This window comes from Homarus americanus, unplaced genomic scaffold, assembly GCF_018991925.1.
Source record: "Homarus americanus isolate GMGI-L3 unplaced genomic scaffold, GMGI_Hamer_2.0 scaffold56009, whole genome shotgun sequence".
In the NCBI taxonomy this organism is placed as follows: Eukaryota; Metazoa; Arthropoda; class Malacostraca; order Decapoda; family Nephropidae; genus Homarus; species Homarus americanus.
This window is the reverse complement of record NW_024739542.1, coordinates 1,165,790-1,309,968: the sequence shown is the minus strand read 5'-3', so window position 1 is coordinate 1,309,968 and position 144,179 is coordinate 1,165,790. Positions and strand designations below refer to the sequence as shown.

The 144,179-nt window shown below is 39.2% G+C and overlaps 5 protein-coding genes across 6 annotated transcripts; 3 read left to right on the top strand and 2 right to left on the bottom strand.

The window, feature by feature from the left end:
• Nucleotides 1-39,845: 39,845 nt before the first annotated feature.
• On the bottom strand, nt 39,846-53,616 carry LOC121874806 (lysosomal acid glucosylceramidase-like). Its single transcript, XM_042379093.1, is given in 7 exon segments — nt 39,846-40,829; nt 44,132-44,276; nt 45,551-45,788; nt 46,578-46,738; nt 47,827-47,941; nt 49,705-49,849; nt 53,126-53,616. Coding segments are annotated over 7 exon segments (879 nt in total). The 5' UTR covers nt 53,172-53,616; the 3' UTR covers nt 39,846-40,800.
• A 2,410-nt stretch (nt 53,617-56,026) lies between these two features.
• Nucleotides 56,027-70,309, bottom strand: LOC121874848 (mucin-2-like). 2 transcript variants are annotated; one of them, XM_042379133.1, is made up of 12 exons: nt 70,205-70,309; nt 68,606-68,875; nt 68,073-68,279; nt 67,669-67,782; nt 67,076-67,317; nt 66,219-66,368; nt 65,715-65,885; nt 64,120-64,194; nt 60,404-60,512; nt 58,273-58,392; nt 57,914-58,031; nt 56,027-57,264 (listed from the first exon to the last, which is right to left on the bottom strand). In XM_042379133.1, exons 2-11 carry the CDS (start codon nt 68,871-68,873, stop codon nt 57,919-57,921), a joined length of 1,569 nt encoding a protein of 522 aa, XP_042235067.1. In that variant the 5' UTR covers nt 68,874-68,875; nt 70,205-70,309; the 3' UTR covers nt 56,027-57,264; nt 57,914-57,918. The 2 variants fall into 2 exon arrangements, with proteins under 2 accessions (XP_042235067.1, XP_042235068.1); XM_042379134.1 differs by lacking the exon at nt 56,027-57,264 and having other exon boundaries at nt 57,913-58,031; nt 70,205-70,267.
• Nucleotides 70,310-78,214: 7,905 nt separating this feature from the next.
• On the top strand, nt 78,215-87,021 carry LOC121874847. Its single transcript, XM_042379132.1, has 7 exons — nt 78,215-78,360; nt 81,344-81,428; nt 81,589-81,611; nt 82,091-82,169; nt 82,800-82,895; nt 83,093-83,137; nt 85,508-87,021. Exons 1-6 carry the CDS (start codon nt 78,247-78,249, stop codon nt 83,125-83,127), a joined length of 432 nt encoding a protein of 143 aa, XP_042235066.1. The 5' UTR covers nt 78,215-78,246; the 3' UTR covers nt 83,128-83,137; nt 85,508-87,021.
• Nucleotides 87,022-88,394: 1,373 nt separating this feature from the next.
• Nucleotides 88,395-105,415, top strand: LOC121874846 (mucin-6-like). Its single transcript, XM_042379131.1, has 12 exons — nt 88,395-88,487; nt 94,472-94,555; nt 94,876-95,133; nt 95,284-95,397; nt 95,598-95,839; nt 96,078-96,230; nt 98,176-98,346; nt 98,500-98,574; nt 100,265-100,370; nt 100,628-100,750; nt 103,355-103,436; nt 104,701-105,415. The coding sequence occupies exons 1-11, from the start codon at nt 88,412-88,414 to the stop codon at nt 103,378-103,380; spliced, it is 1,428 nt and encodes a 475-aa protein (XP_042235065.1). The 5' UTR covers nt 88,395-88,411; the 3' UTR covers nt 103,381-103,436; nt 104,701-105,415.
• A 9,269-nt stretch (nt 105,416-114,684) lies between these two features.
• LOC121874845 (mucin-2-like) lies at nt 114,685-122,508 on the top strand. The gene is made up of 12 exons (XM_042379130.1): nt 114,685-114,810; nt 115,624-115,707; nt 115,974-116,240; nt 116,379-116,492; nt 116,645-116,886; nt 117,941-118,093; nt 118,509-118,679; nt 118,833-118,907; nt 120,023-120,131; nt 120,390-120,512; nt 121,056-121,125; nt 121,759-122,508. The coding sequence occupies exons 2-11, from the start codon at nt 115,626-115,628 to the stop codon at nt 121,067-121,069; spliced, it is 1,350 nt and encodes a 449-aa protein (XP_042235064.1). The 5' UTR covers nt 114,685-114,810; nt 115,624-115,625; the 3' UTR covers nt 121,070-121,125; nt 121,759-122,508.
• Nucleotides 122,509-144,179: the final 21,671 nt, after the last annotated feature.

The following is a 144,179-nucleotide window of genomic DNA, read 5'->3' as shown; positions in this document are numbered from 1 at the left end:
AAAATAAAAGAGAGATCTGACAGTTAAATAAAAAGGAGGAAGTAAGAGAGAAAAGGGAAGACACGGTTACAAAAAGAAAGAAGGACAGTTGCTGAAAGAGTAACAAGATCAAATGTGATAGAGATCATAAACTTAACCCAGAGGTCATACCATCAAGACAGACATCGCCAGCACAAGCGATCAGCGTCAACTTACATTCCTCTTGACTCCTAAATTACGTAGCGATGAATTTTTACACTGGCGAACGTTCACTAGCCCCGGCGCTGTTTTAATACGAGCCTTAGTGTCCGACTTATCCGGTTCCTTTAAAGAAATTATGCATTTTTTTAAGGGGAGGGGGGGGGGTTTAATTGGCATCATGAGTGTGTTTGTCGGTTCAGTGTTTTGTTCTCTCAATGGGGAATAGGGTGGTTGATTTGCTCTCTCTCTCTCTCTCTCTCTCTCTCCATGCTAATTCCCACATTAATCACAAACAACACTATTGGTCCACATTATCAACACCTATAGGCTTACTTCAGTAAACAGGACCATTGAAAAAGAAAAATGCTCAAATTTCAAAATAGTTATATATCAAAATGTGGGTATTCTTTTTCGACGACTTTGCTTATACTGTAAATTAGTGGACATTTATTCACAAGCTCATAAGCACAGTTGGGATTTCAAGAGTCAACATTGCAACAAGTTTACATTTGCAACACAGCCGAGCAAAATAAGTAAACAAAACACATTTCAACATTATATCTTCATGATCTACAACACTTGTATATTTAACTCCTATATAATTTTATATCAACATATAGAATTAATAAACGAAACATGAATGCTTTTTGGAGAACAATATTTAGTTAATTTGAATTAAAATCTTTTGGCAAAATTTAGAATTCTTTCACTTCCCTCACGAAGGTTTTAACTGAATTACGACTTAATAATTGGAGTATGAATAACAAAGTGAGGCACACATGAGCTTGTTAACTGTGGCAACAAAGGATACTTACAGAAAGAGATTGAATATATGTGTGTGTGTGTGTGTGTGTGCGTGTGTGTGTGTGAAAACGATTAGAAAGGTGGTCCTGTGTGATATTTGGCAATGTAATTACTGCTGATGATTGAAACGACAGAAGTAAACCAGATATATATCTTGGGGGCCTTGTTAAAGAAGGGAAACACCATTGCAAAACGTATCTATTACAGCAGTTAAGGAGAAATAAATGACAGTGAAGGAAGGATGAGTCAGTGATTGATCTGTACCCCGACCTCTTCCTCCCCGCACCAGAGCTGGAAATGGCTTACAAAATTAAAAACTAACATTCCGCCTTATTTAGTTTAACATTATTACTGGAACACCTAAGTGGATGCGTGGCAATAGTGACCCAGCGTACAGGATGTAGCATTATATCGCTAGTTTACAAATACTAAATATTACTTCACCAACAGCCACTACTGGACACTATCAATGCATTTAGTAATGTATTCAGAGAAGCAACATATTACCAGTAATACACAACATTTATGGTAAACGTTTTATGTTCACTGTGAGTTATTACTAAGACTGTCATGACTTGAGCTGGATAGTAACTTTGTCTCTCTCTCCATAGTATGTTTTATGGTTCTTGATAAATAATTAAGTCAAACTGCTGAGTTATCTGGCCTTCTAGATTATACTGTTTTTATGTGTTTTCATCATCACTAGCGGTGGGCGGTGAGGCCACTCCAGACTTCTAAGTAACAACCTGGACGTAATGATGAAATACTATGAAACATAATTTGGTGTGCTGATTAACGTCCTTGTGAGGTTGACAGGAGGAGGAGGAGGAGGGGTAAGGCAACTCCAATCCAATCTGTGCTTTCCTCAGACATCAAAGATTATATCCAGGTAGTTTGATCCCAATCGATCAAGTAGTATGCTAGAAGTTGTGGGATTAAGTAACTATCACGACGCAGGAACAACTGGTTAAGAAAAAAAGTGTTTGTGCCTTTGTGACTAATATCACCATCAGATATGCGCAGACACAATGATAAATATATGACCCGGTTTCAGCGTGTATATTCTGGACTCAAGGAAGGGTTATATTTCAAAGGATTATCACAACCTGCAAAAATTCATGCTCGAGAAATCTAAATTGAAAAATGTGGGAAATTTTCAGACACACAACACACGTCTCACCCGTTTCACATATTACTGTTGTTTTACTGCTGCGACTACAGTGAAACTTTTCTCTGTCTACTTTCGGTAAGGTTAGAGGCCACGACACGAGATGTAGGTAAGACGATTCAAAGATTTATAGTTATAGGCGTTAATAAGAGCGAATTAAAGAGATATATAAATAGAAAGAAAAACTGAGATAGAATGAAAGAAAAAAAGATGAAATGGGAGAAAGAAGGTTAGAGGCATGTAGATGGAAGTAGAAAGGAAAGAGAGTTAGGAATACATAAATAAAAAGAGATGAGATCGAAACAGAAAGAAAGGGAGAGGAGAAAGAGAGATGAATACTATTGTCAGAGAACCTTTACAAATGTGGTTTCTTTACCGCTAGAACATCCTATCAAACCAGACTAAGTTTAGCCCAACATGGTAACAACATACTGCCGACTTTATCTCACCTTAAGACACCGTCAATCCTCGCGTCACCATCAACATACACCGAAACTAACAGTAATACGTCATAAGATATTTCTAACTTTACCACATCTTGAAGTTGATTTAATTCCAACATAGCTCTAACGGGTACTTAACTTATCCCGTTTCATTACCAAACTTAGTCTATGGTTGACTATAAAGCAGGAGTGAGATAGAACTTATGGGAGGTATGTGGTAACTATTGTTATTTAAGATCCAACCTGCAACAGTGAAGTATTCTAGACAGCGTTTGTTTACATCTCATCAGAATATTGAGTTTAAGGCATGATATACTCTTTCTTGCCTTTATGAGTTCAAGACATGATAATACCTCCGTCATTATAATCTTGCAGCACCTTGAAGGTTCCTTTTCAGTGTATTAACATACGATCAACACCTCCTCTTGGTATACCACTTTATTACACAAGGGCTCCTTCTTCAGCGTCGGGGCCCTTCTCTATAGCGTCCTGAGGTTACTGCTCACGGTAACTGTTTCCCTGTGTTGTGTACTCGCCACTCAGCTGATCCAATCAGTACTGTGGGCTTACAACAGGGAAGATCTTGTTAGTGCCGTGACCTTGCAGTATGTCAAGTCACAGGCTAGTCTTGTGTGCTGACGAGGCAAGCAAATCATAACAATGGAGGTGGTATTAAGCTTAGAGTACAGAGAGAGAGAGAGAGAGAGAGATAATATGGGGGCTGAAATACAGGAAAAGAAAAGAGACAGACAGACAGACAGACAGACATGCTTTATTATTATTAATTTCTAAGCAGCAGCAACAACATCATCTAGCTATGCTACATTCGGAATTAGAGCGACTAACACAGCTTTTGACAACACACTCGATGGGAGAAACTCAGTGAATCACTGTGGATGAAAACCTCTCCACAGGGTTGATGCTCCTGGAACACCCAAAGGAAATATAGATCAGTTTAGGTTGATAAAAGCTGGGGTTGACCGTGCCAGTAGTGGAGAGAGTGACGGACTGAGCTAGAGGTTGACCGTGCCGGTGGTGGAAGGTGACGGACTGAGCTGAGGTTGATCGTGCCAGTAGTGGAGAGCGACAGATGGGCTAGAGAGGTTGATCTCGGCTGCCAGTAGTGGAAAGTGACGGGTGAGCTAGGAGTTGACCAGCCGTGCCAGTGGTGGAAGAGTGACGGGTGAGCTAGAGGTTGACCGTGCCAGTAGTGGAGAGAGTGACGGACTGAGCTAGAGGTTGACCGTGCCAGTAGTGGAGAGAGTGACGGAGTGAGCTAGAGGTTGATCGTGCCTGTAGTGGAGAGAGTGACGGAGTGAGCTAGAGGTTGACCGTGCCAGTAGTGGAGAGAGTGACGGAGCGAGCTAGAGGTTGATCGTGCCAGTAGTGGAGAGAGTGACGGAGTGAGCTAGAGGTTGACCGTGCCAGTAGTGGAGAGAGTGACGGAGTGAGCTAGAGGTTGACCGTGCCAGTAGTGGAGAGAGTGACGGAGTGAGCTGGAGGTTGACCGTGCCAGTAGTGGAGAGAGTGGCGGAGTGAGCCGCTAAGAACGAGGAGCACAGCTGTTGTATGCTTTAAGTCTTTTGTGTAGCTGAGTATAATAGTAGTGAAAGCTGTTCCTCGCCACACCTGTTGCCTCAACTTGCGAGCACAGATTGAAGTTCTGGGAAACTTCCGGGGTTCTCTAAAGCTCGTACGATAAATTTGTCTTTCAGTTAGTGTTTAACAACACATCTAACTGTTGACTGAGTGACTAATAAACGTTCTTTAATTAGTCTTATATCCACAACTCTTAACAGACCTATTGATAAACGTAGTTTTGTAAGGAATTTATACATCCGCTTGCCCTAACTGACTTACTGATAAACGTCTTTACCAGAGGAGGAATGGGATAATATTCATCACTAGCTCCACCATGTCATCCTCGTTCATGCACTACATCTACGCCACCAGTGACTAATTCAATGTCTGGTCTCGTTCAACTAAATATTCTTACCTCGCTGCGTGTTAAATAGATTACATTAAAGATATAACAGAGTATATAAGTGAATGAACAGACAGATAGAATGATATAGAAACAGAGAAACAGATATATAGAATAAATGATATATGGACGGAATGGCAGAAGTGGAATAGATAGAAAGATCACGTAAAAACACCGATGATGTCGTAGATGGATGAATAGAGGAATATTTTAGATCAATAAGTTAATAGCCATAAAACCATAGATAGACAAACAGCCTAACAGACAAATTAAGAGAGCCATTCCTTACGACCATATCCCCACCAGCTTGAGGCAAAAATTCTAACTAGATCATAAATATCTACACCACAAGTAAATAAGAAAAAATATCTGCCCTCTGTCAACCTGTGTGATACGAGATGTCAGCCTTACGTACCTGTGAGTGATATATGTGACTCCAGGCTTAGATACTTGACGCCCTGGGATAAGTCGTATACAACTTAGGCTGCTCTACCTGGAATATATGGCTCGTGTCAACATAAACAAGAATTTCTTTTGAAGTGGCGTGGATCAATGTTTAGAGAGAGAGAGAGAGAGAGAGAGAGAGAGAGAGAGAGAGAGAGGAATCACAGAAGCTAGAGAGAGAGTTTAGAATGGGAGGTCAGGCCAGCACATACCATAACCAACACAGTATGAACTATGTGTGTGGACCTTGAGACAAACTTTGCGGTGTAGTTGTCAACATAGTGAAGGATGACATACCTTCCTGTTTCCGGAACCATCCCTCCCCTTTCCTCTGTGGCTGTTGTTCTGTGTGTTATTAGTGTTGTCTCTCTGTTGCAGTGGTGCTCTGTGGTTATCCTGTGGTGTAGTGTTGGTGTTGAAAATAGATATAAAAAAACTGAGATCACATGAAGATTACCCACCCCAGCTTATGCTATCTGAGATATAAACACCATAAGGTTATTTGGAGAGGTGAATTATTATGAAACAATAAAAAGGTAAAAATGAGAAAACTATAAAAAAAATAATAAGACGAAGGAAAAAAAATCACTAAAAAAAAATAAACAATGGATTAAATGAAATAGATAGGATAAAAATGAACATAAATGGATAGTAATGAAAGAATTGAAATAGAATAAGAGCAACGAACAAAAATATTTAAAGAATGAAGAGTAGAAGAAGAGAGTAACATTACTTTTATACAATGGCAACAATATTGTGCTATAAATTGGCGATATCGATTTGTGAATTGTCATTTTCAGGTTTCAAGTTGCACCGATTATTACTGCTCCTTTATTGGTAGTTCTATATGTAAAAGTGGTGTTGATTGGTTGATAGTGTTTATTGAATAAGACACAATATTTGATTGGCTGTTGGAGCATTCATCCGTGATAATTATAAGAATGGCAACGATTGGTGTAATGGACCATCCCCTCACTTGCAGCCACAACTCTAATTGGTTAGGGAGCATCCACCAGTGGTAAAAGAGTGTATTTAATTGGTCGATGTTTAAGTAAAGTTCTGATTGGTTGATATAATATCTCCCACGATGGAAATTCACCTTAGGCAAAAAAGTTAACCTTACATAATTTTACCCAAAACCAAGAGTGACACAATGCAAGAACGAACACACACACAGACACAGACACACACACACACACAGACACACACACACACACACACACACACACACACACACACACACACACACACACACACAGACTACAATAGCTTCCGGATCCTCCAGTTAAGGGTTAATGAGCACAACATTTTCAAGAGATGACCCATTTGGCACCAGGTAAATATCTCCCTCACCTGAATCCTCTTTTTTTTCTCTCTCTTTCCTTCCCTTCTGACAGCTCATACCCTGCTTGTGCAGGGTCCAAGTACGTCATTACACGTGGCATATGTAATCCCTTCCCCCTACCCTCAGCCTAGACCAGTATATGAAGGAATTATGACACTAATATTCGTTTTACCCGGGAACCTGACGCCATCCACTGCTGTTTACACAAATGAACTTCCCGAGAGGAAATCTAATGAATAACAAATAGTATTGAAACGACAAATTCGTATGATATCGCAAGTATAATTTCGTAATCCCGTTAGTGTGTACGAGATAACTTCCATAAATGGCAATACCACCCAGACGAGAGTTGTTTGTAAACAGTCCCAATTTTGATGACTTCGAAATAATGGCGATAACAGTATTTCCCCCGGTGAACGTATTAGTATGGTTTTGTAGTGATCCATAAACTTTGGGTCTTTATTTTTAATGTTTCGTGTCATAACATCAATAGACCCTATATATTTTACCCCATAATGTCCCTCACAGTGTACGTTAACAGTGATTTATGATCGATAACTAAAGAAAATATGGATGGGTCGATGTTAAATTAAGCGTACACCTTTACATCATTATATTTTATCCTGAGGTCCATAATCAGTATGCTATGTACGTGGTATAACCCATCACCTCTGCTACAGGATCATTCACATCAGTGTCATCACCACAACCATTGACACTACAACTCTCATCACCACTACCACCATCAGTGCCATCGCCACAACCATTGACACTACAACTCTCATCACCACTACCACCATCAGTGTCATCACCACAACCATTGACACTACAACTCTCATCACCACTACCACCATCAGTGTCATCACCACAACCATTGACACTACAACTCTCATCACCACTACCACCATCAGTGTCATCACCACAACCATTGACACTACAACTCTCATCACCACTACCACCATTAGTGTCATCTCTACTAACCACTATATCACCTGTAATATATTGACTTCATACCACCAACACTACGTATGCTACCACTATTACAACTATTTTCAATATACCAACCACCATCGTAACCACCACAACCACCCTCCTAACCACAACTCCTGCCATAATCCTGATAACCATCCCTTATCCCAAACCCCGCACCATCCATACCTCCACCACAGCCCCAAACACTACTACTAGTATATTTTATTTTCCCTCCCTCCCTCCCTCCCATCCATCTCCCTATACTTCCTCCATCAACACAAATTTCTCTTCAATTTTACCCCCTCTTACCCGCTAGTCATCCTCCATCTTGTACCTGCTCATCGAAGTGGAGAGATGACACACCTTTCTCGCTGTTTAAAAGCTCCTGTCTAGTGCATAAACAGATTTAGTTCACGTGGTTAAAACCTTTGCCCGTTGAAGGTCAGAAGTACATACACACAACTGCAATAACCATGTGAAGATGTAGGCTGACACCCCGACACTCCTGCCTTCTCCCCCGGGCACACACACACACACACTCCAAGCTCGTCTCTCTCCCCTCATTCCGCCCAGCACCCCGTCACCCCACCTCCTCCTCTCCCCCATCAGAGGACACTTGGACCAGTGAGAGACTACTCAGCTAATGGAATGCCCTAACTTTCTCCTCCCTGGCGTTGTACCCACCCTGCAACAGTGCAACACTGCAATACTGGAATACCATCTCCAGGGTAGGAGAGTAATGCAACACAATTAGGGTAAGTGTGCGACTTGTGGGGTGTGTATGTGTGTCCCTGATGAGTAATGACTCATTCTTCTTGCCAGGTAATTCATTACACGCTACACACGTCCTCAACAATTTCCAGGCAAGCTTTTTCTCTTTCTGCCACCACAACCCACCCTCTCAATGTCTCTGATCTCCTCCCTCCCCTCCTCCTCTGTCCACGCTTCCCTCCCCCTCCTCCTCCTCCCCTCTCCTCCTTCCTTCCCTCCCTCCCCTTCCCTCCTCTTCGCATGTGTCCTCCTCCCCACATTCTCACCCCTCCCACGCCCATGCCCCACCAACCTCCTTAAACTAAGATTTCTAAGAAGAAAATGACTATATAACGTGAGATCTCAATAAAACCACAAAAGTTATAAATATTCATATATTCCAAATATTCAGAATAATTCACTCGTTTCGGAAAAAAAATCTTGTTATGAAAAATTATAATTCCTTGATCTTATGTTTTGGGTTGTGTTGTGGGATTTTATTTTCATTGTGTTTTGTGTTTAATTGTTGGTTAAATTATTGGTATAAATCTCAATTTCTGGTAATTGTTACACGCCGCTGTGATATTTTAAACCTTACGTGGATCACCTCGTGTAAAAATATGAAAATACAAAGTGTAACTCAGCAGCAACATTTCAACTATTCATATATAACTGAAGCTATTTTCACTCAACCATTAACACTGAAGTACCATAGTTACTACACCTTTACCACAGTTGTTAAGATGGGACTAGTGATCTTGGATGACGTGTAATAGTCAGAATTCCACCATCATTTCTTGGTGTGTGCCTCAGACATGTGTGACCATCTCTCTTTTCTGGAGGTTACTAGAACCTCGGAATTGCACCTGCAGGAGTTATGGTTGTATAGGGAAGTCACACATACTAATGGTGTCTGTGTGTTTGTTGTTACCAGCATCAAGCAACAGTTGTTTCTCTGATTATGTGTGTGTGTGAATATGTACAGATCTGTTACCAATTAATGAAATATTGGTTTTCACGTCCAAGTATAATAATATTTCGATTGAATATCACATCATCAATTGTGGAGGAACGCAACATTAATTGTAAGTAATAGAGGCAGTACAGTATTGTTTTATGGAAAATTTTGCTCATAGTGTTTGAGGTTTATGATGCTGATAAGAATAATATAAGTTATGGAATTGGTAAACTAATATTAGTGATTTGAACGTGACTGAAGTGAAATTTATTCCTTAGCATAAGCTGATATTTATTTTGTTTACAAGTTATTAAGGAACTGATCCAGTAATGTTTCAAACTTGGATTACATAGCTATTGGCTGTAAGTATTCCTTGATATTCTTCTGCGTATTTTTTTCTTTCTTTTTTTTTTGCATCGCATGTTGTCTGTGATTTGCGACATTAGTCATAAGGAGTTGATTAAATCTGATTATTTCCATCACCGGAGGAAGAAATATTATTGTCTTTCAGTCTTGATGCATGAACTGACATGTACAGTCGCTTGCACTTGTATATAGTACAGTGGCTAGCGTGTTTTGTGAGATGTTGCAGGTCTGTGTTTGCTTACATCATATCAAAGCTCCCAAAATGGCCCTAAGGAACCTTACACTGGTAGCTAGACTAAGGATGCTAGATAAGCCTTCCACAGAGTTGCCACATCTCACAAAACGCATCAGCCACTGTATCAGGTATAACCGCAGGTAACTGTACATACTGACAGTGTTTCAATGGCTCCAAACAATATCTCATACTGTAATACCGAGTTATCAAAGACGGAAGATCCGCTACATATAAATACCGAGTTATCAAAGAGGGAAGAACCGTTTCATAAGGTGAATCTTAACTTAGGTTTTTGGTGTGAGTGTTACCAAACGTACAGTAGTGAAGGCAGGGAAGTAGAGCTGTCTTGGTTACTAGGTTGAGTTTCTTCTTTGCTCTTTTCGTCTTTTATGTTCACTGATGATCTTGTTTTAACTTAATCCAAAACCCATTTGATATTTACTGTTAACGTTGTGGATATTGGGTTGAAAGTCTTTCCCTGAGTATTTATGTATTATTTCTTTACATTTAGATCGTTGATGGTTCTCTTACACTCACTTGAAGGTAAAACACTGCAACACAACACTGAAGTCTTCTTGACTCCTTATAATACTTATGTTATATTAATAGATTAATATATTTCTTGTATTTCTTAAACATAACTAACAACTGAACTCCTGATGATTAAATCCAGGCATTGCTCTCTCTCTCTCCCTCTTATTCATTGAAAACTAGGTAATTTATTCAAATTATCTACCAAAACAAAAATCTGTAAACGCGCACACGTTCACAGATACAAATACACAAACACTCACACATGAAACCCACAAGGAAACGCACGCACACACACAAATACACAGTGTTTGTGTTTATGTTGACAAGGTCCAGTGCTCCTTAAGTCGTCAATTTAGGACCCCACTAATTGCTGAACCGGACTGATCACTCGGGTAGTCTGAACGAGTCTGACTGTTGTCCTTGACTGGGTGACAGCAGACCCCGGCAATCTGGGATGTGAAGAAAGTCAGACACCCAAACGGAGACAAGTAAACCAAGGGAAAAGCAGACAAAGAAAATCATACACACACACACACACACACACACACACACACACACACACACACACACACACACACACACACACACACACACAAATTTATGAAAATCTAAATCGAGATGGTGTGTGGGGAATGGTGCCATCTGTAGGAAGGTGCCAGGAACCACCGACAAGGAAGGTGTTGTGTGTAAATGAGGTAGGGAATGGTGCCAGGAAATACTGATGGTGATTATATATCTCCGACTTTCTTAACGACTCTCTCTCCATTTTATGTCTAGCGAAAAATATATTTAAAAATATCCAGCATTATGCTTATATCAACATGTAAGTGTTTGGATTTCATGTACGTATGATTTCGTGTACGTATTAATCATATCTAAAGGAGTCTATCAGCACATCCTTGTTATTGGTTAAAAGATGCAAGAGAATGTATTTGTGAACATTTCTCAAAATTTCCCGAAGGAACATTACCACGACCCCGTTAATCTTCCGGCCTATATGAAATTATTACTGTTAACAGGATATACGTGCAGCTATTGATATTGAATCAGTTTATTTAGCCAGAAGAACACAAATACAAAGTCGATTAAAAATCATAATATTAACATGGCTGAGCCAGTTGAGCCAGTCTAGTGTTTGAGTCACTACTACAGTAACTTAATACGTTCATTTTATAGTATCCACCATTTAAAATCTTTATAAACCATATATATATATATATATATAACACGGTCGGTGAATTGAAAATTGAAGGTAAACTGATAATCATCCGATAACACATGAAGACTTCACTACCACCATAAAACATGGCAACTCTCCACCCGATAACACATGAAGACTCTCCACTACCACCATAAAACATGGCAACTCTCCACCCGATAACACATGGAGACTCTCCACTACCACCATAAAACATGGCAACTCACCACCACCGCCACAAAACATGACAACTCTCCACCACCACCACCAAACATGACGACTCTCCACCACCACAAAACATGACAACTGTCCACCACCACCACAAAACATGACAACTCTCCACCACCACCACCACAAAACATGACAACTCTCCACCACCACCATGTTACTTGATTTGTTGTAATCTTTCACGAATTGTAAATGAAAAAATAATCGATGGAAAATAGTAATGATTAAAATCATAGGAGAATATAATAAAAAGAAAAGAAAAAAAAACACACACCAAATTTTATACGAATGATCTGGATAATAACATCAATACATTTCTAAACGTCTCTACTGTTCACTAGTTATTAAACGCACCAATGAACGAAGAGAATATGACAGTTTCAGCCCAATGTCCTAAATTTCAGGTGCAAGAGGCAAGATCTATGATAATTTAATGTATTTTTTTTCTAATTAAGTAGAAGTGATAATATGGTAGCATTTTTTTCCTCGTAGAATTTTATATAATTTTATTCCCGAAGTAAAATATTGGAATGTTTTTTTTAGAGGAGTATGGCTTTGATTTTTCAGTTGATTCTTATATCTCTCTCAGTCTTTGTCTCTCTATCTCTCTCTCTCTCTCTCTCTTTCTCTCTCTCTCTCTCTCTCTCTCTCTCTCGTCCTACGCAATAAACGTCTTTGTGGCATCAAACAGAATGTTGAATGAGAAGCTTCCACGTGGATTACATTTACATTCTTATTTACTTGTTTTTACCTTCATAACTTCATTTACAATATCAATGAAAACTTAGATTTATTGAAGTTTATATTTTAATTTACATAGACACAAGAATTTCTATAACACACACACACACACACACACACACACACACACACACACACACACACACACACACACACACACACATATATATATAAAAACAGTTCACAAACCATAGGAAAATTATTTCAGCGAGTTGCCTTACTGAAACCGTTTCTTTCGCTCTGTCTGTCTGTCTGTCTGTCTGTCTGTCTCTTATACATCACTAGTTATCTTGACGGTATCATTTGCTTGGTCGTCTTACTGAATATATCATTGTTGACATTTCGTTATATCCAACGTACGGGAGTGTTATGCCCTCTGCTGCATACGTTGTAAACCAAGGCCTTCAACTCTGGTATTTTATCGTCCATCTGCGTCTTGCTAGCCCCCCATCCCTCATGAAAAAGTATAACATCACAGGTTATCTTTAAAACTCAGAAATCATGGTATTGTTTTCATTGTGTTGTGGACTATAGGGGAGGTTTGGCTAACGCTGTGTTCTCTAATGGGCAGCATAGCCAAACACATCTCATGTTCAAGGTTAGGTTAGGTTAGGTTAGGTTAGGCAAAGTTAGATCAGGTTAGGTTATGTTGGTGTACCTATTACAATCATCATAGACGAGACAGGTGATGATATATGATTTAGGTTTGTAATAAGAGAGAATTAATTTAGAGAGTTGTGTGTGATTAGCAAGAGGTAAGGGAGTTCCATAGAGAAGAGGTATGTTGGGTAAAGGAGGCGAATGATGATGGAGATGAAGGATAATGCATGAAGTATAAATGGCATAACAAACAATAATGTGCTTTTTGACTGCATGGGGTTAAGTGAGATTAAAAATATCATTAATAGAGCCAAAGATTTAACATTGGTAGGGAACAAGTAAAGATTTTGACTGAATGAACGACTTTAGGGAGACTTTGTTAACAGGTTGTGTTGCCACTGTCAGTAAGAAAGATTGTTTGTGCTCGGTTGCTCTGCGAGGTATCCCAAAATTTCCTATATAAATGAAAATATAATGATTAATAGAGGTCGGCGTAAAACGCCTCCATGGTGTCATCCTCTGCATCCAGTGTTGGGGCGTATGCACTTGTGAAGAAAGCATGACGTGAGTGATTCAGTGGGACTCGGAGCGTCATGAGGCGCCTTAGTAACTATATCAGTTCTCATGTACAGAACCAAATACACAATGTGCTTGAATACTTCTCACGCAAATGTAAATAACAAAGTGTGCGGCCAGACATACTGCCTCATACACCTGTACTCACGCAGTTATGAATAAGTTACCCTTTATGTATATAACTAAACAAATAATGTAATTGAAATACTGTGTAACATTCAGTTCCATAATATCCTTACCACGGGGGTTAATTATTATGACCCTTTGTAAACTCTATTCTGTAATCCTTTTGCGCGACCGCTCACAGGATGAGTGTGGGGTGCACAATAATCTAGCCGCTGTAAGCGGCAAAATCAATCCCCATATGGGGTGAGCAGAGTGGCTCCTACACACACTCACACACACACACCTCACGCACTCACAATCGTCGCAGCACCCATATTTTTTTCACAATACATATATAAATTGTTTTATTATTGTATTTCGCTTTAGGTTTTGAGATTAGGTCAACGAGACAAACAATATCATAAGAACAATAATACCCTGGTAAGGTTAGGTTAGGTTAGGTCAGGTCAACGAGTCTAACAATATCATAAGAATAAGAACACTCTAGTTAGTTAACTTGATTTAGGAGAGAAGCAGATAGAAAATAAGAGACTGAGGCAGATGATGTGGACGTGGTTAACTCTGACACATTGGGTGGCAATACTGGCTGGCTCTGACACACTGGGTGGCAGGACAAGCTGGCTCTAAACCACACATGGTCAGAGCCAGGGACGTGAGCTGATAAAGAAACTGCTGACTCGTAAAATATTTATGGCGATAATATTCCATTATGTTTTCCTTTCTTCGCAGGAAAACCCAAGATCGTTTTAATTTTGTACCTCGTCATATTTTTCAGTTGTTCTTGTGACAAATTTTCCTCAATCTTAACGCCCTTTTCCTTGGTCCACTCTGGTGTGTTTTCTCTATACTTGATAGAGATTCCCCGTTCTTGTTATGTTTCCCTTGTCCTGTCATAATGAGACGTCGTTTGTGAGTTACCGTTTATGAGTTGTCTTTCTTGAGTTGTTTCTAAATTGTTGGTTGTGATTTGTTTGTGAGTTGCCGTTTGTTATAACTTTGCCACATACTAGTCACAGATATTGTGAGTTAACCAGATATTAACCATTGTTGTTATCAAATATCGAGTATTAAACAGTAACCAACGTTGGTGTGAACTGACTATTCATTAACCCAGTTAGTGGAAGCAATTTTCATATAAACCACTGTTGGTGAAAGTAATCTACATATTAACCGCTCTTAAGTGTCAACAACCTAAATATTAACCACTGTTGTGAAGTAACCACACGTCTGCCGCCACTTACAACTTCAGCAACACCAAACTTTACAGTCTGGAAGAGAGTTTATGTCTCTCAAGTTTGTTTTCACCTGAACCTTAATAATGTTAAGTCAATATTTTTTCTTCATTTACTTCTGCTGCTATCATCGACCCCCCACTATCCTCTTCAGCCGCTATCATTCATCCTCCACTATCCTCTTCAGCTGCTATCATCCATCATTCGCTATCCTCTTCAGCTGCTATCATCCATCTTTCGCTATCCTCTTCAGCTGCTATCATCCATCCTCCACTATCCTCGTCAGCTGCTATCATCCATCCTTCGCTATCCTCTTCAGCTGCTATCATCCATCCTCCACTATCCTCTTCAGCTGCTATCATCCATCCTCCACTATCCTCTTCAGCTGCTATCATCCATCCTCCACTATCCTCTTCAGCTGCTATCATCCATCCTCCACTATCCTCTTCATCTGCTGTCATCCATCCTCCACTATCCTCCTCTTCTCCTTCTAATAAGGTTAATACAATTCTATTACATGCATCCTCTGTAACTGTCTTCCTAAGTTAAACAATGAATGAGTGTTTGGTCCTGATTTATTTGATGCCTCACTGTTAAAACTACAAAACAGTGAAGCTGGTTGCCACGTGGGAAGGTTTGGTCTTTTATAGATGCTGGCGAGTTGATCTTGTAGATGCTCTTCAGAGTGTTATGGGAATAGAATAAGCATTACAGCCTCCACTAACTATAATTAATCATCTTTTCGAATCTTTCTTAGTTATCTTTATTTCGGCTCAATGGACACTATGTTGATAAGAAACTAGTACTATTTATAATGTTAATATGAGCTCTACTGTAGCATAAAGTCGGTGTTTACATGTGGTTGTTGACAAAGCCAGAGGGAGGGGTAAGGTTCTCCCGCCACCCCGCCTCGTGTCGACATTTCATCAGTGTGTAGAGCTTAACCGAACCTGAATTTAAAACCACCTACGGCAGTGAGTCAGTACACACTGCAATAAGTGTTGGCTTAAAGGTGAAAGGCTGTGGTAAAATTCCAGGATTCAAAATACAAATATAAGCGGAGGATTTGACTGGCAGCAATGGTAAACAGGAACCATTTTGAAGTGAACTACCCAGAGCATTTCGTAAAAGCAAGATCAATATTTACAGTTAAATTTGTCTACGAATTTAATTGATTGAGCTAGTTTATATACCGACGTCGCAACAATTAGTTCACTAGCTCAACAAAATTTACTGCCAATTCATTTTCCTAAAACCAGGTGTACTTGAATATATTACCATATCGTCGGGGTCAAACCTTAACTAAATAATGACTCTAACCTAAGTAAATTTAAATATATATCATAGGTTCTTGTTTCTTCGTAATATAATTAATAGATGACTAATTTACTTGTATTCTTGATCTATAAATCTAGTCATGAAGGTACGTGTTATTCATAAATCACTTTCCTTTGAGAATTTAATGAGAGTTTTAAAAGTTCAATTGAAATTTCTATAAATCTGAGCTCTTTCGTGATTTTCCATCATCTGAACGAAATCCAAGAGTATTACACCTCAATGTCACCGCGAGATCTCATATTTTACACAGTAGTTGGCCACAGGTCTTTAGAGCTCTCATAAAGTCAATAATAATCAATATACAATACATAGTGATGAGTTAGGATATAGGACTGTGGTAATATCTTATTCCAGTAAATATCTAATAGGGCAAACTTCCTCCTCCTTATTGGCGGACCAACCTCTACGGTATGGGTCATCAGTTTAGGAATGACTACCAGGAGGTTCCACAGTAACAGTTTCTCCATGTTATGTCAGATAGTGGTATCCATAATATAATAAAAACTAAAGCTGTGTGAAGCATCGCTGGATTATATTGTATATTTCACTATATAATAATTGTAATCATATAAATCTAAAAAAAAATGAACAGAATTTATTAATATGAATATTCTGTACAAACTGATAACTTTCACATCGAATAAAAATTTTAATATTTTGTAATACAGTCCTTGATGTGACCTTCTTTACAACTAACTGGCCAAATGTGATATACATTGTTGAGTGAAAATTTTTTGTTGTTTCTCTTTTAATAGATTTTTCGTTCGTGGCAATGACAATAATAAAAAAACACTTCAGTGAGAGACGAGCATCATTCTTTAGGCTATATCTTCGACGTGTTGAATATCCGGCCACTTAAGCGGTTCTCCTAAGTGCACAGAATATAGACATTATTGTTATATAGACACGACGCACTTTATCTGAGGGTTAAAGATTAGAGATAGTGTTAGTAGGTCTTGTCACCTCATCACTGATATGAAATAAAAGTACTTGGTGATCAATGCCTGTCAATCAACGATGGTGATCTGTGTTTAATTAACAATAGTGACTTATGTAAGCTAATGCCCTTCATGTGTTCCTGGCGTCGATGATTGTTCTTGTGAGAGTCAATTGCCTGGTTTAGTGTCCATACTCTGGCTGTTGGTAGAGATCGTTGGCAGTGGATGGACGTCTTTCTGCCCTGGGAGAGTTACTCGGTACAATCTGGTAGCAATTCTCTCTCTTGTTGGTTGTCTCTCAGTATCGAGAGAGTTATTATTACTTGTATTAAAATAAATAATTTTCAGTATTTACATATATAACTATTTAATAATTAATAATAAACAATCTAGATTCCACTGATGCCCTTCCTTTATGATGTATTGATATGAATTAAACAAACAGCAATACCACAGTACCAATCATACAGATCACTCAATCGTTTGAAAACAATTAATTTAACATTACCTGTTGTGTGTTTGAGGTGATCAGACGAGAGGGGTGATTCCATTACACTATGTGACTGATTGTTGTTTGTATATTTTTATTTAATTAGCTTTGTTATTACTAGACCAATGTAGCTCTCGCTGTACCTGTCATTTTACCTAAAACAGTATATGTGTTTCTTTACTGCTGAACAAATGTTTGGAACTAAAAATGAAATTACACCACCCTCCTCCTCCCTTTTAGTGAGCGTGGCTTCACCTCCGTTCTAACACTGAAAAAAACACTTTTCTACCTACACGAAGCCGAATCTTCCAATGCTATTTTCAACAGGAAAAAATCAAGTACAGCAATACCAGAAAAAAAAATCTTGGGTGAATTCATATAAAATATTTTAATGTCACAAGGTATTCGCTATTGTATATTGCTCTGTGAATTTATATGAAATACTGCAACAACATAGAGGAAACATCTCCACTGACCATTAGTATTCTGAAGGTCATAGTTATTTGTGTGTGTTGGAATAGTGAGTTGGTTATGTAAATTTTGACGGTATCAGAGGAGGGGTGTGTGTACAGTACAATACGCAAGGCGATATATATAACTGGGGGGCAATTTTATTCTCTTAAAAATATAAAACAGTCAAAGTACTTTAATTTCGAGTAAATAACTCCTCTGTATGTGTTGAGTAAGATCGTTGTCTGAGCTGACTACTTTAGGTCAGAGTAATTCCTATGTATTTAAATATTAAAAGAGAGGCCAGCCACCGTAAAGTAAAGACCATTTTAGCTCCAAGGGTTTTTTTCTTTCCAATTGGAATGATAAAAATAGATGATTATTTAATATGATTCAAGTTACTGAAGCTCATAATTAGCATAAGAGATTATTTATTGTAGTTTTATGTAAGAGGAAGGTGTGTAGCTGAAGATAGACTCGTATAATATTTGGGGGGAAGGTTAGGGAAGGTTAATATAAAGGGATAGTAGCGATTAATAACTCGTATACCTGAGCCAATATAATGAAAAACTACTTAGGGTAATTAGGCTTCCCAGGTAAAAGAATTAACAAAAACAATTTACAGGTATTTTACTTTACCTGAACTTTACTAATTTTTCGCCGTAAGACAGATTAAAACTTGAAAAAAAAATTAAGTCCAGATATGACAACATCCTCTTAAATACGCGCTCGAGTGTGTGTGTGTGTGTGTGTGTGTGAAAAACGATACGCGAGGAAGCTTGGCCTGTGGCACTCGGGCAAAATTTAGTTTATATTTCCAGCAATATTCGGTAACAGGAGTCTCGTTCACTAAACCCAATCACCTCTGGCACAATCTGATCACTCAATCTCACCGTGGGTTGACCAACTACTGTGTGGGGAGAACATCGGATAAAAAAATAAATAAAAAATAAATGACTACTGTCGATGGTAGAGAAGTAGTTCAGGCTGAAGTGGGTATTCTCTCTCTCTCTCTCTCTCTCTCTCTCTCTCTCTCACCATAACATAAATCAAGTGAATTACTAACTAAGCGCTGTTATCTTACCACGATATAAAGTTATTAATACTTAAAATAATTATATGGTTTCTCTGCAACCATCTAGACGTTTTATTCGACTATGGTACAGAGTAAACGATGCCTTAGGAGGTGAAGATCTAGAGCACGACACAACCAGGATACAACAGCTGACGGTGGTGGTATTTCCTCGTGTCATCTGGTCAACCCTCAGACGGAGACAGGTGGACAACTTACAATTTACTTTAACCATTTTGAGGGCCAATGGTTTTAATTTCTCATTCTCTAAGGGTTTACTCATCATCCTAAACGTGTTAGATTATTATCCTTATAGATGTTTGACCACCTGTAGGGTACCCGATGTTGTAAGTTCTGTTGATATTATTTTCCTTATCACTTCATGTCCAGGTTAAGTCATTGAGCTCACTCATGTGTTAGTTATAGATAAGGATCAGGTCACATTATGTAGGAGATGGTGTACAGTAGACGTAAATAAACTTAGGCCTTAAAGTCTTTATTGTGTTAGTATTATATAAAGAATGTCTTAAGGCAATTAGTTTCAATACTTCGATACTTGTGTTATTCTCTAAGTGACTCTTCGTTGTAATCACAGAATAGAATTTCACTCCGAAAGTAACTCATTTATTGGCGGTTAGTAACGCGCCATCATTCTCTTACAGTCCAGCTTCAAGTATTAACATATATTACCTTATAAAGATCATCATGAATGTCTGCTGGGCGTTAGATATATCACCTGTTATCATCTTCCCCACGTTGATAGAACTGTCAAGTGCTGAGAGATGGTTGGCAGGACAAAGGACTTTTTTTTATAGGGGAGAAAGTTGAAGTATAATTATCTATACTCGTACATCAAGGGTTTGCTACAATTACCATATTTAACTCATCCGTCAGAAATTATTCGGTTTACATACACCAGTAAATTTAACATTACAGTTTCATATTTCCCGTTCATGTCTTCAATAAATTCTCATGATACCAATGCCACCACGTGACTTTCCTGTTAACATCTGAGGGTTTTATTAAGCATAAATCCAGTTTCCACACGACGAACACCACAACGACCTGTCCGTACACGACAACCAGGTAGACGAATTCGCTGAGTCCTAGTTCAGTGTTTCATTCCCACTTGTCTTGCTAGGTTCCTCAGGTTACACAGGAATCGGGCATAGTGTTACCTGGCTGTCTGTAGAACACTTCACTATTTTAAAGAACGCAAGATGCAGACATCATGTTACCGGGCTTCTGAGGGTACACTTGGAAGTCTGATGGGAACACACACAAAGTAAACAGAGAGAGAGAGAGAGAGAGAGAGAGAGAGAGAGAGAGAGAGAGAGAGAGAGAGAGCAAGGATGCCAACCCTTGCTCACCTGTCAACTAAAGCTACATCAATCTCATGAAACCCACATCAAGGTATCGTAATTTCATAGTAACTCACTTACATTTTTTTCCCACTTCTTTCTGACTTTGACATTAAAAAATAGCTGGAATTAATTGTAAAATTAATTATTTAAGTATTAATTTAATTACTGAGAATGTTTTTTTTTCAATTGCAGAACATTTCGAATCGGGTAAAAGATGTATTTTTTTTTATTTTTTTTTTTGACCGGGAGCAAAGAAATTAAATGTTATATGATATTTGTTTTGTTTTGGTGTTATGGTTTAATTTATTGATCTGAATCAATTTTAGATTTCGATTTCCAGACTCAAAACTTGAAAACTATAAACACATATTGGTTACCTTGGTTACCTTGGCTAGTCAGTTTAACCCGAGGGATTACCTGAATATTTACCTCCCGCAGCTTATTTCACTTGATAATTAAACAAACAACGTTACCTTGGTGATTAAGTTTGGTTAGGTTAGGTTAGGTAAAATTAACATTGGTTAAGTTATATTCGGTTAGATGAGGTTAGGTTAGGTGAGGTTAGAGCTTCAAGGCTGAAAATCGCACAGTAAACTTAATACTATAAATGACCTCTTAATCATTTTCGTCTTCCCCATCTGAAAAAGTTGCCTCCACTGCCCGAGAATCTGGAATTAAAACTTAGTCAAAGTTTAGTGAGAATTCTTCCGCCCACCAAGCGGAAAATTCATCATTCAGTCTCACCCCGCGACCCCACACACGCGGAGAATGAGCATATTATTATTATTATTATTATTATTATTATTATTATTATTATTATTATTATTAGTATTATTACTATTACTATTATTATTATTATTATTATTATTTGTATCAGTTCACTAAACATTCTAAGTTTAAACTGTCAATATTAAAGTATCCTAAGGAAAATTAAATAATTTATAGAATATCAAACATTCATCACTGTTTATTTCTGTAAATCTAATATTCCAGACGAAAAAACCACGTTGTAAAGGAGTGTGTAGGTAGATAGATACATCAATTATGGATATTGTCAGCGTTGTATCAATTAACACTATACATTCTCTTTTATTTTGAATCCATTTCCCGTTTTCTTTCCATCACATGACGTCACTTATATCACGACAGGTAATTAAAGGTCGTATATACTAATACCTGCAACTCGTGACCTATACTTATAATATACACCTGTACACTGTTTATATGAATTTACAATTAATATTACACCTTCCTGTCTCATTAATATTAGTTATGTGATTCTTGGCATATAACGAAGCTCAACAACGTGAACATTAATAACCACTATTGTTATGTACCTTAAAAGTGCATTACCTTTGTCCACTTCACCCTATAGTATACTGTGTAACTATGCATTCATTAAATATAGCTCGTGGCCTATATACTCATTAAATTTAAATACACTGTGGAAATAAATCATTGTTTCGTTCATTTGAAATGTTTTGTGTACCAATGTTTAATTCAGGGTTGTGCTGTAGAGGAGTGCTTATTATTATTATTATTATTATTATTATTATTATTATTATTATTATTATTATTATTATTATTATTATTATTATTATTATTATTATTATTATTATTATTATTATTATTATTATTATTATTATTATTATTATTATTATTATTATTATATTATTATTATTATTATTATTATTATTATTATTATTATTATTATTATTATTATTATTATTATTATTATTATTATTATTATTATTATTATTATTATTATTATTATTATTATTATTATTATTATTATTATTATTATTATTATTATTATTATTATTATTATTATTATTATTATTATTATTATTATTATTATTATTATTATTATTATTATTATTATTATTATTATTATTATTATTATTATTATTATTATTATTATTATTATTATTATTATTTGTTGTTGTTTTTGTTGTTGTTGTTTTTGTTGTTGTTGTTGTTGTTGTTGTTGTTGTTGTTGTTGTTGTTGTTGTTGTTGTTGTTGTTGTTGTTTCCGTTCCCAAAAAACTCAGTGTCTTGTCAAAGTAATTATCCTTACCATTAAATACGCAAAAACGCTATATAATTTAACTAAGGTAAGATTTATTCTCCGATACACAGACAGCCAAGAACCTGGTACCAAAAGCAACGCCACTGATACGCATCGCTGAAAAACGTAACACTTTGACATATCGCAGACAGCCAATTAAACCACGAACATACAGTTAATAAACAGATAATAAATAACTATTTCACGGACGCTTACACCAACGATACAAAGAAAACCGTACACCTAACCTAACCTAACTCAACCTAACCTAACCTAGCTGACAGGCGGCAGGAGGTGGGTGAAGTTACCAAGTGATTTAAATTTTATCTCAGGTCATTCCCGCAGCAAACTGTGTGACACTTTCATGGTGGGTGCGCCCTAAAGTGCCACCTGACTATATATGCCTCAATCCAATCTGGCACAGGTGACAAATCAAATTCCATTGCACATTTTCCTGGAGAAAACTGAATTTACCGGGTAGATTCATATTTCTTGTCATATCGAACACGCTCTGGGAATCAAGATGAGGAAGAAGTAAAAGTTCCGACTGATAGAGAATCTCGTTACTCCATGAGGGCATTTTTAAGTTCGTAACCAACCCCTCATGTTAGTGTACGTTTCATCCGACCAATCAGGGTAGCTCCAAGGTATAGAGGAGATTATTTACATTCGTTTTTGTCAATAGAAAGCGAGGAATAATCTCACGTATTTTTAAAGGACTTCGAATGAAGGGGCTGAAATTTTGACTCGCTTTTTTTCGTTGGCTGTGTGATAAATACGAGAGCTTCTCAAAGGACGTTTTATGAGTCCCTCTACTCAAGCGTGAGCCTCGTGCCTCTGAGGGTAGCTGTGGATATTGCCTGGATGAGAGCAATAAAAATTAGGTGAGAAGGAATTTTTAAATCATGTTTTCCTTAAACTTGACAACATTATAAGACGTGGTAAAAGTGTAACATAGGGTCGTCCCATAAATAATAATTGGCTGCCTTTTCACAATAACATTTTATTTAATAAACAGAATACATATCCACCTAATTAATAACTTTGAAAATACTTAATAAACCGCCAAAAAATCACTATATAGTTGTTAAATAGAACATTCATGATTGACACGTTTTGTTTAATCACCCGAGGATTCAACACCCCAGATCATTTAACCTGAGGATTAACCTCCCTGACGTTATCTGGGGGTTTAATTTGGTTCAGGTTTGTTAGGTTTGTTTAGCTTATGCTAGGTTAAGTTAGGTTAAACTAAGCTTGATTAGATTAAGTTTGGTTAGATTAAGTTATTTTAAGTTAGGTTAGCTTAGGGTAGGTTAGACTCGGCTAGGTTAGGTTACCATTAGGGTGCTTAATCTTCAAATAAAATAAGTTGGAGTGTCTATTCTTCAGGTGATACCATTTGTCTCCTTTACTGACGAGACAAGTCGAGAGGAGACGACAAATAACACGCCTTGAAGCTCTGAGTTATCATTCCCAGAACCATCTCCGGAACACCTCACTTTCTTATTGCTCCTTGAATAATTCCCATCGAAGAGCTTTTACTTCTATAACTTAATATTACAGCCACCGACTCGTGTGTGTGTGTGTGTGTGTGTGTGTGTGTGTGTGTGTGTGTGTGTGTGTGTGTGTGTGTGTGTGTGTGTAATAATAATAATAATAATAATAATTAACGGTTTATTGAAAGAGCTTGGCAGCCAGAAGGCTGAAAATATACAGTTACATATTTGGGGAATGGGTTACGAATTACAAATAATATACAAGTGACATAAGTGATACAAATAAGACATATAATAACTTAGATGGGGATCAGCTCAAACTACAGTTCATTTCAACATAGTGACAGTGTAGGGAGCAGTGTTTACTGGGAGTGAATACACTGATTTATTACATGTTATTGATAATTTTTACAATGGTTGGGACTGGGCTGTTCTTATAGCGATCAGTTCGTGCACGTATGGGCTGGATGCGGTTGTGGTGTCGAACAGCAATTCTCGGACAGGGGATCTCAGGTGGTAGTAGGGGCCGGTGTCGGGGATGGTGTAGAAGCTTCTTACCAAATTTGCAGATGAGGCCGTGGTGATGGTCAGTGAGAGTCGAAAGGGTCAGTGTGTTGAGCGCTTCTTGATATGTGGAGTAGGAAGGGGAGAGAATAATCTTGCATGCCCTCTTTTGCACTTTTTCTAGGTGTTTACGTTGTGTGGCATTTAGGGAGGAAGACCAGGTGGGGGAGGCATAGGTGAGCTTGGGAAGTATGAATGTTGTGTATACACTGAGGAGCTCGTGTGCGGGAACTCCGAGGGACTTGAGTCGGCGGAGGAGGTGGAGACGGAAACTGGAGGATTTGACAACTTCACTGACGTGTGGTTTCCAATTTAGTTTGTTGTCTATGGTGACGCCGAGGCCGCTGGATTACATGTGTGTGTGTGTGTGTGTGTGTGTGTGTGTGTGTGTGTGTGTTTACGGCTGTGTGTGAAGAAACTTTTGTCAGGAGTGAGTTCGTTTGGTCATTGAATTTTGATGGACACACACACACACACACACACACACACACACACACACACACACACACACACACACACACACACACATGTAATCCAGCGAAATAGGATTAATTTGTTTTTGCGTCACCAAGACAATAATTCCATCATTCATTAATAGTATTGTTGTTGTTATGGCGTAGAACTCATTAGAACATCTTTTTTTATTCTTCTGTTGGGTGAAAATCGTTGTGTTAAGTCATCGCTTGTTACAAAGGACTAAAGTGATCAATAAAGCTTAGGGACACTCAATGATAAATTACACATGATGCTGCTATCTTTTTAACCAATTATATGAGTATGTATTGGTTGATGACGTGGAGAGTTGGCACCCTAGCCTTTGTCACTTGATGGTCAACCTAACTTAACCTAACCTAACCTCCCTCGGTAGTGTTTGGAGTGTTTAATCATCGGGTCAAATAAGCCTAGGTTTCTATTAATCATGTAATTCGTAATGCTCATGAGTGTGTGTGTAGTAAATATATAAGTGAGTTTGAGGTAACATCTTCCTGGATACCAAAATATGTAAATATGGCGTAAAACTGGACAGATGGATATATAAATATTTATGATTCATAAATAAACCAGTGAGTTGTGGTGATGAAGGCGTCACTCGGCCACTTCCCAACTCATCAAACAATTCCCATCCGGCTTGATTAGTTGTGGACAATGAGCAGATAAACATAGCTCACTGTGGCACCGTCGGGGGCAAGGGTTAGGCTACGACACGGTTGGTCATGGAGGCAGAAGGTGGGTGAATGTACTGTACGTTTGGTGTTTATTGGTTAATGGAATAGAAGGAGTGAAATAACATGAGTGTAACGCAGTTGTTTTTTAAGCCAAATCACTCCTGGGTGCAATGATGAGTGTTCGTTCTGGCATTGTGTTACGGTGACCACCTCTATTCAGATGTGTAGAAATATGAATCGTATACACACACTATATCGTGTTCGAATAATGATATAAAAGTCATAGTTGATTAAAACAACAATAATTGCGGATAATTACTCTATAACATGGAACATTTTCATTGGTCAAATAACTAATATGAATATTTTTTATCTGATTTAACCCTAATATAAATTGTTTAAACTGATCAAAACTCAAAAATAAATGTTTATAATTCCATAATAAAGGTACACCATCAATACACAGGCCAATACAAAATGTATTAGTGTTCATCTTAAGAGTTTCCATGGCGTCACCTTTAGATAAGACAACTTTTCTCCTCCGGTGCCATAATTAACTCTCTCAGGTGCAATAACTTGATCCCATGACGATGATTACAACGCATCATCACTTGACTTGAGAAACACGACCACATCTTACGAGTGATGTGTGGAGAACCAAATGAGAGAGATATTCAACGAAAGAGAAGAAAGGGAAAGGTGAAAGGGAGGGGAAATGATTGAACAGAGATAAAGAGGGACGGGACGGAGAGAAAAGGAGATAAATAGAGAGACTGGACAGAGAAAAAAGACAGTGACAGAGAAAGAGAAAGGTAATAGATGAAGAGAGATGGACAGTGACAGATGGGAAGACGAAGCAAGGTGTAGTGAGAGTGAGAGAGAGAGAGAGAGAGAGAGAGAGAGAGAGAGAGAGAGAGAGAGAGAGAGAGAGAGAGAGCACTGCCTTAATGATAACACAGGAAGACAGAAAGTACCCAACACAATAAAACCTCTCAGCTCTGTTGATGACTACCAAGAGCCGTAACCCTTAAAAGAACGGCAAAAGTTGTCACCCGGAGACCAATTCTAAAATTTACGTCCTTGTTTTTATTACCCCGTTCCCTTCCCTCTCTTTAACCCCTTCCACCCCTTCCTTCTCTTCATTACCCCCTATAACCCTTCCCCTCCCCTCTCCTTATCCCTTTCCCCTTCCCTCTCTTTAACCCCTTCCACCCCTTCCTTCTCTTCATTACCCCCTATAACCCTTCCCCTCCCCTCTCCTTATCCCTTTCCCTCTCTCTTACCACCTTCTTCACCTCTCTTTACTCCTTCCACCCTTCCCCTTCCCTCTCTTTATCCCCATCCACCCTTTCCCTTCCCTCTCCTTACCCCCTTCTATCCTCCACTTCTCCTCTCCCTTCCATTACTCCCAACCTCCCACCTCTTCTTCCCTCCGTCTTCGCTCTCAACCACCTCCGCTCTTCCCTTCCCCCCTCCATTTTCCATCACTCCTAACCCTCGTCCTCATTCTCCTCCTCCATCTCCTTCCCCCCCCCTCCCTCCTAACCCTCCCTCTACTTTAAATATCCCCAAGTTAGTGTGTGAGTTAAAACTGCGAGTCTGATAACTTTCCGGCCGAATTAAGAAAAGCACCGACAATTTCTAGAGGTAATATTGTTAAATGTCTACAGTGAGGGAGATAGGTAAATATTACACACCTGTTTCCAATTTTTCTTCATTACCTGCCTTGTCACGACTGTTTGTGTGTGTGTGTGTGTGTGTGTGTGTGTGTGTGTGTGTGTGTGCGTGCGTAGATTATTCATATATATAACATACCCAATAGACTATACAGATTGTCTACAACTCTACATAAAAGATCTACAACTTTGAATAAGCACAACTTTCTAATGGGACCATATAATTTAACATGGACAAAGGAAATAATACCGAAGTAGAGTAATGTTGAATGTAAGTGAACATAAACTTTAGAATATGTTCTCTTCAATAAAGTAAATCCCATTAAGATATGTATTTTCATTCGCTATTCACAATAATTCAAAGAAGTAAGAGTTTCATAATGACATCCTGTATTTTCAAGTTTCGTATCATTAGTATGAGCTGTGCAGGTATATAATCAATGTTCTGCAAATATAAAATGCATTAGATTTATAGAGTATGTACTGTAAATATCTTAATGCCATGAAGAAAAATCAAAGTGAGGTTAAAACACATCGTCTATGATAACAACAGACTGACTTTGTAATTGGTGTTGTATTTATTTATTTTATTTTTTTTTGGGGGGGGGGGTCAGTTATTAATAAGATTGTATTGACCATGTTAATGAACTCATGGGTAGGTTTACCTCATTGATGGGTGTTACAGGGATGTGTTCAGGTGATGGGGAGGGATCAGTCAGTTACCTAACCTAACCTAATCTAACCTAACCTAACCTAATCTAACCTAACCTTGATGGTATATGGCCAAATGTCAATCGTCTCTTGAATTTTCGTCATGTCAAAGAGCCAAGACCTATACACTTCATCTGTGACCATGGAAGTGAATAATCTTTAAATAATCCAAGTGAATTTCGGTATCATTCTCAATCTTTTTTTTTTAATGTCGCCGAAAAAATTTGCATAGAAACTAACCTTCATTACAAAACACTTATAGATGTTAAGGTGAAATTACTCCTAGGTCTTCATAGGATCCTTACTGAAGATGTGAAACCATGAGAAAAAAAAAATATATTTCTCAGAACTCCACCACAAGATTACTCCCAGAGAAATGCTCTTTTCTAGTCCGGATTACTAAAGAAAATACGCTGAAATCCCCCCCCAGGACCATTATTCTCTACTTAAGACGGATATAATTTTGGGCCTAAATTACCGGACAGCGGACAAACGGAATTCAGAAGCCTGGGAGAATAATAACGTGAGAAATCTTTTTTTTGCATAATGCGGAGATGTTGATAGATGCAGATGGGACTGAGGGTCTCCGCATTCATAGGTCCCTCTTGAGGATGATTAAGGTACAGTGTAGGCTACATATTGGACCAATAGATGTGTGTGTGTAAGTTCTCTCTCTCTCTCTCTCTTTATCTGTGTAGAGTACGTAATGGACCAATAGAAGTGTGTGTAGGACTCTCTCTCTCTTTCTCTCATCATAAAAAAATATACACGACAAATAAAGCTTTCGTTTGATGTGTGACCAAGTAAATATAATGGCCAGGAGGTGTTTAAATGTTTGTGCCGACCTTACAAATTGCTTATACCGGTGCTGTTAATTAGCTGTTTGTGGCGGTACTCTCACCTTCACCTTAGCTCACCTGGTGCTGTTAATTACAATAGTTCGTGTTGTCGGTACTCTAAGCTTCTCCTTATTCACCTGGCGTTGTTAATTAAGGTAATCTCAGCATCTCTCAGCTTAATACCGGATCACATCTACAAAACATTCACTCGTGTTTTTATGCCTGTTTTCCACCAGCTGTTCATTAATTAAACACCCGAACGCTACCTCGGGCGGGGGATTAGGTTAAGCTAGGTTAATTTAGCTTTGGTTTTGGTTAGGTTAGTTTATGTTTGTTTACCTTAGGTTGGGTTAGCTTTAGGGTGTTTACTCATCAGGTGAAATAAGCTGGATTACCTAATCTTCAGGTGACCAGTTCAATTGTCAAAGTAAATAAGCGAATCGGGTCTGAATAAACATATATTGTGAAAATTATTAATTTTCTCTATGTATTTTGGAAACTTTAGCCTTGCCTGTCGCTTCTCGAGTACACTAGTTCGATTACTATTGTGTCTCGTACAGGGATTAGGTTAAGTCAAATGGGTGAAGGAGACGTGGTTGTTATGATAGTTGTAACCTCTAATAGTTTTAAGTTGTAATAGTGTCACTCCAAGCCGAATAGACTCTTTGTCCTAATAGGCTCTAATCCCAATAGACTTTAGTCCTAATAGATTCCAATCGTATTAGACTCCAATACTAATTGACTCCAGTCCTAATAGACTCCAACCCCAATAGATTCTAATCCTAATAGACTCCAATTCTAATAGTGTCCAATCCTAATAGAACTACTGTCATTGAATCAAGTCATAGAAAATAGAAACAAATAGACGAATAGATATGACTTTGAATATACAAATTATACCAATGGTTAAGTGTCTGTTTTGTGTGTGTGCGTGTTGTGTGTGCGTGTGTGTGCGTGCGTGCGTGCGTGTGCGTGTGAGTAAAGAAGATATTTATTGATTGTCTATAGGCCTAAGAGTCAATAGAATCTCATCTTCTAATCCCCTGAACTAATTTTTATACGAGAACAAAAGTTCAGGTAACTCAAAGGCAGAGGAGCAATCTCCCTAACACACCAAAGATTTTTATCTCAGTTTAATTAAGTTCAGAGGATCAAAGTTGGTATGAATGTGATGTCTATGCCCACAAAACACTCTAAGAACTCAAACACACACACACACACACATACACACACTGAAAGAGCACTTCAATATACAGGTATCGACACACTGTAATTGGTGTCTGCTTTTACTCCTAGACAGACTTATTCCCACCAAGAAAACTGTAAACACCTCACGTGATATATTATATACTATTCCAGTGAGTCGTTATTCTAATCGACCACGAACAGTCTTGGTAATTAGTAGATTCAACAGATTAATAAATGTATATGGTTCGTGTTTTTCGCCTTATTATTTGTATTAATCATTCTGTTATATATAAATACTATAAACAAAACTCTAAGTGTTCACAATTTTTCGGGATAAAATCTTGCCTAAACAAATATACTCGTTAAGGTGAAATGAGGCAGAAGGTGGGGAGGGTAGGGTGGTTGGGAGGGTATGGTGGTGGGGAGGGTAGGGTGGTGGGGAGGGTGGTGGGGAGGGTAGGGTGGTGGGGAGGGTAGTGGGGAGGGTGGTGGGGAGGGTATGGTGGTGGGGAAGAAAGGTTAATAAAGGTGGTGAGGAGGCCAAGGTATAGATAAGAAGAGCAGGAGTTGGGCAGTGAGAGATGCTGGATAGGGCGGGTGAGGGCAGTGACGGGTAGTAAGCAGGTCTGGGTGGATAGGGAGGGATGGGAAGAGAGGTTAGTAATGGATGGTGGTGGGCATAGCTAATGGTGGGTCGTGATATAGATGATGGACTGGGTAGGTTAGGTTAGGTGCTGGGCAGTGATGGGTAGTAGGCAGGGGAATATTTACACCAAAAGTAGGTTGGTGGATGGACACACACTCAGTAACTTCACCCTCTCCTTCCCCCAGGGTCCACCACTTGTAATATGACATATAATATGAACATATATTTGTTATGCCACTTGTACTGTCAAAGGTTTTCTATTTATCATTAATATTTTATAACATATTTTCAGTGTTATATTGTGCTCTAGATTTAACCATCGTTATTAACCACAAATGAAGTCTACTGTCTCCTGTAATAAAGACAATAATATGATAGAATAAATATTGATTAATGGAGTTACTGACATGTTTTAATAATTTTCTATAACACAATAAAACTGTGGAAAGGAGAGTATACATTGTTAACTCACAAGAATGTTATGAGAAGGTTGACAGTCTTACTCCTTCATACACAGAGCGTCTCCCCTGTAATTAAAATTTTTGATTCTCCTCGACAGTGTATTTAAAATATTCTCCACCATCGTCAGTGGCTCCATCTCTCTCCCCTGCATAAAGAATGTCAGTGTTTACATCTACACCCACCTATTACATTTATAGTTTCCCTTCCAGCAATACCAACTATTACATTCTTCTCCCCTCCCCTCCCCTCCCCTCCCCTTCGTATTTTCAGTGTCCCCCCCCCTTCAAGCCGAATAAAATGTTGCATTCTCCTCCTGCACTATCCATACATTCCTCTGCATTTTCAGACATTCTACTATATTTGGGTCCATCCCCTGTGGTTTCAAGATATAAGTCCTCCACCAATAACATGCAGTGACTCATTGTTGTTCGAAACATGCTCAGCTGATCGACCATTTTATGTGAATAAGATTTTTTCCGTATTCAGTTTTTCACTTCTTATTTTCAAGTTTTTCTTCTTCACTTGATTTCCCAGAGGAACAGCTGCTCTTCTGCTGTAATGGGACAGCCGTCCCTGAGCAGAAGGAAAGGAGCTTGTTCAGAGGGCGTCAGTGGGCGGGGAACAGGGGACGAGGTGTCTCTCTGTTCTCCACCTTTCTGCTTTTACAGCTGATCCTTCCTCGTATCAACATGTTTTAGATATTTTCCTTATTTCACACTTGGAATTGTTTAAAATTTTCATTATTAGTTTTTATGTTATGTAATGGGGGTTTTGTTTGATCTTTTATTTCTCATTTAATTCTGCGAGTCTTTCAAATGGTAGGGAATTTATCCTAGTCTTCCCTACTTGTGTATAATATTAATTGAAAGTTAATTATTCCAATTCCTTATTAACTCCAGATTTTATCTATCTGTGCGTTTATTAATCAATATTTCATCATCATCTATGTTTCTATAGCCAGAAAAGGTTCTATGTCTATATTGTATTACAATTCCATCCAAATATATACCTTCACTGTTACTCGACACTGGGTCCCATAGAAACAGTCAAGATACTATACTTAGCCACCTCACCTTTTTTTTCAACTGGGTGGACTAAGGACTCTCCAGACGCAGACCAGAGACCCTTAGGACGGGACTTGAGCTTTATATCGGCCCGACCGTAGGAATAATTATTGATATCTAGCCTCGCCTTTTATTCTCTTGCTATATGAATCTTTCTTCTCTGTCAATTACGATATGAGCTGTCACCTCTTCCATACAGTCAGTCGCGGTGGACACTTTTGCTGCTGGGGGTCACGCACTCTCTCCTTTGTTCTCTGCTGAAGTGAATGTAATACTTAAATAACGTTCATCATAATGTGTTTCATTCTGACGTTTTGTTGATTATGGCTCGCTATATTGTGCCTGATATGTCAATATATTGCTCCTGGTGTGTCAATATATTGCTCCTGGTGTGTCAATATATTGCTCCTGGTGTGTCAATATATGCTCCTGATGTGTCAATATATTGCTCCTGATGTGTCAATATATGCTCCTGATGTGTCAATATATTGCTCCTGGTGTGTCAATATATTGCTCCTGGTGTGTCAATATATTGCTCCTGGTGTGTCAATATATTGCTCCTGGTGTCAATATATTGCTCCTGGTGTGTCAATATATTGCTCCTGGTGTGTCAATATATTGCTCCTGGTGTCTCAATATATTGCTCCTGGTGTGTCTATATTGTCTGTGCCTGATATGTCAATATATTGCTCCTGGTGTGTCAATATATTGCTCCTGGTGTGTCAATATATTGCTCCTGGTGTGTCAATATATGCTCCTGATGTGTCAATATATTGCTCCTGATGTGTCAATATATGCTCCTGATGTGTCAATATATTGCTCCTGGTGTGTCAATATATTGCTCCTGGTGTGTCAATATATTGCTCCTGGTGTGTCAATATATTGCTCCTGGTGTCTCAATATATTGCTCCTGGTGTGTCAATATATTGCTCCTGGTGTGTCAATATATTGCTCCTGGTGTCTCAATATATTGCTCCTGGTGTGTCAATATATTGTTCCCGATGTCTCAACATCTTGCTTCTAATGTCTCGCTATACTATGTTTTTTTCTTTCACGCTCCTGTTTCTTTCGTTTTTTATCATACAATGTCTAACTTCTCTCGAACATATGTCTACTTTCGCCAATTTTGTTATTCTTCACTACGCTGTTTTATTCCCCCTTGTAATAATGCTGTCAGTACGTAAAGAAACATTTCCAACACGAAGAGTATATTATCGTTATCTTCACCGAGCGGTATACCTGATTTTACTACTGGCGCATTACCCATCAAATCCTTCACACACTCTCCATATTGTAGCTGATTCTATCCAATATATCGCTTGTATTATCATCCCTCGCTATATTAACACTGCGGTGAGCTCCTCTGCATATCAAAGGGCTGCACCTCGGCCTGGTTCCCCCTTCTGTCTGAGGGAAGACATTAGCATATTGGTAAAGGTGTTGGCCCGAGCTGGAGGTCTATATTAGGATGAGGCTTCACATCTTCCCCTCCTTCCCCTCCCCCTGAACCCTCTCTCTACCCCACAACCTTTACTCTTGAAAGTATTACTATCATTCCCCTCACGCTGTTTATCGTGATCGTGTGTTTGTACTCGCGGGAGGATTTATAAGCATCCTTCTCACACAAGATAATGCCAAGTCTCTCCTATCCTTTAATTCATTATGTGATCTCATGCATTATAATGGTTCATTACCAAGGGATTGCGTGTGTGTATGTTCAGGTGTTAGCTTGTGGGTAGAGGACGATGGCCTTCACCTTTCTGATTTACTGTATTATGTGGAAAGGCTTTTCTGTTTAATAGGGATTTATTTTTTATGTGTACTGTACTGTTATTAGGAGATCTTATTTATATTTAAATGTAGAATTAATAGTTTAAAAGACATATTGCCCTGGACATCCGATCTTCACTGTAAGGTAGACAGTCTTTGTCATTTTTCTTCAAAGGCATAAGGATTGGGCAGTGAATTGTTCTGCCATTATTAAGAAACCAGCCCAAACATAAGAGTTCACCCAACACCCGACTTTTCCACCAGGATTGAAATATAATCAAACTTATAAAGACGTCAAATTTCAGCTCAGTTTAACTCGCTCCTAAAAATGAAAATTATGCGAAAAAATTATTCATATCTTCCCCCATCATTCCTGTCCACTACTCAAAAAGCCAAAAGCATTCCGCCACACGGGTCGGACGCCATCACCGGGATCAATAAGTAAATAAACCCAAAGAGCGGGAAGCTTTCATTGTCAAATTGACCTGGAGCGAGGTTTATTGTCAACAGCAAAACCCACACAAGACGCGACACTAAATTACATTACCTGAGAATCATAACAAGTCACTATTAAATATAAATTCCTTAGTAGTGAGTGGTCTTACAGTTGTTTTTGTCAGGTCACACGAGCTACAGGCTGCTTGAAATTCACAATGGGAAAAGGATAACGTGGCGTGAAAAAATTAGATACACTGAGAATTACCTTAATTTTTTCTACTTTTTTTTTTTTTACGGGGATTAGCCCACCCGGGCACAGGTCACTGACCCAAATCGGGGCCTGGGGGGCGGTAATAATAATAATTCATGGAAAATAAAATTTATAATAAAAAGTAAAATAAAATATTAATGGTAATAATAATAATAACAACACTGATAATAATAATTACAAAGAAATACAGGAATGAAAAAAATCAATATACAGAAACGCTATATGTATGTTGTGTTGTCATGTAAGAGAAACAATTGAGACCCTACAATTGTGTGTAAATGAGACAGAAAGACAGATCAGCAACCTGGGACTTGGTCACAATTTTCGTGATGCCATATGGCAGCAGGGTCTACCATTAGACAACACATTATGCTTCCAGTGTTATTTTTTGGTAGGCAGCGTAAAAACATAGTACTGTACCAAGTAAACCTTCAGCAGTAGGGGGCTGAAATTATCTACAAAGCTGTACGTATATCGAGCAATGGTCCTCCCCACCCTGCTATATGGCTGTGAAACATGGGTCACATACAGGAGGCACCTCAAGGCACTTGAAAACTTTCAACAACGTATTCTACGTCCCATCCTCCGCGTTCACTGGGAAGACAAGAGAACAAATGCCAGTATTCTTGAGACACCAACTGTAGGAGCATCGAGGCTACCATTATCCTTGAACAACTACCCTGGACTGGCCATGTTACCCGCATGGACGACAGTAGACTGCCAAAGCAACTACTTCACAGTCACCTAATGAACAGTAAACGTAACGCCGGCGGGCAATTGAAAAGGTATAAAGATAGTCTTGAGACAAACCTGAAAAAGTACCAAATCGACCCACTCACCTGGGAATCGATTACTCCACATCGTAACGCTTGGAGGAGCACTGCACGAGGTGTCAATGCTTTCGAATTAGCCCGATTGCAAACCGAGGCAGACAAGCGCCAACTCCGGAAAAACGCTGCCACCGCCCCTCCCGCACTAGATGCAGCCCTCCACATGTGCAACGAATGTGAACGACGCTGCGGGTCCCGTATTGGTCTCAATAGTCACCTCAAAACTCACTTACCTAGGTGACATCCCTTATAACTCATATTACTATATCATAGCTGGACGATCGCCATAATCGATTCCGAGAGTGACGGAAAAGTAGTAGTAGTAGTGTGTGTGTGTGTGTGTGTGTGTGTGTGTGTGTGTGTGTGTGTGTGTGTGTGATCCTTGCACTATGATATATGTAACTTTTCAAAGTAATGGGGCCTGAATTGCAGGTGTGACGATTAACTTTTAATTGTTTGTAAGAAGAAAAGAAAACCACAGGAAAAATATTGTGTCATCATTCTTGGAACTGTAATTACACTGGGACTCTGACTTAACTGGATACATTCAGGTAGCGCCAGATAGGAACCATAATGAAGGCAAAGAGTCTTTCTCAAGATTTTAAAAGTTAATTTTGTTTAATTCCAATTTCTATGTGAACTAAATCTCATTTAGGATTAGTTTCACTTTACTCTCGATAGATTTTTGGTACATTATTTTATGTTATTGCTTTAATCTACCTTCAGGTGCATTCTTAAGTCTTCAATTGCCAGAACAATTAATCGTACTAATCTTTGTAAATCTGAACTCAGGATACGAATAGGCTTTTTGTAAGTAATTATTAGGCAGTTAAAGTTACACAGAATTTATATTACATACAACACTGGGACGGGAGGAACCCAGGCGCCGGCCAAGGCAACAGAACACCACTATGTTTACTAAAGTCTTTATCCTCTGTTCACACGTTCGTCTTTTATTAGAATTAGTAATGTGAAGTAGGAGGAGATGGTCTGCCTTCCATTTTCTTGATCTTATTTTAGTCTTAACCAACAGTATTATACCCAGAAATCATATTAAAAAACATGACGATAAGCTCACGACTATGTTCACTAACATTACGACATACCTGCGATCACTTAATTAACCTGATAATGAAGGCAATTAAGAGATGTCAACCCAGGTGACATTCATCAGCAGCAGGAGACAAGGGGTATTAGCGAGATGTCGATTGTTCGTCTTAGTGAGACACGTGTCAGTGGGTGTGATGGATCATAACACTACAACTTTTACGCAGAATTAACGGTGGTTACTTTTTACTGTTTTCTGGAAGCTAGGAATAACATGTTTGTGTCATATATACAGCCAGAACGGGACTTAAAGGTCACACGTCCATGCTTGGGGAGGCAGACATGTTACTCATGGTGTGACCTTAGCCAAAAATGTCATACACAGGAACAGTAATATACATGGGTTCGATTTGTAATATCAAGGCCCCCCCCACCGCTCTCCCCTTACTCTTGGCCACTCATCATCTAAGAAAGAACGCATGGGCGGTGCATGCTTCCTTGTTGGGCGTTGTAAGACTTCTACGCTTCGCCCAATAAGCTATCTTTACGCTGCGTGGGAAGAATCTAAATCAGAATCTGAGCTCTTTACTTGTGTACTAACGCTTAGTATTAAATATGCAGTGCCCACATTGTTTCTAGTGGGGCATCAGACCTATGGGACCAGCTTTCACCAACACAGGAGTCATTTCATTGTCTCTCGATATTTCCAAACAATATATAATACAAAGATTATTGTCTTCTCTGGCAGCGCTGAGAGGGGAAGCAAACATGGCTACTGATTCGGTAACACTGTAAGTCAGCTAAATGCTCGAGGATAATGTATATATTTTCAGTCAACAACCTGTTTACATTTGGACCACACACCGGTATTTCGAACTGCTCCGTGTATTACATCTTATCAATCCTACTCAGTATCGTATACAGAAGCCAGACCAGGTTAGGTGTAGGCAGGTGTGACTTACAGGGAGTTACTCGTACTTCATCCGTGATGAAATAAATTCCGGTATGGTTTCATTAAACTTACTACTACGAATGTCGTAGTTGCCTCAACTCATGTGTACGAGTACGTGTGTGTATCTTTTCAATACTGGACGAAAAGCTCTCTCTCTCTCTCTCTCTCTCTCTCTCTCTCTCTCCAGCAGAGATGATTTATCGTCCTTGTTTGACTTGATCAAATTTTGTATCTCAGTAATGCTGACTCAACTTTACTTGCCAAATGTCCCTTTTATTGTTCATCATTTGAGAAGGAATCATTTGTTACATAATTTTTTAATTTTAAAATTTTCCTGTTCTTGTATACTGCGTAGTTATTTGGTTTACCATGTTAATTCTGACCCCTAATTTCTCTTCAGCCTAATAAAGACTATTGTTGGTGAGTTATATAGGCCTCTTGCATCCTTCTTATATCACAAAAATCTCCAACCAGTCAAATGCTTTATTCCTTTAACCTCTAATTATAACAATTATTGCTATTAGCACCTACTGTACATATGTTTGAATATGGAGTTGAAATAGATACTCAGTGTGTCTGATTTCCACCTTCATATGAATTTCAGTTACGTACACTATCAGTTCCACATATTGTCTTCAGTTAAACACATATATACTTTGTTTTCAAGCATTATGGCCATTCCGTATACAAGCGTTACCGCAAATGTTTCTGTTCTAGTACATGGGACGGGTAGTATGCTATCTTGTTGTTCTGTTTAGTAATATTACAACTTTACGATAAATGTTTTCCTCGCTTCATCTAGACAAGTATCAGAGGAGGTGAATGAGGATGCTATCAAGCTATAATGTCCCTCAGATATCAAGCTAAGATATCAGTTAGTAAGGGAGCTAAAACCAAAGAATAACAAGGTAACTTAGTCTTGAAGTTAGTGGAGAAAGGTGTGAATTAGAAAGCTTACATTCTGTTCAGACACAAAGTTAAAGAAAAAAGTTTACTCAAATACGAACGAAAATAAAGAAAAACATTTACTTAAACACAGAGCTGCGGAAATGAGAGAGAGAGAGAGAGAGAGAGAGAGAGAGTGTTAGGTGTCTGCTTGCGATCGTGCCAACAAGGTGTAGACCCCCCTTCCCCCTTCCCCCCACATGCACGCTCCATCCATGCTCTCTGATTCTCGTGTCCTAAAATTAAATACCTTCACACGAGACTGTACGAGGTTCAAAAGGTTTCAGACCAGGGATTCAGCCTAGAGTTTGTCACACCATTTTTTGTTGGTTCCGGCTGGTGTATGTGGGTGTGTGTGTGTGTGTGTTTTTCTGTTTGTTTGTTTGTTTTCATGTAAAGATGGTACGGGAAGAAAAATTGTGAGAGAGAGAGAGAGAGAGAGAGAGAGAGAGAGAGAGAGAGAGAGAGAGAGAGATAGAGAGAGAGAGGAAAAATATAAATATTGGCAGGCTTTAAATAACCAGAAATTAAAATCAATAGACAAATAAATATAAGTACACAGACTGACAGACTCACAGACCCTCCTCCCCAAAAAATCATAAGGTTAATGATACGGCAACAGTGAATTAATAGGCTGAGAAACACACTGACGGAAAGACAAGCCCACAGACAATTAACACTGAAGTCTACCAAGTTGCATTTAATAATCTCCTTCGTGATATTTCAAGGTTATATGTGTGTGTGTGTGTGTGTGTGTGTGTGTGTGTGCCCAAATGTGCCACAGTTTACCATAATTGAGCGGGAAAAAACGAGTTAACTGCCAGGACAATCGACAGTAACGTCAAGCCCAACACCAGTATTGGTCGTGGATGGTAGACAATTGGTCAACAGATTTAGCTAACGATTTTCGGGGATGCACAGTACACATTGAGCACCTGGGCTGTTGTACCAATAGAACAGTGGGTAGGTTATTATCATAGTGACATCCTTATACCTTTGGTTTGGGGACTAGATCTCACAGTTCTGACAGTCTTAAGAGCTGTTTTTACCAATCCTCCACTGTTATTATCAATGTACATGTTATTTTAATTAGGTGCAAATCAAATGACGAAAAACACACACAAACGAAGTCTGTCATTACAGATATATTAAAATATTATTTCTACATCCGAAATAATAATTCATTATCTCTTGCTCGTCTTTATTAAACAGTCATTACACACCTTCTCTATTTTAATACCTAATTTTGCTGTAATTAAATGACCTTTGACACAGCATAGACAATTTGTGGTTAAATATCAATTTTGAATATACGAACATAAATAAGTTCATTCATAGAAGCAACATTAGACGTATAAAAAGTCATATAAATGCCAGAGGAAGAATCACGTCACAGGAGTAATACCTTGTGAATACTTAATGCAACTTAAGAAGTGAAAACTCGAAGAGAAAAAATAACTTGAAACTTATGAGCGAAGTGGCGAATGCTTTCATAAGAATGTAAAATTAATTCTCTAAAATAATAAACAAAATTGTAAAGTGTTTTAAAGTAGAAGTGAAATGGGGTTTATAGAACATTACACAGAATTTGGAAATTAAGCTTCAGGTTCTATACGTTATTTTATGTATGATATAAGGGGAACAGACACAGCTTGGGAACCGGAGGCAACACAGTATCACGCTTCCCAAAACACGATGTAAAGCTGCATATTCCGCCCCGTATTACAGCCATGATTGTGGTGTATGAGAAATAAATATGGTAGTTGTTTATTTTGCACTTGTACCATTATCGTCACCTCTCAAGAAAGGGGACAAGAGCCACCTGGTACCTCTCAGAAAGGGACATTGTTATAATAGAAGACGTGTCCAACATATTGATTGCCCTTATTTTCTCCTGGTAGAAATATCTTTCCTCTTTATTTCCATCTTTTCCTTCACCCTCACCACCATCTGTGCCTCACCACCATCTGTGCCTCACCACCATCTGTGCCTCACCACCATCTGTGCCTCACCACCATCTGCGCCTTCACCCTCACCACCACTTGCGCCGCCTGCTCTCACTGGCAGACGACGGTGTGGATGGAGCGAGGCCCTACCGTGATGAACATGGTGCCTCTGTCATCCACCTTCACCGCCAACTGCTTCTCGTCACTCGCCCTGCAACACACACACTTCCCTCAGGTTCTTGTAAGATGAAGATAAAGATGAAAGATATGTAAGAGAATAGATGATAATTATGGAAACATTAAACAAGAAAGTTAAAATGTGTGTGTGTGTGTGTGTGTGTGTGTGTGTGTGTGTGTGTGTCCAGTCCAGTTAAGCCTTAGAATGCAAATGGTGGTTTTGTCAATAAGAATTATGCTGGAATTCATTGCTATAACTAACTGAAAATTAGTTTTTATGGCGTAAATTGGATCCTGTTTCATTTTAGAATTCATTCACCATCACACCATAAGATAACTTTGATTAGTAATGATGATATTCAACCACAGTCTACATAATGGCTATCTACATGATCACCCCTACATATACTGTAGACCAGTTGAACTTTCTTGTCATCATTCTCTCTCTCTCTCTCTCTCTCTCTCTCTCTCTCTCTCTCTCTCTCTCTCTCTCTCTCTCTCTCTCTCTCTCTCTCTCCATATATTACCCCAGGCCCTCAGATCACTACCACGGACGGACCGGCCACAATAAAATAATTAAGGTTATGGCCACCTGTACTCAGTCCCCGCTAGAGTGCCATATTTAATCCGGTCAAGAAAATTACTCATGAGAAATAGAGTACGATAATATTTTAAACATCTGCTAAATATAAGTAAAATCTAAAGTAATTTATACAATGTCTGTCAGAGGAATTTCTCGGGAGAAAAAAATAAATCTGAAATTGGTATCTTACTGTGAATATATAGATATATTTTGGCAGGTTGTAGATATTTGACGAAAAAAAAAGTCGAAAATAAGAAATGCTTCTAAACAAATTTGCAATCATCGAAATCAATAAGATTTTTAACCTTTGTTGATAGATAAATCGAGGTACCCGTTCATATCTGAGTGAACTAGGGAGAGAACCACCTAACTTTAGTACAGGAGACGACAGCTATATCTACCCATGTTACCTCGCCTCAAACGCCACTTTTCATCATAATCGAATGACTTGTTTTTCAGTGTGAGATTTGCATTGTACGTGTGTGTTTGTTTATTTTATCTGTGTATAATATGTGCCTCAAGGAGTTTCGGCAACGGTCAGTGGTACTCTAAGGTAAAAGATCTCTGTGGTCTTAACCGTCAGTCTTCCACATTTCCTTTTATCTCTTATTTACCTAGTGAGGAGGCAGCTGAGACAATTAATAACCACTTTACTACCATATGTCATACCCTACCCAGTCTTGACCTCACTCTCCTCCCGGCCTACTTACCTTACCCCTCACCCCCTCCTAGTGTTCAACCATTTGAAATTGCCAACAAACTCCTGAAATTTAAACCCAAACGCTCTACAACCCCAATTGACCTCCCAATCAAAATTTACAAGGAGTTTGCAGTCGAACTTGCCACCCCCCCTCTGTTCCAATATTAATGCATCCCTCAGACAAAGCAAATGCCTTTATGAATGGAAAACCGCATTTTTCCCCCCTATCCCCAAGGTCCCCATCCCACAGTACCCTAGTGACCTCAGGCCAGTTGCCATCACCCCCATACCCAGTCTACTCTGTGAAGACTTTGTTTTTGAATGGGCATTTGCTGGTATTTATCAGTCAATTGATTCACAGCAATTTGGCAATATGAAGACCTCCTCTACAACACACTACTTAGTCAATTTCCTGAATTTTATGCACCAAACCCTGGAGAAACGTAAGACATTGCTGGCCGTTGCCCTTGTTGACTTCAGAAGGGTTTTTGACCTTGTTGATCACTGCACTGTTATCAACAAGGCCATTGCACTAGGGCTGCCCACCAACTTGGTCTCATGGCTCACTGATTTCCTGAGTGAGCGTCGTCAGGCAGTGAGGTACCAGGGTTCTGCCTCCACATTCCAACACCTCACCTGCGGTGTTCCCCAGGGGACCAGGATGGCACCACTGTGATTCCTAGTCCTGATTAACGACGCCCTATCGGACACTCATCACAGGTGGAAGTACTTGGATGACTGCACTGTGAGGGTTACAGTGGACAACACCTCACCAGACTACTCATCGCTACAAGGCACCCTGGACAGGCTACAGTCATGGACTACGGAGAATAAGGTCAACATCAATCACACCAAAACCGTAGTCATGCACATCAACACCGCCACCACTCCAGTGCAAGCTCCAGCAGTTACAGTGGGTGCCCATCCTCTCCAGTTAGTGCCCATACTCTCAAGTTAGTGCAGTCTGCCAAACTCCTGGGTGTAACTATACACCACAAACTGGACTGGAAGGCCCATGTAAACAACACTATTAAGGCAGCCTTGTACGGACTCTACATGCTATGACGACTCAGGTCACTTGGGGCACCCACACGTCACCAGCCTGGTCGTCTTCTCTCAACTCTACCCAACAACGTCAGCTGGAGAAGGTACAGAAGAGGGCCTGCAGAATCATGCTCGGGGCAGACTACTCCGGCTACAACAACACTCTCTCCACCCTAGAAATGCCATCCCTCAGTGACCTCCACCTCCATGCACTAGCAAGGTTTGGTTGTGGACTACTGCACCATCCTCGTCATCGCCACCTACTACCACCTGCAGTACCCCGCCCACCTCGCACAGTCCGCCACTACAACAAAATTCAGCCCATAAGAGCCCGCACTGATAGATATAAGAATAGCACCATCCCATCTATTGTTAGAATAATAAATAGCTCCTGATTTATGTACTGTACAGCCCTGTAAATGTCTTGGCAAGGCCATCTGCTGCCTCATTCACTAAGATACCTACATGACTGGGTATCCATAGGAATGTCACAGGACGGCCTGCATCCTGAAGTGTGGATTTTAACCCTCGTATTCGGAGGATGAGGTCCTTATTTTCCCCTGATCCAAATGCGAACCCGTCGAGAGCAGACCTAAAATCGCAGCAGACAAGCAAGGGGCAGAAACCATCTGCATCTTCCTGCCAGCCTGCCTGTTCACCTCCACCATCTCATTAGACAGTGTAGAATAGTAAACACATCCTCATACTACGTTATCCGTCACTTGGAGTGGGATGGCGACCAGTTTCACCTTCTATCCCATCTACCACGATCAACAACACCTACCATCCCATCTGCCAACAACAATACCTGCTACCTCACCTTGCCAAAATCACCAATACCTGCCACCTTACCTTGCCAACACCACTAATATCTGCCACCTCACCTTGCCAACAACAACACCTACCATCCTACCTTGCCAGCACCACCAATACCCACCACCAGACCTTGCCAACACCATCAACACCTACCATCCTACCTTGTCAACACCACCAACACCTGACACCTTACCTTCACAAGCCTCGGTGCTCAAGATGAAGTAATCAGGGAATAAGTCGTGGGTCTCCTGCAGAAGGCTCGCCGGGGCGTAGTCGTCGCCGTACCAGTGAACAGCGAAGCCGTTCACGTATTGGGCCGCCACAGTGTCGTTCAGCACCTGTCATGGAGGAGGAGGAAGAGGAGGGGGGAGGGAGTGTAATGTAATAAAGGTCAGATAAAAAATTCTAGTTACGAGAGGTAATTGCACGAACTTTGATTTTGTGTGTGTGTGTGTGTGTGTGTGTGTGAGGTATTTCTCTCTCTCTCTCTCTCTCTCTCTCTCTCTCTCTCTCTCCATTCATCCAGCCTTCCCATCACAGCAAAGATTCACCCTCCTCATAATTATGCATCAACTATCACCAAACTCATCAAAAAACATAGACTCCGCTAAAAACTGTATCCTGGAGTTCTCGTCGCGACTGTGCGCTTTGCTACTCCTATACGTCAAGGGAGGAAGGAGAGTGAAAAAAGTGGAGCCCAAGATTCATTCATAGGCTCCACTAGGCTCCACAAACTAATCAAACAAATAATGGGAATTTTGCGGTAGATTTGCATATGATATTAAAATCCATAATTATTAATTTAGTTTTCTTTTTTTCTTTTTTCTTAGATATCTCCCTTCCTTTTGTTATCAAGTTAGGTTAGGTTAGGTTAGGTTAGGATAGGATCAGATGACATGTGACTAGGAGAGAGACTTGGTTGCTACGTTGAAATTCCCTTTATCCTTCAGTTCGAAATATCTTATTAAAGAAAACAAAATACTCGTGACTCGGAGCATCGTGCCTGGTTCTCACCTATGAAAACGTTAAGGTAGACTTAATTAGAGTTCAACTCTCCCCCCTGAATTCACTTATTCTATATAACATTTTAAATTAGTTTTACACCACACCACCTCCACCATTCCGTTTCTAGCGGTCGCGAGAAGCACAATGGGGTTACTCTGTTACCTTGTTTGGTTGGTTGTCAGGCGACATGTCGGGCGGTGTACAGTACGTTTAATTCATTTCTTTGTAAATCAATCCCATTGGGATTCACCTCTTGTTTGTTTTTTCCATTAACCTAACCTCCCCTGAATTCACTTCCAGTTGACTTCACTTTCCCTTGACCTCAACCTCCATTAACCTTACATTCCTTCACCTCGCCTCATGACTTTTAGCCTTACCTCCTTCAGAAAACCAATCTTTCCTTTACCACCACCACTTCCACCCAACCACTTTAACCTAACTTACCCATGACCAATCCTTTCTTCATTCCACCTTAACCTAATTTACCCATGACCTTCTTCCCCCTACCACCACCCAACCACCTTAACCTCACTTGCCCAAAACTAATCGCTCCTTCACCACCCACACCCCACCACCTTCACTCTTCCTTGACTTCTCATGAACCCACTTTCTTCGCCCACCTCGGCAGTTCATACCGTTGGTCATCGAGTATCATGAGGATTACATCGTCGTTGCCATGGGCCTTGAGAGTCGGTCCAAGGTTCTCAGCAACCCACAATCGCTGCTGCTCCGCCGTCCACCCCATACAATTGAAATAGAATCCTGGAACGTATCCGTCAATGGGCTCGTTCTGTGCCGTAACACCCCAAAAGTTGACGCCTTCTTCCCCATATCTGTCCAGAAACCTGAAAGGGGAACACCAGAGAGCTAATAGATCAGAGATATAGCCGTCGTAAAGGACCAAAACAAAAGTAAGAAACAAGATCAGAAATATTTGAAGAAAGACAGAAACGTTAGAAGAAAAAAAAAACAGAAACGTGAAGAAAATCCCACAAACTTAAAGAAGAAAAGAAAACAGACGAGGAAGCTTAAAACCTAAAACAAAAAAAGATAAAAAATAATACTAAACAGGACGAAAGATAATGAAACAAACATTAATAAGAAATAATAACATCTAAGAGGAAAGGAGAAAACTAAAGCAGATAAACACTTAGGGACATTGTTTCAGACAGTGGCAGAACCAGGAATATTGGTGCAGCTCAAGTGGCAGACCTTCAAACACTCTTGTCAACATTAGCTTCTTAATAGTTATATAGGTATAAAGAAAATGGCGTAGGCGACTTTAGATAGGGTGAGAGAGACAGAGGATTATATGGATAGAGTGAGAGACAGAGAGTTACATTAGACGAAGATAAAGCGATCGACATAGAAGATTATATAGATGAAAAGTGAGAGAGAGATGAAGACTTATAACGAAATAAATAAATCAAGAGATACACATAGAGGGAGGATGAAGAAAACGAGATAAACAAAACACGGCAGGGAGAAAGAAAGGTGGAAACAGAAGGGAGATGAAGAGACAGACACACACACAGACACATGGGAAAGAGAAAGAAAGAGAGAGAGAGAGAGAGAGAGAGAGAGAGAGAGAGAGAGAGAGAGAGAGAGAGAGAGCGAGCAGTAGGAGGACCCACTTGACGAAGTAGTTGGCCCAGGGCTGGTACATTTCTGGCAGCAGCTGGCCGTAGCCCACGTAGTCATTATTGGTCTTCATCCAGGGAGGCGCTGTCCAGGGGGAGGCAAATAGCTTCAGTGGCTGGGCGGCCATAGCCTAAGCTCGTTTGATTATTGGGATCTGTGGGAGGATACAAAATACAACTGTTTAACCCTTTGATGATGAAAAGCCTACAATTTATTTTCGTTAAAGGGTTTAGTTTATCCTCTTGAAAGGATTAAGTCATCGTCCTCAAAAGGTTTAGTCTTCGTCCTTAAAAGATTAAGTCATCGTCCTCAATTGTTAAGTCATCGTCCTCAAAGGTTAAGTCATCGTCCTCAAGGTTAAGTCATCGTCCTCAAAAGATTAAGTCATCATCCTCAAACGTTAAGTCATCGTCCTCAAAAGTTAAGTCATCGTCCTCAAAAGGTTAAGTCATCGTCCTCAAAAGGTTAAGTCATCATCTCCAAATAGTTAATTCATCGTTCTCAAAAGGTTAAGTCGTCGTCCTCAAAGGTTAAGTCATCGTCCTCAAATGGTTAAGTCAGCGTCCTCAAAAGATTAAGTCAACGTTTCCAAAGGGTTAAGTCATCCTCCTTAAAAGGTTGTCATCATCCTCAAAAGGTTAATTCATCGTCCTCAAAAGATGAAGACATCGTCCTCAAAGGTTTAGTGATCGTCCGAAACAGGTTAAGTCATCGTCCTCAAAGGGTTAATTCGTCATCACTTACAGTATGTGTTTACCACCGTGATGTCTTACTCAGTGATGGTGACTGGGATCGTGTATAGAACATTTCCCAGCGCTGAACACAACATTTGACGAACAGAAGCAAACCACAAAACCTTAACGAGGGATAGTGTTTGTATCTACCTATACGCTTATATGTATGTCTCTCTCTACCATTCATCATCACTGGCATTTTTAGGTTTCTATCGGATGAAAGTTAAACTGTTCCCATTTCAAATTGAGCCCCATTCAAATTGGCTCTAATTCCATATGGACACTATTCTAAATGTTCCCAAAACTAAAGGAGCTATGTTTTTATTTTTTATTTCTTAGAATATAAGAAATTAAATATGACAAAATACAATATAAGACAATCTTTTCATCCAAATTATTTAAAGTCTCCAAAAATCATGGCCTAACAAACTAAAGAAAACATTTGAGATAAATATAGATAACAACTATCTTCCTTATCACCCTAACTTGTACTGAGGCACTATTTCACCTTATACTCGATGTCCTCTGGCTGGAGGGCAAAAGCTTCTAGGTCCACATCTCCCGAGGTATCACAATAAGTATAGGTCCTCCACGAGAAGTCACAGCCGCCCATGTTTACTCTTCTGAGGTTGTACTCAATGCCCGAGGACGAGAAGTACGATATGTAGGGGGGGGGGGGTGAACATAGTGAGGAATTAGCCTGGATAAGTAGATAAATAAGGTAGAAGGACATGAAGAGAGGGTTGAGGAGTTAGGGAGGGGGAAATTGTAGAGGAAAGAGGGAGATAGGAAAGGGAAGATAAAAATAGAGAGAAGTTAGAGAAGGGGGGAAGTATGAGGATAGAAGGAAAAGAGAAAGAGAAAATGAAAGCAGAACGAGACATAGAGAAAAAGAGAACAAGTAAACGATGTATGTGAGGTGAGTCGAAATATGAGATTGAGACAGAGAATTAATGGAAGGGTTGTTGTGCTAGTGGGAGAGGAAGGAAGAGGAGGATAGGACAGGGAATGAGAGAGGTGAGAGGTCGAGAGAGGAAAGTCAACGAGGCTTGTAGTGTAAGGAGAGGGTTGGGAGGAGGGCAGGATAGTGAGTGGTGAGAGTGAGGGAAGTGAGCGAGGGTGAGGGAATAAGTGAGAGTAGAAGGGAGGATGAGTATAAGAACGATGGGTAAATATGCAGGGAGGAAAGTAAGTAGGAAAGTAGATCGTTAAGGAGGTAGGTAGGTTAGAAAGAAGGCAGGTAAGGAGGCAGGGGAGTAGAAAGAGAAGTAGCTAGATCGAGAGATAAAGAGGGAAGTAGGTTGGCAGGACAGTAGATAAGGAGCTACAGTACGTTGGGGGGTATGGAGAAAGGCAAGGAAGTAAAAGAGGAAGAAGGTAAGGTCAGGCAGGTAGAGGAAGCGAACACAGCGATGTGATTGGGAGTGGCAGAGAAGTGAGTGACAGATGAAGGCTGAGAAACGGAGGAGAGGTGAGTGGCAGGGGAAGCTTGAGAGACAGAGGAGAGGTGAGTGACAGGGGAAGGCTGAGAGACGGAGGCGAGGTGAGTGACGGGATGCTTGAGAGACGGAGGAGAGGTGAGTGGCAGGGGAAGGCTGAGAGACAGAGGAGAGGTGAGTGGCAGAGGGTGAGGGAAGAATCACTGTCTCAATACATTAGCTGGGTGTACAAATGTACTCCTATAGTTACCATGTACCACACTAGGGGCGGTAAGTGCCTGGCCTGGGATATAGATAGGGGGATTAAGTAGGGCAGGCCAGGTAGGACGCCGATGAGCGGGACGGGGAAACAATTCAGTGATCAGCGTCTTACTTTAAGCAGAAGTTGTTCTGAACACAAAATAAATGAACACAATCAATATGAAAGTGTTGCCTCACTAGCGTCGCCAACACACCGTGTTCAACGCCACATCTTTAAGATAAATACAGTGTTCGTTAAGTCCGTTAATATACGTAATTATTAGCTCCATCATACAGTGTATTTATTTTGCCCAGTTTTAACGTTGTTTCTGGTGACATTTAGAAAAGTTTCATAAAATAAAGTCAAAATTAAAGAATTTTGTAGATGATGTCTTCCTAAAATTATCCGAAAAATAAATAACAAACAAAACCTGCAATATTAAAAACAAATTAATGTATAGTATTATGAAAAGTTACTCCCGTCCCGGAAAATGTATATCGAGGAAAATCCAACCACAAGAATAAAGATAAAGAAGCCCGGCATAGAAATACCTAGACAGTAAGATACACAGCCCTAGAAGACACGTGAACAAGCGGGACAGAAGACATCTCTTGGAAGAAACGTGGACTGGTGTGCAAGGAACACTACCCTTAGACATACCCAAAAACAGAAGTAGATGAACTGGTCAGTCTCAGACGTCACTCACCTGAGAAGAAGGTTCTGAGCAGGTTCAGAGAGGCCGAGGATGGTGGCAGCAGCGGCGTCGGTGAAGGCACCTCCCCAACCTATAACCTTCTGGTAGGTAACCGTAAAGTCCAGCACGTACTGCACTTCCACCTCTCCTGACACACCTGATCGACAGAGAAGCAGTCATGTGATCTCAAAATGCCCCGCCATTCGAGTATATCATTGTAATAACACTTCACCATAAGGAGAAAAAACTGAATTAGTAGTAATTATTGTTGTTGGATGCGCAAACTACTCCAGTCATCATAGTTCTCAGCTAAGCAGATGAGTTACTTAAAGGATTATTGATCTCATGTCAGGGATCAAGTCTTGTATGTTTGATAAGAATTCCTGGTTATATTTATGCTAATTTTCATATACAGAAGGAAGGGGAGTGAAAGAAAGACGAACAATAATGCTAATGAATGTAATATATGGACGAGGAAAACTAAATGTTCTGTGAAAGTTAATTAAGCAAAGGAGGGGAAAAATTAGCTAAGGAATTACGTGAGAGAGAAGCCAGTGAAATAGGGATTAATGACAGTGAATTTAACATACAGGAAACATATCAATGAATGAATGACGTATATATACTCGTTATCAATGTCTTAGAAGGAAGTGGATACAATGAAAAAGATTATAATTAATAATGAATTTCACATATGACAATGAAAACTGTTGAATATGAATGACAAACAATGATAAATAATCGACGTGGAAAGGAGAAAGTCAGTGCACAATCAATTTAATGACGAACGGAGAAGGAAACATTTAAACACGACACTACGCAGAGACAACACATGATCCAACAATACCATACACCATATACCACCATACATCATACATCACCAGACATCATACAACACCATACATCATACATCACCATACATCATACACTGCCATACACCTACTCCACCATACACCCACACTACGATACGCACATACTACGATACACCCACACTACGATACACCATCACCACCATACACCAACACCATCATACATCAACTTAACCATACACCAACATAACCATACACCATCAACACCATTAACTCTTCACTATCCTGGGACTCTGTGAAGGCACCCTGGGTTTGAAGGAACCTGCTGGAGGCGAGATCAGAGGTGTAGACGAAGTATTCTTCTGAAGATGGGGGAGCTGGGGTGGGTAAGGTGTCGCAGTAGGTGGCATTGCACACACACACGAAAGAGGTGCCGTCAAAAATTCGAGGGACACAGGGTAGTTGTTCCTCAGCTGCCACGCCCTCACCTAAGGACGAGAGGGGAGGTGGGGTAATGTTGGTGAGGCAGGAGCGCAAGCTGCAACCACACATCTTGGCTCTCCCTTTTCCTGATCCAGTGGTGCAAGTGTTGCAACGGCTGGGGAAAGAGAGAGATGCAATTGACTACCGATAGCCCAGTTTGTTGGGCTTTGCATTAGTAGCCTGTTCATCAGGCATCGCCTTCGTCCGCCGGTGTAGTCGTTGGGTTTCCACGGTGGTCACCTCTTCCGCCTATACCTCCGTTGGCGTCTTGTTGGAGCTCTATAAGCATGTCTGCCTGATGCGGGGCTAAACCGAAGATTTTTCGTTTTGGGTTTACTCCCGTAGCCTTACAACTCTCAAGGTCAATCCCGAGGCAACGGGGCAATGGTTGGTAGGCGTCAGAACGTGTCTACATGCCAGTGGGCTATGCGCCATCCCTCTGGGGCCCACTGCTACTCCGAGATCTCCTGCTGGTCTTGTCAGGGCCCATGGGGCACCTAGTTACCGTGTGTTACCACGAGGAGGCACAGCAGGAGTCTTGATGGTGAGGAGACTGTGTACTGACAGGGGAAGGTTTATGCAAGCTGCTTCCCTGTTCGCCACGAGGGCTAGTCAACGGCGGCAGCTGAGAGCAAGAGAGCAACACACACACACACGCACACACACACACACACACACACACACACACACACACACACACACACACACACACACACACACACACACACACTCACTCACTCACGCTTTCACTTACTCACTCACTCAGTTGAAGTGTACAGTTTTGGGTCAGCGGTGAGGGCCACTAAATCATATGTTAACTAGTAGTGAGTGATGGCGTCCCGTGCTCTTTTTGTGGATGATACCGTGTTGCTGCTGGCGGTGATACTGACATGGTGGCAATGGTGGTGGTTTTGGTGAGGGTGGTGGTGGTGTTAACATGATGGGACACACACACACACACTCACAATCACTTTTCATGGCCTGTGTCCTGGCGTCATAGTTAACATGCCCACGACACTCAACCAGAGAACTCGAATACAGCCACACAATTCCAGTCAGTTATATGGATATGAAACAATTCGCTTCTCACTCTACCTGGATTATACCTGACTCTGCCACACACCTGCTGACCCTCCTCCCAAATCCAATTACTACTCGGGAGGTGAAGCTAGTGGTCGTATGCTGAATATTTAGGGACTATTATAATTATATAGTCTGTATTTGGGGGCATCATAACGGAGCTGCGTGTACATGTTAACCGCGTGACTTTAAAGTGAACCATAGCTATGTGATTATATTGGAGCTCAGTACCAGGAACATGTTATATCTTGGTAAGAGAGTTTTGATATAATAATAGATTATATTTAATATTAACTCAATACTAATGACTATATTACGCTACAAGAGAATATCGTGAGTAGATATTGAATGGTTGGGATATTTTGTGTTTCCCTTACTAAACTTGTGACGAGAGAACACATTTAGTATCGACAGTCTCAGTGTATTTTAAACCCCGATCTTGGCTGTTATCTCTGCCTGTATGTGAAGCAGATGGGTGCCTTTTCACAATGGTTATAAGAACCAAATATTATGTAGAACCATAGGAAAACCATACCAAGATTAAAATACACTGCCATTTAAAGTGTAAATAGAGACTTATCGTTTGAGTTAAAATATGACATAATCGGGAAAATATATCTCGTGAATTGTCTCTGAATATTGTTGAGTTTTTTCAGTATGTTTGGGGAAGTTGTATTTACCATTTACGGTTTAACATTCTTTATCTTTTCACTTATTGACCCCTTAACTATTGTAAGCATATTGTATCTTAACAGTGTATCAGACCCGTGTAGTCAATAACACCTGTAATCTAGCACACCTGTCCTTTACCGTACCTGTACCGCACCTATACTCCTAAACACTAAACATCCTTTGCACATGTAAACATTGTAACACGAATAATCCCCCCCCCCCCAAAAAAAAAATAAAAAAAATAAATAATGTATTCTGTAACACCTGTATTTGTAGCAACTGTAATACTCAACATTTTATTCTGTGACATTTGTAACTCCCGATACCGGTACTCAACATCACCACTCATATGTAACACCTGCCTTCCATAACACCTGTTCAACACTTACCGTAGCAGTAGAGGAGCAGCAACACCAGCTGATAGAAGTTCGTCATAACAGTAGTATGTTACCGGACGGGTGTTAGTACATGTGACTAGTAGGTACAGCGATGTGAAGTTAGGGTGTGATTAGGGTGTGGGAGTGAGGGTAAGGGTGTGGGGGTGAGGGTGTGGAAACGAGGGTGTGTGAGTTGGGGGAGGGTGTGGGGGTGTGGTTAGGATGTGTGGGTGATGCTGAGTGTGAGGGTTTGAGGATGAGTGTGTCTCGTCCTGTGAGAGGAGAATAAGGACAGGCAGAGAAGGTGTATGGTGTTACTTGGCCGAGTTAGATGTTACTTGGCCGTGTTAGATGTTACTTATGGAGTGCGTACACGTCTCCGCAACGAGGGGCTGTAGAATGTACGTGACGTCTCGGTTAAAACTGTAGTCGCAGTTGAGAGTGTATTTACCGAGAACAGCACGCGTAGGTATTATCGGTGAGGTTTAAGGCAGGTGTGTGTGTGTGTGTGTGGCTCAGGTCAGGTACATAGTCTTACCCAGCTTGGCAACATGTTATTTATGGGTACCAGCTGGAGGCTTCTCAGGGTGATAAATATAGATAAAAAATACTCTTGCATTTATGTTATCTTTCGCCTGGATGTAGCTTTTTTTTTGCCAGTGATGGTAAAGAAAAATCTACATAATATTCTCCCTAACACCCATTAGTAATGTCTCTTACGCCCACCAAGACTGTATCGTTCTCCCACTTAACATTTAGCCTCGCTCATGTTTTTTTCCAGTCTTGCTCAGTCGTTTTTATATCCACAGTGAATTTTGTCCAACTTGGTCTTTTTCTCTTAGGCCAGACATATATCTCTGAGTATTGTTTTTCCGCACGTCTTGCCATCACTCAGGAGTGTTGATTAACTCTCAGAGCGATGTATTACTGTCAAACACTGGGAGTCTCTGATCTGTAGTGTGTTGCTAATTGTTGAACCAATAAAGCACTTACAATTTGGACGAATCTTAAAAAAGAAATACTTGAATATCAAATATTTGATAAACTCTACAAAACTAAAATATTCTGTCATCCTCCATGGAAAAAAATGGGGGTTCCCTTGCCTGAAAATTCAACCTTATTCAGCAAATACGGTTCACGGAGACGTGGGACGCCTATTACTGAGTAATCAAACTTTAGATTAGATTAATTTGGCCTCATATGTTGTTTGTGTTGCTCGCCTGAGGCAGAGTTATGGCAGTATACATTGTAGAGTATAAGATTCGTTTATATGTTGCGTCTAGGCGAGGGTGAATACAGTATTATGGAACTGTAAATTATAAAATAGATTTAGATATACACATTGTTCATAGATTAATATACTTCAGCACTAAGATATATATATATATATATATATATATATATATATATATATATATATATATATATATATATATATATATATATATATATATATATATATATATATATATATATATATATATATATATGCTGATAACCACAAGGAAAGTAGAAAACACGAAGTTCCCAAGCGCTTTCGTGTAATTCACATCTTCAGGGGTGAGTACAGACTGGCCTTGTGGTTATCAGCATATACCTAAATCACGCGCACCTACAGTGATTTACTTGCATATATATATATATATATAATCCTCATCTCTCACAATATATCATCTACCCACATAAGCACCAGAAAATATTCATAAAGCAGAACGAGGTATAAAGTCGAGGAGGGAGGGAAGGTGATCTGCTCCCAAAAAGACAGACAGCTGTCGTTATAATGTTATAGCTGCACCTTAACAATTGAGGACCTTCAGCGAGTAACGAGGTTAGTAATACACTATACACTAGTCAACAATATTAGACAATTATTAAATAGCACTGGGTTTTTTTTGGACAGACAGAGAGTGGGGTATTTAGTCTTTAGTTGTTTTTATACCTGTTGTATGTGTCATTATAGTTAATGTGTGCTTCGTTGCCGCTTATATGCCCTTCTTAGTCAGTCCTGTTTTTTTATCACGTGTTACATACTGTATATAATATATAATCATATATACTCGTGTGTATGTGTCCGTGTGAAAACATCAATACAACACAGCATTTATGTTGGCAGTGAAAACGTCATTGGATCATAAACTTAACAATATCACCATTACAAGACAAATCATTTCATAATGCCTATAACAGCTTGGTGATAAATCATAGAAAATGGTCAAAAATTTTAGTTACAGAAAACGTATATTCGTCAGGCCCATTATGAGGATGACTCGTGTAAATTATATTTACTTTTATCCTCTTCGCCACTGATCGGCTTGTTAGCCGCTTGGGCGTATATTTACAGTTTGGCGCGTAATCAGGTTGTAGATTAGTTGTTTAAACTAATATTTTCCCATTGCCTTTTTCATCTGTGGGTCAAATATTATTGTGTTAAGTATTGTGCTGATATATTTGTCCATAAAGCTGCTCTCTCAAGCATAATATTTCAAATAGAAAATCGACAAGGACCATGAAAGACAAAAACAGGGGATTAGCTTAACCTTTAGATCTCTTGGGTTAAGTTTGTCTTAAAGAGTTTGCACTAAATATTTATATAATTTTAAAAATAATACACACGAATTAATAAATAAGCACAAGCAATGAACTTAGTTTACCTATTGCTAATTTTAGCAGGGAGTTTTATTGTATTGCATGCACTTTATAAAACCATTCTTCAAACCCATACGGTTGATTGTTATTTTCTTCTCTTCTATTCTTGTGTATATGTTTCACGAATCTTCCTCAAAGAGATATTTAACGGATGCAAATAAGAATACAAAAATGCACAGTTTATGTCTTAAATCCAGTTTTCCCTCAGTTCACGCCTGTTAGATGTTTCTTTGAAGTAAAGAAGGTTACAAAAAATACACATATTGTACTTGAAATCCAGTTTAGTATGATTAAGTACATTCTAAAAGCAGTTACATAAAATATATGAATAACAACATTTTTTTTTACTTTTGGAATGGAAGATATATTTATTTTCTGCAGTTAAGGGAGATAGTTTACTGATAACATGTGTACTGGGTCACCTCTACGATGAATAAAAATCATCTGTCGGTAACACAGAAGATATCTAACGTGGCGTCCCCGTAGTGAAGGAGTTAAGGAAGCTGGTACAGATCTTTCTACTCCATGAAGCTAATATGTCATAACTTCTCTTGTGTAAAGTTAATGCACGATAAACCCCGTGCCCTGATGTTAAGGGATAATGATTACTGACACAGTGAGATAATTATTGCCTGTAGTGATGTTGGATGTGTTACGGGGAAAGTCAGAGATCAGTCTATTGTACTTTCTATATCTTGTTTTCCTGAAATATAACTTATAGAATTTAATATTAGGGTTCAGAAGTTTTTAGTACTTTCCATTGTGAATTTGATTTTTCTACTGATATTATAAGACAGTTACATTCAATCCTTAGTGTTAGTGAATGTTGGTGTCAGTCCTTAGTGAATAATGGTGTCAGTCCTTAGTGAATGTTGGTGTCAGTCCTTAGTGAATGTTGGTGCCAGTCCTTAGCGAATAATGGTGTCAGTCCTTAGTGAATGTTGGTGCCAGTCCTTAGTGAATGTTGGTGTCAGTTCTTATTGAATGTTGGTGCCAGTCCTTAGCGAATAATGGTGTCAGTCCTTAGTGAATGTTGGTGCCAGTCCTTAGCGAATAATGGTGTCAGTCCTTAGTGAATGTTGGTGCCAGTCCTTAGCGAATAATGGTGTCAGTCCTTAGTGAATATTGGTGTTAGTCCTTAGTGAATGTTGGTGGTTGAATGTTAACACAAATTTTTAGTGGTATGTAATTTTATTCCACTCCTTATTGGTGCAATTGTCTTCTCTTATCTACACGTGTGGGGGAGGTTGACTACCAGTATTTGATGTTAATGTACGTAAAACATCTGGATAATGTTTATAATATTTGATATTTTTTTGTTTTAAGATGATGTTAAAGTTTTATTGTGAATAGGTTAGTGAAGGAGTTCGTTCCCTTTTGTTGATTTCTTTATCCTCTTGTTCGACCGCCTGGAAGGGTGGTCAGCAATATTGATTTGTTTTTCTTTACTTGAAATTCTCCTACCTTACTTACTGGAGAATCATTAATAATTTGTTCTTAAAAACCTGAAAAATAGCGAAGAAAAAGTTTTATTACCACATTGTATTAAAATGGCCACATGAGACATTTCTCAAAATAGTTAGGCATTGTTTCAAGGATAATGATATGGTTAATGAGCTACACATCATGAAATGTCACAGTCCCTAGTCCTGCTCACTGATCTTTAACACTTAGCAATTATATTAGAGCCCCCCAAAAAAAAAACGAATCAATGGTAGAAGTTACCATTCTTCGGGAAACACGGTTCTCTATCACTAAACCATCTAGCCATTTATTGAATAACTGAGTCCCAGCGATTCAATTACAAATACATTTATAGCTACATAATTTCTAAACTGCTTGTGACTTCCGCTTCATAGTCTCATAACATCTGATGCCATATGTTGTTGACGCCACGACTCCCGAACTATTTACTTTCAGAGATTAATTCGGTATCCGCCCACTACATCTCCAAATTGTTAGACAGCAGGATATCCAGAACTTAGAAAACATCACCATCGACAAAATAATTATTTTCACGCTCTCTGTCCCATGCCTCCGTTCATTAAATTTTCTCACGACCCTAAACTACCTCTCTCACATACTGTATGAATGAGTACACGTAAACAAATATGGGACTCTTGAACGCGTATTACCAAAGCATACGGAAGGTACCTGCGTTATCCTCTTAGATGTGGTGCTGCTGCGTCCTTGGCCTTAAGCTGTGCAACTGCATCCAAAAAGTCCACGGGGAAATCATTGAAGCTTCTACGTTGCCCCCCGCCGGCTTTATCTATACAAAGGGAATCGACGAAAATATGTGAGCTTCCTCAGATTACAGTAAGATAAAAATATAATTTGCAAATAGTTGTTAGACACTGTAAAAATTTTATTTAGTAAACGTGCTTAAAGATCTTGGCCGTCTACTCTTAAGTACAGTACAGGAAAACTTAGTGAGAGGCACACACACACACACAGAAAGAGGGTAAGTAGAAAAATAAATAAAGAAAGAGAGAAGAATGGCTAATTCTTACATGTAATTTCATGCAGGTACTTGACCATCTCTGCGTTCACTTTCAGTTTCTGCATCCAGGCGTAGAAGTTCTTCGAGTTGTTGTTCTGGTTCATCAGACACAAGTCCATGGCGCAATCCTCTGTGGAAATAAATAAATAAGTAAATAAATAAATAAATAAATAAATAACACGAAATTCCCAAGCGCCTTCGTGTAATTCACATCTTCAGGGGTGAGTACAGACTTGACAAGGATAATATACTATGCAGTAGAGGAGAGTGAGACCAAGTCCCTAGAGGACAGCAGGTGTCCACAATGATCCGGTCATAAGGCAGTGACCCTTACTAATCTTCTTAATCAAAAACAAATTTGACCATGTCATCTCTAAGCACAGCAGCTGTATGTAGTCAGGTCATAGGGTAAGATGACCCAACCTTCTTACCCGGTTACAAATCTTAATCACAAAATTATCCGGTTTGTACATACCATTACTCAAATTCATGTAGACAGACTCGGTATGTTTAATGAGACTGGATTCCATAATGTTCCTACTGACAATTGAATTACAAGGTAATATTGAGGAGACATTATCCCAGTCAATACAGTGCTTATTATCTCTCATATGAATGAAAGCGCTTGGGAACTAAGTGTTTTCTTGTGGTTATCAGCATATACTTGGATCACGCGCACCTACAGGGATTTACTTGCATATATATATATATATATATATATATATATATATATATATATATATATATATATATATATATATATAAAATGCACGGGAAAAGGGAAAAAAGCAGTATTTCGTCTTTATTCACAGACTGGTTGAAGTTTGATTAAGGAATTAAAATCAATAAACCTTAGTGATGGTCAGTTCAAAACTGATATGTTACATAAATTTATTTGTCAGTGGCCCAAGGTTAAAAATGCTTTGAAAACCTTTGATCTAGATGTATGATAGTTATTTTGTGGGTCCCTTTTTTCTGACCTGACCTGGCTAGTCACGTCACCACCCTTCTCTTAAGCTCCTCTACGTGTGTGTTGGTGTGGGGATATGTGGATGTCATCATTATGACCTGACCTCATGTTCTTAGGTCACCCTGTATATTTAAGCCTCTCTCTGTCCATGTAATCCAGTTGCCTCTGAAGATGTCTTGAATAAAGACGAAAGCTAAGGTACTCCGTTGTTTTCCATTTTCCCGTGTGATTTTATCAAGATATATATATATATATATATATATATATATATATATATATATATATATATATATATATATATATATATATATATATACAGAGAGAGAGAGAGAGAGAGTATTGGTTACAAAGAGTGTGTAGAAAACAGTGCGTTAATGTTCGAAATAAGGCAAACAGAGTATTGGGTTTTATATCCAGAAGTGTAAGTAACAAGAGTGCAGAGGTCTTATTGCAACTATATCTTGCGCTAGTCAGGCCGCACCTCGATTATGCGGTTCAGTTCTAGTGCCCTTATTATAGAATGGATATCAATTCCCTAGAGTCGGTGCAGCGAATAATGACGAAAATGATTCCGGGACTTAGAAACCTTCCATATCAGGATAGGTTAAAGAAACTTAACTTGCATTCCCTAGAAAGACGAAGAGTGCGGGGAGATAAGATAGAAGTATTTAAGTGGGTGAAAGGAATCAATAAAGGGGATATAGATAAAGTTCTTATAATATCCGAGCAGGATAGGACTCGGAGCAACGGATTTAAGTTGGATAAGTTTAGGTTTAGGAGGGAGAAAGGAAGGAACCGGTTCACAAATAGGGTGGTGGACGAATGGAACAAGCTTAGCAACTTTGTAGTAAGTGCTGGAACGCTGGAAAGTTTCAAAAGGAGGATGGATAGATTCATGGATGATAGAGAGTGGTAGTAACTCTCGACAGGAGCTGCCATGCACAGGCCAACCGGCCTATTGCAGACTCTTTATTTTCTTATTTTCTTATGTACAGAGTTTAACCTATACAGTATATACAACGTTTGTATTTACACTCATATCTTATACCAATAGTGGACAGTGATGAGGCTCATACCTAGCAAACAGCTCCTAATCAATGAGTAATAATGTTCAGGAGTGATCCATAAACTGCGGTGAGTAACGAGCAACACGCGAGAGAAAATTACTCACGCTTCAGATATTCATACGCGGAGTTTTGTCCTATGATGCTACTCAAGGAAGTGCTGCATAAGCTGTAGTATTTGTTCTTTGCGGCAGTGGTGGCGTAACACGGGTCGGTCTGTGGGTACACGAGACACTCTACTGTCATAAACAACCGTTCATCATAAAACACTCTACTCTCATAAACAACCCTTCATTATAATTGTATGTAGTAGGCAGCTATCAAACAGGGAGGGACTATCACCTAGAAAGATATTGGAAGCATAATGTGTTGTCTTATGGTAGACCCTGCTGACTATTGGCATCACAAAAATTGTGACCAAGTCCCAGGTTGTTGTACTGACTTTTGCCTCGTTTACACACAATTGCAGTCTCAATTATTTCTCTCACCTTGACAACACAACATACATATATTGTTTCTCACTATTGATCTTTATCATTATTATAATTTAATTATATTTTTTATTTTGTACTTTTTTTATAAAATTTATTTTGATTTTTTTGGTAATAATAATAATAATAATAATATTATTATTATTATTATTATTATTATTTTTACCCCCCAGGCCCCGATGTGGGTCAGTGACCTGTGGTGGGCTAACCCTGTAAAAAAAAAAAAAAAAAAATATATATATATATATATATATATATATATATATATATATATATATATATATAAACATCATAATACACTCTACTGTCATAAGCAACCCTTCATTGTAATACATCCTACCGTCATAAACAACCCTTCATTATAATACACATTATTCTCATTAACATCCCTTCATCATAATACACTCTTCTGTCATATAAAATCCTTCATTGTAATACATCCTACCGTCATAAACAACCCTTCATTATAATACACTCTACTGTTATTAACATACCTTCATCATAATGCACTCTACTGTCATATGCAATCCTTCATTATAATACACCCTACTGTCATACAGCAATTTACTACAACACCCTCTATCCTACCCTCAGAATCCAGGTAAAAAAGTCACAGGTAAAAAAGTCACAGGTAAAAAAGTCACAGGAAAAAAAGTCACAGGAAAAAAAGAAAAGTTAACTATCGAATTCTCACATTCTTTAAGGTTAATATGTCAATCAGTTTCAGTAAAGGAATATGCAGAACTGATGGTAAATTAATGAGTTTCGCTTAAAAATTATAAAATAGAACAAAAACATTAGATTCTTTGTATAATCGGGCTGGAATATTCGTCTTAATCATCAGCATTAAAAACACTGAATATACATGAAATGCCATGATATTCTGTAAGGTGTTTTCAATCTGTACATGTCATGTACTGTCAATAAATGACTGACTTAAATATTTTTGTTTGATTACCTTACTGTGCTTAAGATATTGAACCTTAACGTGATTTGTTTTCACATACATGTAATGCCATCATATATAAATAGTGTTGTCAGTTAATAACTGAATTAAAATATTTTCAGTTTTATTACTTTAATTGTTTATGGTACTTAAATAAACTGTGACTGACTTGAATATTTTTTTTTATTACCTGACTTTCTTTCTTCACCAAAATTGTGACTTTATTACCGGCCACCATAAATTAATTGTGACTTTTTTACCTGTGACTTTTTTCCTGTGACTATTACCGGCCACCTACCCTCAACCCTTCATTATAATACACTCTTCTGTCATCAACTCCCACCATCATAATACACTCTCCTCTCATAAACAATCCTTCATTATAATGCATCCTACTGAAATACAACAATTTACTACAACACCCTCTACTCCTACCCTACTTGTATTTTTATGTATAAGTTAATTAAATTTCCTGTTGCAGATTAATACTTACTAAAACGATCCATAAGATTGGTTGGTCTTTACGTATAATTCTGTCCTCATTCAGGTTGAGGCAACACCATTATGATTCTGTCAGTGAGTAGGAATTCATACCTAAATAGACACCTACACCTCTACCTGTATTTGATAGTTTGAAGAGGCAGCTGAGAGAAGGGGTATCACGCTTTGGGGTGAATTACATGACCTCACATGAAGAGACCTCACACAATGTACCCACAGAGGGCGACCTCACTTTACCCGGAGATCTGACGGTTGAGAATGACCTGTTAACGAGATCTGAGGTTGTTGAGTTCCACAACAACTTAAATAATGAGTTACTTAATGCACAAAGGTAGAACATACCATACAGAAAACTCAGATCAAGCAACAATGACCCTAAATGGATAAATAATTATTTAAAGAATATTTTTGGACAATGGCGAACGTAATACCGATTTTCAAGAAAGGAGATAGATCAATTACTGGAGACAATTATTTCAAACTCTATTCGAAATCACCTGGAGAAGCACAAGTTGATCAATGATTCCCAACATGGCTTCACAAGCGGGCGTTCATGTCTAACTAATAAGAAAAGTGGAGGCTCATGGCATTAAAGATGATATTCTAAAGTGGATTAGGGCGTGGTTACAGGACAGAAAACAGCGAGTGAGCATTAACGGCACTAAATCCCATTGGAGCAACGTGCTAGTGGAGTTCCGCAAGGCTCAGTACTTGGACAATTATTATTTATTATATACATAAACGGCATAGATACCGGCGTAGACAGCAACATAAGTAAATTTGCTGATGACACTAAAATAGGACGTGTAATTCAATCTGACGAGGACTCCGCAAAACTACAGGAAGATCTAAAAAAAATTTTCGAATGGTCTGAAAAATGGCAGATGAAATTCAATGTTGACAAATGTAATGTACTCAGTATAGGAGATGTAAACAGGGAAACCAGATACCAGATGAACAACGATGTTATCGAGAAATCCGACTGCGGGAGAGATTTAGGAGTAATAATAAGTAGGAATCTTAAGCCAAGTAAACAATGTGTATTTGGTCGAAACAAAGCTGATAAAGGACTTGGGTTCATACAAAGGAGTGTTAGTTACAAGACTAGCGAGGTCATCCTCAAACTACATCTTGCGCTTGTGAGACTTCACTTGGATTACGCAGTTCAGTTCTGGTCACCATATTACAGAATGGATATAGAATCCTTGGAAAGAATTCAGAGGAGAATGAGAAGACTAATCCCGGGCATAAGGAACCTTGAGTACAGAGACAGGTTAAAGCATCTTAATTTGCACTCCCTCGAGAGCCGTAGAGTGAGGGGCGACATGATCGAGGTGTATAAATGGAATTCAGGGCTGAACAAAGGGGACATTACAAAGGTACTCAAACTATCCAACCAGGAGCGAACTCCTAACAATGGTTTTAAATTAGACAAACTTAGATTTAGGCGCGAAATAGGTAAACAATGGTTTGTAAAGAGAGTAGTGGAACAAGTTACTAAATATCATCATCAACTCGAATACGCTGGAACGCTTCAAACATAGGTTGGATGGATATATGAGCAATAGGGGTTGGGTATAAATGGGACTGCCCAGTATGGGCCAACAGGCCCGTTGCCTTTTCCTCCATTCTTATTTTCTTATAACTAAATCTGTACTTTTACTAATACCTAAAGTATTGCCTGTACTTTTACCTAAATCTTTACCTGTACTTTATACCTACACCAGTGCCTGTGTCGTATAGCATAAATTAATACCTGTAATGAATACCTAAATTTTTACCTGTACCCGAAGATTTTACTTCTTGGTAATATTTCTGGATATTTAAATAATCTATGAAAATTAATAGAAACTTATAAACAAGATGCCCATGAAGTCATACTCACAGTGTAATCGTTGACACAGCCTAGATGCGGCTCAGGACATGACTGGGTACATTTACGATCCGACTGTTTGTGAGCCTGAAAAAACAAAGATATATATATATATATATATATATATATATATATATATATATATATATATATATATATATATATATATATATATATATAATTCAATTCACTAATCAAACTAGCTTCAACCAGAAGTCTTTCTGTGACACATGATGATTTGTACACTTCTAAGCTGTTTTCCCAATCCATGGGATGATTAATGTTCCTAACATGAACGAACAGTCACTGCTTTCAGATGCTGTTCTGATATTGTACGTGTCAGCGTAGATGGTGTTAAATCTGAATGGGGCCGTGAAACCAGTGGGGTTCCCCAGGGGTCAGTACTAGGCCCACTCTTGTTCATAATCTACATAAACGATCTTGATACTGGGATTAGCAGTGACATAAGCAAGTTTGCTGATGACACCAAAATAGGGCGGCAGATTAATTCAGGGCTGGATGCAAATGCATTACAGGAGGATCTAAATAAACTGCAGGGGTGGTCTGAAAAATGGCAAATGAAATTCAACACCAGCAAGTGCAGCGTACTTAATATTGGAAGTACATATACTGATAATGTATACAGCCTTAACAACATCAACCTAGAGAAGTCGACTTGTGAAAGAGATCTAGGGGTACTTGCAAGCCCGGACCTACGGCCTAGAAAACAGTGCGTTAATGTTCGAAGCAAGGCAAACAGAGTATTGGGTTTTATATCTAGAAGTGTAAGTAACAAGAGTGCAGAGGTCTTATTGCAACTATATCTTGCGCTAGTCAGACCGCACCTCGATTATGCGGTTCAGTTCTGGTGCCCTTATAGAATGGATATCAATTCACTAGAGTCGGTGCAGCCAAGAATGACAAAAATGATTCCGGGACTTAGAAACCTTCCATATCAGGATAGGTTAAAGAAACTTAACTTGCATTCCCTAGAAAGACGAAGAGTGCGGGGAGATATGATAGAAGTATTTAAGTGGGTGAAAGGAATCAATAAAGGGGATATAGATAAAGTTCTTATAATATCCGAGCAGGATAGGACTCGGAACAACGGATTTAAGTTGGATAAGTTTAGGTTTAGGAGGGAGATAGGAAGAAACTGGTTCACAAATAGGGTGGTGGGCGAGTGGAACAGGCTTAGCAACTTTGTAGTAAGTGCTGGAACTCTGGAAAGTTTCAAAAGGAGGCTAGATAGATTCATGGATGATAGAGAGTGGTAGTAACTCTCGACAGGAGCTGCCATGCACAGGCCAACCGGCCTATTGCAGACTCTTTATTTTCTTATGTTCTTATGTAATGCTTTCCCAGTCTGTCCTACATAATTTCCATTACAGTTGCTACATGGAATGCAGTATATATATATATATATATATATATATATATATATATATATATATATATATATATATATATATATATATATATATATATATATATATATATATATATATATATATATATATATATATTTATTTAATTGGGCGTGTATGACAGAAAACTTCTGTAGAAGAAGTGAGTCATGTGACTCTACTGCAGAAGATATTACTCACCAGCCAGGAGACGGGGAAGGCCCGAGGGAATTTTTGGAGTTGGTAAACGGTGTTGTCTCTCGCGGTGAAATCGTCGGGGGTGTACTGGTTGAAGTGCCCACAGAGGCCGTACAAGTCGTCGTGGTGGGCTGGGTGGGCCCACACATCCAGTCTGTTAGCACACTGCTGGACCTGTGTTGTGCGTTAGTCATAAGTCCTGTATTCGGGAATTATGTATGCTTTATTTAGCCAATTAATTGTTTTATCTTGTATAGAATAAAAAAAAAATCTAAATTTACAAATTTACAGAAACAAAAATATTTTATATCTAATTTCACCATCAACATCAATATCGCATTGTGTGTGTTTATAACCATTCTTCAGTTTAGCCACACGAATTTAATGCTTATTCTGTTTAATGATACATACTTAGATTTTGTTTGCATCTTGACACACAGAAACAGATTGCATACTGTAAATATATATACTCCATAGAGAGACTAGATAGATAATTAAGTCACTTACCACCAGCTGGGAGGAGCCGACAACCAGATTGCAGTCAGCCGCACTGGGATGCCGTAAGACCATCACGTAATGGTTGACCCACGGATTAGGCGGCAACATCTTGAAGAAGGTCGCGGTTTTAATGACTATCGGCTGGCTGTTGTAGAATACCTGGTGAAGAGGAAATCAGGTGTTAGCGTATTGTGGTGCTTCGGTGGTCAGGGTCTGGTGTGCTACAAACGTTTAGAAATATCGGAAGAATCAACAGGAAGATTAGGTTAGGTTAGGTTACGTAAACTAAAGAGGAAGGGACGATGCCATATACGTCTGCATATACTTTTACTTTAAGAATTGAGAATTACTTAAGCAACGAGAAGTTGATAGTATGAGTAAAATAATTTGGGTCATAAATGCATAATAAGTTCTGTCCAGTCTAGATAATATAAGAATCTATATATTTTTTTTCAATAAACATTTAAGGCTAGGCTGAAATAAAAGTTAAGGGATTATGAAAAAAACTCACAAATATCGAAGAGAGAGAGAGAGAGAGAGAGAGAGAGAGAGTAAAACTGCCAAAAGGAGGGAGACAATGAGAAAGACAGAGAGGAGAAAACGGACTGCATGTATGAGAGAGAGAGTAAGTGAGGAGAAAAAATGACACTTAGAAAGAGATATCGAGGAATACTTGAATTGAGAAAGAGAACGGTGAAAAAACAGTGAATGAAAAAGGGGCAGTTATAAAGAGAAGTTAAAAATAGATAGTGGGAGAGGTTGGGAGAGAGAGGAGAAAGCATGCAGTTAGTAAGAGAGAAACTGAAGAAATAGGTAAGGAAAATGAGAGGAAAAAAAACAACAGAGAACCAGATCGAATGACGAACCAAGCTTGGGCTGTCAGCGTTGAGAGTGACAATGGTGTGTGCACTATCCCTGAAGGTAGTGCTGGAGACCGAGGAGGCCAGATTGTTGTATTGAAAGGGTTCGAAGTCGCTGAACACGCCATGATCAGGATGATGCCCAAAGCCCGTCTGCGTGACTGTGTAGTTGCAGTGTCCTTGGAAATCGTAGTGGTAGCTGTCGTAGGTAACAACGTGAGGGTCGTCGTGAATCTTGCAGTGACCGCCTGCCATACATACCAAAAAGAGATGTCAGAATTAGTTAAAGTCTCCTACTTCATTATCGATATACCCACATAAAGTCTTAGGAACACATTTATTCATCAGTAACTAAGATTTTTTTTTTCAGTCTGACTGTACTGTCAAAATTAAGACATTAACATAACGCTGATACAGACGTAAATGTTGGTATTTTATAAAGAACAACAATGATGAACAAAAATAGGACTTTTATAATGCATTACTGGGATTTGTGACCTAGAATGTTTGAGCCTCAACTCATAAATTAGAATAACTCTCAGGGAAATAGATTTTAGATTTCACCGCCTTAGAATGACTCATAATACGGAACAACTCACAGCAATGATCGATAGTGTCGTACATATACCAGTAGGAATAGTGACATTGGATAGAGATGCAGTGAGAAGTCAACCGTTCCCAGTTTGAGTACATCTGTCCACGGAACTCACAACCTGAAGAAGAGATACAACATCTGAGATACAGAGACATAATTGAGAGGTAGGAGGAGAAATGAAAGGCAGAGAGAGGGAGGGGGTGTAAATGAGCCATTTCAAACAAGGAAGAAGTGCCTCCTGATGTGTCATTATATTCAACATCAACACAAACCAGATTTCTGAAGTTAATTAACATGAATCTGAATTACCTGAAGTAGATATGTATAAAAAACCCTGTGCCTATCCCCACAATAATGATTAGGTCATTGCAATATGCCTACCCCTAAAGCCACCATCCAAATACTTACAATACTTTTTTCCTGGGCCACCATGGAAGTACATGACGTTTTCGCCCTTGTCACAGTAGATCTGGAGACAGCCGTACGGGTAATTGAACATGACAGAGCCATGAGGGTACACGACCCCACCAAAAGTGCATGTCTTACAGCTCTGACAGTGTCGGGGCTTGGTGGGTATCACTCGAGCCATCTGAATTATTCTGTCTATGTCCATTTCTGTAAGATTGGTGGTGAAAATGACGCATCAAACAATGGGGAGTTTATTCATTGGTTTTACTTTTTTTCAAAATTATTTGTTATGCAACTTTCTAAATTTGGTCTTGGAATTCTTACAGAGTGCATAAGCAGTTCTATTATTATTATTATTATTATTATTATTATTATTATTATCATTATTATTATTATTATTATTATTATTATTATTATTATTATTATTATTATTAATCAGATGTAAATATCAGGAAGAGCAGACATCACTCACACCGCCCAGTCGCGATAAAACTGAAAAGTGAGATATGAAGGTGAGAGAGACGCCATCTTACTTTGGTCATCTTGGTCTTCACTTTGTTGGTCCTGATTTTCATCTTGAGATTGGTCTTCGCTGTCTTGGGACTCGGTTTGGTCGAGCCCAAGGTCTTCACTTTGTTGGTCCTGATTTTCATCTTGAGATTGGTCTTCGCTGTCTTGGGACTCGGTTTGGTCGAGCCCAAGGTCTTCACTTTGTTGGTGGTACCGGTGGTACTTGCCCTGCACACCCAGTGCAACCACACACAAGAGCAGGAGGGATAAACCCCTGCCGCTTTTCACCATCTCTGGAGAAAAACACAGACATGAAATGACGAAATGAAAGAAATCGATGTCATTTAATCTATTTCCATTTTTTCTTACGGATGAAATCAAATTCTTATTCTTGAACTTATGGTTTTCCTCTCTGTCACTGAAATTAAAAAACAAATTTTCGGAAAAGAAATTAAATCCATAGAATTTTACACATTTTAAACGGTAAAAAATAATGAGCCATCCAGCAGCGCAATTATTTCAGTGTTATAGAAATAAAAATGATAAAGCAAACTTCCTGATATATTCAGCGATATTTGTCTTTGCTTTAAGAAAATAAGATAACAAGTATAAACATATACAGTAAGTACTACAACAGGTCACGTCTTCTATAATTCTCTGATGGTGTCTTGATGAGTAATTCCCTCATGATTGGCTAATCTCACATGGTTAATAGAATACACATGATTAGTAATCGATTTCGGATAACTAATCTCTCATGAGAAGTAAACTCGTTACGTAAGTGTATCTTAAAATTAGCTAATCCTTAACTTGTACAGACTGCGACCCACTTTGGCTCGCTAAGCGTCAATAAACTCTCACTCATAGAGAATATAGAAACATTTAAAGGAAATTCTTAAAACGACCAATTGTAACTCATAAATCAAACTGTGACGTAAGTTCTTAAAGGTACGTCTTGAATCATACTCCTAACTGAGTTTCTAAAGCACGTTCTAAAGGTAAACTATTAAGGTTAACTATTAATTAAAGGGAGTTCTCAAAGCAAGCCCTTAAAATCAACTCTCACAGCTAATTCTCAATTGCAAACACATCAGTAAATTTTTAAAGGAAACTCATTTAGGCAAAATATTTAAAGACAATTTAAAGTACATCATTAGCGTAATTCTGAAACAAATTTTTAAACTTCTATAACCAAATTATACAATGAATTTTTTTTAACGGTTATTGAAATTTTCTTTTTAGCTCCTCCGCACAATCAGTTAGTGTTCCCTAATTAGTAATTACGAGGGTTATATTCTGCGTTCCAGTGGTCCTTATGTGGTTATATTCGGGGTGTACAATGTATATTTATATCCAGTATACACAATAGACGGTTATACATAGGGTTATACATAGGGTAAAGGTATATTCACACAAGATCAGAAATCAAGAAGTGAGTCTAAACATTGATAATAATATTCCTGATTAGCCTGAGATTCCCTACGCAGAAAAAAATAGTTATATATTTATATAGAGTGTCTCTGAAAGGTTTAATTCACAAGTTGTTTGTCTTACCCGATGATACAGGTTAAAACAAAACTTATCGTTCACATACTTAAGAGAATACAGGTAAAGGTACTCACTTAAACTAGGTGGTTAGCACAATAACACTGTAACAGCTTGAGATATATACTACAGTATACTGAGCCCGCTCTCTCCTCACTCACTCACTCGCGACCACAGGGTGAATATATACCTTTCTCCATGACGTAACGTGACGTATGCGAGGGGGGACGCGCTTGTCAATTTTTGACTCGGGGGAAAGACATAAGAACGAAAGAATGGAAGAACCTGCAGCGGCCCTATTGGCCCATACTGGGCAGTCCCATTTACACCCAACCCCTATTGCTCATATATCCACCCAACCTATGTTTGAAGCTATCCAGCGTATTCGAGTTAATGATGATGTTTGGTAACTTGTTCCATTTATCCACTACTCTATTTCCAAACCAATGTTTGCCTATCTCGCGCCTAAATCTAAATTTGTGTAATTTAAAACCATTGTTAAGAGTTCGCTCCAGGTTGGATAGTTTGAGTACCTTTGTAATACCCCATTTGCTTAGCCCTGCCTTCCATGACACCGATGGCATAAACATGTTACAGGAAAGAAGAAACCAACAAAAAAAAGACATCAGTTTTATAGATTCCAGATAACGTCCTTAACCTTATGGTGAATGTTTATGCACATTTTGATTCTCATAAACAAAAATAGACAAGTTTCACACATTCGTTGGCTGCTTCTTTACAGTAAATATTATCTTTCTGGTGGACGTTGTAGCATTTTTGTTACCCTTTGAATTATGTAACATCTCTTTTTTTACACACACACGCGAACATTATTTCGTACACCTTGTCATTTCTAAATCAAAGGTGACGGCATCTAGGAAGAAAAATTTTATCATGTGATGCTGTCAGAGGATTATGTTAAAGCTGGCAATCCTGCATCATGCTACAGTTAGCACCCCTCTATCATGCTACAGTTGGTACTCCTGTATCATGTTATAGTTGGTGCTCCTGTATCATGCTACAGTTGACACTCCTGTAATTTGCCATAGTTGACCCTCCTGGATCATTGTATTTTCTGCACTACTAGGCTGGTCTTAAGCCTCGTACACCAATTGAGGAAGAGTCTGGTGTAAGACGATGGAGATGTTTAAGTTGAAATGTGAGATGAGTTAACCCTTGAAGTGAGATGATTTCACCTATTTCATAAGATTATTTAACTCCTTGAGTATGATGATCTAACCCCTTGAGTAATCGAGAGTTAAGTCATCTTATTTAAGGGGCTAAATCATCGTAGTTAAAGGGTTAGATCGTCGTACCAAAAACATAAGTCATCCTACTCAGAGGCTTAAGGGTTTAATGCATAAGATGATTACTCGTAGCATGAAAGATATCAGACTTCCAGACTATGAAAATCAATATGATGGATTTGCCAATAAACAAGAATCTTAAAACTGTCCAGCGACCGTAAGTACATGCATATCTATTTTATACAGGGTGTCCCATAAATTTCCATACATAGGAAAAATAAACCTTTTTATATGAAAATCCATTTTTATTTATATAATATGCTCTACATGACTACCATTGTGTTGAAAACACTCTTCAATGTGTGTCCTCCACTGCTGAAGAACACGTTCAAGCACAGCTGGAGTTATGCTTGTAATGGCGTTGGTGATACGTTGTTTGAGATGATTTATGTTTTGTATCTTTTCCTGATATACCATGGCCTTCAAATGCCCCCAAAGGTAAAAATCAAGTGGGGTAAGGTCTGGGGATCTGGGAGGCCACTCCACAGGACCACGCCGACCAATCCAATGTTAAAAACCATATGTATGGAAACTTATGGGACACCCTGTATAATATTTGATTATTTCTTATATGGTATAACTAGCAAGAGACAGCGGTGCATTTGACCATCTCGTGCGACTGTTTCGTGTAGTCGGTGTAGCTGAGCCAATCAGCGATGGCCTCATGTCATAACGAAGCATAAATTAAGCACAGCAGTCAGCAACAGTATTGTTTCGTCATTCTTGAAACGTCACTCCTTCTTTTACGTCAAGTGGACAAATGAGTCAGAACTCAGATCAATGAGACCTTTTTAAAGAATATGAAGATGGATCAGGCCAGCCAGTCATTATCCCTTTGTTAAACGACAGCTGCACAGAGAATGTTATCAGATCTTTTCATGAATATATTGAGGAAATTGATCAATATTATCTTCTAACACGTGATATCTAGTTCTTTTATATGAGTGTTGTATGCAGTTTGCTCTACGTGTTCATATCCATATATTGTACAACACCATACACTCCCTCACTCTATTCTTGTACAGCAACACACTTCTAATCAGACCTTTACCTTATCAATTTTACAAATTACTCCCTTATTCCTCTCAGCGCCCACTTCTATCACTCACCAACTGACTCTAGAGAAATCCGCTACCAAAACCCTATTGGCGCTTTATTATTTACAAACCAACTTAATACTAATGAATATCACAGTTGACTGCACTGTGTCTTCCAGTAAACTCTACCAAACTATTATACTTACCCTTTTATTCCCTTTTTTCTACCCTTTTAGAGCATTTGCCATTTTCTGCCTCTTAACATTCTTTCTGATATGTTAGTATTCTATTATCAGATGCTAAGGTCACCTGTCTTACTCATTTCTTCAATAGATTCTTCGTATAAAGTCAAGTATTTTTTTCGATATGGTCAAACGTATTTTTTTAGTCCTATTATTATGTCTAAATTTACCACAATAACTTCTCCAGTGGTCAGAATTTTAAGCAAACATAGAGACATCGTTCTTGTTTGTCAAACATAAATTTTCAAGTTTATGCCAATGTCTGCTGGTTTACTGCCTCTAGTACTATCCTCTCACTCTTTACCCTCACAATATAAACTTTGTTATATTTTTTCTCCAAACTGACCCTATGCTACACATAATTTCCTCTGTATGTAAAAAAAAAATGTCTTCACACATCAGAATCACTGAAAACAAATTATCACTTCTCTTTTTTTATTTTTACAATGTAATAAACAACACTTGGAACATCTTATACTCTTACCTACACTAGAGGGTATCGCTGTCCACCATACACTCTGAGATGGAGACTTGATGTAGTAACTAACACGAAGGTTTAATAAATAACGTATTGTATAACTTGACTGATTAAGCCATTTGTCTTTTCATTTAATCCTTAAAAGTGACTTTGCTGGGTGATTGACTGGATGAATAGCTTAGTGGATTATTGCGTGGATGAATATGCGGATGAATATTAATGACTCGCGCATGATAACTTGTAAGTAATAATTAGGTTACTTCAAATTCACAATTAAGTTATTTATTTTGGTTTGTTATTGAATCAGATATGAACACAAACATTATTTTTGAAGCAAAGAATCACCAGGTAGTTGTGTATATACCTGACTCAGGATCACCAGGTAGTAGTGTATATACCTGGCTCAGGATCACCAGGTAGCAGTGTATGTAACTGGCTCAGGATCACCAGGTAGTAGTGTATATACCTGGCTCAGGATCACCAGGTAGCAGTGTATGTAACTGGCTCAGGATCACCAGGTAGTAGTGTATATACCTGGCTCAGGATCACCAGGTTGTAGTGTATGTACCTGACTCAGGACCACCAGGTAGTAGTGTATATACCTGGCTCAGGATCACCAGGTAGTAATGTATATACCTGACTCAGGATCACCAGGTACCTGACTCAGGGTCACCAGGTAGTAGTGTATATACCTGGCTCAGGATCACCAGGTACCTGACTCAGGGTCACCAGGTAGTAGTGTATATACCTGGCTCAGGATCACCAGGTAGTAGTGTATATACCTGGCTCAGGATCACCAGGTAGTAGTGTATATACCTGACTCAGGATCACCAGGTACCTGACTCAGGGTCACCAGGTAGTAGTGTATATACCTGGCTCAGGATCACCAGGTACCTGACTCAGGATCACCAGGTATTCCTATGATGTTAATAAGATCTCCTATTAAACCATTATATATTTTAAGTTTATAACAATGTTAGATTTAATATTAACTTAAATACAATGCATTTTGGGTTGGTATAATGAATAGTGTTATAACCAACCTAAAACTCAGTTGAATATTGGCTAGTTATCAAAAGGTCACTCGTGTGCTTGAACCAAATACAAAATGAATTCATAGATGCACTGAATGCTTCTATTGAACACTGATGTATAAGACATTAATTTCAAGTTCTTAAAGCTGAAAAGTACATTCAAGACCCACCACTTGTAACTTTTTGATGGAGAATGATGCCATTGAACGCACATTCTAATTACCATCGAGTCCCTGAGAAAAAACATGAAAGAATCTTTGAAATGTAAGTCGTAAATTATTTCGACCAATGCCTTAGTTTTCTTTCAGCTCAAAAGACGAGAATAGTTCGTGGAAAAAAACATCACATTTTCCAACATTATAGCAGATTTTATTGTTGTCATTTTTTTTTAACGGGGATTAGCCCACCCGGGCACAGGTCAACGACCCACATAGGGGCCTGGGGGCGAAAATGTAATAATAAAAATAATAATAATAATAATAATAATAATAATAATAATAATAATAATAATAATAATAATAATAATAATAATAATAATAATAATAATAATAATAATAATAATAATAATAATAATAATAATAATAATAATAATAAAGAAATACAAAAATAACAAAAAAAAGATCAGAAGTGAGAAACGATATATGTATGTTGTATTGTCAGTAGTAAGAGAAACAATTGAGACCTTGCAATTGTGTGTAAATGAGGCACAAAGTCAGATCAGCAACCTGGGACTTGGTCACAATTTTTGTGATGCCATATGGCAGCAGGGTCTACCATTAGACAATAGTATGCTTCCAATATCTTCCCTAGCGGTAGTACCTCCCTGTTTGGTAGCTGCCTACTACCTACCTACTTAGAAAATAAGGTCCTAGCTAGGGTTCTCTATGCATATTTTGGCATTATTTCACATATTTCTAGTAAGCGAATCACGGGAATTTCATAGATGCAATCGGTAATTTTAACAATTCAAAGACACTTTTCCCCAATGGTATTTCTGGAGCTAATTAAGTATATGTGATATATTATACATTTTATTATGTATATTCGTAAGTGGCGGTACACACCCAGAACATCGAACGACTATGGAGCCTTCGTGGTTAGGTTAGGTTCTTTAGTATCAAAACTGTTTTTACGATGGTTTTTGATGAGCTTTGTACTCTTTTTACCTTGATTTTTATAGCAAATCTCTAGATTCTGAGGTGGAGAGGGGGGATTATCTTAGAAACTATTGATCTGCACTAGAAATGAAGGTAAAATTCGTTCATAACAGATGGTGTTAGGAGGGACCTCACGTGGTGTAGTAGTTCCCTCACAGATGGTGTTATGAGGGGCCTCACGTGGTGTAGTAATCCCTCACAGATGGTGTTATGAGGGGCCTCACGTGGTGTAGTAATGATGTAGTAGTGATGGTAGTGATGGTGGTGCTATATGTAGTGATGATGGATAGTGTTATATGTATTGATTATGGATGGTGTTATATGTAGTGATGGTGGATGGTGTTATATGTTGTGATGATGGATGATGTTATATGTAGTGATGATGGGTGGTGTTATATGTAGTGATGATGGGTGGTGTTATATGTAGTGATGATGGATGGTGTTATATGTAGTGATTATGGATGGTGTTATATGTAGTGATGGTGGATGGTGTTATATGTTGTGATGATGGATGATGTTATATGTAGTGATGATGGGTGGTGTTATATGTAGTGATGGTGGATGGTGTTATATGTAGTGATGGTGGATGGTGTTATATGTTGTGATGATGGATGATGTTATATGTAGTGATGATGGGTGGTGTTATATGTGGTGCTGATGGGTGGTGTTATATGTAGTGATGATCTATATCTATATAAAACAAAGAAGTCTGTCTGTGTGTCCGCACGAGAATCTCGGAAACTATTTTACCGATCTGTAGTGATGATGGATGGTGTTATATGTAGTGATGATGATGGATGGTGATATATGTAGTGATGATGGATGATGTTATATATAGAATATGAAAAATATCCCTCCGTTGTCATTGGCAACACGGATAAGAAATGTGAATACTGCGGTGCAAAGAAGTACAAAGGAGAATCTGCTGTACTGTGCTGCTCTCATGGGAAAGTACGACTGCCAAATTTGGAAAAACCACCACAACCATTGAAGACTCTCATACTGGGAACAACACCAGAGTCAAAAACTTCTTGGAAAATATACTGAAGTACAATTCATGCTTCCAGATGACATCCTTTGGAGCTACCAGAGTAGTTCGTGAGCACGGATACATGCCCACATTCAAAGTCCAGGGTCAAGTCTATCACAAAGCAGGATCCCTCTTACCACTGGAAGATGAGCAGGCAAAGTTCCTCCAAATCTACTTCATGGGAGATCATGAAAAGCAGACTCCTGTCAGGTGTGGCAACATTCAAGGTGTCAGACATGACATTGTCCTATCTATCCAAGAAATGCTGCATACGCGCAACACGTTTAAAAATGCCCTGGAAAACATATCTTCTGACGAGTACAAAGTTAGGATCAAAGCAGACGCCTTAATGCACTACAGTGAGACAATGTGGAGCCTCCCGGAGGGTGGCGTCCTACCGTGGCCTAGCGAAAGAGCCGCCCGAGGGCGGCGATTCCGCTAGTATATATATATATATATATATATATATATATATATATATATATATATATATATATATATATATATATATATATATATATATATATATTTATATCATGTAGATCCACAATGAAAACGCGGATAAGATAAATTTGATAAAATTCTATGTGCTTTATTCAAGACATCTTCAGAGGCACTAGTTGCCTCTGAAGATGTCTTGAATAAAGACGAAAGCTAAGGTGCTCGTTGTTTTCCCTGTGTGATTTCATCAAGATATATATATATATATATATATATATATATATATATATATATATATATATATATATATATATATATATATATATTGACAAGACTAATATATACAGTATAGGAGAATGAGATCAGGTCCCTAGGGACAGCAGGTATCCACCATAATTAGGTCATAAGGTATGGTGACTCAACCCTTTCTCCTGGTTACAAATCCTCTTAATCACAGAATTGTCCAGTTTATACATGCCATTACTCAAATTCATGTAGGCAGACTCGGTATGTTTAATGCGACTAGATTCCATAATGTTCCTACTGACAATTGAGTTACGAGGTAATATTGAGGAGACATTATCCCAGTCAATACAGTGCTTATGATCTCTCATATGAATGAACAGAGCTTTGGATTCCTGGCCTGTCCTAACACTATATTTATGTTGTTTAAGTCTAGTTATAAGATCTTTTCCCGTCTGGCCTAAGTAAAACATATTACATTCCTGGCAAGGAACCTTGTAAATGCAGCCGCATTTGTTTTACAGTGCATGAGTTACTAAATGTTACATTTAAGTTCCAGGTTTTCAGTTGTAGAGGAATTTGAGATAATTTTTTTTTTAAAAGGTAATACTAAGAGATTCTTATTGTCATGGGGAGGCTTAGGATCAGTTCTATAAAAAGATTTCTTAGCAATGTTAAGGCATTTGCCTACAGAAGACCTCGGTATTTAAGTTCAAATCAAAATTATAGGTCTATTAATTTTCCTCATCAATGAATTCCGGACTGCATATTCGTAGAGCACGTAAAAATATTGATGAGAATACTGACTTTTTGACTCTCTTTTGGTGGGCAGAATAATATTTATATATGAACACATATTGGTAGGTTTCCTATAAATACTGAGCTTAAAGGTGTTACCTTCTCTGTGGATCAGCCAATCTAGGAATTGTAATTTGCAGGCAATGAAATTAGAGAGTGACTGAAAATTACCACTAACCATCATTAACCGCCGCCATCTTGTTTACCTGCATGACTTATTAACCTACCTGACAGGTATCACTCAAAATTTAGCGTTTAACAAATTAATTTATTATCAGCCATCTGATAATAACTAATATCATTGTATCATAGCTGGATGATCGTCATACTCGATTCCGAGTGACAGCAAAGTATGGGGGCCCACCACGAGCCGCACCTCAGTCGCAGTGTGCATCGACACCTTGCTGGTCACTGCTCCACGCCCCTGTCGCCACGTTTATCTCAAACACGGAAGATTAACTTACAGTTGAGTTGAATTTAACCCACATGTAATACTACTACTACTACTACTACTACTACTACTACTACTACTACTACTAGTACTACTACTACTACTACTAATAATAATAATAATTAACGGATTATTAAAAGAGCATGGCAGCCGGAAGGCTGAAAATATACAGTTACATAATTGGGGAATGGATCTCTTGATTGACAAATAATATGCAAGTAACATATGATGGCTAAATATGATATATATAATAACTGAGGTAGAGAATCTCAAACCACATGCCGCTCAACATAGTGACAGTGCAAAAGTATGAGCATCGATGGAATACACTTGCTGATTACAAGTTATTGATAATTTTAAAATGTTGTGACTGGGCTGTTCTTATATGATCAGTCTGTTCTCGTATGGGCTGGATGCAGTTGTGGTGTCGAACAGCAATTCTCGGGCGAGGGATCTCGGTGGTAGTAGTAATGTGTCAAGACAGAAGCTTCACCACCCAGCGATGAGGTCGGGTGTGATGGTCAGTGAGATGATAGGGTCAGTGTGTTGAGCTCTTCTTCATATGTGTGGAGTAGGAAGGGAGAGAGAATAATCCTAAAATTTTTTCTGAAAGCGTTTTACTTTTGTGGCGGGTATTTATAAGACCAGGTAGGGAGGCATAGGTGGGTTTCAGGAAGTATGAATGTTGAGTAAACACTGAGGAACTAGGGGGGTAGAACCTGAGGGGACTTGAGTCGGCGGAGGAGGTGGAGACGGTAAACTGAGGATTTGACAATCCTCACTGACGTGTGTCGAACAATTTAGTTTGTTGTCTATGGTGACACCGAGGAGCTTAGTAACTAGCCAAACCGAGTGTGTTGGGACTTTCAGTGATGGAAGGGGTGGGACAACGTCGTAGGAGAAGTTATTGTGCATGCAACTATGGACTTGGTATACGATGGGACGTGTTGGTGGTGGCCTCAGTTTTGGAGAGACTGTTCAATAAATCCTGAAGGGCGGTATAGTCGGAGCAGAAATGTTGACACTGATCCCAATAGTGAGTCGTCGACATTTTTTCCAGCGGAGCCGCCGTAAATACGGCATCATTGATAAGCATAAGGAAGCCATAGTGGTCCCATTTTAGTGCCTTGGGGGATGCCACAGGTGAGTGACTGACTGGTGGAGAATTCTCGTAGCGCAAGCAGCTTGGCGCGTCGGTTACCGAGGAAGTCTGTAAGCCATGGTATAAGACGCTCCGAAACCCGCTGAGGTCGATAGGCTTTGTTGATGATTAAACTGTGGTCGACTAGGTCGAATGCCTTAGTGAAGCTGGATGGAGGCGACAGCTTCAGACGCTTCGTTTCCTCCAGATGGCGGTATATATGTAGTCGAGAAAGCTGACAAGACAGCAGGAGTGGTGGAGTGAAGTTTTCATATTACCAAATTGTTGAGTATCTACGGTTTCTGCAATATCAGCATTAGCCCAGTCAAACACAAAACGTTCTACAGATTGTTTTCGGGCAAGGGTGTGATTGCAATGGGCTGTAGCTGACGGGTATTGTGGGCTGGTTGTCTTGGACACAGGTGACATACAAGTCTTCAGTCAGCTGGACATCTGGCTTTTATTCGAGGGAAGCATTGATGATGGAGTAGAGGGGTTTAGCAAGCCCTGGGGAGAACTTTGAAGAGTTTCTCTATTGGTAAGTCAATGGGGTGGTGGAGCGTTTAACTTCAGTTTGTCCAGATGGTTTACTCAAATTCTTCTACTAACTCAGTGGAAGGGGCCGGTAGGTAAGCAGGGGAGATTGGTTGTGTCAAGCCGGGGGGAGGCCCGGCATACAGTAGCGAAATGGTTATTTGATTGCTCAGCTGCGTCAACATTAGTGAGATGGCTGAGGAAGGGGAGGGGGTGTCTTATTGTTTAGTCCACAGAGTTCTTTGCTTACTCATGCCACTGACTGATGTTGGTCTGCTTCAGGTGTTGAAATTTACAGTAGTGAGACTTTTGCAGTGTGTATTTCGCGGATGACTCGGTTATGAAGGACCTATTGGTGGTTGTGGATCATTGAGATAAAAGCCTGTCTCTCTGTTGCATAAGTCTTTTGATCCGAGGTGTGATCCAGGGCAAATGAGCTGGGTGAGACCTGACGGACTTCTCGGGGAAGAAGTGGTGGGTGAGCTTCCGTGGTGGTGTTGGTATAATTTATCCATTTGGTATCCACGTCATCCACACCTGGCATAGTACTTCAGTCCATGTGTTTATGTGTGCGTGCGTGTGTGTGTGTGTGTGTGTTAATGCTGTGTGTTGGGGTTGATCTCGATTTCTCTCTCTATTAAAATAAACTGATCATGTCCTTGTAGTTCTCAAAATATACTCGTGTTTATATAAATTAATACTAATGATATCAAATGACTGTTTCTAACACAAGAAAACACGGCAATATATTAATTTTCTCAATAAACACTTCGACCCATTTTTTATTATTATTTCAAAGAGTGATTCAGTAATTCCTTACATAATATAAACCAGTTTTCGTATCGTAAGACTTCTCACAAGCAACTCGTGTTACCTGTTGTTTGGACTAATGCCCTGGAGATGTATGTTTCCTGTCACCTTATTTCTGTGACTAAAGATAGCACGAAATAAACTTGTACTTTTAGCCTTTAGCAGAAAAAGAAAGGAACTACATTGTTGATTTATTTTTATGAAGCGAAAATTTATGTAAATGAAATATATACTTAATAAAATACTTGAATAAAAAAAAATATTCACAAATTCCGATAAGCGTAATACTGAAAATGTGATTTGTAAAGCTCAGATACTGAAGAAGGCAATTTCACTTTGCTCTAACATAAGACTACATTATTTTTTATAACTATATAATAGGACTGTTAATACAGGAATATGATTCTCTATTTACAATGTGAATAAATCTTGGATATTGACTTGTTCTCACTGCATACCTGATTAACCTGAACCCTTATATACTGTAAGACGATTTATTCCTTTTATCCATAGATGGCGCAGCGTCCGACCATTGGGAAGATCCTCGGCTTGGTAGTCCTCTTGCTCCTACCCCTGGCGGTGCAGACAAACAAACTAGGTGAGACTCAGCCACTCATTCTACCAAAGTCGTTCTGAAACCTCTACCTTGTCCTATTAATGATATACAATTTGGATTGTTTCATGGAATACATTATTTAATTATTGACATTTTGGTGGTAATTTTCATCTTTTTAATTGAATCCTCTTGTGTTTTGCAGACCTCGAGCCGCCTCTTGAAACAGTAAGTCCGTCAACACAAATGTTCTGATAGAGGAAAGAAGAATTTGAATGTCCATTTCTTTTCTTTTTAAGTCTAAGTAAATTTAAGTGAATTTATTAATATATGGTTGCACCTCTGGGGAATATGGACCATCATGAGCTATAAGAGTAAGGGAAGATCTAAATATAAACGAGGCATCTTTAGTCGTGACCTCCTGGACCTTGTAATTACGCCGCTCCCCAGTTTCTCCCTCAAGTGTTTTAGTAATTGGCTCACCTCAGCATTATCGCCCTCTCTATAGATGATCTGTCCTTTTTATGAGATAGTCTTGACCATCACTTTTGACCTCACATTACCTCAAATCTCCTGTCATAAGTAGAACAAGAATGGCAATGACCAACAAGTCACACCACAAATCTAACTCTATTAACCTAAAAGGAGAGATCTTTGAAAGACAAGTGATATACACAGAGTAATTTAATGCTAATTTCTCCATGCAGGAAGTTGACTGTACTCCAAAGTCGAGGGTTATGAAATCATACCTGGTATTATGCATGGAACTCCGGGTAGATCCAGCGGGTGAGTACGTTGCATGTCACAATGTATATTTCTTTTGCATCACTTGCAATCTTGGTGTGTGTATGCAAATAAATATAGCAACTAACTCATTACCAGCGATTACTTATCAATTTGCCATTATTTATTATTTTTATGTAAGACTAGTATACAGACCTGACCCTAACATAACCTAACTTTACCTAGCAAAATTTAGAAAGTGTTTTTTTTATCTTAAGACTGTGAATAATGTGGAAAACGAATAAAGATATCTCTATTTGTCAAGAAATTCCCTTGCTTTCTAAAGGTTAGTTGAATGATTATGTTTAATTCGTACACAGCACCGCTAGACCTTCTATGAATATTGTGTGAGTTAAACTACCATCTCTACACTCTTTACGCTACACACCTGTCACCAACACACCCCAACTTACCTGCCTCACCCCTCCCTCCTCTGAGGCATAACTCAACTTCCTTAACATCTCTCCTCCCTAGTAACACAGTTTCTTTCATTGATTTCAGTTTAGATCACTCTATTCTCATCATCCTGACAACACCCTTGTACTGTATATTCAGGCACCTCAGTTTCCTCTTCTCTTTGTTCATATTAATCTTGACTGTTCCTCAAGTTAGTAGTTTTACTTGGTCCACCAGAGAAATGTGCGTTGAACATGTGTAAGATGGAGAGGTCCGGAGATCGGAGGATGTGGGACATTGTTCCAGATTCTATACGTGACATTGTCGAGAAAGGTGAGTCTTTCACTTCCTAGTTATGACTCTCTTGAGTCTCAGTTCATACCTATAGACTGTCAGTAGAAACCAGGCTGTGAAGAATAGAAATTTAACATTTACCAAATTCTTCTGTTATTCGTCATTGTTGCTTATATTTTATTTCTACTTTACCACGGAAAATTAGTATAGATTATTATTTTCTTTCTTTTTTACAGTGCGAGCCACCAGTGAGGACGGAGATTCCAACTAGCGCGTCCCGGGTGAGTACTATATAATACCCATACAGTTAATAGAGGCATGACAGGTGGGCGTAAATCAATGGCCAAACAATTAACTTTACCGTAATGTTGCCCAATCAGTGACAATCACCCTCACCAGAGTTTTACACAGTAGAAAGTGATGTCTTATATCACTGATGCTGCTAAAAGTTATAGAAAAATACTGAGTAGATTATTTTTTTTATGTACAGTGTTTTCCTTTACTATTAATGTAGCCTTTACATGATTGGCATACTCAGCGTACTCGTATGGCGGATCACATAGCATCACTATATACAACAGTAGTAATACTAGTTAATTAAATCACATAAGAGCTTTAGTTAAACTTGACCAGACTCCTCTGCTGTTCTAGGTGAGCGAGAACCATTGTGTGGGTGGTGAGGGAGTTGTTGTGGGTGGTGAGGGAGTTGTTGTGGGTGGTGGGGAGGTGTTGAGGATGATGGTGGAGATGTTGGAGATGATGGTGGAGATGTTGGGGATGATGGTTGAAGTGTTGGGGATGATGGTGGAGGTGATGGAGATGAGAGGTGGAAGTGTTGAGGATGATGGTGGAGGTGTTGGGGATGATGATGGAGGTGTTGGGGATGATGGTGGAGGTGTTGGGGATGATGGTGGAGGTGTTGAGGATGATGGTGAGTGTTGGGGATGATGGTGGAGGTGTTGAGGATGATGGTGGAGTGTTGAGGATGATGGTGGAGGTGTTGGGGATGATGGTGGAGGTGTTGAGGATGATGGTGGAGGTGTTGGGGATGATGGTGGAGGTGTTGGGATGATGGTGGAGGTGTTGGGGATGATGGTGGAGGTGTTGGGGATGATGATGGAGGTGTTGGGGATGATGGTGGAGGTGTTGGGGATGATGGTGGAGTGTTGAGGATGGTGGAAGTGTTGAGGATGATGGTGGAGGTGTTGAGGATGATGGTGGAGTGTTGAGGATGATGGTGGAGGTGTTGAGGATGATGGTGGAGGTGTTGGGGATGATGGGGAGGTGTTGAGGATGATGGTGGAGATGTTGAGGGATGATGGTGGAGGTGTTGAGGATGATGGTGGAGTGTTGAGGATGATGGTGGAGGTGTTGGGGATGATGGTGAAGGTGTTGGGGATGATGGTGGAGGTGTTGGGGATGATGGTGGAGGTGTTGGGGATGATGGGGTGTTGAGGATGATGGTGGAGTGTTGAGGATGATGGTGGAGGTGTCGAGGATGATGGTGGAGGTGTCAGGATGATGGTGGAGGTGATGGAGATGAGAGGTGGAGGTGTTGAGGATGATGGTGGAGGTGTTGGGGATGATGATGGAGGTGTTGGGGATGATGGTGGAGGTGTTGGGATGATGGTGGAGGTGTTGAGGATGATGGTGGAGGTGTTGGGGATGATGGTGGGAGTTGTCGAGGGATGATGGTGGAGGTGTTGAGGATGATGGTGGAGGTGTTGAGGATGATGGTGAAGGTGTTGGGGATGATGGTGGGTGTTGGGGATGATGGGTGGGGTGTTGGGGATGATGGTGGAGGTGTTGGGGATGATGGTGGAGGTGTTGAGGATGATGGTGGAGGTGTTGAGATGATGGTGGAGGTGTCGAGGATGATGGTGGAGGTGTCGAGGATGATGGTGGAGGTGATGGAGATGAGAGGTGGAGGTGTTGATGATGGTGGAGGTGTTGGGGATGATGATGGAGTGTTGAGGGATGATGGAGTGTTGAGGATGATGGTGGAGGTGTTGGGGATGATGGTGGAGGTGTTGAGGGATGATGGTGGAGGTGTTGAGGATGATGGTGGAGGTGTTGAGGATGAGAGGTGGAGGTGTTGAGGGATGATGGTGGAGGTGTTGAGGATGATGGTGGAGGTGTTGAGGGATGATGGTGGAGGTGTTGGGGATGATGGTGGAGGTGTTGGGGATGATGGTGGAGGTACTGGGAATGATGGTGGAGGTGTTGGGGATGATGGTGGGGATGATGGAGATGAGAGGTGGAGGTGTTGGGGATGATGGTGGAGGTGTTGGGAATGATGATGGTGGAGGTGTTGAGGATGATGATGGAGATGATGGAGATGGGGAGGTGGAGGTGTTGAGGATGATGGTGGAGGTGTTGAGGATGATGATGGAGATGGTGGAGATGAGAGGTGAAGGTGTTGAGGATGATGGTGGAGGTGTTGGGGATGATGGTGGAGGTGTTGGAATGATGGTGGAGATGATGGAGATGAGACGTGGAGGTGTTGAGGATGATGGTGGAGGTGTTGGGGATGATGGTGGAGGTGTTGGTAATGATGGTGGAAGATGAGGGGATGGAGTCTGGCTGACATTTAACATCGACAAAAGTTGGTTTATCAAGAACATTTTTCATGTCACTATACTGTACTGTAGGTCAAGAGGAATGGTGATGGCGAACGGCATCGGCTGTACATCGGCTGTACATCGGCTGACAAAATAACAACAACAAAAGTTACTGGGAAGCAATTATGTAGTGCAGAAATAATAAAAAAAAAGAAAGAGATTCCTTGTTCCTCTCAACTACATCGCTGTCAACATCGTCGTCAACATCAACATCGGCGAGAACATCAACACTGGCTACAACATCAACATGGTCGTCAATAACAACATCGTCGTCAATAACAGCATCGTCGTCAATAACAACATCGTCGTCATAATCAACATCGGCGTCAACATCAACTTTGTCGTCAACAACTACATCGACGACAACCTCAACATCGTCGTCAACATCAACATCGGCGTCAACATCAACATCAGCTACAAAATCAACATGGCCGTCAGTGACAACATCGGCGACAACATCAACATCATTTTAAATAATAACATTGACATCAACATCAACATCGTCGTCAATATCAACATCGTCACCTCACACAACAATAGAACTTTATAAAATTGTTTAATGGTAACTTGGCCAGGTGTGGTGCAGAGCTACTTATTTATGCTTGCAATATTTCCCGACCCAAATTTATTTCAATTATTGGATATGTTTTTGTGTTGCACTGAACTCAACATCAAGATATATTATCATAAGCAGTTTTCATAAGATAATTTTACTTTTTCTTTTCTTTCTTTTCTTTTCTTTTCTTTTCTTTTCTTTTCCTTTCTTTTCTTTTCTTTTTCTTGTTTAATAAATTAGATTTTCAATATAGCCATGAAGGCGCTAGTTAATTTCTTTGCCCTTTCAAAGTCTCGACTTGTTGCAGTTATTCTTATGAAAAGAAATCACTAAATAAGTGATATTTACTTTTAGAATTGGTAAAAATGAAGATATTTACATGCGATCAGTCGGTTATGTGCTGCTAAATATATTCAAGTCATTGGAAAGACGCATGCGCCAGGCGTAGTGTCGCTTTTCACCCAGAATACGGTCTAATACCATGAATTCAGCTGTCTCCTGGCAAAAATCCTTCCATGTGACGTCTCGTGTGAATAATGGTACAGCCATAACTCAGGTATATGAAGGCAAAATTCGTCATGTTTTTTCCAATTATCAACATTGATGTAGAATATTTATTGCATTATTTACATTAGTAGTATTATAAGTATTATTTAATTAGCATTAGTAGGATTTTTGTTGTTATAGATTCATTATTGACTATACTCGTATTATGGGTACTATAGCCTAGCTATATTCTGTACATATTCCAACTAGAACTGAGTCACCCCTTTACCTGGCCATTAGCTCTGCCAAAGACACTTAGACAGCTGTTCCCTTTCATGCACGCAATTCTTCCTCAAAGGTAAATGGTTCATTTGAGAGTTACAGCAATTCTGAATACTTCTTATCATATTTTTCTTCATTTCGTTTCTCTATCAAAAGGTTAATTAAGATGATTGCTGTCCTTTTAACCTTTTAACATCCAGAAAATAAATTCTAAGGTGCAGTGACATGTCATTATCCTTATCTGATTTCATAAGTTCCTAGACCAAAAAAAAAAAAACGAATGTCTGTTTTTTATTTGCAAATTTCCGACAGCTGACATTTAACGTTTAGTCAAGAGCTTTGCTACTAAAGGGTGGGGCCCATTGCTGAGCCATGGTGAATATATAGATGGGCCATGGTGAATAATTAGGTGGGCCATGATGAATAACTAGGTGGGCCATGGTGAATATATAGGTGGGCCATTCAAAGTCCAGGGTCAAGTCAATCACAAAGCAGGATACCTCTTTCCACTAGAAGATGAGCAGGCAAAGTTCCTCCAAATCTTCTTCATGGGAGATCGTGAAAAGCAGACTACTATCAGGTGTGGCAATATTCAAGGTATCAGACATGACATTGTCCTATCTATCCAAGAAATGCTGCATGAGCGCATTACGTATGTACAGTCTTAAAAAGCCCTGGAAAACATGCCTTCTGGCGAGTACAAAGTCAGGATCAAAGCAGACACGACCCCTAAGGGAGAACATGAAAGAAGATTCAATGTTCCTGTAGTTGATGAAGTAGCCATCCTGATTGTCGGTCAGGAGTTTGAGAAATGAGACATCATACTCAAAATAAGAGACGAGTCACTCAATAAGAACATGATGCCACATGTACTGGAAGCTACAATGCTGACAGGAAAAGCTAAAGGAGAGTACGTTTTTATACCAAGGATACCTCTCATCACCACTGACCTGCCATTTGAGTTCAAGCGACTTCAGTTCCCGGTTAAAGTGAGCTTTGCCATGACCATCTACAAAAGCCAGGACAGTCCCTAAAGATGGTTGGCCTAAACCTGGTGTTTCCTTGCTTCTCTCATGGACAGTTCTATGTTGGATGCTCCAGAGTGGGAACTGGCAAAAATCTGTACATACTTGTTGCTAATGGCAAACCAAAAAATGTGGTCTACCTTAATGCACTACAGTGAGACAATGAGGAGCCTCTTGGAAGGTGGCGTCCTGCCGTGGCCGAACGAAAGAGCCGCCCGGAGGGTGGCGATTCCGCTAGTATAAATATATAAATATTTATTATACGATTAACAAATGTCATCCTCCAAAATCATTCACTAGACTAGAAAATATATATACAATGATTATTTTAATTTTAAACAAGTGTCACCGGCATTACCAACGCTACGTCACATTCCCCACGTCATATTCACGAAAATAACCGAGGTATAAATACTGCGACAACAGGTGGTCACAGTACACCACCTCCAGTGTTGTGACTAGACACACGCACTTTGTCTTGATTGTCCTGCCTTCAGGTTCCAGTTGTCCACTCACTGTATCACCGCGCTGCTGGCCATCCCCACCTGCTGGTGAGTTTCTTGTTTCATTCTGCCTGTGTTGGTGATGTTGGCGACAGTGTGCTCCTGCTACGACCCATTTGATTGCCAAGATCTTCATCTCCAGCTCAGTTACTGTAAAAGTGAAATCATAATAAATATTTACTTGGATTGTATGTGCAGTATTACTATGGTTCATAGTAATAATAATAATAATAATAAAATTTTTAATAATAATAATAAACAGTTTATTGAAAGAACATGGCAGGCTTTTCCTGTGATCACTCAGTGTATAGAAAATGCCTTGCGAGTCACTGGTCCAATATCAACGTACAGTATTAGTAATTGTTAATTTGTAAACAAAAAAATCCAGCAAATTGCTCTGCTTTTATTATCACTACTATGAATTCACAGGTTTATATATAATATCTAGCTGGATTAAAAACGATTGTTCAGCTGTCTTTATCATAGTTCCATTTGTATAGTCGAGGAAATAGTGAACTATGAATTTTATATGAAATTGAGGATGATTTGTATAAATTTGGTGAAGGATATGTTTTTCTATTTTATGAGGATTATATCAAAGAACAAATAAATACGTTATAAAGTTCCCAGTCCGCTATTTTCAGAACAACCAATGTTACACAAATTGATGAAGATCTGAACACACACACATACACGTTCAACCTTCGTCCAGACCCTTGAGGAAGCAGTGAGGGTGAAGGCGAGGTGTGCCGTTCCCTAGTGCCAATTAACTTAACAGAACACATCCAGACGTGATCAAATAATTCATCTTGGTCAAATTTCATAAAAAAATAGATTTCCCTTAATTTCCCCAACATTAGCTAATTTTCTTGTACTGTATATACTATAAAACTAGTCAACCATTATAAGCACGGTAAATAGGTAAATAGCTCTAGTTCTGACATTACTGTGAGTCAATGGTGAAACTCGACGCCTACACGTTTATTCACATAAGGAACATAAGAACATAAGAAAGGAGGAAACTGCAGCCGGGCTATTGGCCCAAACTGGGCATTCCAATTTACACCCAACCCCTATTGCTCATATATCCATCCAACCTATGTTTGTATTATACTGCGTATTCGAGTTAATGATGATATTTGCTAACTTGTTCCACTCATCCACTACTTTATTTCCAAACCAATAATTACCTATTTCGTGTAAATCTAAATTTGTCTAATTTAAAACCATTGTTACGAGTTCGCTCCTGGTTGGATAGTTTGAGTATCTTTGTAATGTCCCCTTTGTTTAGCCCTGACTTCCATTTATACACCTCGATCATATCGCCCCTTACTCTACATCTCTCTCGAGGGATTGCAAATTAAGAACCTGTCTCTGTACTCAAGGTTCATAATGCCCAGGATTAGTTTTGTTATTCTCCTTTGAATTCTTTCCAAGGATTCTATATCCATTCTTTAATACGGTGACCAGAATTGAACTGTGTAATCCAAGTGGGGTCTCACAAGCCCAAGATATAGTTTTAAGATGACCCAGCTAGATTTGTAACTAACACTCCTTTGTATGAACCCAAGCACCCTATTAGCCTTGTTTCGAGCAAATACACATTGTTTACTTGGCTTAAGATTCCTACTTATCATTACTCCAATATTTTTCTCACAGTCGGATTTCTCAATAACATCGTTGTTCATCTGGTATCTGGTTTCCCTATTTACATCCCCTATACTGAGGACTTTACATTTGTCCACACTGAATTTCATCTGCCATTTTTTAGACCATTCGAAAATTTTTTTTAGATTTTCCTGTAGTTTTGCTGAGTCATCGTCAGATTTAATTACAAGCCCTATTTTAGTGTTATCAGCAAATTTACTTATGTTGCTGTCTACGCCGATATCTATGTCATTTATGTATATAATAAATAATAATGGTCCGAGTACTGAGCCTTGGGGAACTCCATTAATGACATTGCTCCAGTTGGATTTAGTGCCGTTAATGCCCTATAACCACGCCCTAATCCATTTTAGAATATCTCCTTTAATGCCATGAGCCTCCACTTTTCTTATTAGTCTTTCGTGGGGGACTCTGTAGAAGGCTTTGCTAAAGTAGAGATATACCACATCATAATTGTGCCCCTCGTCCACTGATTCGAAAACAGACGAAAAGAATGTTAATAGACTAGTTAGACATGAACGCCCTCTTGTGAAGCCATGTTGGGAATCATTGATCAACTTGTGCTTCTCCAGGTGATTTCGAATAGAGTTTGAAATGATTCCTTCCAGTAATTTGCCTACAATTGATGTTAGACTGATTGGTCGTTAGTTAGAGGATAGTGATCTAGCTCCCTTTGTGAAAATCGGTATTACATTCGCTATACTCGAGGATTCTGGAACTACACCGTTTTAAGGAGATGTTAAACAACTTTGCTTAGGGCATAGTAAGCTCTTCCTTACATTCCTTTAATACTCTGACAAATATCTCATCGGGACCTGGTGACTTATAAGGCTTTAGTTTGTCTATTTGCTTACTACCATCGTTACTAGTCACTACTATTTGCTTAATTTATTTTCTCTATCTCTGCATAAAGTCGGTGCCACGGGTATCACGTTTAAATTTTCGGTGGTGAAAACTGTTGAAAAATATAAATTCAGATTATTGCTAATTTCTCCGTCGTTATCCGTTAGTTCGCCGGTATCTGACTGTATTGGTCCAATCTTTTCTGGTGTTTTAGTTTGATACATTTGATAGAATCCCTTGGGGTTTGCCTTCGCCTACCTTGCTATCTTCAGTTCATTATTCCTCTTTGCTTTTCTTATCTCTGTTTTAACCCTACCGGCCAATACCTTATAATAATCTCGGAGGTAAACTTCACCATGATTTTTTCTCCTACCTATAGCCTTCCTTTGTCCAATAATATTCTTTAACTAACTATTTATCAATTTAGGGTCATTGTTGTTTGATCTGAGTTTTCTGTATGGTATGGTCACAAGAACACAAGAACACAAGAATGGAGGAAACTGCAGCGGGCCTATTGGCCCATACTGGGCAGTCCCGTTTACACCCAACCCCTATTGCTCATATGAGCATCCAACCTATGTTTGAAGCAATTCAGCGTATTCGAGTTAATGATGATATTTGGTAACTTGTTCCATTCATCCACTACCTGTTTCACCATTATTTCGCGCTGTAAATCTAAATTTGTCTAATTTAAAACCATTGTTACGAGTTCGCCTGGATAGTTTGAGTATCTTTGTAATGTCCCCTTTGTTTAGCCCTGCCTTCCACTTATACACCCCTATCAGGTCGCCCTCGCTCACGTCTCTCAAGGGAGTGCAAATTAAGATGCTTTAACCTGTCTCTATACTCAAGGTTCCTAATGCCCGGGATTAGTCTTGTCATTCTCCTCTGAATTCTTTCCAAGGATTCTATATCTATTCTGTAATACGGTGAGCAGAACTGAACTGCGTAATCCAGGTGTGGTCTCACAAGAGCAAGATACAGTCTACCTTTGTGCATTAAGCAACTCTTTATTTAAATTGTTGTGGAACTCGGCAACCTCAGATCTCATTATCAGGTCTCCCTGTAAGGTGAGGTCACCCTCTGTGGGTACATTATGAGAGGTCATGTGAGGTCATGTAGTTCACCCCCAAGCGTGATATCCCTTCTCTCAGCTGCCTCTTCAAACTATCTTGGACTTTAGTGGAATTTTCCTTGCATCTGCCCCGAAATTCTAACTGGCATCTAATTTCTTTGTGATCTGTGTTAGCAAGTTCGTTCCCTACTTCGACATTACTAATGAGGTTTTCTCTGTTTGACAGAACTAAATCGAGTATATTATTACCCCGGGTGGGTTCGGTTATATGTTGGCTTAGGAAACAGTCCTGGATTGTTTCAAGAAAATCCTCTGATTCTGAGTTACCCATAAGGTCAATCCAATCTATTTGGCTAAAGTTAAAGTCGCCTACTATACAGACTTTGCCATGTATGGAAGCCCTGCGCATTTCATCCCAAATAAATCGCTCAGTAACTCTATCAAAATTAGGTGGTCTATATATTACTCCTGTGATTAATTTTTCCTTACCATCGATTAGTTATATCCAAATTGTTTCTGTATTCCGTTCTGTTTTTATTACCTTATTTATTTCACACTTCAGATTATCCCTTACATACAGTAGGTTGCTACTCCGCCTCCTTTCCTAATCTGCCTATCCATATGGAAGAATTTGTAACCTGCAATTTGGTATTCGACAGGTAACTCACGTGAGTCTAGGTTTATTTATGTTTCGGTGAAAGCTATTATATCAATTTTTCGGTACATGCCAACGCCCTGATTTCATGTATTTTGTTTCTTATACTTCTACTGTTTGCGTAGTAGACATTTAAGTTAGTCGTGTTCTGAGTCCTTTCTTTGTCGCGTTTATGTTTTAACTCCCTGCCTAATTTAGTTTTGCCATAATTCCTAGCACTATTTCCCTGTAACCTTTCACTTTGTTTACCTACGCCCACTGCAGTTTCCTCCACCCCCGTGCTCATATGTTCTCTTAGCAGTTTAAAAACTTCGACATCTTTTGAACTGCCCTCTCGAGAGAACCAGCGAGGGTTGCCACCCCATCCCGAGACAGGTGCACCCCATCTAGCATAAAGGTCCCTTCTGCCGTAGAAGTTGACCCAGTTGTCAATGAATGGGACTGATATTGACTTGCAATATCTGTCAAGACGGCCGTTGACACCAACTGCCCTTGACAGCCATTCATTGCCAACTCTCCTTCTAGGCAGGACACCACATATGATAGGGATCCCTCCCTTCCACCTAATACGCCCTATAGCTGTCTTGAACTTATCAAGAAGCTCCACGCTCCTACACCGGCCAATATCATTGCCTCCTGCACTAAGGCAGGTAATGGGTTTGTTCCCATTACCAGACAAGATATTGTCCATCCTGTTAACTATATACCCCACCCCAGCTCCTGGCAAACACACCCTCATCCTATTTTTATTTTTACCACAAAAAGTTCTGTCCAGGTACCGTACCTGGGAATCGCCAACAATTAAGGTTTTCGTACCTTCCTTGTCAGCCTTGTCCCTGACTATGCTAATGTCCAATTCGTCTATCAAAGGACTGAAAGAGTTGATACACGTAACTGTTTGGTCGTCCCTCTCCTCACCAGCTTCCATTCGCCTGAGTTTTCGTTAGACACGGGCTTTCCTTTTCTCGTTTCCTCCTTCATCCTCGCTATCTCTTCGTTTAGTTTCAAGTTTTCTTCCTTGGTCCTCTCTAACTCTGCCCTCAGAAGGGCACAGCCCTGTTCACAAGTAGCACTAGCCATTGCTGACAATTAATCCCCGGGAGCTAACCCTGCCGTGGCCTTTCTTCTAGTGAGGTCAGAAGACTTGTAAGGACCTATTTACGTGTGGGTGTGTGTGTCCACATTATATGTGCAACTGAGTGAGAGTGTTGAACAGTGTTACATGATCACCAGAATAAAACAAACAACATGCAGATAATAAGTTCAAAGTTAACATAAATACTGTTTTTGTACCAGTGTGAATGTGTGTGTTTTTATAAGTTTTTACCTTGAGCTGCAGTACTTGTAAAGTTCCTTATACTCGTATATCACAAATTTTATTTGAGATACCGAAAGTAAAAGTTGGTCACATAGGCATGACTGCCCGTTGATGATCCACTGTACAGTATAATGATACATAACACAGTTGCTACAATGTTTCTGTGTCCCACAATATGTTCTGTTCGGTTTGATTGTCGTTAAAGAATTTTATATTATGATCACTCTTGCCATAAGTTTTAAGGGCTATTCATGCCCTATTTTCTTAAAGATCTATAGATGTTGTTATCAAGAAACTTGGGATTTTTCCTGAAACGACTATTAGATTTGAGTTTCTCAGAATACTGCGGTAATGAGTGAAATGTTCTGTGTTTAGCACGACATTCTATTTCTTATTAAAGGTCTCTAATAAGACATTCTAAATCTTGTAAAAGGTCCAGTGCAATAGTCTATAATATGTTGAGGCTCCTGAATATATGTAACTGAGATGTGACTTAGCATTGCTGATTAAAACGTCCTGTTATCGGATTATTATTAGTAAGGTGTTAGTCTCTGAAGTAAATTATCACGTATTCTCCTGACAGGAATGTGGTCGATACCTCGAGTAGCGGAGATCCCCAACCTACTGCTGGTGCTGTCCTGCCTCCTGGTGCACACCCACGGCTTCAGTAAGTCTCTCTATTTATCTCTCTTTCTATCTCTCTCTCTCTTTCTCTCTCTAACTCTCTCTTGCATTCTCTCTCTCTTATACATACAATATTTCATAAGTGAAACCTAGGGCGGTCAAACATTATTCACTCTATGTTTTGATATAATGCGGGTTTTCTTATAAATTCTTTCACGAGTAAACAAATCACATGAAAGTTAAAACATAAAAATAATCTTTCTCCAAACCAAATAATTGTTGTGAATTCCTAATTCTGTTTAATCAAATTCGAACATGTACGAGGAAGACAAACAAACATAATATTGTTCATAAAATTTTCAGCGGCTGGGCAAATTTTAGAAAAACGTTCAGGGAGACAGGAAATAGCTGGCCAGCGTAGCGACCTCCGTATCCTCAACCCTGACGAAGATTGTGACGATGAAGAACCAGAGGTTCATGGAACGTGTTCGTGCTGCTACGGGAACGAATTCTACACACATGGGTCAGTTGTCCACACCGACGCCAAGAAGTGCATACAGCTAGTGTGTCACGACGGAGAGATTGTCTCCAAGTACACCGGCTACTACTACTGCAGCTCTTGTAAGTAGAGTGCCGTTTACACCCACACAACTGATAATTGGAATAGTTTATCTTCGTCGCTTTTAATAATCTATTTAAACAATCGTTCTTCCTCTCTCTCAAACTTAATCAAACTTAAAACTCATCACATCTCCGTTTATCTCACGTCAGGTTGTGAGTACAATGGACAGCTGTACAATCACAATGAACATCTGCCACTGCCGTGCGGCTATATGAGGTGTTCATATGGCAGCTGGTACGTCTACGACAGCATCGACCACTGCTGTAAGTAAACCCTTGTGGTCTTATGTTCAAATATTTTGTCAGGATATATATATATATATATATATATATATATATATATATATATATATATATATATATATATATATATATATATATATATATATATATATATATATATATATTTACGGAGTAAGAGTACTACCATCGGTAATCTCTATCTCTCTTACTTGACTGTCCAGGCTCCCACTGTATACTATATGATGACATCCACATCGTCACCTTCGACAATAGATACTACGACTTCCACGGTCACCTCAACTACTCCCTCGCCCAGTCCGACACATCGTACAGCCCAGAGGTGGGCGTATTTGCTGACTTCAAGCCATGTTCGTACAGCGGCCTGGTTTCTTGTCTCGACAAGGTCACATTCAGGGAGAATCCAAACACCATCGTCACCATCGACTACAGCGACTTGGGCACTGTAAGTGCAGTGATTACATAAAACTGATGAATATTACTTCTTTGCATCTGAATCCTGTTTAGTATATAATTTTTCAATGTACACTTTCAGTATTAAATGGAATGGACCTGAACACGAAGAATAAACTAGAGCTGAATACATTATTGGTACTACTTACCAGCTGACTGATCATAAAAAAAAAACACCTGCAGGCCTGGCTACGGTCTCTAATACGTAATCATTTGTTACACACGACCAGATTCAAGTGAACGGAGAGTGCTACAGCCTGGCCAGATTAACAAACTATTGGTATGCCTATCCGCTGGAGGTGAACGGCGTCACCTATCCGATAATCGTAGTCAAGATGTCCTTCGATTGCGTTAAGTTTGTTGGCCACACTTCCAAGATCACGGTGAGTGGTACCTAGTGACTGGCCGCTGTGGTCGTAGTTATCAGTGGCTCTTGTTGGGAGAAGTCTTTGTTAAACACCCAGGTGAAAATGCAAATGATTATCTATTTATTTATCTATCTATCTATCTATCTATCTATCTGTCTGTCTGCCTGCCTGCCTGCCTCTCTCTCTCTCTCTCTCTCTCTCTCTCTCTCTCTCTCTCTCTCTCTCTCTCTCTCTGTCTGTCTGTCTGTCTGTCTGTCTGTCTGTCTGTCTGTCTGTAATTAATTACCTCCATCGAACGGCTTAAATGACCGTCACTTGTACAGTTTATTTAGCTAGAAAAACACAGATACAGAGTCGATAATAATAGCAATATTAACATGGCTGACCCAGTTGAGAACCTGAGCTCTATTGACGGCACCTGATATATACTGTACATTATTTCAAGGAAGTATTATGTGACATTTAGTATCTTCTGGAATACTACACATAACTTGGTGGTAGTAAGAACATATCAAAATGTTACCACGGTTATCACTTCGTTATTTATCTATTTATTTATTTAGTTAGTTATTTTTTATTTTTTTACATTTGTATTGTTAGTATATACAATTTTTACAATGGTGTTGATATTCAGAAATATGATAAGGGAAAGAAGTAGTACATCATGGGTTGTATTAAGGTGAAACAAGAGGACAGAGTTGCCAGTATTATGTCTAGTCGTCAAATATAATTATTTGAATGGTAATTTCTATCCAACTAAATGCCAATTTATGATATAAAGTAGGTATTACAAAAATATTAATACTTAGGCAATATATATTTTTTTAAGAGATGATTTAAAGGAAGGGACTGTAGTTTTTGCTCGGAAGGGTGGGGGTAACTTGTTCTATACCTTCACACCATGGTATTTTATGGAGGTCTGGGACTGAGAGGAGCGCATGGGGGGTGGTCATAGTAGCTCTGGGTGTTTTAAGTTTGTATCTCTGATTATTTGGGAACTGCAAATAATTATTGTCAATCAAGTGATTATTCGCTAGTGTGGTCAGTTTTTCAAGTAGATCATTGTCCGCACAACTCCCTTCAGTGCAATAAACAGAGGTTGTGCTTTTGAAGAACCAGAGGCCCCCATAGTGTGTGACAGTGTATCAAGTGTTGGTAAACAAAATCATAATAGTTTTTTTCATTGCTGCAAGAGTGAGTTACTGACGACTGTGATGCAGTTTCTCATCAACAAAAACCCCAAGGAATTTAGTATTTTGTTCAGTTTTGAGGATTGTATTACCAAGGTACAGGGCGTCCAAATCTGGGAGTAGGTTTTCCTTTTGTAAAGGATTGTGTAGTGTTTTTTTTTCGAGGTTTAAGATCAGTTTATTACGTATTACCCAGGTCCTAAGTCAATTCAGTGTTCATAGCTCTCACCAAGGGTTGAAGATCTGAGTTGCTGGCATAAAGATTGCTATCATCTGCAAATAAGCTGTATTTTATGAGTATGCTGGAGTGGACTATATCGTTCATATACAATAAGAACATTACAGGACCGAGAATGGAGCCTTGAGGGACGCCATATAAAATTTTTGAGGAGTCAGATTGATGATTATGATAGCAGACAAAGTGCTTCCTGTTAGATATGAGGTAAACCAATTGTGGGATAAGCCCCTAACGCCGTAATGTTCAAGCTTTGCCAGGAGGATGGTCGACAGTACCAAAGGCTTTAGAGAGATCCAGGAATATTCCGAGTGTGACCTGATTGTCATCATAGGAGTTGAAGATGGTATTAGTAAAGGATAGCAGAGCACTCCTAGTCGACCTTCTAGCTCTAAATACAAAATGAGAGTCTGTAAGGATGTTATTGACACTGCAGTTGTATAGGAATATAAATGATATCTGTTGTAAACATGTAGTAGAACATAATGACTGTCACTTGTAGTACAACTTAATGATCTGCCATCTCTTGCTACAGTTGATAGTCTGCCCACACCGTGTTGACGTGTTAGCCCACCCGAGCCTCTCTGACGGTCTGGATGGTCTTTGTGGCCACTACAACAACTACCAGAATGACGACTTCACCAGCCGCTCTCTTACCGTCTATCCTTTATACAAATACCCTCTGGACTTCCCGCTTTCTTGGCTGGTACGAGACCATGATAACTATATTGGTTTTCTTTCTCAACCTATGAAAACTATTCACGTGAATATCTAATAAATTGGCATAGAATTTGCTTTAGGAGTGTGGTGTGGCAACAAGTGTTTGCAATACTCTTAACTTGTCTTCTGTCAACGGCAGACAAACGACCAGTGTGGCGAGGATTATCAAAGTGACTGCCCTGAGCCTCACCTGGGATGCTCTGGCGCATATACGGTGAGTATATCGTGACTTACCTCATAATACCTTACTCTGCTGTAAAGTTACCACACAACACCTTACTCTGCTGTAAGGTTACCACACAACACCTTACTCTGCTGTAAGGTTACCACACAACACCTTACTCTGGTGTAAGGTTACCACACAACACCTTACTCTGCTGTAAGGTTACAACACAACACCTTACTCTGCTGTAAGGTTACCACACAACACCTTACTCTGGTGTAAGGTTACCACACAACACCTTAATCTGCTGTAAGGTTACCACACAACACCTTACTCTGCTGTAAGGTTATCACACAACACCTTAATCTGCTGTAAGGTTACCACACAACACCTTACTCTGCTGTAAAGTTACCACACAACACCTTACTCTGGTGCAAGGTTACCACACAACACCTTACTCTGCTGTAAGGTTACCACAAAACACCTTACTCTGCTATAAAGTTACCACACAACACCTTACTCTGGTGCAAGGTTACCACACAACACCTTACTCTGCTGTAAGGTTACCACACAACACCTTACTCTGCTGTAAAGTTACCACACAACACCTTACTCTGCTGTAAGGTTACCACACAACACCTTACTCTGCTGTAAAGTTACCACACAACACCTTACTCTGCTGTAAGGTTACCACACAACACCTTACTCTGGTGTAAGGTTACCACACAACACATTACTCTGCTGTAAAGTTACCACACAACACCTTACTCTGCTGTAAGGTTACCACACAACACCTTACTCTGCTGTAAAGTTACCACACAACACCTTACTCTGCTGTAAAGTTCCCACACAACACCTTACTCTGCTGTAAGGTTACCACACAACACCTTACTCTGCTGTAAAGTTACCACACAACACCTTACTCTGGTGTAAGGTTGCCACACAACACCTTACTCTGCTGTAAAGTTACCACACAAACGCCTCTGCTGTACTCCTGCTGTAAAGTTCCACACAACACCTTAACCACCTTACTCTGCTGTGTAACGTTACCACAACACCTTACTCTGGTGTAAGATTACCACACAACACCTTACTCTGCTGTAAAGTTACCACACAACACCTTACTCTGCTGTAAGGTTACCACACAACACCTTACTCTGCTGTAAGGTTACCACACAACACCTTACTCTGGTGTAAGGTTGCCACACAACACCTTACTCTGCTGTAACGTTACCACACAACACCTTACTCTGGTGTAAGATTACCACACAACACCTTACTCTGCTGTAAGGTTACCACGCAACACCTTACTCTGGTGTAAAGTTACCACACAAAACCTTACTCTGGTGTAAGGTTGCCACACAACACCTTACTCTGCTGTAACGTTACCACACAACACCTTACTCTGGTGTAAGATTACCACACAACACCTTACTCTGCTGTAAGGTTACTGCATTACACCTTACTCTGGTGTAAAGTTACCACACAAAATCATCCTTCGGTGTTAGATCACCATCCAAATCAAGTGTGGTTTTACAGCAATAGTACTTGTGAAACAATCTGTTAAATGATTGAAGTCTTTATTCTGAAATAATGTTTATCTTGGCGGTTGTCTGCAACAAAGCTGTATAATAAGTTCTTCTAACAACATACTTCCTCGACAACAGCTCACTTGGCAGTAAGATCAACACAGTATAGTTTAAGATGGCAGATAATGGGAGCCCCTCTCTCTCTCACACAGTTCTCACCGTGCATGGCGAACACCAATGAAATGTATAACTACTACTGTCAGTGCTTAAATTACTTGTACTTCTTGTTCTACCTTGAGCATGATCTTCATCACCTGCGTACGTATTCATAAAGATTTTGTGTGCTTCTTTTCTCGAGGTGTGTGTGTGTGTATGTGTGCGTGTGTGTGATAGCCAATGAAGGAACAATGTTTGTGTCCTCTTGATTCCGGCCATCTTGCGTTATGGTGGTAAACGGCTTCAAGAACTAGAAAAGTTAATACTATTACTATTACTCTGGTCTCCTACTTAATTAACTTACACAATGTTTCACACGAGCTCGTGACTGACAGATACTCACTCGCTGGTGTCCACAGAATCGTGTGTCTCTGACCTCTGCATGTTGTACCAGAACGGCCAGAGCAGTTACGTCAACACTTGGCTGATGACCCTGAAGGACAACGCTGACACTAGCTGCTTTTTCTACTATAACCATGCAGGTCAGTATCATCGCTCTGCAAAAGATGTTATAATTTTTTATTTTTAATTCATTGAGACGGTGAACGTTATACTTAAAATTGAGGAATTGTCACCTTTATGAGAAGGAAAGGCGGTACAACCTAAATTAACCTCTTGTTTATACTCAACTGAAAGACATATGTCAAGTTTTCTCATTTGAATTATTATATTAATAATACTGGTGAAATATTACGCACACAGACACACACACACACACGCGTGTGTGTGTGTATATATATATATATATATATATATATATATATATATATATATATATATATATATATATATATATATATATATATATATATATATATATATATATATATATATATACTGTGTATTTATGTCGACGAGAGATGCGTTGAGCTGGCCATTGAAGTGTCGCCTGAATAGTGTGCCATTTAGTGGCTACAACTACAATGGTCACACTTGACAATATCCATGGCAGTCCTAACATCAGTTGTGGTTATAAAAACGAAAATGCCAAAGTCAAAGATCGCTGCTCAATACAGATGCCACCCAGCATGAGTTGGTTCCTTGTTGGAGTGGCGACTCCCGTAATTTTTTTTTTTTTTTTACGGGAATTAGCTCACCCGGGCACAGGTCAAACGACCCACAACGGAGCCTGGGGAGAGAAAAAAAAAGAACGGAAAGAAATTGAAAATATAGAAAAAAAGGCTGTACTGTATTAATCTACACCATGAAGATGCCGGAAAATTAGCTTTTTAAAGTGAGACAGATTGTAAGAGCATGGAAACACAGAAGAAGGCAGAGAATTCCACAGTTTGGCTGTGTGAGGAAAGAAGGAGGTACTATAACGGGTTATTCTCGTGTGACCGACATCCCCAGAGAAATGGTGGGCACCGCAGGCAAGACGTGTGTTACGAACCCACGGCCTTGCCGGCGGTACACAGGATGCCAAATCCACTGAACATTGCCCGTTAAAGTACCTGTAAAAGAGAGTGAAGCAACATTGCGCGAAGAGAAAGGGGAGAGAGATTGTCGACTAAAGGAGGAGAGTTAATAAGACGAAATGCCTTTGATTCCACCCTATCTAATAGTTGGAGAGAAGAAGAGCCACCCCAGATATGAGAGCAGTACTCTAAGTTAGGACGAATGAATCCCTTATATACTTGGAGCAACTGCTCAGAAGTGAAGTAGCTGCGGCATCTGTACAGCATTCCCAACTTTCGGGAGGCAGCTTTAGTTATACTAAGGATGTGTGATTTCCAGGACATATTGGAGGAAATGGTGAGGCCTAACATATTTATATCAGAATTTGGGAGGATGATAGCGTCCTGAAATGTAATTGGTGGGGGATCGTCTAATTTACAAAGTGTAATTGGTAAATATTGAGTTTTGTTACTATTGAACTTAACCAAGTTTGTATCTCCCCATTCAGAGATGCTGCACAGATCCGCGTTGATAGAAGTAATGATATCAGTTCTAGAAACAGATCTAGTTTGAGAGTTAGGAGGAAGGGGGAAATGTGAGGAAGAGTGAAGAATAGAATCATCGGCGTAAGAATGGATAGAATTAGTTGTAGTGTTAAGTAAATCATTGATAAAAAGAAGGAAGAGAGTTGGTGAAAGAACAGAACCCTGTGGGACGCCACTATTGGTAGAGAAAGAGCGAGAAATCGATCCCTCGACAACAACTGCCATGGATCGATTTTCAAGGAAGCTAGAGATGAGAGAACAAAGTGGGGGAGAGAAACCAAAAGAGGGCAGTTTAGATAGCAAAGACTTGTGCCATACCCTGTCAAATGCTTTGGAGATGTCGAGGGCCACGACAAAAGTTTCCCCATAATCCCTAAGAGAGGATGACCAAAGATGGGTGTAATAGGAGAGCAGATCACCAGTAGATCTCGCCTGGCGAAAGCCATACTGGTGATCCGACAAAAGAGAAAGGCGTTCAAGGTGACGGAGAAAGTGGGAGTTCAAGATAGTTTCGAAAATCTTAGAGAGGGATGAAGTTAGGGCATTGGGGCGATAGATAGAGGGATTAGAATGGTCACCCTTCTTCGGGATGGGCTGGACCAAGGCATGCTTCCAAGAAAAAGGAAAAGTTTTGGTTTTGAGGCAAAGGCGAAAGAGGCGAGCAAGCACAGGGGCCAGGGCTTCAGCACACTCCCTCAGAACACGAGGGGGTATTTCGTCTGGTCCATGCGCCTTACTCACATCCAACCTGGGTAACACACCGGCAACCCTGCGAGTGGAGATTATAGGAAAATGCCTAGGTTCGGTAGGAGGTGCAGGGGTAGGAGGGATAGAGTGTTAATCGTCTAAGGTGGAATTAGAGGAGAATAAGGTGCCAAAGATTTTGGCTTTGTCAGGGGGAGAGTTGGCTATAGAGTTATTGGGACGGAAGAGAGGAGGAAAACAAGGCGTGCAGAAGTTGTTACTCGGATAAAATCTTAATATTTCTACACGGAAGAGTTCGTAAGTCTTTATTTATTTTATGTTGAGAGAAGCTTTATCTGCAGGGCAAAATATTTTCCGTTCTTATTTGTAAACGATGCACACTTATTAATTTTTGTAAAGGTGACTTATAATTCCTCATCCTTTTTTCTCTCTCTTCAGATTTCTCTAATGGGTGGCCAGCCTGAACATATGATTATGAAGCGAAGTATTATGCATTTACTATGGTCTGGACGAAGAGAAGGTGAGCTGATCTCTTGGTGTTTCCAGTAGCTCTTGGCTGTCTATACTTCTTTTTCTCATTCGTATTTTTCCAAATTTTTTCATTGTTATTTCTTTCTTTTAAATCAATCATCTTTACTATCTTGCCTTTCTCCATCATTATGTTCTGTATAAGGGTTAATATACCATTGCTGAATAGTTTACATCTATGAAGAGATCATTAAACTTTGAATTCTTTAAAAAAATGTCAAAGTTTCTGCTATGAAAATGTCACATAATTATATGGTTCGATATATGTATTATGTGTTTCTCAATTTCTTACCGTAGAGTTAGTTACCTTCACACTGGTTACTTACAGGAGATTATGGTGCATCTACGTAGAAATTCACTCCAGCACCCGACATTCCAAGTGATTTTTAATTGATAATGATGATTTAGTGATATCCATTACTTTACAACATCCACCTAAGTTATTGGTCATAATTTGTCATAACCAATCAGTCATTACCTTTAGTAATAATAAGAGAGGGATCACAGATACGGGCAGATAATTACACTTGCATTTATTTGGCAAGGTTCCAAACAATGATTTACAATTTGCATGTATATATGAGTCACTCACATTCACGCCGTAATAAAATTAATCTTGTAAATAGGGAATTGCCAACCTGGGGACGCACAATTGATTTCTCTACTATAGTATGACTTAACAGAGTATTATTTCCTAAAGTGATACATCCACTGCCAGTCTGGATTGCTCTTGTTGCAATCAAATTTCCACATGTGATATTTCCACGGGGAATAACAAACCTTGGGTTGGCACAAATAGTCTCTTGTCACTGACAATCATTGTAAACGGTATCGCTCAGGAAAATTCTGTGTAGCGTCCCATACCCTTAAGGCAGGGGAGCATGAGGTCTTGACTAACCCAAGGTCTAGGGCCTACTGACTAAAACTGTGGTTTTGGGGCGTGAGACGTGATGAACATTACAACACTGTCTCAACCCCCCTCCCCCATCCATAGACTGGCTCACTTACCCACTAATTAAATAGTGATGACGGAGTCATGGCTTACCTGGTGTCTTATCTCCCATAAAACAAACATTGAAGTTGGGTTGCGCGGGTAGGCCCAACGCAACCCATGAAAGAAAACTGTATTTTTTATTTATTTAATGAATTATCAAATAATTTCAGCCAAATTTTAAATCAATAAGCAGAAGGTTAATATGGTCAGCAATGGTACCTAAAAAGTAATTACTAATATAAGTAAAATTCATCCATTTTAGTACATTACTACAAGAAGGAACACCAGAAGTGAACGTGTGAAGTGGACGTTAGACATGAACTCCACAGTAAACAGCTGAGGAAGACATCGCGAGTGAACAGGGACAACAGGAACCAACAGCAGCAGTCAACATCGGAGGTGAACGGTAGTCATAAGCAACAGAATCTGTTGCGTTTAAATGCCAAATATTAACACCAAAAGTGAACAGTATTGAACAAGCTCTGAACACCGCAAGCACCAGTAAGACTGTTGAACAAGACAATATGATAATCAATTCCCTGGCGTCAGTTGTCGAAGTCGTCCCAAACTTATACCAACGATTATTATTAAGTCACCAGTAATTCCTCGCCGCGAGACATGAGAAATTCTCGTTCACCCAACAACTGAAACTAAAACTGAAAATCCCTTACCACCGACTAGTGGAGTTTGCTATTCGAAAACATCTGAAATCAAACCAGAAATTATCAAATATTTGGAATCATTCGTTCAAAATTTCCAAACATCTGGAGTCCTAAGTAAACATTACAAAACATCTGGCATCATACTTTAACATTCTTAAAGATATGGAGTTAGGGTTTAATAGTTATAAAAAAGAAATCAACATCCCAATTTAGTTACCCTCTTCTTCATAATATTCACATTTACTGTAATATTATTATATGAACTGTTGTTATTATTGTTAAGATGTTAGCAACAATAAATTTGGATAGTCAGTGCCAGTGTCTTTTACTTTTACTTAAATTATCCTCTAAAATTTCTTCCGAGGGGACTTGAGTGTTGTGCGTCGCCTTTAGTAATGACTTCTACTGTACATTCTACACATATTTCCTACGTCTTTATTTTTAATGTTTGTTTAAAGATTCCATCAAGTTGAGCTTGTGCTGTAATGAAACTGTTTTAGTTTTATTTAATTTAATACCAACACTGAATTTTCTGATGTTCAAAAATATATGTTATTATGTGAGAGAAATGTGTTACAAATAATTTAGATGCCCTTTGAAATGTAAGAGAATGAGTTTAGAGAAAGTGAGAAGTAAACATCCGAGATCAGCAAATAACACGTAAACGTATAGGAAAATCTTTAAATGTTCATGTTAATGGTGATTGTTAAGTAGCCTAAAGTATTGTATGGACTAGTATAATGACTGATAATCATTTTGAAATAATTTGTAAGCTTTAAATTGTTTTAACTCAATGAAAAATACATAAAGGATGTGGATATCGTGTGAAATGATTCTAAGTTATCTTTATAAAAATATAATTTTTTCAGTATAAGTGGTGTTATATTTATAAATAGTAATTACAAGATAGTTTAATGATTAGAGACTAAGAAAAGAAGTAACACAAATTGTACTATGATGAAACTGTCAATTGATTTGTATTTTAATACAAAATAGGGAGTCACTCGTCAATAAAGAGAGACACTTGTCAATATAGGGAGACACTCGTCATTATAGAGCCACTCGTCAATATAGAGTCACTCGCCAATATAGGGAGTCACTCGTCAATATAGAGCCACTCGTCAATATAGGGAGTCACTCGTCAATATAGAGAGACACTCATCAATATAGAGCCTCTCGTCAATATAGAGAGTCACTCGTCAATATAGAGAGACATTCGTCAATATAGAGCCTCTCGTCAATATAGAATCACTCGTCATTATAGGGAGTCACTCGTCAATGTAGAGAGACATTCGTCAATATAGAGTCACTCGTCATTATAGGGAGTCACTCGTCAATATAGAGAGCCACTCGTCAATATAGAGAGTCACTCGTCAAAATAGGGAGTCACTCGTCAATATAGAGAGACACTCGTCAATATAGAGTCACTCGCCAATATAGGGAGCCACTCGTCAATATAGGAGTCACTCGTCAATATAGAGAGCCACTCGTCAATATAGGAGTCACTCGTCAATATAGAGAGCCACTCGTCAATATAGAGCCACTCGTCAATATAGGAGTCACTCGTCAATATAGAGAGACACTCATCAATATAGGGAGCCACTCGTCAATATAGGGAGTCACTCGTCAAAATAGGGAGCCATTCGTCAATATAGAATCACTCGTCATTATAGGGAGTCACTCGTCAATATAGAGAGCCACTCGTCAATATAGAGTGTCACTCGTCAAAATAGGAAGTCACTCGTCAAAATAGGGAACCACTCGTCACTATATGGAGCCACTCGTCAATATAGTTAGTCACTCGTCAAAATAGGGAGCCACTCGTCAATATAGAGTCACTCGCCAATATAGGGAGCCACTCGTCAATATAGAGTCATTCGTCAATATAGGGAGCCACTCGAAAATATAGGGAGTCACTGGTCAATATAGAGCCATTCGTCAATATAGAGTCACTCGTCAATATAGGGAGCCACTCGTCAATATAGGGAGTCATTCGTCAAAATAGGGAGCCACTCGTCAATATAGAGTCATTCGTCAATATAGGGAGCCACGCGTCATTATAGGGAGTCTCTCGTCAATATAGGGAGTCATTCGTCAAAATAGGGAGCCACTCGTCAATATAGAGTCATTCGTCAATATAGGGAGCCACTCGTCAATATAGGGAGTCATTCGTCAAAATAGGGAGCCACTCGTCAATATAGAGTCATTCGTCAATATAGGGAGCCACTCGAAAATATAGGGAGTCACTGGTCAATATAGAGCCATTCGTCAATATAGAGTCACTCGTCAATATAGGGAGCCACTCGTCAATATAGGGAGTCACTCGTCAAAATAGGGAGCCATTCGTCAATATAGAATCACTCGTCATTATAGGGAGTCACTCGTCAATATAGGGAACTTCTCGTCAATGGGGAGGGCATTCGTTTAATTAGTGGGGCCTCAAAGTATGGCAGGGTTTTCTATTGTTAGATGTTAGTTTAATTCTTAAAATGTAAATAAGGTCGACAGTACACAATGAATGTCTGTCACTGTGGAGGTGTTTCTTGGGGTAGACAGACAGACTGATAGATAGATAGATAGATAGATAGATAGATAGATAGATAGACAGATAGATAGATAGATAGATAGATAGATAGATAGATAGATAGATAGATAGATTGATAGATTGATAGATAGACAGATAGGTAGGTAGGTAGGTAGGTAGGCTAGGTTAGATAGGTTAGGTTAGGTAGGTAGGTAGGTTAGGGTAGGTAGATGAAAAGACAATTTAATCAGAGCAAAGGTGAATATGGACTAACACCGGAGATATTTAGGGCAGTCATCATCATTTTAATCAACGTAATAACCACTTCATCACACTGGATACCAATATTCTTTTGCGTCCCCGCTTAATGTCGTGAAATTTCAGGTTTGACAACAAATCATTTTCTTTCAGTTAGTTACTTTAAAGAAGCTTCCCCCTCCTAATTGTCAATAAAAGTCTATTCATTAAAAAAACAAAAAAAACACGAATTTCTATTTTATAATTTATGGCATTCAAGTTTAATTATATACAGTTTATCTACCAAATAAAATTTATATTCTCTATGACCCGGTCCCCATGGTCTGCATAAGCCATGGACCACAGCTGGCTCCTCTGACGCAAGCGCAGGAGATTCAGTGCTCACCAACAAATTGCTCAATTAATAGTTACATCTAATCTGAATGCTTCTTATCATTTTTTTTCATGTCATGACTTTATAAAAAAGAGCAATTGAATGTTAGATGTCTATTCAACTATCTAACTTCGATAAGATTTAATAAAATGTGTAGAAACTCCAATATCCTGATCTATATTATTAAGTTCAGAGACGAAACACGTGAAATATTGTCTGTTATTTTTTTGCAACTTCCCTTTCACATTTGGTCAACTGTCTACTAACGACCCTGATAAGCAGTGGGTGGGCCATGGTCAGCACTATTTGGGCACGATGAGTAATTGGGCCATGGCTAATATCTAGATAGGCCATGGCGAATATATAGTTGGGCCATGGTGAATATATTGGTGGGCCCTGGTGAATATATACTTGGGCCATGGTGAATATATTGGTGGCCATAGTGAATATATAGTTGGGCCATGGTGAATATAGTGGTGGGCCATAGAATTTTACCACAAACATGATATACGTAACGATATTAATGAATCCGATAATTAAAAAAGAAAACGTAACGCTTCTATTGTGTATTATAATTTTGTTGTTAATTAATTATCTTCGGTATCACTTGGACGTGGAATTTGCATATTATATCACTTAATTGCCTTTTGTTTTAATTTCAGTAGATTATGGAATCAGTTCCCAGAGTTTTATACTGAACTGAACTACTGCTTGTTATTTTTGTTATAATACGTTAATATATTTTGACTTAAGCCAATTTGCTTCTCACGAGTAGTGTAAATATGGGTCATGGGGTTATTCGAATCAACTGTAGTGAGTCCTCTCCGGAAAATCTTGGGAACCATCGAATACTTAATATCTTACGACGCTGAAATATGGTATAAGTGAACAACATAGACAGATGTATTTAAGGAAAACAAATTAAACACACACACACACACACACTATCTCTACCTTTCAGTCACTCACCTGTGGCGTCCCCCAAGGCACCAAGATGGGACCACTATGCTTCCTTATACTTATCAATGATGCCCTAAGAAAAACCCCTGCTCGCTGGAAATATGTCGACGACTCCACCATTGGGATCAGCGTCAACAATTCTGCTCCCGACTATGCTGCCCTTCAGGATTTATTGAACAGTCTCTAAAACTGGGCCACCATCAACCATACCAAGACCATGGTTATGCACATCAACCTCTCCGACGTTGTCCCACCCCTTTCCATTACTTTAGGTCCTTACACACTCCAGGTTGTAGATTCCACTAAGCTCCTGGGCGTCACCATAGACAACAAACTAAATTGGAAACCACACGTCAGTGAAGTTGTCAAATCCTCCAGTTTCTGTCTCCACCTTCTCCACAGACTCAAGTCCCTCGGAGTTCTTACACCTGAGCTCCTCAGTGTTTACTTAACATTCATACTTCCCAAGCTCACCTATGCTTCCCCTACCTGGTCTTCCTCCCTAAATGCCACACAACGTAAACACCTAGAAAAAGTGCAAAAGAGGGCATGCAAGATTATTCTCTCCCCTTCCTACTCCACATATCAAGAAGTGCTCAACACACTGATCCTCTCGGCTCTTACTGACCATCACCACGACCTCATCTGCAAATTTTGTGAGAAGCTTCTGCACCATCCTCGACACCGGCTCCTACTACCACCTGAGATCCCTCTCCCGAGAATTGCTGTTCGACACCACAACCGCATCCAGCCCATAAGAGCACGAACTGATCGCTATAAGAACAGCCCAGTCCCAAACAGCGTAAAAATTATCAATAACTTGTAATAAACCAGTGTATTCACTCCCAGTAAATCCTACTTTTTTGCACTGTCACTATGTTGAAATGCCCTGCAGTTTGAGCTTCTCCCAACCTAGTTATTATATATCATATTTGCTTTCACGTACGTTAATTGTATATTATTTGCAAATCAAGAGACCCATTCCCCAATTATGTAACTGTATATTTTCAGCCTTCCGGCTGCTATGCTCTTTCAATAAACCGTTAATTATTATTATTATTATTATTATTACACACACACACACACACACACACACACACACACACACACACACACACACACACACACACACACTTGGGACACCCACGCCAGAGCTGAGGACCATCTGCAACGCCTTTATTCTCCCCAAACTAACGTATGCATCACCAACCTGGTCGTCTTCTCTCAACTCCACACAACAACGTCAGCTAGAGAAGGTAAAGAAAAGGGCCTGCAGAATCATGATCGGCGCAGAATACTTCGGCTACACCAACGCTCTCTCCACTCTGGAAATGCCATCCCTCAGTGACCTCCACCGCCAAGCACTGGAAAGGTTTGCCAGCCAACTAATGCACCACCCTCGTCATCGCTACCTTTTGCCACCTGCAGCCCCCCACCCACCTCGAGCAGTCCGCCACTACAACAAAATTCAGCCCATAAGAGCCCGCACCGATAGATATAATAATAGCACCATCCCATCTATTGTTAAAATAATAAACAACTCCTGATTTATGTACTGTACAGCCCTGTAAATGTATTCAATGCATATTATATCATTATGTCTAAATCAAATGTAAATCTGTATATTTTCAGCCAACGGCTGCAACTCTATTAATAAACCGTTTATTATTTTTATTATTATTATTATTATTATTATTATTATTATTATTATTATTATTATTATTATTACACACACACACACACAACCCTGTAAATGAATAAAATGATCGCTTATGGTGTGAATACAGTCAACATATGGTCGTCTCCAATGAACGTTCTATACGCCATTTCGATGTGCAGTCTAGTAATGGATATGGATAAATCTAACGAGTAATTCTTACAATATCAATTCATTATAAACTCCTAATAGAATGTCACTGAGGAGCAAACTAGATTATTGCTATGTTCAAATTTCTAAGAACTAGGAATGAACAATAAACTGAGCGTTAACGATAAAGTTGTTTTGCTGTACTTTTGTAGTTTTAGTGCAGAGATCACACGTTATTTAAGGCATTTCACCCAACATGATTACTGTATCTTATCATTGGGATTCTGATAAACGAACACCTTACAAGCGACCTGCGTTTGTTGACGCCCAAGTCAGCTGAAGGAACGCCCACCTACCATCTTGGTTCATCAACTGTCTTTATTCTGGAAGCGTCATATATTATTTTTCATCTTAACTATCAAAATGAGAACGCAAATCTAGTTATGATAGTTACAGTACAGTGAAATTTTGATGCCATTCTGACCGACATCTTAGTGTCGGAGGTTGAGAGAGTCATGCATAACTCTCATAATTAATGGTAAGGAATTTATATCAGACGAGTCTCCTCCCACGAGTCTCACTTTAAATAGAATTGATATCCTCAACCGATATCATGTCTGAGGCTTTTCACTTTTCATATATAAAAAAATACTATTCAGTGATCCAAGTTATTCACTTCAAGAATTTCATGTATGACCCAAAGACTCAAAGAGAAAGCATTCATGAAATCGCATATTTCATGAGGTAAGAAATGTGAAGGCCAAATTCTAAAGATTTCTAATGCTCAGCAGAAAAAAAACGAATCATATTTTTTGCGGACATACACGTTTCATTTCTTATCAGCATGTGCGTGTGTGGCTGTGTTTCAGTGTATGGTGGAGATAGCCTGCATCGTTTTTTATTCTTATCATTAAACCCACATTGCAATTCATCTGGACAGAGGACAATTTTAACACCTTCTAGGAAACCTAAGATTGTTTAAAGTTACTTAACTCTTCCTTCGTTATGTCAAATATAATGTTCCTCGTCGGGATGTTCTTTCTACAATCACTCTCTCAGTGGGTTTACTGCTAAAAAGAAATACGCCCTTGTAAATTATTTTTCTTCATTTTTTTTTTATGGGACGCCAACAGTGTGGTGGTAGTTAAAGTGACAGAGACTTCTTGTACTCACGTCGAAAATTTTCTTCGTAGGTAATATAATACATTCATAAAGTATCTTAATATACGTAGTTATTTTATAAGCTCTCGTAAACGTGTATAAATAACCAGAGGTTATTTTTTTGTTTACACCAGCGGAAGTCAAATGCGAGAGTATATTACTATATTAACAAATATCTTAAGTTTTCTACTTTTATATCCTGAACCTCAAATGAACCAAAAGTGCTTTATTTTGAAACCATTGGCATAATAACACTTTATTTTGTGTACGATGAGTTATCGCTAAAGTTAGATTAATTTTTTTATGAATTGAAGATGTCAATTATGTTTGTTTTTTTATTCTCATTTGACTTGGCATTTCTTCCCCAAATAAAGTGACCTTTTTCAAAAAACAAAAACAAAAACATATACAGCAATAAAACATTCAATGATAAATTATTCCGGATATTGCTCTTGTCTTGATGTGGCTTCTTTGATAAGCATTTGTTTTATTCCAGCTTCGATATGTTTGATGTCTTTACTAGTTTTAATGTGGTTCGGCAAATTGTTAAATACTTTATCGTTGTAAAAGAAGAGCGTTATTTTGGTTGCCGCGGACATCAGATACAATGACACTGCATTCGCTTACCCTAGTGCCCTGCCGGTTCATATCCTTAATCCTGACAAAGCTTGTTGGAAAATACAATGGGCACATCTCTGTGAAAAGTCTGAAAAGGTGATTCAGTCTCAACTGCCACCACACTCAACATATCCATAATTTGCAAAACTCCGTAACCAGTATGATCTTTTGTACGTATCCAGAACAGAGCTTCACCATCTTGTTTTGAAAAAAAAAATGTAGTTTAGATTTTAGTGGTGGGAGATTATTATCCGTGTCAGGGAGGGCAAACTGTGACAATCAAGGCTTTACGTTTTATATCTAACTCGAGCGAAGTGGGGCAATTTTGATCAATAGTAGTACCTGAAGTCCCTACAAACTGAGAGTAGCGACATAGGCGGTCTCGTGTTCACGCAGCTACTGGATGCCATCTTGACGCCACCGAACCCCTCCGTTAAACGTTGACCTTTGGAGTCACACAGATCATATTCCTGGTAGGAAGTGGACATACTGTGTAATGTGAATTGCAGTGCTGCTGTGCCATAGGAGAAGGGACTTAAACTGTACACATTTCCTCCAAACCCAAAAAGAAGGAAAATATGGGTAAACAAAGTCAGTCGTCTGGATTGGAAACCGTCTCCATCATCTTATTTGTGTCAGGTATGTTTTATGGCTGTGTTGCCATACATTAAGTGAGCAGGTTCAGTAGGTGAGAAGCTCATTCTTATTTTCCATAGAAATCAGAATAAAATATAAGAGATACGTGAGGAATAAGGACAGATGAAGAATCCGTGTAGGCTTAAAATTTACACGAGCAAATTCAAGTCGCTAATTATGCTTTATTTATTTACCCGTGTTTTATATAAGCTGTGTCCTTGAGTTATTCTTGCCTGACTGAAATATTACCTGCATCAGCCTTCTAATTGTCATAACACTTTGCAGGAACACTTCGAGGGTGATCAATTTGAGAACAAGCGAGTAGATGGCAAACGGAAGCTCAAATGGACTGCAGTAACGACCTTCTCACCGCAGTGTTCTCAAGCGTCGTAGGAAATCTCCTGTTATGCGAAACCTCCCTGGCTCTTCTACAGAAGAACATATGAAAAGTTATGTTCAATCTGATCACACATACTGTGACATGCAACCAAGTGATAAGGCATCGAATGTCTGTAAGTTTCCATTACAATATTATAGAGTATTGACAAATTTTATGTATTTGTATTTAATACTATCTATCTATCTATCTATCTATCTATCTATCTATCTATCCGCCCGTCCATCCATCCATCCCTCCATCCATCCATCCATAGATAGATAGATAGTATTAAATACAAATTCATAAAATTTGTCAATACTCTATAATATTGTAATGGAAACTGACAGACATTCGATGCCTTCTCACTTGGTTGCTCATATATATATATATATATATATATATATATATATATATATATATATATATATATATATATATATATATATATATATATATATATATATATATATATATATACATACTGAGAGTAGCGGCGCTACTCTCAGTATGTAGAGACTAGTTACTGGAGTGCACAACCTTGGGACGCATGTACTAAGTTAAAGTTAAAATCTCCAACTGCTTACGTTTCGAAACTTTGGCTGAAACAGACAGACGAACACACTCAGAGACGGAGATACAGACAGACATATGCACCGTATTTGTATGTGTATGTGTTTTATTTAACCTATAATTATTATAATATGAGGCTATAGTTATAAGATTCTTCCTATAGAAATGGCCATTATACTAAATATAGAAATGTTTTTGTAAATATTAATCAAGTTTGACCGGCAAGGCATAACATTACCAACAACACGTCACTATTCACACGTCACATCCCCGGCAAGATCAGAGGTATAAATACTGCTGCAACGGGTGGTCACAGTACACCTCCTCTGGCGTTGTAACCAGACGCACCTTGTCCAGGTTGTGCTGCTTCCAGGGTCCGGTTGTCCACTCACTCCACAGCGCTGCTGATCATCCCCACCTACTGGTGAGTTTCTTGTCTCATTCTCCCTGTGTTAGTGATGTTGTGGTGACAGTGTGTTCCTGCTACGACCCATTTGATTGCCAAGATCTCCATCTCCAACTCAGTTACTGCAAAAGTCAAATTATATTTACTTGTGACTTGAATTATGTGTAATACTTTGTAGACTTCACCAGCCCGCTAGTTTCAGTATTGATCACTGTTCCATAAACTGATGGAGATCTAAACATACACACGTTGAGTCTTAGTTCAGGCCACAAATTAGTATCTTAACGTAGCAGTGAGGGTGGAGGCGAGGTGTGCTGTTCCTTAGTGCCGATTAACTTACGGAACACATCCTAAAATACACAAATGACCCAGTTTGTTAAGATTAAATACATTTTAAACAGAAAATGGCGCTCGCTATGATATTAATTTAGTGTGTCTGTGTGTGTGTCTGTGTGTTACTCTAGGTTTCTCACTTGAATTGCGATACTCCAAGAATAAAGATCCTCTCATGTCAAGGACTTACTCTACCTTCTAAAAAATAAACACTTGGGAGTTTTCTATCTGGAGGACTAAGAAGGACAAAATTATAAGAACTTGTCTTAATACGACAAACCAATGTAATTAACTTTGCTCTCCATGTTTGTCACATTCATTTCATGTTGCCAGGTTTCTTTCACAGATTTTTTATTTGGTCAGCTTGATTATCGTCAATGGAGTTTATGTATATTATTATAACCCTTCTAGTAAACTTAACGAGCATTTGTGTCCTATTTTTTAAACACTGTTTTGCGCAAATGTCATCAATAAATTATCGAGCTTTTCTCCTGACAGTGATGTTGTCGACATCTCGAGGGGCGGAGGTCCCATACCTCCTGTTGGTGCTGGCCTGTCTCCTGGTGCACATTCACGGCTTCAGTAAGTTTTTCTTTCTCTCATACATACACTACTTTTGAAACTAACCCTATGGCATTCAGACATTATTCACCCAATCCACTTTCTTTTTTCATAAATTCTGTCAGGTTTACGTCTCCTGTTAGGTGAGCAAATCACATGAAATTAAAAAAAAAAGGTTATTCTCACAACAAAATAAACGTTGTAAACTATTAATTCTGCTGCATCGAACTCGAATACGGAAGAGGAAGACAAACAAACACTTTTAATATTGTTCGTAAAAATTTCAGCGGCTGGGCAATCATTAGAAACAGATCCAAGAGCCGAGAAACAAACAGTAACATCTGAAACAGCTGGTCTCGTTCGTATCCCCAACCCTGACGAAGATTGTGACGATGAAGAACCAGAGGTTCATGGAACGTGTTCGTGCTGCTACGGGAACGAATTCTACACACATGGGTCAGTTGTCCACACCGACGCCAAGAAGTGCTTACAGCTAGTGTGTCACGACGGAGAGATTGTCTCCAAGTACACCGGCTACCACAGCTACTGCTCTTGTAAGTAGAGTTCTTTTTACACCCACACAACTGATTATAGGAATACTTTCTCTTTAGCGCTTTTAATAGTCTATTTAAACTAATCTTTCTCTCTCTCAAACTTAAAAACTCATCACATCTCCGTTTATCTCACGTCAGGCTGTGAGTACAAAGGACAGCTGTACAATCACGCCACGTATCTGCCAATCCCGTGCGGCTATATGAGGTGCTTATCTGGCAGATGGTACGTCTACGACACGATCGACAAATGCTGTAAGTAAACTCTAATGCTCAAATTATTTAGAAAAACTATTTAAATGTACTGTATGAGAACAATACTATTTATAAATTGAGTCTTCTGAAACCTACCTCTCCCTCTCTCTCACACACACACTATAGCTTCCTGTCCATGTCCATAATTCCAGGCGGTCACTGTATAGCATACGATGACGTCCACATGGTCACCTTCGACAATAGATACTACGACTTCCACGGTCACCTCAACTACTCCCTCGCCCAGTCCGACACATCGTACAGCCCAGAGGTGGGAGTGTTTGCTGATTTCAAGCCATGTTCGTTCAATGGCCTGGTTTCTTGCCTCGACAAGGTCATATTCAGGGAGAATCCAAACACCATCGTCACCATCGACTACAGCGACTTGGGCACTGTAAGTAATTATTATTATTATTATTATTATTGTTATTATTAGCAAAATTGCCCGGCTTTGCTCGGGTTAGATATACAGTCTATACTGTAGAGTATAACTATGATTGTCATAATTTGCCGTCCCTGACTCGGGTAATCGCCTCCCACAACCGTCGTCTGTGGTCAATAGTAATACCAAGTTGTACAATTTTGGGTTTCATGAGTGTAAACTTGTAAAGTTTCAGGTCATTAACTGCGTCTTTTTCGTAACTATGACTGGACCAGACAGACACGTCGTTTTATTGGTTTTGATAGATATATTATTAAAATGATTAATATTAATATCTGTAGTAGCAGGGGTATGTTCATTCTCATTACCATATTTAATGAAGTATAGAGTTTATCAATAATACTGTACTGTACATGGTATAGCTACAGTACAATAGAGTTTCCATTTCCATTAAAATAACATCAGAGAAGAATATTGTTATCCATGATTATCGCTATATTTAACATTCATAGAAACAATCATTATAATGCTGTACGACTTTCCTACGTCCTATTAGATATAAAACCAACTATTTATTATTAAAACAACGACGGTCATCTAAAGTTAACTGAGGTAAAGGTTATGAAAAATGTTTTTAGGTGATTAATTGATATCAGAATCGAAGAGAAACAATTATTGTCAATAATTTATATATTTGTAAAATTCAATGCATAATTTCATAACCATTTCGAACACCACCTTCAGGGAGTTGCTCTCCGTTCCCTGGAGAGACGAATGCAGCATTAGTCACCGTTTTGTTACCCAATCTGGACTATTGCTATATTTGGCTGTTGGTCAGTCAGTACACTTTTCATCCTTTCCTCTCCTCATAAACTACAAGTTCACATTTGTTGAAACATTTCACAATTGTTTTTTTGCATAGTCAACTTTAATGTCATCTGTGTTAAACAATACTGATTATAACACGAAGCTTATAATACTTCGCTATTATACAATACTGATCATACACACGTTGCTGGTCTGATTACAGTCATTAAAATGTAAACTTTGTGTTACACATGACCAGATTCAAGTGAACGGAGAGTGCTACACGTTTCCCACCAGCATGCCCTACAGGTATGCCTATCCGCTGGAGGTGAACGGCGTCACCTATCCGATCATCGTAGTCAAGACGTCCTACAATTGCATCAAATATATTGGCCTCACTTCCAGGATCACGGTGAGTGGTCCCGACTGACTGCCCGTTATTGTGAGTGACTTTTGTGAGTGGTCATTCACTCGTGTCGTTCCCTATAACTGGCAGATGAGGTCGTAGTTATCAATGGCTCTCGTAGGGAAAAAAAATATTTGTTTAAGGGTGGCCTCAGGTGACGGGTATCTCGAAGGCTATATTAGTTACACACCAAAACCATGCAACTGATATATTTTCTGTGGGAAATTTCTCTCTCTCTCTCTCTCTCTCTCTCTCTCTCTCTCTCTCTCTCTCTCTCTCTTCCATTACTTCAATAGAACGTAAGTGCCTGTTCTCCAGTTGTATTAAAAATAATTAACTTATTGAGAGTTGTACGGGAATAAAAATATTATCTGATGTAGACTTGAAGTACAACATAATGATCTGCCATCTCTTGCTACAGTTGATAGTCTGCCCACACCGTGTTGACGTGGTCGCCCACCCGAGCCACTCTGACGGTCTGGATGGTCTTTGTGGCCACTACAACAACTACCAGAATGACGACTTCACCAGCCGCTCTCTTACCGTCTATCCTTTATACAAATACCCTCTGGACTTCCCGCTTTCTTGGCTGGTACGAGACCATGATAACTATATTGGTTTTCTTTCTCAATCTATGAAAACTATTCACGTGAATATCTAATAAATTGGCATAGAATTTGCTTTAGGAGTGTGGTGTGGCAACAAGTGTTTGCAATACTCTTAACTTGTCTTCTGTCACCGGCAGACAAACGACCAGTGTGGCGAGGATTATCAAAGTGACTGCCCTGAGCCTCACCTGGGATGCTCTGGCGCATATACGGTGAGTTTATCGTGACTTACCTCATAATACCATACTCTGCTGTAAAGTTACCACACAACACCTTACTCTGCTGTAAAGTTACCACACAACACCTTACTCTGCTGTAAAGTTACCACACAAGACCTTACTCTGGTGTAAGGTTACCACACAACACCTTACTCTGCTGTAAAGTTACCACACAACGCCTTACTCTGCTGTAAGGTTACCACACAAGACCTTACTCTGCTGTAAAGTTACCACACAAGACCTTACTCTGCTGTAAAGTTACCACACAAGACCTTACTCTGCTGTAAAGTTACCACACAAGTCCTTACTCTGCTGTAAAGTTACCACACAACACCTTACTCTGCTGTAAGGTTACCACACAACACCTTACTTTGCTGTAAAGTTACCACACAAGACCTTACTCTGCTGTAAAGTTACCACACAAGACCTTACTCTGTTGTAAAGTTACCACACAAGACCTTACTCTGCTGTAAGGTTAAGACACAATACCTTACTCTGCTGTAAAGTTACCACACAACACCTTACTCTGCTGTAAAGTTACCACACAAGACCTTACTCTGCTGTAAAGTTACCACACAACACCTTACTCTGCTGTAAGGTTACCACACAACACCTAACTCTGCTCTAAGGTTACCACACAATACCTTACTCTGTTGTAAGGTTACCACACAACACCTTACTCTGCTGTAAGGTTACCACATAACACCTTACTGTGCTGTAAGGTCACCACCTTACTTTCGTGTAAGGTTACCACACAACACCTTACTCTGGTGTAAGGTTACTACACAATACTATTCTTTGGTGTTAGATCACCACACAACTCAAGTGTGGTTATACAGCAATAGTACTTTTGAAATAATCTGTTAAATGAATTGATATTTATCTCACTTGAAGTCTTTAATCTGAAATAATGCTTATCTTGGCGGTTGTCTGCAACGAATCTGTAGTATAAGTTCTTCTAGCAACATACTTCCTCGACAACAGCTCACTTGGCACTAAGATCAATACGTGATCATTGTATAGATCTATATGATAATAGCTATAAAAACAGAATAGTTAAAGATGGCAGATAATGGGAGTCTCTCTCTCTCTCTCTCTCTCTCTCACAGACCTCACCGTGCAAGGCGGACAAAGGTCAAATGTATAGCTACTACGTTCGGTGCTACAAATACCTGTACAACTATGTCTACAGAATTTCTGATCTCAGGCATTACCTCTGTAAGTATTCACAAAGGTTTTGTGTGCTATGATTACTTGTTTCTCAGACTCTGTGTGTGTGTGTGTGTGACAGCCAATGAGGGAACAATGTTTGTTTCCTCTTGATTCCGGCCATCTTGCGTTATGGTGGTAAACGGCTTCAAGAACTAGAAATCTTAATACTATTACTATTCCTCTGGTCTTATATTTAATAATTTACTTACACAATGTTTCCCACGAGCTCGTAACTAACAGATACTCTCTTGCTGGTGTCCACAGACTCGTGTGAATTTGACCTCTGCATGTTGTACCAGAACGGCCAGGGCAGTTACGTCACCACTTGGCTGATAAAACTAAGGACCAATGCTCTCTTTAGCCGCTGGCTCTACTACAACACTAAAGGTCAGTACTTAGAATATTATCTGTGCGTTTGTTAAAAGCTTTGAATTTTAATCCAGTAATGTTAATACTTAAAACTGAAGAAGACTTTCCTCTAAATGTATACTGTACAACTAAGCTGTTACACGTGTATTGTGTTGTTTTATTGCTTGTTTGATGAAACAGATAGACTACGAAAATACCGCGATGAAATGTTATTTTGATAGGTGCTTTGAGTTGGACACTCAAGTGTTTTATAGCAGTAACTGGATACGACAAGAATATTCACTAGTAACTCAAACAATAACTCTGTCAACCATTCCGTTTACTGTGGTTTTAAAAACAAAGGTCGCAGTTCTATAAAAATAACTATACAGTACAGCATGTGTTGGCGCCTTGCTGGATTTGGTAGCTCCTTGGAGCTGCTCTAATGAAGTTTTAGTATTTCAACGAATAAAAGTTATCTTAATGAAAAATGTTTTTTATTCCCTTGCGAAATTATTGCTCGCCATTATTAATTTTTGTCAAACTGATTTAATTTATCGTCCATTTTCTCTGCATCATCAGAAATCGAGATATAATCATCCTCATCCTCGGGTCGTTAGAGATACAGACCTCAACCCGGGACGAAGTAAAGGTGAGATGATCTCTTGGTGCCTCCTGTAGCTCTTGGCTGCCTCGAGAGGTTATATCATAGCCCTGTTTTCTGTTCTCCCTCCCACACACTCAACACCTTGCACTGTAGTCTACAAACTGGTTCACACACACACACACACACACACACACGCACACACATACACACACACACACTAAAATCATGTCAAGTGAACTGCTTGCTTTTGGGAGGTGTTGAATAGCTCTATCTCCTACTCCTCTTCCTTCTATTTTCACGCATGTGACCTTTTTTTCGATTCACCTTCCTTCAGTACACTAACTTACGGAGTTCCACATCTCGTCTTTTAATTATTTCATTTAAACCATTTCTATGTTATCTTGCCATCTTTCATCATCAAATTCTCCTCTCTCAAGTACTATACAGAATACTACTGATTAGATGAAGTATGTCTTAAAATAAGTGATCTCTATGAATAATTTATCTTATTACTTCATTCACTTAAAAATAGTAAAATTACTGTTTTAGTTCAATGAATGATCAAAATATTTGTTCTAAAATTTAAATCTTTAAGTCCTATGTTGAAAAGATCACCAGTGTTCCTACAAATTGAACTTATATAAGTAAAATTATTCAATTTTATTACATTACTACAAGAACGAAGACCAGAGGTGAACGCGTGAAGTGGACGTTAGACATGAACTCCACAGTAAACAGCTGAGGAAGACATCGCGAGTGAACAGGGACAACAGGAACCAACAGCAGCAGTCAACATCGGAGGTGAACGGTAGTCATAAGCAACAGAATCTGTCGCGTTTAAATGCCAAATATTAACACCAAAAGTGAAGAGTAGTGAACAAACTCTGAACACCACAAGCACCAGTAAGACAGTTGAACAAGACAATATGATAATCAGTTCTTTGGCGTCAGTTATCGAAGTCGTCCCCAACTTATACCAACGATTATTATTAAGTCACCAGTAATTCTTCGCCGCGAGACATGAGAAATTCTCGTTCACCCAACAACTGAAACTAAAAATCAGAATCCCTTACCACCGACTAGTGGAATTTGATATTCGAAAACATCTGAAATCAAACCAGAAATTATTAAATATTTGGAATCATTCGTTCAAAATTCCCAAACATCGGGAGTCCCAAGGAAACTTCTCAAACATCTGGCATCATACCATAGCATTCCTAAACATCTGGAGTTAGGGTTTAACATTCCCCAAAAGAAAAACAACAACAAAACATCACCTGGCAGCACATTCACTATCACCCACCAACACCACCAAAACTTAGGTCACCCTCATCCTCTTTATAATATTCATATTTGCTGTAATAAACATATATGAATTGTTGTTATTATTGTTAGAGTTTTAGTAGCAATAAATTTGGTTAATCAATACCAGTGTCTTTTACTTGTACCTAAATTATCCTCTAAAAATTCATCCGAGTGTTGTGACTCGCTTTTAGTAATGACTTTTACAGTTTACACATGTTTATGAGGTCAACGATTTTTCACTCTAGCTTTCCCATTTGAATTTTCTTTACACTGACCTTGTTCGATTCTTTACAAATTAAAACTTATTTAATCGCTCTCACTTACATAATCATCCCCAGATCGTTTTAAATCACTGACTTAGTCTCAAGTGCATTATGCCGCCATGAGTTAGATATACAATATATATACACTTGCCCTTCCTCACCTTCCCATCATGGCACAAATGAAAAAAATAGCTGACCTTACATTGTCCTGGTGTACTCCCATATTTGTTTCATCTCATTTACCGTAAATATCACTTGTCTTGCACTTGTATGTTCAAAAATAAAATAAAATATAAAATTGAGATGAATCCCTGGACGTATTACATAAGCCAAGCATTAACAAGTCTTCTCAATGCAATTAATATTAAGTCGATGGCTAGCATTATTATGTGTGAACACAAGTGAATAATGATGAAAAAGGTGTACAATATTTGCACAACAACAAAAAATCAAGTATGTCGGGGTTACCTGTTGTAGGTTCCAGTATATTCTTTATTATTTTCAGTTTTCCATGCGCTTGTATAACAGCTCATCCCAACTCTCCCGATAGTTAGCTCCTCTATCAGTTGTTTAAACTTCTTCCATTGTCAAAATATTTTCATTTTGTCACCCTTGCATAGTAATTTTATTAACATGACTCACTAAACTAGAAATTCAGTGACGCGACAGATTTTTCAATATCGATGGAAACAGTGCATTGTTTTAACCAAACAAAAGTGAGCTGAAATAAGCTACGTCTTCCGAGTATATTGGCTCCTAATGTCAGCCTAAGTGAAGAAATTAGGGGAAAGATAATGAAAAAGGGACAATTGAATTGTATTTACCGACTAGCAACAAATACAAAAGAATCAATAAATGATTATTGCATTATATTAATTTCTACCTGGTGTTTGATTCTCTAATTAGAAATTATCAGAACTTAAAGAACTTATTACCCAAAGTGAATTAATGTTTCGGTTCAATGAATTAGTTTTAAAATGTGTCACTCAATCTCCCGAAATGCACCAAACTGTGTGTGACAACGGACGCCCCCACCCCACCTCCTCACTACCTCCCCTTAGAGAGCGACACGAGTTGGACCTCACAGGGGCATACCCAGGGGGGGTTTCCTGGTTGCCCAGAACCCCCCCCCCCCGGCCATCATCAAGATTATTATCCTCTGTGACCGTCATAACATTTCTCTGCGAGGTCACAGATACAATACTAAGGACGTTGGCAGTGATGGGACTGCCAAACATGGCAACTTTCTGGCCTTCCTTGACTTCCGTGTGGAGGCTGGAGACAGGGTTCTGGGAGTGCACCTAGGTACAGCTTCCAAGAATGCTCTGTACACATCTTTGAATATCCAGAACCAGTTGTTTCGCATTTGTGGAGAACAGATAAATGACCATATCCTTCAGAAGGTGAAGAGAAACAAGTTTTTCTCTATCATAGCTGATGAGGTCACTGACTCTGCCTGCAAAGAGCAGCTCAGCATGGTGTTGAGGTATGTGGACCCTAATGACCACATCAGTTAGGACCTGGTGGACTTTTTGGAGTGTGATAGAATTATAGCAGATAAGGTGATAGCCAGCATCACAGGGTATGGACTTTACATCAACAACCCTAGAGGTCAGGCCTATGACGGAGCTGGCAACATGGTTGGCAGCTCCAAGGGGGCAGCAGCTATCATAAATGAGACCAACCCCTTGGCCCTCTACCAGCACTGCTCATCACATGCCCTCAACCTGGCTGTTGTTAAGTCCATCCAGATCACCTGTATCAGGAACATGATGAGCACCGTGGACAGAGTCTCAACTTTCATAGAAGGGCATCCCAAAAGTGCATATACCGTGGAGGCAACTGTCCTAGAGACCCAACCTGAATCAAGGAAACACAAGCTGAAAAATCTGTGCCATACACGTTGGTTGCAACGCCTAGATGCTCTAGAAACCTTTGTGGAGTTACATCTCTCGGTGGTGGCCTGCATGAAGGACACTGTGGAGGGTGGTCCTGGCAGCTGGTCTGCAGACTCCCTGACTGATGCCCAGGCCCTGCTGATCGCCATCACCAGCACAGACTTCAATGTGTCCCTGGTGATCACCAATAATGCACTAGGCTACCTGAAAGGTGTGACCACTAGCCTTCAAGCACAGGCCAGGGATATAGTTGAGGCCAGCAGAGAAGTTAACTGTGTGAAGCAGTACTACAAGACGTCCGAAACAACATGGATGATCACTGCACTGAATGGTTTCGTCAGGCAGAACAACTGTGTTAGGCTGTAGGTGGTACACCTTCCATGCCCAGACTCTGCAAACGCCAACGACAGTGAGACAACACGTCAGCTGATGGACCAGCTGAGTACTTCAGGTAGAACGGTGGCCATTCCACTCCTAGGCAATCTCCTGGCAGAGCTGGAGATGAGGTTCACCTCCTTGCACCAGAAGGCCTTCCAAGGACTCAGTGTCATCCCACCCATCTTGGTAACTCTGATACCAGCAGAGGGCAGCAGAAGAATACAAGAGCTGGTTGACCTCTACGGGGAGGATCTGTCATCTTTTGGCAGTATCAAGAGTGAGGTACACACCTGGCGTGCCAGGCTGGAAAAAAAATGCCAAAGAACCGGGCCCCACCAGCCTTCCATCCATACCGGCTCAATAAATCCATATGTATTATATATTTGTGCAAATTAAATATGCCCCTGAAACCCTTCTAGTAAGAATTGTTTCTCTATCGGTAGTGCTCTGTAGTTTGCCATGTTGGCTCCTCACCTCGCTCAAATATTTGGAAACCAACTTACCCAATTTTTGGGTGCGTCTCTGGAGCCACACCTAACAATAAATATTTGCCATCTGCAAATATTGACAAATACATCCCACTTTTTGGAATATCATGATAACTCATAAAGAAAGTATTGAAGATGTGAGCACAGCAATGACATGAATATAAAGTTCGGATTATTCAAGTTACGCGACCCATTACTCTAGAACCTAAAATGTTGTTGATATTCTATGTTGAAACATTATTATTATATTTTTATTTTTTTTTGGGGGGGGAGGGGGGGCTGGAATACTTGCTGCTCTTTTGATAGGGAACTCAAACCCTGAGATACTATCCACGTTGGCAGTGAGTAAGGGACCACATGATATGGTTACGATTCGGATTAGGAAATTTAATTTACACCCTTTGATTGAAAGCTTCCAGTCTTTTCGATTAGACAGTCCATGGCATAAGTTCAGCTATATATCTAGGGTCCCGGTGTTATTCGTCAGGTCGTTAATGTATTTATTTCGGTCGATATGAATGCCTTCAAGAACACTTAGTTTTGTTTTGACCACGGGTTCGTAAACATTAACTGACGAACCAAGGGTCAAGCGTTTCAATATATTCGAACCGATATATTTCAACTCCTGAAACTAAAATCAACGTCAAGAGAACTCTTCAGAAGTTCGTTATACAACTTTCGTTCACTGCCTCAGGGATGTATTACACCAGTTCTCATATTGCATTGTTCATGTGATGACTGAAATACTTCAACACAGGTTTGAAGCGATGTAGTTCAATATTTTCTAAGTAGTTAGTTCATAGGTATCGACAACGGAAGTTCGATGCAGTGTCATTCACTGGTGTCAAAGACACAGTCACCTCGATCGTCAACTTCTGTTTCTACTGCGCAGTATTTTCAGTTTCCGTTTTATCCTCGTGATGGTCGCATGGGAACACATATCCCGGAAATTCTAGTGATGAAAGGCAAGTATTTACATCTGCCAACAAAAGGTAACTCGTAAGGTAAGCTTAACATACAAGAAAACGACTCGGACAACACGATTCTCTCCAAGTGCTTGGATGCAATTTGCAGACAACATTGTAAACAATTGTCACAATGAAGGACATGACGGATTTGGTCTGCCTGACTACTTTGCTGCTTGGCTTTTGATGAATTTGGTCTGGGTCGGCTAATTTCACATACTTATCAACAAATATCAGAAAACACATACAAGATCAGTTTGTTTATGAATCGTATATTTAAGTCGTCAAATCAGTGTGGTACTTCGGGCGAAAACCTGTCAACGACCTCATTACATATATCCTCCAAAATTGTTTTGACAGAAAGAAACACTTTTATTTTTTCATTAACCCTTAATTTCCCAATGCTCTATGAAAATGTTACAATATGGTTACTACTAAACTAACGGTTCTGTGAATGTTGAGAATGACGAGGAGGTCTTACAATAAAAATTGGTCAAATTGTAGATTACAGCAACCAAAGAATTTTATAAAAAAAAATGTTTTTCTTATGTCTTATTGATGCAATCGGTTCAATTCTGACATTCGTTTTTATCGGAAATCACTCGTTTTGGATTTATCTCTCCCCCCTAACAATAATGGGGAGAGCGTGGGAATTCGGGGGATCTGGGAGGTGGTAGAGCCAAAATGAGTGATTTGTGGTAGAAGCGAATTCTCAACTTGTCCGATCGCAACAAAAAAACATCAGAAGAACTCTTTACGCAACAGGGTAAAGGTGTAGAAGAGGGTGGCCACCAGAAGGAATTTTCCGAATTGCTTGATATTTTTCCTACACACTAATATGAAGATATTAAAAAAAAATGGAAACGACAATGCATAGAACCTGACCTAACATACCCAACCTATGGGTTTATTAGGTCCGGTTCTATTAAGTAATATGCATTATCGTGCTAACTTATGTGTTAAACAACTTACCTTAATATTGAGGTTGATATACATCAGCAATGGCGAGGAGGAATACGTGGAAACGTTCACCATCATTTGGGAAACGTCTATTGAAAAGGTTTTTCAGCGAGATAAACGACAAAAATGGCCCTGGGAAGAGAATTGTGTAGCGGGATAGAGTAAATAAAAAATACAAAAAATATGCTTAAAATCATAATGAAAAGTTGTCGTTTTTTTAATACTTAAAATTATCAAAACAATATTTATATAAAAATCAAGAAAATCAACAAGCACTCCTGGTGGTCACCCTCTTCTACACCTTTACCCGCAACAGATATTGTTATTTTAGCAAAAATAGGAGAAATAATAGTTCTATCGATTGTGTGTTCGGAATTGCCGGTACTCTGTGCTTGCTAACTTATACAATATAACCAAACTAAACCTTACCTAGCCCATAGCCGGGGGCTCCGCCCCCGGACCCCCGGTGGCCCTAGCCGGGGGCTTCGCCCCAGACACTATGTAATAACCCAGAGTCATAATTTCCTTATTTTCAATTTGCGACGGAAGTGTAATATAAGAAAATGTTTAGAGAAGAAATAGTACCACACATTGAGTGTAGTGAATTTCCGGAATTTTGTGGTTGCTGTTTACTGCAATATTACCCGAAGAATTTTGGCCATAGGTGGAGGAGTCACTTAGCACCAGATATACTGTAATTTATGGAATTGAACCAAAATTTCTGGAAATTCTATTTGCATAATACTGAACACGAAAATAGAAGCGAGAATTCACAGAATCTATTAGAACCTACCAAACCTTACCCAGCCTACCTAACCTTACCTAACCAACCTAACTTCACAAACCTTCCTAACCTGTGCATTGTTGTTTCGATTTTCTTACTATCATCCAAACAACATTTCTAGAAATAAAAAACGAATTCAATGCAATATAAATCATAATAAACACTAACGATGAGATCGTCGTTGTTTTTTAACATGCAAACAAAGAACGGTTAATATTGACAACTGACCTGCGGACGCGTTATTTGTTTTGATGCTTAATTTATTACTATATTTTTGTCAGTGAGTTCTGAAATGATAATCATTTCTTATGAAAATGCTTCGTTTGGTAGATAATTAGGCGCCTAGGCGGGCACTAGTTTGTCTTCTCGGTGGTAATGCGGTGGTGATGTCTCATCCCAAGATGTAAACGTATTTCAAAACACTCCACCACGAAGGGCCGGATCGACTCCGATGATCAGTGTATGTTTATGAGCCCATTTGATATGGGTGGCGGCTTTGGGGGCGAAAATGTAATAATAATCATAATAATAATAATTCAGATAAGTAAAATTTTTAATAAAAAATAAAAAAAATTCATAAAAAAATAATGAAAATAATAATAACAACACTGCAGTAATGATAATAATAATAATAAAAATAATAATAAAGAACCATAAAGAAATACAAAAATAAAAGAAGATCAAGAGTGAGAAACAATATATGTATGTTGTGTTGTCACTGGCAAGAGAAACAATTGAGACCCTGCAATTGTGTGTAAATGAGGCAGAAAGTCAGATCAGCAACCTGGGACTTGGTCACAATTTTCGTGATTCCATATGGCAGCAGGGTCTACCATTAGTCAATACATGATGCTTCGAATATCTTCCCAGGCGGTAGTACCTCCTTGTTTGGTAGCTGCCTATCTACCTACTACCTACAAAGAATGGGGAAAATTACAAAGTAAAACACGCCAAAACACTGATCACATGACACTAAAAATGTTTCTGTTATGTAGGTCTTGGCCTCTATGACTTCGCGGCTTTAGTGAATTACAAAAATCATCACTGAATTTGGTTTGATTAGGAGGAAAGAAATAACTCTGCCCATTACTCGGAAGATGGGTAGGCTATATGCTACTGTGCACTGTAATAATCAGAATTATTAATATTATTGTTATTATCTTCCAGGTCAGATGATGGCTGGTAGATTCAAGAAGGAGTTGCAAATTGGGCGTGGGACCTTCGGCGAGGCTTGGCTCGTCACTAGTGTATGCTCTGGCAGGAGGTTGGTTACTTGCATATGGTGGTCTTCATACTTTCATGTGCACATGGTAAACATCATACCTGCACGTGCATATGGTACCTTCACATGCACATGGTAGTATTATAGTGTCTTACTATGACACTTATTTAATGTAGTTAAGTTCATGACAATATATATATATATATATATATATATATATATATATATATATATATATATATATATATATAATTTCAGGGTGAGTACAGACTAGTCTGTACTCACCCCTGAAGATGTGAATTACACGAAAGCGCTTGGGAACTTCGTGTTTTCTTCTTTCCTTGTGGTTATCAGCATATACCTAGATCACGCGCACCTACAGTGATTTACTTGCATATATATATATATATATATATATATATATATATATATATATATATATATATATATATATATATATATATGAACAGGCTTTGTGTGAAATATAACAGAGTCTAGAACTGCTTTTAGTGTCCTTGTGGATCGTACTAAGGTACGATTACAAAGCTCGGCCACCGCAAACCGAGTCCTCACGGTTTATATCCTAGGCAGCAACTCTGTTTGATGCGAATGTTTCCTTGCTGAAATACCTTTTCAAATATCCACAACATAAACAAATAATTCTGCATCCTATACAATAGCATTGCATTTTTCAATGATTTTATCCCGTTGTGAAGTCAGTGATAAAAATTTTCAAATACTTTCTCTCAGAAGTGATGCATAAGAATGGAAGGAAAAGATTTAGTGCCATTGTTTAAAAATAATATATCCATTTTTCAAGAGCCACCCAACAACCTAAACAAACAAATGGTGTGCGTGATGCTGTACTTGTAAGCGTGTGTTAGAAGTGTCTGATACTACACAGGTATGTAATCAAGGAGATACATATGGAGCACATGTCAGAGGAGGAATTGGAGAAGGCGAGGAGAGAGGCGACAATCCTGGCTAGGTGTAAACACTCGAGCATCATCCGCTACAAGGATTACTTCATGATCGACAACCCTGCCACCATGTGTCTCGTCATGGAGTATGCTGACGGAGGTAAGTGTTGCTTAGTGTCGGGTACTGGAACGACAAAGAGAAAGACATCAGGTCCTCAGCATTTTCCCATTTATCTCGTATTTGAATATGGTCCACAGCTTCTTCATCTTCCATTGATTGTTCCGTATTGTAGGGAACACAGAACAAGGTGGAGTTAATGTTTACTGTTCCAATTATTTCTGTTATTTAGCTTCAGATTCTGCTTAACCTGAAAGTAGTGAAAGAATTTCTGGATCCCCTTTTAGGCTGTTTGGTAATTTCCCAATTTCCTTTGGCTAGCTACCGTACAGTTCAACACAGACATTCGTAGTACACTGCAGGTAGAAGGGTGCACAGCCCGTTCTACCCTTACTTATCCAGTTAACAATACATTCGACTCCATTTGTAAGTAATTAATTAATTACAATCACCAATACAATATAACACAATATCTTAATCTCATCAATATAGTTAGTTAGATTACTCAGCAGTTTCAAGAAACTATGTATTAAGACAAAAAATTATTCAATATTTTGTCCTTTTCAATCATGGTGTGAAGCCTGTTCAGCGTAGATGACACGAAGCCTCACACCAGCTCCACGAGGACTGTACAGTAAAAGACAGTTGGAAGCATTTGAACGCTTTCTGGTCCTGTAGACGACAAAACAATGCAAAAAGGGTCAACTCTCCTAGGGTTGTCTACCTAACCCCGGAGTTTGATGTTACCGCCTCCTCCTCTTTTTTGGCGTTAGGAGGGAAATGTTTATGAATTAAATATACTACTTAAACTATGAAATAAGAATGAATACCTTTCTGCAATGCAATTCATGATTCGCATCAAATGATTAGCTTAATGTGAAATGCCAATAAGAACTAGTGCCAAATAGTTTGACCATCACTGATCTCTCTCATAGCCTTTCAGAGAGATCTCATTAGTACTCAGATTTTGTGTTTTGTCAACATTGAAAATTGATTAGGTTGTGTTTGTTGCAGGTGACCTCTCACAGAGGGTGAAGGAGGCCAGGAAGATGGGCGAGATGCTAGCTGAGGACTCCATCCTCCACTGGTTCGTGCAAGTGATTTTCGCCGTCCAGTACCTTCACGTCAATAACATCTTGCACCGAGGTGGGTCATTCTAAATTTATTTGCTCATCATCCTGACTCCAGTATATCCTTATAGTCTTATTTTATTATAGTCTTTTGTCTGGGACGGACAACTCAAGTACAGTAATACTCGTATAGGATGCAAGTCTCAAGCTTCCTATTGTTGAACAGAATTAATTCGAAATTAATTAACCCTCCTGGCGTAACCTAACCTTTGATAAAAATGAGTTATGGCAGGTGAAAATTACCACAAAAGCTAAAGGCTAGAACATTTCTTCGTTTACTTAATTTACATATATGACTATAGGCCCACGCATTACTTAGCCATAAGCTTCCTATCATAAATCGATCCTTCAGTTCTAGCCAACTGAACAAAAGCAGGAAGCAGTATTCGTCCTACAGTACACTGAGAGTGTATGCATTTTTTTATGCAAGCTTTGGGTGTGGCCACACAGTTCTGTGTAATGATATGTTTTTTCTTTGTATACACACATTGGAAATGTTTGTCTACATTGTATAATGACTCGTGAACTACTGGGTGCTTACCAAGTCACGTTACCCCTTAGGAGCACATGAATGTCTTAAGCACCTTACATTCTCCCCTCAGTATCGTCAATTTGGAAGGAGCCTCCTTATAAATTCTTGTTTCAGTTATAATGAATGTTAGCAATAGTTTTTACTGTTAGTGGACTTCTGTGAGCTCACGCGCTCAATACTACACGTTATTAAACCGAATACTTACCTTGGTATGTCGTTTTATTATCACAGGGACGAGAGTTTCACGTCTGCAACAAAAAATCAGAATAGGATAGATGAATAAGATATATGATTAGTGGTAACGGGACTTTGTACGTACCCACTTGTGTGGCTATAGTGTCGCAAATCCCCACATCCAAGCAGCAGCAGCTCGGTTCATTTATTTATATATTTTTTTTTAGCGGAGATACGAGTTTCTGTCCCCTAGCTTCTAAGAGTTTATAATCTGATGGAAGTCGGAAGGGAAGGTCGGAAATTTCCTTCCGACTGTTTGTTGAAAGTATTGTCAGTTCTGCTCGTATGTTCTTCTGAGAGTATACTATGAGCCTGTTTGTGTTTTATTTTGAACACAAAGGAAATTTTTAGGGAAACTGAGAGGCAGATCAACCTGGATTTTGTCATTAGTTGAGAGTAATCGGGTCATGCCTCATGAAACAAATATTGCCAAAACTCCATTGTGAACTAACACCAAAGTCAAGTCCGTTATCCCTAGTAATGCTCTCTAGAGTGGATTATTAACTCCTTGGGTACGATAGGTCTCTGTGCTGAATAAAATCATCTTGCATTAGACAAATAAGACATCAATTGTGGCGTCCAATAGTGTAGGGGCTAGTGGAGATAGATAATAACGTTCGCCCTGCTTAAGACTCACTCAATACTGATAAATTGTTTGCTCGTTTGTTGCTGGCAAATTGTTACCCGGTAGCACATCCATCCCTACAAACAACTTTGCATACACAATTGTGCACTTTATTCTTAGTTTGTGTTGTCTTATTTAAATGATTCTAGACAGATTTAAGAACTTTGTTTAGATGAAGATTAAGGAAAACGATGCTTAAAATGTTTCTTCAACATTTACAGACCTGAAGACACAGAATATATTCCTGACCAAGACAAACCTGGTTAAGGTGGGCGACTTCGGGATAGCGAGGTTCTTGAGGGATAAACAAGATTTGGCCACGACAGCAATTGGCACCCCCTACTATATCTCTCCTGAGATCTGCCAGAGGTAACCTGTTGTCTCATGCACACTGTGCCTCGCACCTTTAGTGTCACTCATTAGCCACTCAGTTGCCATAAAGCTTGAAGGTCACTACCATGACCAGTTCCATATATGTGTTTGGCGTCTGTCACCTGGAAACTTGTATATTCTTAATACCACCTACACGAACACAAATAATCATAAGTTTTCTGTTTCTTCTTGGCTCATAGAAGTCTTTTCTCTGCCATTAATAGAGTTTTGGTTTCTCTTCCCTTTTGAAAATAACCTTGTCTATTCTGTCCTTTGATTACAGATTTATATTATCCTCTTGCCTATAAGAATTTGTTTTCTTGCCATTTTCAGATAACATATATATTTTTCTTTTTTCCAAATATCAATGTTCATCTCTTGTTACTATGCACAACTTTGTCCTTCCATGCAAAATCAGTTATTTATCTTTTCTCTCATTTATATGATATTGTGTAAATTGCACATTTCCTTTCTGTACAATAGTTATATCTTGACTTTGCTAAATATTACCATACCTTTCTTCAATTTTATCTTATTACCATATTCATATTTTATCTATCCATATTCCTGCCAGTCTATACTTAATTGTAACCATGTCTTATATACTTTTTTCATCTCTTTCTTCCCCCTCCATCACTGGCATATGGGTGTGTCCTCACAGACGGCCATACAACCAAAAGTCAGACATGTGGGCTGTGGGCTGTGTGCTGTATGAGCTATGTGCCCTTAAACACCCCTTCGATGCTGACTGTTTCGAGGACCTCATCGTCAAGATCCTCCGTGGCACCTACAGTCCCCTGCCCCCGTAAGCCATGGTGCAGTGTGGCCTGTTTATATGTATCCCGTTCTGTCTGTCTGTCCATCAATCAGTCTGTTTGAGTTGCCCAGTATCACCAGAATTATTAATGGAACAAAGTTCCGACCATGGGCCCATAACCCTCTTACCAAATTCAGCACTATCTTCAAAACTGTGAAAATGCATCCGACCTACATATTGTACAGTATCTTAGGCTATTCATGTGGTATAAACCCTTTTTATGGAAAACAAATAGTTGCAGTAAGTTATTTTTTGTGTGTTTGGCAATATATTTTTATTTTATTGTGGCTATTTTTACTTCAAGGTATATGAGGGTTGATCAAAACGTTTGGTGAATGGTATCACTACTAAGGAATGAGTGAATAGCGGTTAGGCCTGTGGGCGTCTTGCCCTCAACCATCCTAGTTGCCACCCGACACCATTACAGTATGCGCCACTGCCTCAGTGGGGATGTGTCTGCGGCATCTGGTGCATTTGAAGAAATTTTGCTGTTTCAGGAACATAAAATTTTGCTTTAAGCTTAACAAGATGCCAACATAATCATATAGCATGTTTGTAACAGTTTATGCAAATGAAACTGTGAGCAAGAAGACTTTTTAAATGGTTGCAATGCCATTGGACGTTGAGGCAAAACACAGACTTCTTGATCAATCTTCATCTTCATAAACCATTGCAAGCATTTTGTGTGTTTCTGTTCGCCATCTTGCCAGGCTTAAAGCAAAATTTTATGTTGCTGAAACTGCAAAATTTCTTCAAATGCACCAGATGCCCCAGACACATTCTGTAATGGTGTTTGGTGGGAACTCGGAGGGTGAAAGATTTAAGCTCCGACCTCAGGCCAACCCACTATTCACTCATTTCTTGGTAGCAGTACTATTCACCGAACTTTTTGATCACCCCTCATACACTGTCATAGTTTACCATGCAGGAGTTGTTACACAGAATCTTTTACATCAACTTGGAATATGAATTTTATAAATTTTTTTTATAATGTTTTGAAATTCGTGATATATTACTTGTTATTGCCACAGGAAGTTCTCTAGCTTAGTACATGACCTGACCAAGGTGATGATGAGGACCAACCCAAAGCGGCGCCCCACTGCTGAAGCCCTCCTGGTGCTACCAGCCCTCAAGCCCTATGTCGAGAGTTATATTCTGAAGGTCAGTCTCCTATTGCCTTCATATTGAACCTCCTGGTCGAGATTTAACTTAAAAAAATTTTCTGGCACATGAGACCGGCTTAGCATGCATGAAGTGGGAAGCATCAATTACAGTTACCCACAAGAGACCTGTCACCTCTCCTCCTGAACTGTGAATCCCGAGATTCAGACTCGTGAACCTGAAGCAATAGACACTGATGCGTTATTTTATCCCAATTGCTTTGAAATTACGAGTCTGAATATCATGGTTTGTGGTTCAGGAGGAGAGGCGACAAGACTTTTTTGGGGTGACTGTGTAACCAGTATAATTTATATACTATATAATTTAGAGTAAGTAGTTAATAACTTACAACAATGGATGTATAGTTATGAACATTCATTATTCACTGACCTGTAGAGGTTAGAGGTTGTTCATAAAGGTTAAGTGCTTAGCGATAGACCAAACTTCTGGCTTGAGTTGCTTGGATGTTTAGTCTTATCCGAGTGTCGCAGTATGATGCAATCCTCTCTCTTAAGTGATAGATAATTCTTTAAACACTAAATAGATTGCTCATTTGTGGTAAAGGGATACTTTGCTTTACACTTGCAATGCGTCAAGTATGTTAGATAGTTAAGTACTGTATAGATAATTGCACCGCCAGTTTCGAGTGATTAATGGGTGAAAGGGGTCACTTACCAGCCGGTAGAGTTGCTTGACATTCCGACGGGTTGACTACTTCCTCCTTCGAGGAGCCTTCTAGAAGTTTGACTCGTAGATCGCTCTGGTGGCGAGTGCAGCAATTATTCTCTATTGGCGTGTCTCAGCCGTGCCCATAGTCAGTCTTGAACTGGACCCCTCTGAGTTAAGATCTATACCTGGACCACCTTAGTTTGGCTTGTCTAACACAGAGCCCACCTCAAGTACTAGACGACTTACACTGAGAACATTCTCAGAACAGATCACAGGGCCAGTCTATTTAATTGTTCAGTATTTGGACTTGTAAATATCACACTGTACAACATATATACCGGTCTTGTATATAATTTATCCCCTTTTTGTGGAAGACGTGAACAATAAGTGGAACCATAATTATCGGCAGTCTCAGGCATTCACTGATATCAACGGGACTTTAAACAGCTACAAACAAATTAATATTTAGTGAGACTGTATACTGACAAGTCTCACTACTCACAGGCCTACAAGCCATAGGCCTACTACTGTACCTCATTCAAGCAGTTAATTGTGGTAGGGTTGAATTTTTGTATACCCTGTACTGGTGTGTGTTCTTTCTGTTGTCCAACAGTGGTGTTTGTGAATGTTTTGAGTATACCTGAGTTTGTGTGTGTTACTTTTCTATTGATTTTTTTTGTGTTGTGTAAAGTTCATATGAGTGTCCATTGTGATGACAAGCTCTTAATAGTATTTATCTAATGTTCGTTATGTTAAATATTGTGATGTCCAGTGAATTTAAAATTCGAGGATAACTGGGATAAGGAGTATTACATTATTGTTGAAGTATGTTGGCGGCCTGAAGAGCTTTAATATATTGCCTACCGCGAGGTCGTCTGCCGGGGAATAGTACTGATGAGTGTAGGTGGCAGGAAACATAATTGAAAGCTTTGGTGAAGTTTGTTACTGCAAGGACTGTACGAAGAGGTGAGAGTTGCCTTCTGTCGTACGTTGTTATACAGTAGGTGCTATGTAATCACGATGCATTTTCTTCAGGATTGTAATTAATTCATCCGTACGAGTTATTTTACTTATCACGCCTAATTATACTCACAAACGTCATAGCTAATATCATTTAAGACATTTCGTATAGAATCTAGTCATTGTTTTAAACATTCATCTGCACAGGCTAACACATTCAGTTTGTATTAAATATAATATAGTATTCAGTTGTAAGATAGGTACCGTATTTAATAGTATAAAAGGTGCTACAAAATTTAGCAAGAATTCCAAATCATAATTAGTATTTTAAGGTATACTACAGGTATAGACATTTAAGTGCACTCACAAGTATGTAGTTATCAATCATAAGTACAACAGATAAACCAAAGATCACTGATACACGAGTTACTTTCTTATTTTGGTATTACCAATGGTACTCCTTCCCCCAGCATGAGGACCTGCTATCTCAACGCGCCAGGAGACTCTCGGGAAACGTGGAGGAAGAACAGGTCAAAGATGCAATAAAGATAAATGAACTTAAGGATCCTCTAAGAATACAAGCACTCCAAAAGAGGTGAGGAACTACTCATGTAATCAAACTCGGCCAAGGCACGACATTGACTTTCCTGTATAAACTAGTTATAATCTGGGAATCAGATTGTTCGAAACATTATTTAATTGGTTAGAATAATGATTTGGCACATGTTTATGTATATCATTTGATTTATTGATTTATTTATTAATTAATTTATTTATTTATTCTTCTTCTGATTCGTTTCTTAAATGTTTCTGTACAGTAATTTATCTGTAAATTTTCTCGTGGTCCCAGCAGCACGCGGGAAAGTCGTGGTAGTGTTGACCTCGGAAGTGTAATGGCTCGTAAGGTGAGTGTCGTCCTCTGGTGTCTCAAAGAGTACAGTGGTCGTGATGATCATCAGGTGACGACCAACAGTTATAACTGTGTCAACATATTTTATTTAAAATGTTCGTCAAGCTGGTACACTGTCGTACTTCTGTGATGCTCTTTTGTGTCTATTTTTGAAGTTTTCACCTCTTGTTTGACATAAAAGAATGACCTTTAAACAGAATTAGGAGACAAAAGTGACCTGTAAGAGTTAGACTACTAAGAAGCATCCTGCAGGTGATATATTGAGGTCTTTCTCACCTCCTGGGCAAGTCTTCTGTTTCTCAGCTCCTCCTCTTCCACTCTTATTCCTGTAATTGTTGAGGACTACTTGTTAAGGAGGACTATCACTCCCTTTCTTAGCCGTAAAAGGCATTTCATGCCTCAGTCTTCAATATTTTTTACAGAGCCTCAAGAGTGCTCTTCAAGACTTAAAGCTGCTTAGTAACGTGAGGTGCTGTCTTGTCAAGCGAATGTTCTAAACATACCTCAGATCATAAGTAGTGGACTAAGCGTTCCAGTTATGTCATCTAGACTGCAGTGGCTCTCAGCCTTTTGGATCTAATGCTAGAAAACCACAAACCCAGCATAATAAAAACAAAAACCAATTTTATAAGAAGTGTAATCAGAATGGAGAGTAACTGCCCATATGGTCGGGTGGGTTTAAAAATAATGGGATCAAAGAGTCAGAAGACTACTGGTCTGGTTCCTCAAGAGTCTGAGACAAGTAACACATCCAGATTTCCAGAGTGAGAAAGGTTTCAATACGTCTTCGCTTGCACGAGTGCATCGTCTGTATGTTGACCAGCCCTATCCTCTCCCGAGACACAGAGACCGGTCAGAGGGGGCTTAGAAGTCACTTTAGCACTATAGACCATACAATAATGTACATGAATCTTTTTGTATTAACTTTGTATTATTATTAATAGTCTGATCCTATACATGACACACTAGGATCAAGTCCTGCAAGATGAGCGTGCTCCTAATTCTGCAGTTGGGGGAAATGTACGACCGCGTCGTGCCTCAGATTCTGCAGTGGGGCGCTATACCACACTCTCCTCGCCATCCACACCCATTATATCCCGTAAGAGCAACACATCTACTCCAAGGCATGAAGGAGATAATGTCTTCAAGACGCCCCCAGTGATAGTCCGCCGTAAAAAGAAAGTTAAGAAAAGGGTCGATACACCCATACCCAAGTTAGTGGACAAAGACTACTATCCTCAATGTCAGCAGCAGCAGGAAACGCAACAGCAGCAAACGCAGCAGCAAACGCAGCAGCAGGAAACGCAGCAGCAGGAAACGCGGCAGCAACAACCTCAGAAACAGGAGCATCACGAACATCCAAACCAAGAGCAAGAGATTTGCCCCCTTCAAAAGCTGGCCAGCCCTTCGACTGCTGTACAGGACAAGTACTACGGGAATGAATGGGGTGTGGAGAAGTCCTGCCTGAGAGGTTGTTCCAGTGCTAGGTTGAATGATACTTTCATAGTGAAGAAGTATTTAGACTTCGAGTCTAGTCAGTGATGGTGTAGTGGATGTATGGCATCTGCCAATTCATGCTAAGAGAATATTGTATATATATATGAAATAAGTAAAAATTTCATGAAACTTTTAACATTCGTAAGCTTGCTATTTTAAATATTAATAAATTCATCTTAAGTGCAATGTGTTTAATGTATGCCTGTCATCTGTTCAGTTTGGTCCAACGTTTGTCGGAGTTCTAATAAGTCTCGCCCTACGGGTCGCTTGATTTTGCGCCCGAGCCATTTCCAATCCATCTGTACATGACTGGATACTTAACTTCAAACTTGGGAAGTGAAAGGGAGTGGGAGGCAGTGTCAGCCAAGCTGCCTACTTGTGTACTGGAGGCTTAACACTCGAGGTGTAGTATCCAGGCTGCTTATAAGGGGATGTCTGACTTGTCGGATTCAAGAGACATTTTTACTTCATAAGAGTTAATTACTTCATTTTTATTTGTTTTTACTAATCCTGCTCGTCACTCCACTCAAGTTTCTCTCACTACACTGCAAACATCACCACCTTTGTTGAAATATTTTTTGTGTCACAGCTACAGCCTGTAAATATTTTCTCCCCATGTCATTTTACGGTAAACTCCACCATCCTTATAGTATAATACAAGTGATCGCGGGCACGTTCGTACCCGGTGGCGAGTCCGGTGGTACAGTTTATTGAGGCGTGAAAGTTCGAACGCTCGTGCTTGGCTAGTGCGCAACCGCCGTCCGGCTGACAGCGTACAGCGACATCGTTTTCCAGATGATCGTGGTTGTTATAATCATGGTCGTGGTTGTTATGGTCGTGGTTGTTATAATCATAGTAGTGGTTGTTATAATCATGGTCGTGGTTGTTAAAATCATGGTCGTGGTTGTTAAAATCATGGTCGTGGTTGTTATAAACATGGTCGTGGTTGTTATAAACATGGTCCTGGTTGTTATAATTATGGTCGTTGTTGTTATAATCATGGTCGTGATGCTTACAGTATCTAATATACTATAAGAAGGAATAGAATAAAGGTTAGAATAATTAGTTAAAGAATTATTCGCCATAAGGAGCGGTTAAAAATCATAAAAAAATAATTATTATGAATCACCGATGATCATTCCGAGATCAATTATATTATGAAGAAAAGTGACTGATTCTGGTTAGATTAGTCACCATCTGCTTAAGTCATCACCTGTGTTAAGTCATCATAGTCATCATGTACGTTAGTCAGTTTTAAGCCCATCTCATATGACTGACCGACCATCGATGTTCTTTCCGCGCGAGGGTGTTAGTTTTCAATGCGTCTTATTATTTACGCTGGTGGATGTAAGACCTCCTACCCTCACTGACGCATCTATGGTCAATTTGGTGTTATTCTTGTTTATAAATGCCTTCTAATCTGTCTCAAGTCTATCTGTCCTCTCTATTGCCATCCCAACTGTCTGTTCGTCTGCGTGGTGTTTGAATGTAAGCCCGTCTGTACTCTTTGTGTCGTCAAATGTCTGTCTTATCCGTTGTTGGCGTGTGTCTGCCTGTTTGTCTAATGTGAACCAGTCAGTCAGCTGTCTGTATGTCTGTCTGTCATGTTAGCTGCCATATTGTCTATTTGTGCATGTATGAATCTGTCTATTTTTGTCAACCTCCTGTCTGTTTCAATGTCTATATTCACCCTGTGTCTATTGTAGTCATCTTCTCCATGCATTCCTGTTATTATCTTTTATCTCTTCTCCTTTTCCATGAACCACAGGAATAAGTATACACTGTAGCTGTAAGGTCGTCTGGTAACGTTGAAACTGCGCATCCAGACGCATGATGAAACTCGCCTCCTCCCACCTGTTATCTCTAACTATTTTCTGTTTCCCCTTCTTGATTCTTCTATTTACTCCTCTTCCTTCCTTTACTAATCCAAACAACATTAAAAAAAAGTGGGGGGGGGGGGAAGAGGGAGCCATACGATAACTGCAATCGTGGGCTGACAGCGTACAGCGAATGAGGGTGCACTAAGTCTGTAGACTTGCATCGTTTTCCAGCGTAAATAAAATGGTTATGTAATGGCTTCTTAAAGAAACCATCGATATGAGACCAGGTTTGTTCCACTCTACGATTTTTTTGCGATTTTTCCACCAAGTTTGATGAAAAACGATTGTGCCGCCTCGGCTGCCCAGAACAGACACACACACACACACACGCCTAGTCCTATAGTATATTATATAATATTATCTACTTTAATTCATACGGAAAAAGTGACTTCCACATTAATGAAATTCCTTAGAACAAAAAATTGGTCATTACCAACATACTCCTTATGGAGACACCTGTGAAAATCAATAAATTTTTCTGATACACAAAGCTCGTATACCCATCAACTCAACTAATAAGTTGTAATACCTAGTAATTGTAAACTTAATGTAATCAGTTGAGTGACAACAACATTATGGGATGGTGTCGGAGGAATCGTTGTTTAAATGTGTGCTGCAGATCAGTCAGTAAGAAGTACCATCCTTGTGTCTGAGGGATGGCAACCACAATCCTGCACTCTAAATATGTCCAACTGTTTGGGAGGGATACTTCATCATGCCGACTCAAAAGCAAGCGGTCAACACACTGACATTGCTTAACAACCTCGAAGTGAGACTGCTTACTAAGGAGACTTGGCAGAAGGTGACGCTTTTGATGATGATGACGACGACGACGACGACGAGTTAAGAAAAGGAAAGTTGTCAGAATTTACATACAAAACTAAGAAAATTTGTGCAACAATTAAGATCTTCCTAAGGAGAAAAATAACCAGCAGTGGTTCTCTTCTATCATGGTATTCGAACGTTGCCAATGACGGAGGAATTATCTCTGAAAAATATCTTTTGTCGGAGCTCCGAAGTATATATTTCAGCTTCAAACGTCAGCCTGGTTATCATCGGTGATTATTCTTTATCACCACCAGTTTTAATTAAGCAATAAAAGGTTTAATTGTCTTGCTACTGAGTATATGTCGAGCTACACCATACTTGAGCACCACTGTTGGCGAGAGGAAGAAGGTTTATTTCGTGTCGCTTCCTAATGAGTGTTAATGTGAGAAGAAAAACGCCAAAAGCTGTTGATTGCTTCTCATGGTGATGTTATTTTTGTAGGGATTTTAGCTTGCATGTTGACCATGTTTCTATAAGTGTTCTAACCTTATCTATATTAAGAGTACACATACACACACTGCCACGGCCACTACTGAATAACCTTCTGCTTTCAGCAGTGCTCCAACTCCTAGGACTATTAATCAGACTCACGTTCTGAAATAACGGCTGTGGTTAACAGACCAGGCTATGTAGACACTCCTTGCTACCTCTGGATGATAATTGAAGGTGACATTTAGTACAAACACACTGTGAGAAAACATTCAAGGAAAACTATTATTTATACTGTGCAAATTGGGTTAGAACAGAGAAATTACTAATTTATAACAATTAACAATAAAACAAAGAGTACAGACACTGACACTGCATGGCCTTGTGGGCCAACTGATTTAGTAAATTATCAATCTTAATCTCACAATAAGGCTCTTCCTCCATTCACAAAAGTATCACTTAGTATTCACCCTAAATGTTGGTGAATAAATTAATAACAATATGCAGGATATACAATGGATGAAACAAGATTACAATCACTGTCCTGATCTAACATCTGCACCTTGTATTCACCTGTGGAGGAGAGAGCGTATCCAATGTAAACAAACAATACATATTTTCCAATTAGAATATTAACTCATAACTTCTTTGTATAAGTATTGTATAAGTGCATAATATTATATGATTACAAAATATTAGAAATTACATTGAACCAATATAATTCACATTCAATACACAAAATAAACTAACTTCAAAGGATATACCCCCTGTACTTCATTTTACATCTTTCATAGAAAACCAAACCGCTCTTTCAACGGTGACTGATATAAGAGAACATGCGGAACCATCTTGGTATATTAACAGTATGTAAATACATAGCCATATGTACTGTAACCCCCCCACACACACACACACGAGAAACCACACACTTCCTTCAGCCTTCATAGGGTAAGGACGTGTGTAGTCGGCGCTGTCTCTTGACCATGGAAACAGCTGCCAGCCTGGTCTGTCGAGCCCTCCCCTTCCCCATCTCCTCCTTCCAATCTGGAATTATCAACATTCTCACACCAACAGTTCAGTGCTACCTTACCCGAACAAAGATTGTGGGGTGGGCGGTGTTTACGGAGAAGAGGTCCTGATTCTGCTAAATGAATGGTTTAAAGGATGGCGTGGCCGCCTGGACTCCAGGAGATCCCTCTCTCGAGTGATGCTGTGAGGACCAGCCCTCGAGTGATGCTGTAAGGAGCAGCCTTCTGCTCGCACTGATAAACACCACACAATCCTGTCCAAGAATTTGTGCTGAGACTCTTTACGCAGTACTGTTGTCTCTTGGAACACCATACTGATCTGTAAGCACAGCATAAGTGAAGACATACCCCTCGGTACTGAAATATTTGTGACTAATTACGTCTACTCGTTTCTGCCTAACTTGGAGTAATAAGACAATGCAGAATGAAGCGAAGCTAAGATTAATAGAGTTATGAACTTTGTATCATGTCACTATGCTCAATAATCAATTATAATTAAGACAAATTGTGTGAGACTAACTGATTATGTATCAGATAGATCATCATGTAATACTAATGAACGCTTTGTTCTCTGCAGGTTTGGACCACATCAATAAATATTGAATGCGTCAAAAGACGGGTTTCAATCATTCCCTTTGACTTGCCCGTCACCTGAACGTCTTTATTCCCAAGGCGTTTATATCCATATGGTGGAAACTAATGGCAATAAACAAAACCATCTTGGTG

Excerpts from the sequence above, each read along its gene's own strand:
- LOC121874845 (XM_042379130.1), top strand. The coding sequence starts at position 115,626 with ATGTTGTCGACATCTCGAGGGGCGGAGGTCCCATACCTCCTGTTGGTG. Across the intron at positions 116,493-116,644 it reads CGACACGATCGACAAATGCT|GCGGTCACTGTATAGCATAC; the intron begins GTAAGTAAACTC and ends CCATAATTCCAG. Across the intron at positions 118,680-118,832 it reads ACTTCCCGCTTTCTTGGCTG|ACAAACGACCAGTGTGGCGA; the intron begins GTACGAGACCAT and ends TGTCACCGGCAG.
- LOC121874847 (XM_042379132.1), top strand. The coding sequence starts at position 78,247 with ATGGGGGCCCACCACGAGCCGCACCTCAGTCGCAGTGTGCATCGACAC. Across the intron at positions 81,429-81,588 it reads GGTGCAGACAAACAAACTAG|ACCTCGAGCCGCCTCTTGAA; the intron begins GTGAGACTCAGC and ends TGTGTTTTGCAG. Across the intron at positions 82,170-82,799 it reads ACTCCGGGTAGATCCAGCGG|AGAAATGTGCGTTGAACATG; the intron begins GTGAGTACGTTG and ends TTGGTCCACCAG.
- LOC121874848 (XM_042379133.1), bottom strand. The coding sequence starts at position 68,873 with ATGGTGAAAAGCGGCAGGGGTTTATCCCTCCTGCTCTTGTGTGTGGTT. Across the intron at positions 67,783-68,072 it reads TGGCCCAGGAAAAAAGTATT|GTTGTGAGTTCCGTGGACAG; the intron begins GTAAGTATTTGG and ends TCTCTTCTTCAG. Across the intron at positions 60,513-64,119 it reads GCTGTGTCAACGATTACACT|ACCGACCCGTGTTACGCCAC; the intron begins GTGAGTATGACT and ends GTGTACCCACAG.
- LOC121874846 (XM_042379131.1), top strand. The coding sequence starts at position 88,412 with ATGTTGGCGACAGTGTGCTCCTGCTACGACCCATTTGATTGCCAAGAT. Across the intron at positions 95,840-96,077 it reads ACTACAGCGACTTGGGCACT|ATTCAAGTGAACGGAGAGTG; the intron begins GTAAGTGCAGTG and ends ACACACGACCAG. Across the intron at positions 98,575-100,264 it reads GATGCTCTGGCGCATATACG|TTCTCACCGTGCATGGCGAA; the intron begins GTGAGTATATCG and ends TCTCTCACACAG.